Here is a 111,924-nt window from a genome sequence, read left to right as displayed (position 1 = left end):
ACCACCAGCAAGGACAGTATAGAACAGCTCGAGGAGGAGGTGGCAGGCAGTAGTAGTAGGTGGTGGTTCGCTTCGCGTGCGTTATGGTGATAGCGGCCAGCCACGGAATAGTATGGTTAGGTTATTAATTCCTTACGATGACCACGGGGGCCGGCTGTCCAGGCCTAGGGGGGCGGGCCAAGGGGGGCTATTGATTGTAATTATATGGACGAGTGGTGTGGTGGTTATCTTATCCGCACGCACGCCGCGGGCGGCGGGAGCACGGCGGCGCTAAGCGGGGCAAGCGGGGCCCCATCAGCGGGATGGAGCAAACCAGCCAATCAGGGGCGGAAGAAATACAGCGGGGGCGCGTCGGACCAACCCCTGGGGAGTAGAATTGACTGGCACCAAGTGGTTTGCGCGTTGTCATGCCGGCTCCTCTGGTCCTTCCCTATGACCGGCCCAACGTAGTTGTAAGGAACGATCAGAAAGAATAGGTCGTATTAAACTAAAATACTAAGCATGAGGAACTAAAGAGGTTCTGCGGCAGCGGAGCCGACTTTACAGAACATCGTCACGTGGCGATGACCTAAGCGGGTGGAGGCCCGTGACAGTAGTTCCCATTCTGTCCCATGCGCGTCATGACTTAGTATCTTGTACCGGAAACGGAATTATTGAGGCTATGCCTTGGGAGTGACTGACAAAATGGCTCGGTGCTCCGTGGGCTTGATGCGCTCGATCGCCAAACACTCGAGATCGGAACTTCCGCTACTGAAATATATCGAGGATGCTTTTCTCAATGATCTCTCTCAAATCTCTACCGTTGGTGATCCTTATTTACACTGCAAGCTATGGTATGCCAAACGACTGCCCTGCATCCGTTGAATATAATTGACCCCTATAAAGCATCTTACGCCTCTGCTCTCGCCAATGGTGTCAACCTTCGCATTCTGCCTCTTGGAGACTCCATAACATGGGGTGACAAGAGCAGTGACGGCAACGGCTATCGCAAGTACCTTTACAATCGACTTGGTGACAACTTTGTTGATTATGTTGGCACTCAGCACTCTGGAAACATGGCAGACAACGATAATGAAGGGCACCCCGGGGCCGTCATTAAGGAGATTGCCAGCTACGCGGCGAATATCCTCTATACGCGGCCGAATGTTGTTCTGGTAATGGCCGGCACCAACGACTGTAACTCGGTAGGGGAGCTTGGCGACCTTCCTGATCAGCTGGGCCGACTCATCGATGAGATTACCGATGCCTGCCCTCACGCCGCTGTTATAGTGGCACAGCTGACGCCCATAGCCTCCTCCCATTCCGAGTCTGTTGTTCAGCAGTTCAATGCCGCTATCCCAGGTCTTGTCTCCAGTCGTGCTAACGCGCGCAAGAAGGTCCTTAGTGTCAATATGAGCGACAGTCTCACCACGGGTGACTTGGCGGACCGTCTTCATCCCAACGACAGGGGATATAATAAGATGTCTGAGGTCTGGTACTCGGGAATCGAGTCTGCCGCCTCGTACGGCTGGATTCAGGGGCCTGGATAGGTTGAAGAACACCGATATCATTGTTGACACACCCGAAGCAAGCATTCAGATGGTCATGGCTGTTATTCCTGTTCTTGCCTCTGATGGCTTCTCTGGTGGCCACAGTTCCGGAGCCAGTATTAAACTTGCTGTTATCGAGCGCTCACCAAGTCTCTCGTTGTATTTATGGAATTTATCAATTTTTTACCCGTATACCGGCGTTGACCAGTTCATGAAGCAAGACCTATGATTTGTACCCCATCCTCTCAAAACCCTGCACTTAATCGGACTGGAGCCACCTGTGGATACGCAGTTTGAGGGCTGAAACAAAAATGATATTGTCGCTAACTGGCTTACGCCTCTCGGTCGCATGTCTTATTACTTCTTGGACATCTGACTCAGGCGACGGGTAGCTTCATGACAATCTTCCTCTGATTCTCGCGTATCGAGGACCTGTATCTCAATTTGGGAATGGCCAATCATCCGTTGACGCACAAATGCAACGACGGCCTGTACTCGTATTGTCGGCGCCAGCCACTTCTCTCATGAACATATTACGCTGCGGAAATAGTCAACATATCAGTCAAAAAGAGCCTGTTCCAACTCCGTTCCCTCTCTGGGAAAGCGCGGGCGACCGCGGACCTCCTTTTGTTTGCGGCTGCAGACTTTGGGACCATACCTACGCTGCTCAGTGCTGGGTGAGAAGCACACACAGCATAGGCGGGGGGTTCTCATGCATGTTCCCGGATCCTTGGTAGCCGAATTCAGCTAATCATCGCACCCCACTTACTAAACGCATTCGCGTCAGCATTAGTAGACTTTCAGACACTACCTATTATTCAAGGTTCTAGAGAGACGTGATTGTACAATGGCGTGTCAAAGAATGCTCGAACTTGACTTCTTCTATCATGCTAAACTATCGATATCCTGTTAATGTTTGCACGAACCCCCTAACAACGTTCCAGATTTTGTGGGCAAATCATGCTAATGTTAGCAGTTAGGACCCGGGGTGAACTCCAACCATGATGCTAGTTTGTGCTAGGGAATTAAGCTAATGCTAAGATAGAGGTTATGGTTTACTTCCCCACGTTTTCTATTTCAGATCCTCCGGGCTTTCTAAAGTAGATTGCTGATCTTCCTTATCAACTCCAGAGTATATATAGATGAAATCGGGGCTAACCTGTATTCATTAAGGATACAAATTCTAGTATAAGCACCTAATGAGATGAATTTTGGTTCCCCGCATGCCTACCCTGCAATATGGGAATGACTTTTAGCTGTAATAACTACGGGGACGACATTAGAGCTAATATAGATACGGGGGGATAGGGCATGAATAATAATAAAAGCCATTAATAGTGCCCTCACGTCCCAAGGTCGTCTTTTATTAATATCTAGCCCATCCATCATCATATTCTAGCGTCGGCAAGGTGACGCATACTAATTATGCGCCAATCTTAACTTCTGGCAGCGCTCGCTGTGTTGTCTCTTTCTGCAGTCGACTTGTCATGGAGTGGCTCGGACTTTTTACTAGACAGGGAAAGGTTTATCATGCTTGGCGGGCAAATAGACCCATACCGTGTACCTACCGAGCTATGGGATGACCGGCTAGCCATGGCCCGCGTCATAGGCCTAAATACCATCTTCTCCTACATCTACTAGGACTAGCTCTAGCCTCGGCACATAACACTCAAGGAACAAATAACATCGTGGTATTTATTAAAAGGCGGATGCTTATAGCCTTAAACTCATCCTCCAACCAGCCTGTATATCTATGGAGAGCACGAATATGGTGGCCTTCCCTGGTGGCTGGCAACATTGATGACATATAAGTCTGGGCCCATAATCAGCCCTTTCTAGACGCTTCGGCCGAGTACCTTGACTGGCTTGGGTCGTGGCTAGAGCCGTACTCTGCCAAAATGGGTGGGCTGATTCTGATGGCTTAAATTAAGAACGAGTACGGCTTCTACAGCAACTTCAACACAGTCATCAACGACGGCAACTCGATTAGTATCTACATTTTCCACGGCGGCACCAGCTGGGGCTTCTCGGTAGGCGCCAACTGGGACAACAACGCCTACAACGCAATCACCACGAGTTACGACTACGGCGCGCCTTTAGACGAGAGCGGCCGCCCCAACGCGGCTTACCATGCCCTCCGCGGTACCATTTCCGCCCGATTCGACGGCATCCCTGACGTGCCAACCAAGCCACCCATGAGCTCAACACACCCGATCCACATGAAGCCTTATCTTTCCCTCCTCGATGCTCTTCCCCCCAAGCACTCTTCTGTTGACCCTCCCTAGACCTTTGAACAAATGCTTCAGTACTCCGGCTTCGTTCTGTATTGCTAGAATGCCCTGACAGCCACAAGTAGAGCCCTCACTCTCGACGACGGGCCTCGCGATCGGGTCTTGGTCTTTGTGAACAAGAAGCGCATCGCCATCGTTGACTCTCGCGTCCAGAACCGAACAGACGTCCACCTGGATCTGAAACGCGGCGATGTGCTTGACCTTCTGGTGGAGAACTATGGCCGGATCAATTTTGGGGACCACCTCACCGATCAGCGCAAGGGCATCGTCGGCGATGTCTATGTTGGCAGTGTCCGTGCCCAGCCACCTGATCAGTACCAGCTGCCGTGCGACCAACCTGGCAATGCTGGCTGTAAGAACCATGCCTATTGGCTATAGCGTAATCTCCAGGGGTCGTCCGTCTCTTGACTGTAGAAATACGCGATGTCCAACAGTGGCAAGGCTATGTCCATGCTGTATAGCACCATTAGCGCGCTATATCGACCAACCTACGGAGTGGAGGCTCGCCCGAACATACTACAACCGTTAACATATATTCCTCTCTGTCTCCGAACTACTACTGTCGGCCGGAGGATGGAGGGGTTGAATTTGAAGAAATCGAGAGGATCATTCTGAGGACATGGCGAATACAGTGACTATTTAAGTACAGGAATCGACTAAACTAAAAGGGGAAAGTGGATCTATCTGAACTTTCAGTGGTTAATCACTCCGGTCGCTGTTCTTCCATAATTCCGCGTGGTCCAGTTTGTCTGAGGAGAATTTTCAGCAAGGATTCGTCGCCTCCGGTGGGCAACTACTTATTGTGGACCAGACTTCAGCTCGTCAGAGATCTCCTTGATCAACACCTTGACCTGCTCATCGCTCATGGGTCGGACGCCCAAGAGATCATTGTCGTTCTGCTCAAACAGCCCACTATAGCCCGGAGTTGCGAGTGAAGACCGGATCAAGTCTCCCACAACCGTCCAGCTGTAGTCTCCGATGGCTACGGCAGATAGAGCTTCTTCGAGGACCTTTTCCATATCCTGGTTTTTGATCTCCCATCCGTCGGCTCCAAGAACCTCCTTTGCCAAGTCGGCAATCTCTTTTTGACTCTTTTGAACACTGTAGATGGAGCAGTGCATGTTCCTAGTCTTCTCGGCTCGGGCCAGGGCATTGGCAACGGCTGTACCAACAGCTGGAAGAACGGTCAAAGGGAAAACACGTGTACCATCGTTCATGAGCACAATCTTTTTGTTGATCACGTCAAGACTCAAAAATCCTGTTCGCAGACACCAGTCCAAAAAGGCCCCATTCGAGATAGCAGTCCATGTAATCTTCTGATCATTGGCGACCTTCTGGAGATGATCGTAGATCTGCGCCTTGCCGCGGAAAATGGGCAGTGACCGTGTCTTGTCGTATTTAGGATGGATGCTGAACTCAGGGGCTATGTAGCGATACACTCCTGCGGTGACCGCGGCATTAATCAAGCCGATAGAAACGGTAGGGTTGGGGCTCAAAATTGCGTCGACCACGGCGTCCTGTCCCTGCAGAGCAAGACCTAATGCCGCGGGAGAGCTGAAATCCACCACCTTGGCCGTGACGCCAGTGGGGAATATGGCCCCGGACTTGCGTGTCAAGACGGTAATATTGAAGCTGCCATAGCTCACCAATGCGGCCAGGATATGAGATCCAAGGTTTCCGGTCGCCTGAGATCATGGATTAGTGGCATCTCTTTAAGTCATTGCGATCAGAAGGTCAAACCTACCCCTGCGATAACGACATTCTTGATCTGTCGAGACATTTTCAAGGTCAAATAATGCTGCTGAAGGTAATTCGATTTGAGCACTTCTGAGGCGACCTCTGTAGGTACTACTTATATAGACTCCCCAATGACTGCAGGTGCTGACCCACCCCACCTTCGGGGGCCATTATCAGATTTAGATATCGCCTGATCTCTAGTGTCTGCGCTTAGTCAGCGCAGGTCTCCCTCCATCAGGAGCTTTTATTGGCCACGGCTCTCTCGGAACTCTATTACCCTCTCGGCACAGCTACAAACCGTGGGACTCAATGGCGTAGCTTTCCCACCGGATGAACTTCTCTCCGCAGGATTGCCATCGTCAAAGTCAGCGACGAACCTGCCTCCAGATAAATCAGCCTCGCTATGCGTCGCCATCGCTGGGCATGTAGAGCATGGGTTTATTCCAAGACGGGTTATATCTACTAAACCACAAGCCACGGAGCCCTCCGAACCGTATCATGTGTTCATTGGTGGCCGATCTCTTAGGAATTGTCATCCTCCGAAGAGCCTGCCTGTGCCAAATATGAGAGTCCCTCAGGTCTATATATCCACGGGACGTGAGTCTAGATAAAAGGTAAGGGGGCAATTTGACCCACTTTCCAACAAGAGTGAGGCCAAAGGAGCGTTTCGCAATGTAACTAGCTTCCCCGACACCTTACTCTTAGCCTTCGACGACCTCGCGGCGGTGGCAATCGGGGTATCCGACGAATTGATCCTGCAGTATGAGTCTGAGCCCGAGGTTACTCTTGCGTGAAATAGACGTACCCTCCTAGCAATACATAAGCTGCAAGACGTGCTAGAAAACCCGTAAGAAAAGGAACCCCGGGCAAGAGCTTCGGCATTTGGTGTAAGCGGGGCCTGATCTCTATTAAATCCTAAAGACTAAGGTGTCTGTAACGATAAGTCTCTTGTGGCTTCTTGCTGAATGGAGGCAGCCTTTGACCGACCCCGACCCCTCGCTTCTCCACTAGCTTAGGGCAATTCAACGCTCACACTTTTCTGTGCGGAAATTATGTAACCTATCCATCCGAGGTTCATGACTAGACCGGGCCATGCGGTATATTCCCAAGATACGGGCAGGCGTTCTAGTCAATTTCACAAAAGACAACACAAAGCAGTCGTGGGGGTGGAGTATGGCCCTTCTTGGCTGAATTCCAAATCCCGGTGCCTTTGACCCAGAACAAAGGGCATGCTCTGTGACTATCCCACGACTTAGAATTTAGGATGATAAAATCGATCTGGAAGAGTACTATTAGTCGGACCTCTTATCTGATCTTTACTTCTTTCCTATCTCCGTGACTCTCCTGCAAATGTCCTCACGAGGGCAACAAAATAGACGCTTCCTGCAAACAGAGGCATTTCACTCCGCCGAGATTGATGCAGATATCATGCGCAGTTCCAATCTGCAGAACATGGACGGCACAGAATACCTTGCTGGCGTGAAATTCCCTACACTTGTGACAGGGGCAGCCGCAATCTTGTACTTCAATCCGGCTACTAGGACGGACAGGATTTATGATTGCTCAACTAGTCTCAAGGACGGTGTGGAAGTACATCGCGGCCAACATAGCATACGGAGGCTTCCAGGCTAAAATTAGTGCACTTGGATATTCGGCACAGAGAACTTTTTGCATGGCTCGACTAAAGGTACTAAAGGTTCGAGATATGAAAAGAGCCGCTGGCTGGGAGATTTGAACACTCTGGAGATGACCTAATCATTCTAGAAGATATGCACATTGTCGTGTCTGTCCTAAGAGGTCAACGCCAATAGGGGATCTAAAACACTGAAACCCTGATCTAATTGTCTGCGGTTCCGCCGCCCAGGTTTTCTTGAAGCTAGCTTTTTTGAAATCATATAAATTTCAATCTTGTTTTTTACCAGCTGTAAAGATTTTCTAAGAGCATTCATGCAATCACCGCTTCGCTCAATTAGATTCAGTGGTGAGGACATAGGCGCTCGCTGCGGACATTCCAGGAAACTGTCCAGGATGGGACGGCGCATCCAACGTGGGAGTGGTTCCGTACCAGCGAAATATCAACTTGCTACAATTGCGTTGACAGACACGTCGCTGCAGGGTGCCAGGAGGAACCTGTCATCTTTTATGACAGTCCAGTGATCAGTAAAAAGGAGACACTTAGGTATAATGCGCTCTTCGATGAGGTGTAGACGCTGGCAGCGGTGCTGAGAGAGCACGAGGTAAAAAAGGGTTATTTTATATATACACGACGTGGTCATGTTGTACACACCCATGCTTCGGGCAGCCTTCGTCGCGATACTGGCTGCCCATCCACTGTACCGTCCTTAGGAGCTTTGCAGCAAATGCGAAATAAGTCGTGCAAGCTTGATGTACTACTCACCGCATCATGTGGTATTGTTGGCGATAGGCCTTCGATCGCCGACCAGCCACTCGTCGCAGAAGCCATCCGGCTCTCCTGCCCCAAGCCTCTGCACACGATCATATGGACGCGGAACGAGTTATGTTGGAACTTTGCGGGTAGTAAAAATCGCTGGTGGAGGAATATACGGCACTGGGTACAACTAGTGTTACTTCGTCGCGGGACACCCACTTCAGAGCAAAAGTCGTAGCGGGAGCTTGTGGTCGGTGCCAAATCACGCGGCAGCAGTGCCGACTGTGTAGCGGTACGAAGTAACGAGCAGATTTACATCATGCATACTTCTGGGACGACGCAGCACCAAAGGGGACCCGTGATTCGAGGGGCCATGCGGTTGGTCTCCAGCTCACGATCAACTACATCTTCAACATTCAAGGCCGGGGGACGTGATATTTGCGGCATTGGATATTGGTTGGGCTGTTGGCCACTCCTACATCCTATACGCGACGCTCCTCGCGGGAGTAGCGACCACCCCGTATGAAGGGAAGCCGGTCGGAACGCTGGTGCGTCTGCATTCTGGAGAGTTCTGGAGGAGTACAAGGTAAATACGATGTTCAAGACGTACCGGCAAGGCCCCGGCCACAGTCCTAAACCCGTCGAGTCATTGATGGGATTCCATATTTTTGGTTCTTTCACTGCCTAACCTGAAACCTGCGCTACTACTTTAGCTGTGGGTCTCTGACCGAGTTCGCTTGCTCAGTGTGATCCCTACCTTGCAACCTGAATATCGCCATTTTTTTATTGGACTGCGACCTTATCAAGATGCCTTATTCTTTCTGTCTCTTGCAACGATCCAAATCCGATGGAGTTACTCGCCATGCCTTGGTCGACTGGAGGCATACTCGCCTTCATCACGCTAATCTACTCTACCGACATGCACTATCGCAGTGTACACCATCTCCACGCGCTGGAGACGAGTTGGACGAATATGATGCACTTATCAATCGTTAGATATTCCTTCTTCTACTGTTTCGTTTCCCTCATCAAATCTAACAAGAGCTCTACTTGCTACCATCGCGCTTTACTGATTCTGTGGTTCCTGAAGGACAATCACACAAGCTGGTTGAGCCTCCGCCGCTCCGAGTTAGGGCTGGGTTGGTGAGGCCCAGCCTCAGCCCGTCAACATGGCCGAACCTCATTCACACGCGCCACTCTGATGATCCCCAGTCTCCGGCAGAAGTTTGCTGTACTATAAGAGCGTCAGAATTCGTAACATCTAAAGCCGGCTGATTACAACCCCAGCCTTGGCATTTATGATGGCATACGTTCTAAGATATTGTGTACTTTCGTTGTTTGGGTGGTGAAATAGTGCTTAGATATTCCAAAGCCTGGATTATGCGTTGTGTGTGGTTTTGGTACAGTGTGTATATCACCAGGACTTGCCATTATTTTGTAGGATTGCGGCCTCCGTTAAAGAGGCATAGTTAATGGAAGGTTTTAGAAGTAGAGACCTCTCTTCTCTATTACTTGTCCGGTAGGGAGATTATATGCTTTAATTCGGGTATATCAGGAGGAATATTTCAAGAACAGCTTGCAGTACTACCCAGAAACCCCAACTGTGACGGATCCTTGCCGACAAATTTTAGGGCTAGTCAGTCTCTGTAAGGGCACAGATGTCCCTGTTATTACGACGGCTCACGTCGAGCTGCCGTGCCAATAAGCCTCGACCCTCAAAACACGAATGGCGCTAGTATTGCGACGACTTGCTTGCTCAGCCTCTTTACATTGCACTCGGACAGGGGTCCATCATCGTTTTAGTGGGTCGTGCCCAACACCATCTTAGGTAACAGGCTGAGGTTTGTTCATATCCGAGACGCTCCTAAGTTTGGTCTTGTAAAGACACGGATCAGGCTGCTATCACAACGCCCGGCTCCTTCGCGCAGCCTGTCAGTGCCTGGGGCTTAGCAACAGAGCTCCTCCGGTCAAGACTGGCTCCCCACTATTTGGAATTTATTATTCATAGATACTTGTGTCTTTCTTGCACGTAATGAATACTCAAGATGCCACTAGTCGAAGCCAGCCCGTAGGTCAGGGAGTCCTGATAAGCTACATTTATTTCAATGACCACTCGAGGTCTTATCCTGTGCCTCTTCTCATCAGCTCGCTCAAATTCGCTTGCGTTCTCCGCTATCTTGTCTAGTCAGAAGTCCATAAACCTACGTTCCTTAGCATGCCGTGGCCTATTGAGAGCGTCTTGGCCCACTTACATTGTCATAACCATCCCAACCTCGATTATCGGCATCTAAGCAATAGTAAAGCGATGGAAGAGTCGCCGCTATAATACTACAGGTAGTATAATTCCTCCATGCTGACAGATAAGTTCTGTGCAGCTTGTGAAACTGAAATTTACGGAATTTTCCACCGCAGGACGACTGAATCGCGACCGGCAAGTGGGACTAGGCTGGAACTTGGTTCCGGTTCCTGTTGATGATGTATGGTTATGTTATGCGTATGTGCTCTCCCCGTTTCGGTGATTAGCGACTATTCGAGTTGTCGTATCATGTATCGGTGCTGTTGCCTCAATGGCGTTTGGTACGCTTGAAGGTCGCCAATCGGAGTTTAGCTGCTCATGATATAAATGGTCCCTTTAGTAGGTAGTTCTTCCAAGCCCGTCACCTGCTTCTGGCTCATGATCATTTAACGGCGTTGATAACGTTCTCCCATTACTCTCACCCACCGCGATGGAATACGGCTTTGATAGTGTTCATGATATTGTCTGTCTTTGTCCTTTCCCGCTTACACCCTGGTTTACTGATAACTCAAGGGAAGATTTGTTCGACACCAACAGGATACGGGCAATCAAGCACGCCGATCTGACTCATGCCCAGCTACCCGAAGTTGGATTTTGTGGGGGCCTGTCACTGCAAGCCTTGTTCCTCGCGGGCGACCGGTCGGAACCAACTCTGATATCCGAGTACCAAGAGCTCTTGGGCAAGCACGCCGGTAACGACACACAGGCTATTACTAACTGGTGATCAACAGAGGCAGGGTCCCCAATCACCGGCCGAGCAATCGCGCCTTGCTTTGGGTTAGATGGTAATAATCTAAAAGGCCAAGCACTTGCTAAGTTCAAGGTAGACAGTGCTAGGAAGCTAATACCAGTATTTTAATATTTAGATTCTCGATAAACATGGCAGCAAGGTCCTAAAGGGCTTAATACGAAGTATTATACTGGCCCTGCCCCTGCCGCCAACTACGTTTAACACACTTTAGCTAGGTGAGAAGAGGTTCTACAGAAGCTATTTAAAGAGGTTTTGCTCTCGTTTCCTGGATGCTAGAGATATCAAATAAGTTAATCAGGGCCGTTATATTTTATGTGATTGGTTGCAACGATGATGTGGTGAATGTTAGCGCGTACCAACTGTCAAGTGGTCAATGCCGTGTAGACCTGGTCAAATTTCTGGTCTAACCACATGTATAGGCGCCATTGAAGAGGCCATCTGCTCACATCCTCCGGTCATGAAAGCGTGCGTATTTGCTATCCTAGACAAGCTTGAAGGGCAACTCCCATTTACTTTCTCTCCCTCTGTCAGGAAGATTACCCTAGGTCTATAATAAACAAGATTTAGTCCCTTATAAGGAGTTAGGTAGGACCTTTTACCTCCCTAGGAGGTATGGTACACGGAAGAGAAATGATACGAGAAACAAGATATGGAAAGACGCTGCAGTGTGTGCTTTGCGATTTGGTGGTGAATGCGGTCAACGGGGAATTAGGCGCTGCTAGGCCCTCCTCCTCTCCTCTATAGAATTACTCGCGGAGGTCCTTCCGTATCTACTCGCGCGGCGTGGTCGCAAAGGCGGCGCACGCCCGGCACGACCACCTGTCAAGGACTAGCAGTGCGTCCACCAAGACCATCCCTGGTGGCAAGGGGAAGCTAGTGGGTGTCTAGCAGAGCTGCCCGCGCGAGGTAGTGGTAGTGGTAGCTATTAGGGCAAGGAGTTCAGTGAGCGGGCGAGCCTGTATGGGCCTCATAGAGGTGGTGGGCAGGCACGCGGCGCCCACACTAGTACTGCAGGAGTGGTAGATTACCACCTAGTTCGCCTAGTTAACTGTGAACTAGGCTGCTACCCGCTTATCCGGATCAAAATTCATATCGCGTCCGAAGGGTTGGCGCCCCTTGACTGACTAGTAAACAAATGGATCAACCCGTGTTGGTTCCGAGGAAAAGATGTGGTGGTGGTAGGAGGGAGATAGATAGATTGTGGAAGAAAGAAGGGAAGAAGAGAGAGAGAAAAAGAGGGAGATAACATCCGCCTCATAATAAAGTTGACAGGTCGTATCCACCTCCTATAATAACCTAGGCACTAGCCGGCAGGCGCTGCGGACTCCGTGATTAATAGATGATGGTGGTGGTAACCTATTCACGCTCCAGGACAACGTTGACTCCGCCAGGGCGATAATATGGAGATGGACCGCGAGCCGTTGACTCCACGCCAAAACAGGGGCGATGTTGACTGGGCCAAGGCAAGAGATGATGTTGACTCTACTAAGAGGAACGATGACGTTGAGTCCGTGCAAAAGGCGATGTCGACTCCCGTGGGCACCGCCCCCGGAGAGGGCAGAGAGTTGGCAGCCGGTCCGCCGCCTCTAGTGCGGCCCTACTCGCAGTGAAGCAGCAAATTCCGAGGCTTATCATTCGATGACGTCTAATCTGGAAGGTTGGTCGAGAACTGCGAAGTGTGAGTTCCTGGTGTTCTAGGCTGCTACAAAAGACCAGTGCTAAAGCCAGCCCGAACATCTTGGGGCGGCCTCGATTGAGGCAAATCGACTTCCGTTAGTCAGTGTCGCATTGTCCAGTTTTGGTCACACGCTCCGGGTATTCTTCGGGCGGCATATGTTTGCAGCAGTCTCAATCTTGCATTCCCGTTCCCACCGAGCAATCGACACGTCCCAGGCTGGAGATCGCCCGGACCATGCAATGAAATCGCGCGGTATACGATGAAGGATCGGAATCCTTGCCGAGCCCCTCGGCGGAAATACGTTAGAGCGACTTTGTAGGCTCAGAAATGCACCTAGGCCCTTAGCACATGTCAGTTCGATCAGATGGAGGACAAAAACTGGAGGAAAATTGCGGGGGAGACCCCTTCACATGGCCCACCCCTGCGAGCTTGGACAGATATGAGTGTCGTCAGAAGCCTGAACATGCCACGAATGACACCCTGACACAGAAGTGTCGATATCACTGACTCAGTGCCTCTACCATTATTAGGCGCTATTTGATTCATCACGTTGACACCAAGAGTTTCTTTGCCTCGGATTGGGTTTGCCACTGGTGAGCGAGTTTCCCTGTCGGGCGGCTTGCAGCTTTCCTCGGGCCGACGCCCAGCCTTACCCCAGACTTTTCTAACGCACAACCTTAACCATAAGCTCACAGTCGGCATGCATGATCGGGAGGTGCAAGGGTGCCGTACCTGTAATAAGAGCCGGAGATGATAGCCGAGTTCTACCTCTGGACGCAACACCCCTCGACTGCTCCCCTGAATCCCCAGAACAATGGACTTGGCAGAGCGTATAAAGAGGCCATGTGGTTTCCGCAGTTGAGTCGGCAAGAATCGCTGGCCTCGCAGTCTATGACAACGATGATTGCAATCGCCGCGTTTCTGTGCCTCAGCGCAACCCTCTCCTCTGCAGCGGTCGTCAACCGTGCGTCTGAAACAGCGACGGTTGCCCTTCCACGGGCTACGATCCTGGGCAATATCAAGGAAAACGTCGAAAGCTTCAGCGGTATCCCTTATGCAGAGCCGCCGGTCGGCTCTCTCCGATTGAAACCTCCCCAACGCCTGAACCGATCGCTGGGTGTCTTCGACGGTATCGGACCAGCTGGAGCCTGTCCCCAATTCGTCTCTTCGCCGGAGAGCACAAACTTCCTAGAGAAGATCCTTGGCACTGTCGCCAATATTCCGTTTGTTCATAACGTATCGGGACAGTCTGAGGACTGCCTTACGATCACGGTCGCTCGCCCGGCTGGGGTAAAGGATGGTGCGAAGCTACCTGTGGTTTACTGGATATTTGGTGGGGCTTTTGAGGTATGGTACCTTTTTGCGTTTCAAGGCAGCGATACCTGACATTCTCTTTTTCCAGCTCGGATGGTCTTCCATGTACGATGGGACAGGGCTCGTGAATTTCGGGGTTGAAATTGGCAAGCCATTCATCTTTGTCGCCATCAACTACCGCGTCGGTGGATTCGGCTTTCTGGCTGGAAAAGAAATTCTTGCAGACGGCGCCGCAAACCTGGGATTGCTCGATCAACGCATGGGCCTGGAGTGGGTAGCCGACAATATCGCATACTTCGGCGGAGACCCAGACAAGGTGACAATCGCCGGTGAATCAGCAGGAGCCATTTCAGTACTCGATCAGATGGTACTTTACGGTGGAGACCACATGTACAAGGGCAAGCCCTTGTTTTACGGTGGGATCATGAGCTCCGGAAGTATTATCCCTGCTGAACCGATTGATAGCGAGCGAGCCCAGGCAGTCTATGACAAGGTTGTTCGTGCTGGTGGATGTGCCGGCAAGGCTGATACATTAGGCTGTCTCAGAGCATTGGATTATACAGATTTTGTCAACGCTGTTAGTGCGCCTCCTGGTCTTCTTTCCTACGAAGGGCTTGCCCTTTCCTACCTTCCGCGCCCGGATGGCCACGCCCTTCCTGACAGTCCCGACGTGCTCGTTCGGGAAGGCAAGTATGCAGCAGTGCCGTTTATCGTCGGAGATCAAGAAGATGAGGGAACGCTTTTCAGTCTCTTCCAGTCCAACCTCACCTCGAAAGATGCACTCGTTGAATATCTACATAACGTTGTCTTTAAAAGTGCTAGTGAAGACCAGCTCAGCGAACTAGTTAACACCTACAACAGTGGTCTGGCTGCTCTTGTGGAGGGCAGTCCATTCCGCACAGGTTTGCTCAATGACATCTTTCCTGGATTCAAGCGCCGCGCCGCTCTACTCGGAGACGTTCTTTTTACTCTGTCCCGACGTGCATTCCTAGAGCTTGCACACGACGCAAATCCCAATGTCCCATCATGGTCGTACCTGGCAACCTACGACTATGGTACACCAGTGATGGGTACATTCCACGGCTCCGACCTTCTGCAGGTCTTCTATGGAATTTTCGATAACTACGCAGCAAAGACTACGCGCACGTACTTTATCAACTTTGTTCACTCCCTTGATCCCAACGGCGATCAGACCAGCGCACTTCCGGCTTGGCCGCAATGGGCTAAGGGACGGGAGCTCATCAACTTCGCCAAGGACAAGTCGACAATCTTGGTGGACAATTTCAGAAGTGACAGCTTTGAGGTAATCATGAAGCTGGGGGGCGTGCTACGACTGTGAGGGATGGAAATCCGAGATGGGTGTCTAAAACATGGAGTACTACTGTTTAAGCCACTATGTGAAGTAATAGTTGATTTCTTCCCATTATCCAGTATTCTCCTGGGGACCTTTTCTTTTTTCGTGACGAAGTCAAACAACAGAACAAAGACATACGGTGAATGTTTTATTTTCTTGGCACATAAACTATTCCGCTGGCATAGTCTCCCACTCATGCACATCATCAAGCCCCTTAACTCTCGAAGCAACCCGCTTGTCCAAATATCCACAGATACTCCCAGCCAGACCCCACCATGTTCTTTATTCATGTCCTCTATTTCGTCTCACTTCCAGTTTCACCTCCGGTTGCATTCTCCGGTATGGGAATCGGCCCACCAGGGGAGTTTTCCAACCTCGCTGTCAAGACCTCGACACCTGTCTCCGTAACAAGCAGGGTATGTTCTATCAGAGTACGACATTAGTATCTAGAGCCACTCGACACATGAATCAATAATACTAACCAAATTGCGCTGATCGTTTCCCATCCACCGTAACGTTTGTCCAGTCATCCGGCCAGTATTTCTCTTTGTTGCTGCCCAAGGCCAGAATAGGTTCGATTGTAAATGTCATCCCAGGCTTGCATGTTCCCACAGCTTTGTTCTTCCCATAGTGAGGGATCCACGGGGGAGGGTGGAATTCCGTGTTGATACCGTGCCCGCCCCAGGTTTTGATGACGACGAGACCTCTAGAAGTCGCATGGTTTTCAATAACCTTGCCGAATTCTCGAATTGGTAGACCTGGTTTGACTATCGCGATGGCCATATCTAACGCCTCGCGCGTAGTTTCAACGAGCCTGATGGAGTCTGGATCGTCTTTGGCCTTGTCTCCGACGTAGTAAGTCTCGTTCAAATCGGCATGATACCCACCGTGGTACAGGGAAATATCGAGGTTGACAATATCGCCATCCAAGAGGATCCGCTGATCAGGGATGCCGTGGCATACGACCTCGTTTGGCGACGTACACAGAGATTTTGGAAATTTATTGTAATTGAGCGGCGATGGGTACGACTGTCTCACACTTGAGCAAACAATATAGCACACGCCAGGCAGGGACTTACCTCTCGCTCGACGCAAGCATTGTGGCAGATTTCATCCAAATAATCTGTGGTCACGCCGGGCTTTATCGCCGCAGCAGTTATGTCGAGTACTTCGCGGGCCAGCCTGCATACCTTGCGCATGGCCTCTTGGCCCTTGGCGTCCAACAACTCCCATTTCGACCTGCTCAAGCGCATTTCGCCTCTGGGAATTCCGGTCTCGGCCCAGTCGGGATGCTTGATGGACTTGGGAACCGGTCGTCGTGGAGATAGTGGATATACAGGCCTAACGGAGCCAGTGTATGGGTATGTTGGAAAAGGGTTGTAAGGTCCGCCTGCCACATCATAATTAGAGAGCAAAAAGCCTCGACTAAGAGGAAGATGGGTACCATTTTGTGGTTTATGCATCAACGCTTTGTGTGTGGACTGCAAATATCAAACTTAGCACCTTAATGATAAGCAACTCTATGAAGCCAGCGTACCCAGTTCCTCTTGAAGCAGTCCTGGGAGCAGAAATAACTGCCCTTGACGCCCAGCTTCAGACACGTCGGGCATTGTAACGTCCCCGCCTCTTTCTCGCAGTCGGTTCCACAGCACTTCATCCTGGACTCGCACGTCAGAGTGGAGCAGTAAGCTCAGATATGTCAAGAAGGATACGAAATAGCTGCTTCCCTGTAAATGGAGTCTTTTGGAAACGGTGTGTGGGCAGTGGGGAAGAGTTCGTTATGCTCAAGCGAGTTTGGGCGCGATGGACGAGCTTTTTGGTTACAGCGTACTGTAATGAACACCGTATCTTTGTACCGGATGCTTGATGTTCCGAGATCTGGAGGAATTGCGGGGTAAACAATCCTCTGGGAGAAAATACACACGAGTTGTACATGTTAAGCTTGGTGTAAACCACTTGAAGGCCATCAGCGGATACTAATCTGACATGGCCTGGAGGTAAGATTTAGAGATACTCTACATGGCCATCAGAGCCAAACCAGCGGCGGCAGCAGCGGTCCAGAAGGGAGCACCCAGCATACCAGCTGCATCCTCAGGTGCTTCCTCGCCCTCAGTCTCTTCATCTCCGCCGCTGACAGTCTCATCGCCTTCCTCAACGACCTCATCCTCGGTCGGCTCCTCAGTCGGCTGCCCGTCACTCTCCACAACTCTCTCCTCAAGCTCGGGCGAAAGCGGCGTCCGCGCTTCGATATACTGCGTCAACACCTCATCCTGCGTATCCAGCGTAATGAAGTCGCTCGTCGCCACAAAGATGTTGTCGCCAGCGCCGGCCAGGAAGTCCAGCGTCACCACGCGGTAATCACGCTCATCGTCAATGGGTTCGCCGTTGAGGGTCACATTGACGAGCCTGCTGCCCGCATCATTGTCCGGGTTGAACTCGATACGCACACCGCGCGAGACTTGGAACCACGAGCTGATCTCTTCGTTGTTGAACTGGTTCTGGTACGAGACGGCGCCCTCGAGGATCTTGCGCAGATCCTCACCAGAGAATACGAGCTCGACAATGGCGTTGCCGAAGGGGAAGGCTGTAAGGACCTCGCCACGGGTGATCTCGCCCGCGTTGATCTCAGCACGTACACCACCGGCGTTAATCAGGGCCAGAGCCGGCTCCTCGTCAGTGCCCTCAGTCTGGTTGAAGCGGTACTCGAACATGGCATCCGCCATCACCTGGCCGAGAAGACAGTCGCCGTCCTGGCACGTCTCCTGGACGAGCACAGCGTCCGTCTCGCCGAGGACTTCGTTGGCGAACTCGGCGAATGCCTCAGTCCATCCCTGGATCTTCTCGTCGAGCTCTTCATCAAGCTGTGTGCTGTTGTCCATGTGGATGGGGGCTCCGTGGTACGCTAGGGCCCGGCCCTCGTCGTCGAACGTGAGGTCAATGGCACCAATGTACTCACCCCAGCGGTACGCGGTGACGATAAAAACCTCATTTCCCCTGAGATCTTCGACGATGGTTGGATAGTCGCCCTGTGCGTCTTCCATGTCTCCAAGAAGAGTGTGAGAGTGACCTCCGATAATCAGACTGATACCCTCGGTTTGCGCAGCAAGCTCCTGGTCGACATCATAGCCGAGATGGGAGAGAAGGACGATGCGGTTGACGTCGGTGGTGTTACGAATCTCCCAGACGGCTTTCTGGACCTCCTCGGCTGGGTCGAGAAAGGTGGTCGTATTGCCAACGCTGGAAATGGAGGGTGTCGTAGTAGTGGTGGCGCCAATGACAGCAAGCTCGTGCTCTTCGAAGATGTGGTAATTCTTGATCGTCTCATTGAGAGACGGGACCTCACTCTTGACATTACAAGACACGACCGGGAAGGTCAGGTTGAGCAGGAACTCGCCTAGCGCTTCGTCACCCCCATCCCACTCGTGGTTACCCAGGGTCATGGCGTCGAACTGGAGGTCATTGATGGTCTCGGCGATTTTCTCACCGCCATAGTACGAATAGAACAGGGTGCCCTGGAATTCATCGCCGGCGTTCAGCCACAAGTTGTCCGGGTACTGTTCGCGCAGCTCGTTGACCTTGGTCTTGATACGCGCGTAGCCACCGTAGCAGCCCTCCTCTGGGTCCTCACAGGTTGTCCCCGACGAGGAGAACTGGTCCAGGTGCGCATGGACATCGTTGACGTGGAAAAAGGCTGTTACGGATCAGCGACCTGTGATTCAAGTGCGCACAAGGATACTGTCACCTACAGACGTTGTAGTGACCCTCTTCGTCGATGAATCGCTTAGCTAGACGTCTGCTGTAGAGATAGTCGTCAGCAGCAACGGTGCCAGCCAACGCGAGGGCGGCCAGCGACAGCGAGGACTTCATGTTTTGGCAAGGGGCGCGTTGCGTTCCTGGATGACCGAGTTTCGTGAATGTGCAGGCGACGCGCATAAATACGTGACCCCAAAAGCGGCATGATTGTCGCCCCAATGGAGGCGAAACCCTTGGCACTGTTACACGTGCGACTCTTACTGGTTGAGTCGGTGCTTATCATCCGCCTGCCAAGATCACTGGGCGGACAAGTGCTGCAATAGTTCTTGGCAGATAAGTCAATGCAACCTTGATTCTTGATTCATTCGCTCGGTCGGAGAGCTCCGAGTTGGGGTCAAGGCAGATTGTACGACTCGATCCTGGACACGGGCTGATTGCTCGAATCCCATTCGTTTCGCCGCGTCTCATCATGATTCAAGACGCACTTGCTGCCAAGAGCTTCTCGTATGCTGGGCGAAGCAGAATCCTCTTCATGCCTGTTGCGCCCGGTGCTCCGTACCATGTGGCCGAGAGCCTCCCGCCCCAGATGCTGCGAGTGCGAACCATGGTTTGGAATGTGGGAGGATGGGGAGAATCGAGATGGGATCAACAGTGCGTGGGCCTTCCGTTGGGCGGAAATATATAGTTTCGAACCATGATCAAAGTGCTGATGATTTTCCCGACGATAATCGTCAAGCAAGAGCTCAGATGTATATTTATCGTTGTAACTAGCATGGACCTTTGGCGTTTCAGTTTGACCACAATAAGTGCATCGTTGCTATAGGAATCATAGACAATATAGCGAACCGGCCGGTTGGATCTTTGATACGAGCTTAGCTTCCTGAGTTTTCTTTTCTACAGCACAAGCAGAAGAGTCCACAAGAAATGTAGTTGCTCCCGGTGTTGAAAGCCGCTATGGGTATCCATATCTCCACCCTCCCCCCGCCCCACCCCCAAATTGGAGTTTTACACTCCACGACTCCTCTAAGGCGCTGTTGATCAAACCCTAACCTTGTAGCAACCCCATGAAATGCTTCGAAGTCACCTATGCCCGCTTCCGAAGTCCACGGGCATAAGTCAGTGCGAGGGTGACTCATTAGCTGCACTAGATGGGAGAAAGCGATGTATCCCCATCTCGGAATCCACTTCTCACAATCGCTACAGTTACATCGCACATTCGATAGTCGGATCCAGCCGCGGTTCATACATAATTTCCATTCATACTATGTGCCTACACTAAAGTTGTGAGTATTATCATCATCTCATCCATCTCATTCAGAAATCACAGCCGCAACTAGTAGTTCATGCTGCAGGCGTATCAGTATAGACCATGGCAGGGGTGACGCATCGACTTACTTGATCAGCACGGTTTTCGGCTCGGTGTAGCTCCTCAGAGCATAGTGACTGTGCTCGCGACCTATCCCAGACTGTTTGGTGCCACCGAACGGCGCTTGGATGTTGATGTAGCTCACGCAGTTGATGCCTACCACGCCGCTATCGAGACCGGCCGATAGTCGCATGGCGCGGTTAATGTCCTGGGTGAAAACTCCTGCCATGAGACCAAACTCGCTATCGTTCGCCATCCGGAGGAATTCCTCTTCGTCTTTGAATGTCCGGACACAAACGACTGGTCCAAAAATCTCTTCGCGATACACCTGCGCGTCATCCGGAGGATTGTAAAGTACCGTAGGCTCCCAGAAGCACCCCTTCTCCCCGTGTTGCTTGGCCCCAACCAGTACTTGTGTTGTGTTGTCATTGGCAAAGAAGGAAGCCACTCTAGCAAGCTGCCCCTTGTCGGCTAGTGGACCAACCTGGGTTTCAGGCTTGGTTGGATCGCCGATTTGTTGGATTTTCTCTTTCATTTTCTCGACAAATACAGCCGTGAATTTTTCCGCAATGCTCTCTTGGACGTATAATCGGCTGGCTGCATAACATGCCTGTCCAGCGTTGAAAGTGATCGCTAATACAGACCAATGAATTGCATTGTCGAAGTTGCAGTCCTCAAAAATCGCCGAGGGGGACTTTCCGCCCAGTTCCAGTGTGACCCTCTTCAGGTTACTACTTGCAGCAGCCTGTTGGACACGCTTCCCTGTGGCAACCGATCCTGTAAAGCTGATCTTTCGTACTTTCATATGGTTCGCGAGCAGGGCCCCTGTAGCTCCCGCACCTGGCAAACATTGAATGACGCCTGGCGGCACGATACCAGCCTCGGTTGCAAGGGCCGCGAGTCGGGTGGCTGCGAATGGGGTCTTCTCGCTCGGTTTGAGAATCATGACATTGCCCGTCGCGAGTGCAGGACCAAGCTTCATCGACATAATCACAATCGGCCCGTTCCAGGGGTTGATCGCCACCGTTACACCGAGAGGCTCATGGCGCACGATCTTGACGAACCCATCGTCAGCAGGGTACGATTCTCCCGCATACTTGTCGGCCCAGCCAGCGTAGTCTGATAACGAAATATGTTAGCTGACGGCCAACGGACGTGCGAACTGTAGGAATCGTACATCTCAGGTTTTCAGCTGCGAGTTCGACCTCCCTGAGAGCAAACGAGGTGGTCTTCCCAATGGGAGCAGCATCAAGCCACGCGAGCTCCTCCTTGTGCTCCAACATGAGTGCTGCGAGCTTCAGTAGAGCCTTCCCGCGTTGAGCCCCTGTAAACTTCCTCCATGGTCCATTGAATGCGGTAATTGCAGCGTCGACGGCTGCATCGACATCCTCTGCAGTGGCATGTTGGACTTGATCGCAAATCAATGTCTCGTCCACAGGGCTGTAGAGAGAGTGTCTTTCGTCAGAATGGCTGTCGACGAACTTTTAGTTCGGGCGGTTAGTTACTATATCCCCAGACGACGGAGGAGTACGCGTACCTTGCCATTGATGTAGAGCTGAGCTGGAAGAGGATACTTTGGTGCTACCATGGTGCAAACAATCTACAACGAACGAGATAAATGTCCTCTATTCCAGTTGAAGAATCTGAGAAAGAAGGGGTTCCAGAAGGCGTGAAACAAGCCTGCTCTTTATTTATGTTGCCGTCAGCCTGCGCGGACTCGGGGAGAGAGGGGCGCATTCATTATTTCTATGGATGAAGAGAAATTCAATCTGGCCAGGCCTAATCTGGCTTGGTCTAGGCTACGCCCGGAGCCCTACGATTGGCGAATCTCAGCGATCGTCGATGGTAGTTCGTTCGCAAGCCCCACACACGATGGCTGAGTCGCGTATGCGTATTCGAGCGGAACTTGCTGGAGTGCGAAAAGCATGTCGCAGCTGGCTGGTACTTACGATGCCTCCCAGACTTCCCCCGCATGAGGTCATTTAGCATACCCATAACCAGTCAGAGCCTCGCTTGAAGGCGGTCAAATGCCGACTGACCGTAGCGGCCGCGAACCTGATTTGAAACAAAGGTAACCACGCTTACGGCCGGAAGACTAACTCGGGAGTAAAATAAGCAGGCTAACGGCCGCAAGACTAACCCGGAAGTCTGGTTATCACAAACTATAAGCCGAAGCAAGAGGCTGGACTGTATACTATCGTCTTTTTCAAAATCATTGTATGCTATCGCAAAGTCTCCGCCCCTAGCTGTCTTACGTGGATGAAGGACCATCATCCTTGCCAGCTAGATAAATCGTTCCGCCTGGAGGGTAATCCGTCACACCCTCAATCGCATGGCAGCGCCAATACTGTGCCCCAGATGGCTTGCATAGCACTCTACCTAATCCCGTTGTCTTTGCCCCTCGTTCTCCTATATCCATGAGCCACCGCTCATCTATACTCCCGAGCGAAAGATCACACCTCTCAGCCTCGCCATCGCGGTCCGACCTCCAGGTTAGCGAGGTTCCACACTGCCCACAAAAGCCGCGATATCGATCCGGACTAGAGTTGAATTCCCTATACGACGGGGAGGCGGAGAGTGGCGGGGAAATTTGATCTGGGGAAATATTAAGATATTGGTAGATCAAGGAACCGGTCCATTTTCGACATATGGTGCATTGGCAGGTTTCAGACTAGTGGTGATTCAGAAGTTGTTGCGTATGGAGAGAATATAGTCAGGAACTGCGGTACACACATACCCGCGGTGGCCACTGAGTGTTCCTATCGAAAGACAGTTCATAGCGAATGGCTGCGCAGAGGCATCCGCCTGTCAGGATGAGTGGAATAACTTCAGGGCTTGACATGGAGGTTTCGCCGAAACTGTGCTTGGCTGTATACGCTAGAGTCGGAGTGGGCCTCAGCAGGACAAGAAAGCTTTATCAAGGTAGCTACCCCGCACTTTGCTGACATGATTGGGATGCAACCGGTTTTCTGACATGACTTGAGTGAATGCTGACGTCAGGTCAATAAAATAGACTAAAACTATACGCGATTCTCAAGAGACGAATCGCCTTTTCCATTGACATCCGCCATTCAACCAGTCTTGACCTTCCCAGCACCGCCCCTCCAAGCCCAAATATATACGAAAGGGTATATTGTTTCCGGAAGCAATGTCGCTAGGAAAATCGCCCAGCTCCAGAAGGATCCCACATACGGCCAGTTCTGTGGAACATTCAGATAGCGCCAGATGAAGACACCATAAGCCGTGTAGCACCCTAGGTACCGCACAATCCTGGAAAAACAGTCAGTCACGATCGAAAGGGGAAGGAAAATTGACCGACCATATCTCCAAAGACTGGCCCCGGGTAGAGCGATCCGCCAGCAGCCGGTACAGATAGATCCACCCAACCGGAAGCTGTAAAAGGAGACCCGTCCAATAAGCTGTCATCTGCTCCCGGTCATCTGGATAGAGCACCCCCAAGTACTTCATCGCAGCGACAGCCAGTGAAAAGTAGAGGGCCATTTCTGATATGATGCGTCGCCATTGGCTACGATCGTAGACATGCCAGAGCGCAATACTCACAAAGGCCAGGTCACACTCGAACCAAACAAGAAAGCAGATTCTTTCCAGTTGAGTGGAGGTCGTTGCAGAAGCATAGTAGACTTCATGCGCCATCATCAAAGATCTATAGAGTGTCAGTTTGGTGCATGGTGGTGGTGGAGGAAGCGTACAAGTACTTAACGGAGCCTGGCAGAACCCGGTCTCTCACAACAGCCAGCATAGCAAACACATACATGAGTGCATACAGCACTCCGCAGGCAATGATTAGTCCATCCTGAACATACAGGTAGCCCTCTGGCGGGTACAGGCGGGCATCTGCGGGTTGGACAATAAGATGGCGAAGATGATCAACTGGCCAAAACTCGGCCATTGTCGGAGTCGCAGGAGGCGGTTTCATTTTGCATTCCGCTTTACAAAGTGGATGGTCAACATGGGGCTATCGCTGCGAGGTCTCGGAGATCTCGGAGGCTCACGGGATGGAAGGGTCCCAAGGGAGATGTAATGACTCTTCGAGAGATACCAACGCATCGCTGAAGAAACATGAAGGTGGGTAGGAGGGAAAAGGCTCCTAATACACCAGGGATGGTGTAGGCAAGGGATTCCTCCGGCCGTCAGTGAGCGGAAGCATTATTTAAACGAAGAAAATGCTGGCCAAGGATTATGCAGGACCCATGGGCACATCTCGATAAAGAAACCGAGGGCCAAAACGTATTGCATCAACAGTGGGGCAGCCATTTCTGCAACATGGTTGGAGGGACCAGCGGTCGATTCGTCTGATCGATCAGGGGAGGGGGGTTGGCCCGAAGTTCGGTGAACAGCCATGCCTCTTCTAGGAATGGACGAGCTGAGTAGGTTGAGAGAAGAAATATGCGACTGGCAGCGGACACAAGGCTCTCTGAATGCAGGATGGCTGGCGTCATCTCCAGAGCCTTTTCGCGGAAATGACTCGCCCGGTGTCTGATCGTTTTATCACGAGCCTCCCTTTGATCTCATCGAGATGACACGCTGGAAAGTGGTCTACCAATCCCATCAACGTGGGAAACGAACAAGCTTCAACTCCCTCACCCAGTGTATGAGCGACGATTCAAGTGCGATTAGAATCTCAAGAGGGTTACCCAAGATAGTCTCTGGTTGACGAAAAGGATGTGGCGGTTCGCTGTCTTTTGGTCCAGACGCAACAAGGTGATGACGTGACTGTGCTCTATTATGTCATTGAATCGCGGCATACAATAAACTGCTTCCATTTAGTCATATCTGCTGAATTAATTAGTCCATGAATCCCAAGCGAGGTATTACCTCTAAAGAGAACTAAGCAGTTAAATCCCCATGGACTTCTAGGTCAGGTTCGGTGACATGAGACGATATATCTTGGACAATTTAGATTCCGACAACGCCCCCTTTACTCCATATCCCATGAGGAAAGGGAATTTCATAAAGCAGTATCCCCACTAGCCAGCCTCCAACACTCCTAAACCTCGTACAGATGCAAAGGGATCGCCGCCACGTATAATCTCATCGTATCGATCACTCAGCCGCGTAAAATTCCTTCCGTACCGACCAAGCTCTCTTAACCGAATAGAAACCCAGTCCTGATATATCGTGTCTGACGATGCGATGCCTGCAATAAACAGCTGCCACGGTATACGGAGCATCAGGCGCGGTCTGCTGCGGTAGAGCCTCAGCGATAGTTCGAGCACGTGCGATACGGCGGTCTCGAGAGGGATTAGTCGTGATGTTTGCCGCTGGTTTTGTGTGCAGTGTTTCTGTGCTAGCTGCTTTGTGCAGAGGTAAAAGTAGACGATTGTGCCATAAAAGGTGATCGATGCCCAGTATATCGTTTCCATTACGCGGCGCCCGGAGCTGTCAATGTCGCAGGATTGAGCTGCCTTTGCGGAAGAGAGCACAACGTCGTATTCCTATGGCAGTTAGTTTCATCTGCATTTTTTTGAGCTGGCCGTGTCGCAAGAAGGAACATTACCTCTGATATACCGATGATTTCGTTAAGTATTCGTGCGTAGGAATCCTCCCCAGCGAGCCCGGAAGAACCGCGCCTGAAGAGCTCAGTTATCTTGAACTGAGTCACATGGCTTCTATGATATAGCTTGAGACCAGGAAGATTCTCGAGGTCATCTAGCTTGGCGGTTGCTGGATAGCTATCTCCCCAGAATCGCGCTGGCGACTGCCGACTGATCCTGTAGAGATCCGCCAGGGTCAGATCGCCACGGTCTCTATTTGCGAGGAGGAACGAGCGCAAAAGCGTATCATCTATGCTCGACGATTGAGTCGCGTTCAATACAGCTCCGGGCGTGTAAAAATAGAGTGTCCACAGAAGGAAGAGGGGGACAGCCGTCCGGCGGAGCTGTCCATCGTACACGTCGTATTTGGTGCCACAGTCGCTTGCTTCTGGAATGCCTGTCACAGCTGTAGAGGATGGGTAGGGCGGTATGGCCTCGTCTTGCTGCTCGATCGCTGCGGGCAGTGACCGCTGTGGACATTTCAAAGAAGGGACGACATGGTCGAACAGCAGCCCTTGGATGCCGCGGATATGAATGTTGATGGCTGCAGCACCACCCCCAAAGCGGTTTTCGTAGTCAAGCAATAACCAAAGTGTGATGAAAATAGCCTCGACTTGTTCAGGTGTCTTGGACTCCTTCGTCAGGGCTTCGCGAAGGCCAGATAGTGCCCGGCCATAGTGCACTCTGGCGTCAATCTCGGCGGGTTCGCTTTGGCCAGGGATACCTGAGGGTGTGCCCTGACCGTGGTGTCTGGACTGGTAGATTTCACTTGCCGTGCTCGCTAGAATAGCGCTCATCAGCATTGGCTCCCTTACAGCGATCCGGTGGTATGCGTAGCAGATCGTCGACCAGGGCCAGTGCTTGCCGAGCACGATTACTAGAGCGGAGCTTTCCAGGTAGTCTAAGCAGAGCCGATCGAATGTGGATAGCGAAAGAGAGTTAGCGGCCTGCAGGGTGTTTGCCGGGTTGGAGATGGATTGCGGAGGCTGCGGAGCTGGGAGGGAAGTCTGTGCCCGCACAACAAGCGTCTGACACTCCCTTCCTTCCTGACTCATCGTGCTTGAGCCTTTCTTGGATGTCTTCTTGCGGGGAATCGGTCCACCCTGCCACTCGCACAAGATGCGAGCAGCGGAACAGCGCCGGCACTGTGGTTCATGCTGACCATCAATGCGGAGCCGTTCCTCGTCGCACTTGACCTTGCGGATCCGACACGTGCGACACCCTGGGGACCGATCGTTATTCCGTGATGTTTCTCCACTGAGGAGGTGGTCCTACCTGTTCTTGAACGCGCTGTCCTTGGCTGCTCGATCGCCTTCCCCGGACAGCACCCTGGTGTGCGTTGTTCATTCATGCCACCTTGTGCTTGCAAATGGGTAAATTGAGAAACCCTGCGAGCCTAGAAAGGATGAGGGGGATCAGAAGAGGCGGAGATACGCAGCAGCTGCCGCGTGTCTCCAACTTTTCTGGGCCCACTTCTGGGGCAGAGCTCATTGATTGCCGATGGCTCACTCCTGATTGGCTGCATCGGCAAAAATCGAATGTATCAATCGGTCTCGCCTAATAAGCCATCTGGCTTATCGTAATATACACGCCTGTTGCTTTGGCGATGTTGCCGACTGCTCCGTATGAAGAAAATGTGGATATGACTGAGCAGGATCCTATTTAACCCGAGAGTAGCAACCTGCGATCGTCTTGTTGCTCCAATTTCCATTTATCACGATAAGGACAAGATGCAGCTCGAAGGCTCCCAATTACGGTTCATTGACGAGGTCCAAGCCAGCCTCCAGCGTCATGATGCTCGGTTGCAGGACATCAATCAGAAAGTGAGTTCGGCTTACCCACCGCAGCTTCTTATCTAACCACCGAAGATATGGTCCAATCCCGAGTTGGCCTATGAAGAGTTCGAGGCTCATAGAAACATATGTGACCTCTTTGACAAGTTGAAAGATCAGGGCTATGTCGTTAGGAGACAGGCCTATGGACTCGAGACTGCATTTGAAATCGAGTTCAAGCACGGCACTGGCGACGGGCGAATCGTTGCGTTCAACGCCGAGTATGATGCGCTCCCAGGAATGGGGCATGCATGTGGCCACAATCTCATTGCTACAAGTTCCATTGCATCATTTATCTCGACATGCGAAGCCATGCGAGCTGTCTCCAAGGATACAAGCTTTACTGTCCGCCTGCTCGGAACGCCCGCAGAGGAATCTGGCGGTGGCAAGGTCCGTCTCCTTGATGCCGGCGCCTACAAAGACGTGGATGCATGCCTTATGGTCCATCCCATGCCAATGGCCCCAGACCATCCGAAACTGCTGAGTATTGCGACTGCACCAACCGGTGGTTTCCTTGCCAATGACAAGGTCAAGGTGACATTCACTGGCAAGCCGGCACATGCTGCAGCCGCGCCATGGGAGGGGATCAATGCGCTCGACGCAGTGGTTGCTGCTTATGTCAACATCTCACTTCTCCGCCAGCAGATGCTCCCATCACAGAAGGTTCACGGTGTCATCCTAAATGGTGGAGATCGACCTAATGTCATCCCTGCCTCTGCCACTGTGGATTACTACATCCGATCACCGACTATCAAGACCCTAAAGCCTCTCACGGAAAAGGTTATCAAGTGTTTTGAAAGTGCAGCGACGGCCACCGGATGCAAAGTGGATTTTGAATGGTACATCTCGTCCTAATTCGCTATGACTCGCAATGCTGACTTGGCGTCAGGGGACCGTCCTACGCAGATTTGAAGACAAACACGCCGATATGCCAGAGCTATGTCTCGGCGTTGCGCTCCATGGGACATCAAGCCGTCTTCAGCGTCCCTGCACAGGAGAAGACTGGTGGAGGATCGACTGACATGGGTACGTACGAGTCATGGGTAATTTGGTTGTCAATGTGTCTAATACTACTTAGGAAATGTATCCTATGCCGTGCCAGGCTTCCATGGCATCTTCACTATCCAGACAGATGGTGTCAACCACACGCCCCAGTTCACTGCGGGTGCCGGATCGCTCGAGTCGTATAAGCGGGCTATTGACTGCGCAGCAGCAATGGCGGTTGTGGCTTGTCAGGTGTTGGATGACGATAAATTCGCCGAGACTGTGAAGGCAGACTTCTCAAAGGATTCATAGAACCCTTCTCACTCTAATAAGAACAATTGATAGTATAACTACACATTTTTAAGCGAGCCTCTTTGATTGTCCTCCATTCACCTTGCGGTCCAACATCGCTAGATCTTCACCTTACCATCCGACTAGTGCGAGAAACCACATGAGCGAAAGGAATATAGCCGACCGAGGTCGAGATTCTTACGCTTCCTGCCCTCCAACTCGAGAGATAAACACTGCCGCTATCGCCAACGCCGTTGAAACCTGGGGAAAGACAGCCTATTCGCATTGCCAAGGCCTTAGCGTTGCCGACGCAGCCAATTGTAGATTTCCCTTATCTCTGTTTAACTATCGCTGGTGAGCCGATATCTTGTGCGGGGAAGCCAATCTAGATTCAATGTGGACTGGATCCTGGGAGGTCACTGATATCAAAAGTTGTATATATAGGTCTACGAAGCAACAGATCGTAACCCTCCACTACACAATCCTCAATCTCAATTTCAACATGGCAGATCTAAACGAGAAGTTTGCTGAGCGCGAGCAGTCCACCTGCGAGAAAGGAGCCTTGGAAGAGCTTCAGTCGCAGGCTCCCTTCTCTGCAGATGCTGAAAAAAAGCTCATTCGCAAGGTCGACTTGATGTATGTGCATGCCTATTATCAGATTACCCGAGGGAACTGCTAACAGACCAGGCTACTTCCAATCATGCTCTTCGCGTATATGATGGCCTTTCTCGACAAGCAGGCGCTGAACTACACCTCTCTCATGGGCCTCAGGGAAGACCTCGGTCTTGTGGGATCACAGTACAGCTGGTCTTCCAGCATCTTCTACTTTGGTTACCTCTTCTTTAGCCCGATCGCCTCCATGTTACTCGTCAAATTTCCCCTAGGGAAATACCTCGCCATGAACTTGTATGTCTCAGTCCCCCTATCATCGCTCAAAACCACCCCCTAATATCCGCACAGTATCATCTGGTCCGTCGTCCTCGCCTGCCACGCCGCAACAACAAACTTCACCGGGATCATGATCACCCGGTTCTTCCTGGGTGTTACGGAGGCCAGCATCTCTCCAGGCTTCAGTCTGATTACCTCACTGTGGTATCGATCCTCGGAGCAACCGCTGCGCCACGGTATCTGGTTCTGTGGAAACTCGCTCTCGTTAATTTTCGGCAACTTGATTGCTGTTGGAATTTGGCAGATTGATAGCGGTATAAAGCCGTGGCAGGTATGCACTTCCCTGATTCTGCTCCGAAAGGATATCAATAACGATTCACATAAGTGGCTTTTTATCATCTTTGGCCTGGTCACCTTTCTATGGGGCATTCTCATGCTGTTCCGGCTCCCGGATTCTCCCACCAATGCCACGTTCCTTACAGAAGAAGAGCGCGGAATTGCACTCCACCGACTGGCCTCGAATAAAGCGGGCTTCAAATCAAACCAGATCAACCGCGACCAGATCATTGAGGCTTTCGTCGATCCGAAGACATATCTACTCGCGGTATACATCCTGGCCGCTAATATCCCGAATGGCGGGTTTACTACGGTAAGTGAAATGTATCGCATCAGTCTTCGAAGGAATAAGTGCTGAATAGAGACACATATAGTTCTCGGGTCTCATCCTCAAGGGCTTCGGATACAGTACATTCCATACACTTCTGCTGGGTATCCCGGGTGGATTCGTCGTCTTCCTGCTTGTGCTGTCATCGTCCGTCTCTCTCCTCCTCTTGTTGTTCTTTTCTCACCAATAACAATTATGCTGGCAGAGCCCTGATAGCTTCGAAGGTTCGCAACAGTCGCCTTATCGTCTCGATCGTAATGACCATCCTAAGGTACGCTCATATATACGCTCACACACAACACACGCACATTTATATATTGCCTACTAACCCGGGCCGCCGATTGATAGTGTGGTGGGCAGCGCCCTTGTGTACTCAACATCGGCAACCGCCTCTCGCTACATCGGCCTAATCCTCATGGGGGCCTACTCCGCCGCACTGCCCGTATTAATGGCCATGATAAGTTCGAATGTTGGGGGTTTTACCAAGCGGTCCACCGTGAATGCCATCTTCTTTGTCATGTACTGCGTCGGGAATGTTATTGGGCCGCAGCTTTTCTTTGAAAGCGAGGCCCCAAGATATCAGGTATGGCTTTCCTAATTTCTTTCGTGCAGTTCATTGCGGAATAGAGCTAACAAAGTCCCTTTTTACAGAGTGGGCTGCAAGCAATACTAATCTGTCTCGTGGTGGTGGTCGTAGATTGCATTACCTTATTGGTCTATTTGCGTAGGGAGAATGTGAAGAGAGACAGGCTGGGGGCAGACGGGCTCGAGGAGACCGGTGAGGGAGACGATGGGCTGAGAGATCTGACCGACCTCAAGAATCCGGCGTTTAGATATGTTTACTAGCCGATCCTCGTATACACCACATAGCACTGCTATAGCTACGGATTGCCTAATCAGGCACATCGACTTATGTTGAAGCATTTATTCATTTTGACTACATTGACTCTCTTTGCTCTGCACCAAAATTGAAACAAGGTCCCTACAGCACCCAATACACCACTAGACGGATAGGAACAAAGGGAGTTTAGGTAGAGCTTACGTGGAGTAAGGGATGACTAGTACAGATTCTGAAGGAGAGTATGAACCAAAATGGGTTCGGAAATAAGCCAGATCTTTCCCTTGGGAGAGTTCATAGAACCCTCCATCGTAAGCCGCCGGGTTTCGTCGATCCATAAAACCCGGTCGGGTATTCTGTGGGGAAAATTTGACGTTTCTACCAGGCGCGGCTATTTTCCAATTGAGACGTTCATATATTATCCTTGGTTATGGAAAAAAAAAAGAATAATCATGCTTGGCCTTGATTGCAGATAACTGCACCCTGGACTGTCAACTACACGACTCTAACAGAATATCAGTTCATGGTATGAGGGAAGTGCTCCATACACAGCCCGGGTGGTCTAGTGGGTAAGAGAACGCGTCCAAACACCCAAAACGGACTAGTCGACTAACAAATCCACAGTATGATTCTCGCTTAGTACGCCTCACCCACCAACAACATCCGTCCATTTCAATTCCTAACCACAACTCCAGGGGTTCACCCTTAGCATATTGTATGCGAGAGGTCCCGCGTTCGATCCGCGGCTCGGGCCGTTCTTTTTTTTTGTATCTGGCTGTACCAATGACAAATATGTGTTGATGCGGCCTTCTCAAGACAGGAGACGAACTGTTAGGCGATTGTCGTCACCTGACGGTGCTGATCCGGGGATTTGAATGCGTCAGCGGAGTCTGCTTTGTGCAGAAGGACGGCGGCGTAGTCTATATATATTGCTCAATTAGTATGCTAACGCTCCTATACTTTGAGTAGGTTTATTGCAGCACCGATCGCATCAAGGATATATCTCCCGCTTGGGGAAGCCATCATGCCTTTTGATAATATATAATAAGCGCCTGTCCGAGTGCTGCCGTATCGCCCAAGTACGCGGCGTCACGGCCCTCGTAATGACAGCCTGGAAGGAGAACGCATTCGTGTAGAGAGTGACACACTCGTCGTATATGATGAGAAGCGTGCTCTTTATACTGGCAGACACCGATAGCTCGGACTACGATGGGTGCCATGCCGACGCTGCAACGCACTCAGAGTCTGGCTTCCGTATCCGGATGGGTAAGTCGAGTCCACGAATAATGAAGGCGTAGCAACGGACGGTTGAGGCTAATAGTGCAGCACAATGGACATGGCCTTGCCACTGTCCGACATCGTGTATTCTTACAGTCAAGAGACGGACGACCCGCTGAACAAGAAGCGCGAGGAGGTGGAGGAGCGGTCGAATGGATGGGCACCGGGCTATCTGCAAGCAGAAAAAAAGAGGTAAAGGACTGGCTAGGATCTATTACTCGGCCCAAATGAATTGTGAGATATATTAAGGATAATTGAGCGGTGATTGTTCTTTCTAAACTCGAGCTCGGCGCCAATTCCCAGCCAAACCAACACCTCCCACTCAGCATCCCAAATCTGAAACTTGCGCATCAGACAGGAGCGGGGCGCGTCATAGTTCTGAGGACAATAAGATTGCCGACCTAGTGCCGCTTATTCTCCCCGACGAGCTCAACATGCTCTCTACCTCCATGCTCAGCCTCCTTGGTTGCACCACCTTCAGGGAAATGCAGGCTACAACTGCCAAACTGCGAATCCAGCTCCTCGAGCGTCTTCTTCTTCGTCTCCGGGAAGGTAGAGTAGACCAGGATAGCCGCGAAGATGTTGAAGGCCATGAAGATAAAGTACGTTCTGGGCCCGATTCGATCGACGGCGACGGGCCACACCTGGCCGACGATTATGCTGCCGATGGATTGACCTGTTACGGAGATTCCGAGGCCTTTGGAGCGGACGTGCGCGGGGAAGATCTGGATGAATCAGGTGAGTATGTACCGAAGGTTGGATTATATAGCGGGTAGCATACCTCGGATGAATAAATCCATGCACAGGGGCCAAAACCAATGCTGTCTATAACGATGTTAGAAGTTGAGACGACAGCAAAAAGGATATTCTACTTACATCCAACGGTGAAGAAGAAGATAAAGAAGATGTTGCAGTAATTTGCGGAGGCATTCGACTGATTCGGGTATGCAAGCTGAAGCGCTCCATTGATCTAAGACATAACAGGTTTTCATTAGATGGCCAGTTGCATCAAAGTCGGTACTTCAGGATAGGAAAACTCACCAATAGGCACCACGCCATAATAATGGCCCCGCCGCCCAACGCATGTCGCCGCCCAATCCGATCAATGAGAAAGATACCGACTGCGGTACATCCAACCTGAACAGTTCCATCAAGCCCGGAAGCCAGAAGACTCAAAGTTTCAGACGTCCCTGCAGCTCGGAAGTTTGTCGGAAGATAATAGCGTATCCCACCCGCACCGCTCATCTGCTGCAAGAAGGATATCGCCCAGGCGCGCCAGAGACGTGCCCAAAGGGCCTTGTCAGTGAAGAAGACCTTTGTCGAGGTGACCGAGTATTGCTTATGCCACATGATGTTTGCGTGGATCTCGTCGAGTTCGGCTTGAATAGCATCAGGGTGGTCCTTTCCTCGGAGCTTTGTGAGTGCCTTGACAGCGTCTTCCATTCGATCTTGGGAGACGAGCCAGCGAGGACTGACATTGGTTAACAACATGGAGCTGACAATATCATTGAGAATTCGCGAAGAGATACTGACCTCTCTGGTAGAGTAGGTACGCCGATAAGAAATATAACCGCGGGGATGAACTGCATGATGACAGAGAGCCGCCACTGAAGGTCTACTCCGGAGCCAGTATCCCAGAATGAGAACCCATAACCAATCCAGAAGGCCATGGAGATACCGAAGACAATCCCGAGCTGGTTCGTCGCCACGAACGCGCCTCGTACGTGAGCCGGCGAGATTTCACTGAGGTAGAGGGGTACAGAGCAGGAAACTATTCCCGTTCCGAGACCAGCAATAATACGTCCGACGATCATCATCGCCAGATGGATGGCTCCGGCCTGAAGAGCTGCGCCGATGCAGAGGATGACGACACCGACAGCACCGGCCCAGCGACGGCCGAGACGATTGTTGACGGGGCCAGCTAGGAAGCCATAGCCGACGAACTGGCCTAGGTAGAAGATTGCAGTAATGGTACCGGTCTCTGATGCGCTGGGGTTGTTGAGTGCAGCCTTGAAACCGGGAGCGACGAGGATTGTGCTGATGACGCCGATGTCGTATCCCTACGTTGGTCCTGTTAGACTGTGTGGGCATCCCTCGTACGGAGAGATACACACCCAGAAGATTGCTCCCATGGAGACTGCAGATAGGTCAGCTAGCTGCCGGGTTCAGAAACAGGACTGCGGAGAGAGACTGACTAACGGAAATACACCAGAGAACCCGGCCTGTGAGCACGGTCTTGGGCTTGGAAGCCGGCGAAGCGTGAGTTTCAGCCTCCATTATTGCTTGAGGATGAGGGTTGACCGAGCATCACCTAAAGGAGGTTCAGCGCCGCGTATATATAGATTCCTGGCCAGGAATCAGGAGACGGATTGATTCTGCTCGCGGGGTCACACTGTGGGGGTGGAGAAGCCATGTGGGCCGCAATTTTGATCGATATCCTATCGGATGCATGCAAGCACCCTGCGAGGAATCCTGAGACGGGACCGCCGAAGACGAGGTCGGCGGTTCCGTTGGGTACAATATCGTTGGGATGACTTCCAGACCTTTCCCAGAGACATGAACAGGGCCACACCGAGTACTCTAACCACAAGCTGTACCTCTTTTGTCCATTCAATCATGCCACCCACGCTTAAACTTGTTTCCTCCCGTCGGCTTACGCAGGGTATAGCGCTCCACACATTTCAGCCTGTCAACCCAACAGACCACGTTCAGCTCCGTCCAACTCAGCACATATCCCTCGAATTTCCAAAGGATTTAGATCCCACAGCTGGTGCCCGCAGTCTAACGGACGAACAGCGGCGGTTATGCTTTACCCCCTGCCGTGTGATCACAACGAAGCACGATGACGGCACCGCCGAGCAGAGCATCTCTATCCTGTCGCGCAACGGACGCGTCGCCTCCCTTCTTGGTCTCCCTCGCATAAACGGGCTTCGGGCAGAGGTCCTGGATGTTGGTGGAGGCTTTTCGCCTACCCTATTCGGTTTGTCTTCGTCCTTGGGCAACACCATTGCCGTCGCGGGAGGGACGGGCGCAGGGTGTTTCTTGTCTGTTACATCTTCAGACAAGAAGGTACCACTGTCGATTAGCAGCAAGAAGGTATACCCGTTCCAGAACAGACTGTTATGGAGCATTCGTGGAGACGACTTCAGGCTTGTGGAATACGTCCTTGAGAACGGGCTCATTGACACCCAAGTGTGGATAACTACGGTGTTTGTAACGGCAGGGCAAGAGGACGATGGATTAATCGCAGGTAATACAATGCGTTTCTGGGAAGACAAGTTGCAGTCAATGACCAGCTCTACGGTGAAATTTCATTGTAGGCGCATGTCGGAGCAGGATATGTTCCCCAACGGTGACGCCAAAAGGGATACTGTACTATTCTGTGGGAGCAAGGCGCTGGAGTTCCAGATCAAACAATGGTCCGTGAGCCGAGCGAAAGTGTATGTTACAGAAAGATAATAGCTACAACTTGAACACTAGGATTATTTTCACGAGTGAGTTATTCGTACGCCCGGATCTCGAAAATCCCACCCAAAGTGTCCTTCGGGTCGCCATGTACCTCGAGTATCTCAACCCCAAGTGCTGTTGCCTGCACTGTCTCGAAGGATACATCCTGTCGAGACAGGTGGTTGTCATCGTCGTGGAAAAGCTGAATTTCTTCACCGTCTTTCGAAAGGTCAAGTACCCGCCAGCTCTTAACGCAGAACGGAATTTGACGCTCCGGATGACCTCGCAGAACAGACTCGAGGGCATGGTCATAGTCGGTATCAAAGTGGATAACTAGCCGAGATACTTGGACTGGCTTGTCCCAATGTAGGGTGAGCATGCGGCGCGTAGAGATATCGGCAGGAACCCAGCAGTTCGCCCGCTTTGTCGGCCTTGCCACGCCGTTCCGTATGTTTTCCACGTCCCAAGCACGAATTGGTGGATCAACGCCTACTGCGAGGTTGTGGCCCATCGGCCGACGCACGGGCGTCCAACGCTCGAATGTGTCCACGCCCACACCAGATGGTGGGGACTGAGTACACTCATGCTCGACTGTCATAAGGCCTGATACTCGCGTCCGCGAGGTGCAAATGGCGACGGACTCGTTCTCCATGAAACACAGAAAGACATATTGTGCGTGTGGGTTCGAGACGTCGGTCAGGTCGATGGTGATCTCCGTGCTTTCTCCAGCCGTAACCTGGTACTGTCTCTCGGCGAGGATAACCTCGGGCGTGTAGTTGTACGCCTTCATAGATCCTCGCAGCTGGACAACGACTGTGGTATCCTCGACAGCCTGCACAGTGACGGTGAAGTTAGGCACACTTCCAGCTGGGAGAGGAATCATCTGTGCCAGACTTCTGGTCAGGACCTTCGGAGGACCATCTGCTGGTAGTTCCGACAGCTCAAGCGTAGAGCTTGCTTTGACTGACGTTGCCTGTCGAACCAGGTCAAGTGGGTCGTCCAGCTTGTAGCCCGGGATGAACTGGCCGAATCTCATCAGTTCCAGCTGCAGCATCGTCATGTTCTTCTTCTCCAGGAGTTGGATCGGGTCGACTTGCAGTTTCTTGCAGAGAGCCGCCGCCATTCCCAGCGCATTTCCGTTGTTCCCGCACGTTGCCATGACTCGTGTGGAAGCGAACGCAACATGAGTGGCGGAGATAATCCTTCCTCCGTAGAGTAGATTGGGGACTTGGGTGCATATCATCGTGGATAAAGGAATTTGATACACGCCTAATACATGTGAGCCTTCATGTCCATGGAGTGAATGGCATATGCAGACCTTTCGAGTGCCACTGGGTACAGCCATCAACCTCTGAGTAGACACCCTCGGCAGGATGCAGATCGAGCGACCAGCCACCATATGAGACTGCATCAGGGTGGAATCTTTGCTCGATGATGTCCTGTTGCCGCAACATGTACGGACCAACTGTGCTGAATGTCAGCCGCGGCACCGGCAAAAGGATAGCCAGACTTACCAAATCGTCTACTTTCTCGCTTGCCTGGGATAGTGCCAACCCATTCAAGGGTGAGATTCTCAGCCTCGGGAAATCGGCCAGAGTTTTTGAGGTAGTCCCAGACCCCATAGACGACTTTCCACAGCTCCCACTTGATTTTCTCTGTATCATGCACTGTGTCCAATCTCCCCCCATATTCGATCCACCACAGACTGCACCCCTTTTCCTTGACCGTAAAGTTCTTGAAGCGGGGAATCTCGTCCTCGACATTTTGCAGGGCATATGATGGAGCGACGAACTTTACTGGCCGACCGACGTCCTTGGAGTAGAAATAGATCGAGTGGCCCAGCAGATGTCCATATTCAGACGAAGGCGCAAAGAGCTCACCAAACTCGTCGCTCTGCTCAGCACCCATTCTGAAAGGCGCGCCCGCTAAGAATGAGAGCACGCCATCTCCGGTACAATCGATATACTGCGTGGCATTCACGTTGAACATCGTCGAGGTCTGGGACGAGAAGGCCGTGACGCCCGAAATGCGATCACCGGTTTTGTTGGCGCCGATAAGCGCTGTGTTCAGGAAGAGCTGGATATTCTTCTCTTCCACGACCTTTTCGAGCAGGATGGTGTCGAGAATCAACGGGTTTCCTTCGGGATTGCGGTGCAGGTTCTCGAGAAGGATCTCATCGACAAGCCCACCCTCGCGCGCATAGCGATTATTATTGAACATGTGCGACGTTGCGCCGAGGATCCAGAGACGGACTTCGCTTGAAGCATTTCCTCCTAGAACTGGCCTGTCCTGCAAAAGAATGACCGAGACACCATTTCGTGCTGCTGTGATGGCCGTGCAGACGCCGGCGAGGCCTCCGCCGCAAACACATACATCGGCATTAAGGGTTTCATGACGAAAGATTCGAGATTCGACGGCTGTCTCGTTGATGAAGACATTCTCGTGGGCGAGTCGTGCGGGCGCCATGGTTGTGAAGTGTCCTTGGATGAGGTATGAAGTAAACAAGAATCACACAGAATGACTATCGTTGAAAGTCTTTAATAATTCGTTTTAATGTATTCTGGCCCCTGCAGGAAAATTATGAAGCCACTCAAAACTGGATCCTTCCTAGAAACGCACTGGACGGAACCGCCGATGGAGACTGACAGCGCAACGGAACGCCCGATCCTTCGGTTGGAGTAGATGACGCCCACTGCCCACACAGACTCCTGAGCTTGACCGAACTTGGAGAAACCCAGCGAGTACTTGCGATACTCCACACATTGGGCACGCAACTCCCGAATTGCACGATGCGTGGGGAACCGCGGAAGGACGCTCACCTCCGCATCTGGATATCAGGTTATATATTAAACGTTGTGTGCACGAAGTTGCATTGTGAAAGATGTTTACACTCTTCTCAAGCAGACACAAAGACAATGATATTATCCTTGAATTTCTTCCTTGCAATTTTGGCCATATTCGGCTTGTCCTTCGCCGACAATCCTTCCATCACCGGACGCAATGTTCGAGTTACATGGTCCGAGACTGCAGATGGCTGGCTCGCACAGCTACAAACCAAAGACGACGATAAAACCTGGAAGTCTGCCTCCGCACCCCAAGGACAATATGGTCTGCTAGCAAATTATTCAACTGCACCGCAGGACTCTAGCCGGGTGAAGAAGGGGCAGGCCGGTGACTATACCGAGTTTCTCCCAGCGAACGTCACACAGCCAGACGAGACGTCCGGCATTGTGACAACAACAAATACTGTGGAGAATGGCACGTTTACTGCGAGATGGTGGATTGACACCAGTCGTTCGTGGGATCTCGTTGCTGTCAATGTTACTTGGAAGCCAGCTGTTTCCGGCTGGTACTCAATCCCGAGTCCGCGGCTAGCTGCTGTCCCCGATGACCAGCTCGGATGGGGGATCGTTCCTGGATATTGGTCGTCGAGCGAACTCAACTCCGACGAGGAAACCTTGTACAAACTGGTGCAGGGCGTCCCGGACTATCCATACGTCTCCATGGAAGCAAGCACAACCAGTCTCGTGGCCATTCTATCCAACAACGAGACAAACTACAACTTTGCAGTCGTGCCGGATCCATCACTGGCACGAGATCCGAACCCATCCACAGATACATCTGCCCAGGCCCAGTGGAACGTTGGCCTCGGTCTGCGGAGCCGCAATGGAACCCTTTCACCCACCGCTTATTATCCCGTCCTGGGCCAGGCACAGTCGAAGATGACTGGTGGCGAGAGCAGCGTGTCCGCAACGTTCCTGTACCTCGTCTCTGGGGATCCTGATGTCACCTGGTATGAGGTGAACAAACTAGTGCACAACGAGATCTATCCCATCTCCGAGTACAACAAACGCGCGAAGAACATCGTCTCTCTACGCGAGAGGCTCAACAGGATCCATGACTTTATCGTAACCCCCGCATCGAAGTGGCATCTCTGGTCATACCAGAACCTGACCCTCGGCGCAGAATCCGGGAAACTGTCGGATGTCGGCGCCATGTGGTCAATGCAGCGGTTGACGGGGGATCCTTTCTTAGCGGAGCAGCGACTGCCTTACGCGCGCAACTTCAAACTGGCACAACAGGACACCAGCGGAGGTGTCTTCAATGGCGCCGCCCTGGGAGAGTACTTCAAGAACGGGGGGTTCGTCAGCGAGTTGATCTGGCTGGGAAATAACAACGAGGATTATGTCTCGCCCATCTTCACCACATTCTACACGCTCTCCGACATGGGAAACATTCTCTTGTTCAACCCTGACGACGAGCTGTTGCTCTCGAGGTTCAAACTTGCAGCGGAGAAACTACTCAGTTGGCAGAAGCCTGGGGGTGAATTCGATATCGGCTACCTCAAATCCAACACATCCAAGAACAAGTATCCACACCTGACCGACAATCGCGCGACGTGGTATGGGCTTCTAGCCGCATATAGAGTTCTAGACGACACGAAGTATCTCGATGGTGCGGAGGCCGGTGCTCGGTGGTTCATCGAAAATGTCTTGGAGACTGGTCGATGGCTGGGCGTGTGCGACGACTCGTACCTGTATCCAGATTTTGCGACGGTCTTCGCAGCTCAGGCTCTTCTTGACCTCTACAAAGAGACAGAAGACGAACTGTACCGCGATGCCGCGATAACAGCAGCCAAGTTCTACACCTTGCACGTCTTCAACCATCCTGTCGTCGACGACAACACTCACACGAGAAGCGGGGTTACCTACCAGGATTGGCAGCTCAGCCAGACTGGCCTCACCTATGAGCATGCCGGCTACACAGGCACAGCAAACGTCCGAGGGCCAATCTATCTGAGCAGCCATGCGGGCGCATTCATCAGGTTCTACGAACTCACGGGCGATGGATTCTTCCTCGACCTCGCCCGCACGGCTGCCAGGGGCCGCGACGCTTTCGTTGATCCAACGAGCAGCATTCCTAGTTACTACTGGTACCAGGGAAATACCGGTGGATCGGCCTACCCCTGGCACGGGTGGTGGCATATCGGGTGGGTGACGGACTACCTTCTCGCGAGCGCGCACATTCTTTCCGACGGAGAGATCAATTTTCCGTATGGCTTTATCACTGCGAAGGTCGGTAGCCACGTTCCTTATGGGTTCGCGACAGGGACGGTGTTTGGCGAGGACGCGGAGCTGTGGCAGCCACGCCATCTGCTCAATGTATCCGACCCAGAAATAGACTACATCAGCGCGCGTTCGACAGACGGGTCGAAGTTATTCATCCTACTGATCAACGAGGCGTCGAGCAAAAAGAAAGTCACCCTGTCATTGAACCCCCGCACGCTGGTTCCTTGCAAGGTGGCTACTTGGGGAGATACATCCACTAAAGTAGGGTCGGTCTCCAAGACTGGTGATAATGCCTGGAGCGCCACTGTAGCTGGTAATGGGCTAACTGTCGCGGTTATTGAGACAAGCCTAAAGAATGACCCGCGAGGCCCAGAGTTCAGATCATTCAATATCACTGGAACTCCTACAGCACCCGTCATCAGCTGGTCTTTTTGGACAACAGTCGAGAGCCGCGTCCAGTGGGCGATTCCGGGCTCGGGGGTGTGGACGTCACTGCCATCGAGCACAAACTACACCTTCTCCCAGACAATCAATCTGGCCGGCGTTGGCAATACGACGGAGGTCAAGATCCGGATAGCAAGCACGAAGAATGGCTACTCGGGTATCTCAGATGCGGTTCTTTGGGAGGTGTGATGCCATTTGATGCCGCTAAATCACATTCGCTTATTCGGCATATACTGGGTGGGCCTCTGATTAACATTATCGTCCGTAACCGTTGAGCAGGCTGTCTGGAAGAAATGGCGCCTCCCGTCCTATATTATCTCGTATTGCTAGGCAAGGAAGGATTTACCTCCATAAGCACCTCGTGTCGCTTCTTCCACCTCTTCGACGACAAACATCCTTCGTATGACTATCTTATGTTAGAGGATAAATTTATGAATTCCCTCCCTTTTCCTCTCTATCTCTGTATTCAGGCCGTTCGAATCTCACGCCTCACACGTGCCTCCCAACTCCTCCGCAGCGGCTCAGCAGCCCCGCTTTCTGAACTCCCCCAGCCAACGTGGGGGCAACGGGGCAAAAGTCCGAGGGACAAGTTTTCGCAACCTCTCCATCTCCACCCGCGATGGATCCCCAGGCCTCACCACGAGTGCCTGTCCCAAGAAGAGATGTTCATTTGAAGGTGGCTCAGCTCGCTTCGGCATGTGCGTTCTGCAAAGCGAGGAAGATAAAGGTAAGTTTTTGGTTGAATGGGCGATGGAACCTTGAATTGACCAGGACCGCAGTGCGATTCCAACGCCCCGTGTGGAGCGTGCGTCAAACTAAATCGCACCTCTTCCTGCTCGCTCGCTGGAGCGCAGTCGAGAGACTATGTGACACATTTGCGTCGGAAGATTCAGCAACTAAAAACAGAGATTGAGCTGCGTCGGCATGGGTCTTCAGATCTCGGCCAGCATGAGCCCTCGGATGCTTCCATCGCAGAATCCCCCGAGATACATCAGCCTTCTGCTATTGACACGCTTATTTCTGATATTGGTACCCTGCCCATTGCGGGGCCATCCCATTATACGTCTGCATCCAATGCAGTTCCGTCGTTTGCGACCCTCCTGCTCGCAGCCGCATCCAAAAAGCCCATCCCACCTGTACCTGCTCAATCCCCCACGGTAGAGGAGGCTCGAAATCTGCTACCAGCTCATCCAGCCTCTCGCAAGCTCGCGGAGCATTACTTCAACCACATCTACCCTCGGCTGCCATTCTTCTCCACCCAAGGATTTTGGGCCCAGTTTGAGTACGTCTACGGACCTGAGTCAAATCCAAGCTCACCATCAGCGTCATCTCAAACGCCAAATCTTGGCGACTTTGTCCCTGACTCTAATCATGGCTATAACGCCTTTACCGTCTCAATCGTCCTTGCCATATCCGCCTCCTCATTGTCGTCCAGCTCCAGTAGCGTCATCTTCAACAAAGCCGACTCGCTGTTCCAGACTGCTCTTCGCTTCCGCGAATCCATTAACATCCCCAACACAGTCGCCGGTGTGCAATCTATATTGTTTCTCATCCAGTTTGCAAATCTTAATCCCTCGTCTCTGGATGCTTGGTATCTCATCGGCGTTGGAATGCGCACGTGCATTGACCTCGGCTTGCACCAGGATCCACAACCAACTTCCTCAGTCTCATCCAGCCTCCTCGAGACGCGCCGCCGCATCTGGTGGAGCATGTATTCGTTCGACCGGTCCATGTCCCTCAGCTGCTGTCGGCCTATGGAAGTTGGTGACAATGTAATTACTGCGCAGCTACCGACCTTCCGCATCGGGCTCGCAATGGAAAACCAGGAAGAAGTAATCGCGGGCTTCTTGCAGCGGTATCGCATCCTCCAGATCCAATCGTTCATCTACGACCAGCTCAACGAGCAGCCCGCAAGCACAGGGGAAGACATATGTGCCGTCCTTCACGATATGGCCGAGAAGCTTCAAGACTGGGCCCAGAATAACCCATCATCAGACCCCGCCGGTCTTACAAAGCATGAACTGCTGATGGGTAGGATGCTGCTGAATCGACCATGCCGCCTGATTCCCAACCGCACCTCCGACGGACTAGAAGACCTGTGGCGCTCGGCGCAGGGGTTTGCGCAGATATACCGAGCACTCGCAGAGGCCAATAGTCTGTTTTACGTGCGTATTGCCTCTGAGAAAGCCTATTGGACGGGACTTGCAATGCTATTTTGTTATTGGAAGCTTAATGGCGATGGTAATAGCGGCATGATACTTCGCCCCTCGGAGCTTTGGACGGCCACTCGAGATGTCGCCTATGTTCTCCAGGCGCTGTCGGAGCGGTGGAACGAGGGTAAAGTGCTATTTTCAAAGTTTGAAGAGGCTTGTACGCGTGTGATCGAGGCTACAGAGGCGGGCAGGAGCGGCGACAATCCTTGGGAGCGCAGGGATGAGCGCATCCCTGAGGAAGTCAGGGGTTTCTGTAACTACTCCAGCTTCACGACTATTTGGACCGCCGATCGGGGTAAGAGATTCTCGGACATGCAGAGTCAGAACCTGCGCGGGCTTGCCTTGAGCTTAGAGAGTTGGCAAGAAGCCTGATTCATTATCTACACCGTCGACTCAGGGTATGGGTGAATTGTTCTCCCAATCTTCTGGAAAGTTCAACACGCTGTCCGCCCATGCCATATTCCTTGCGCGACCTGCATTATCGAGCCACGTGTCGCCTAAAATACTCACGGATCCTGATCCGAGGTTCGAAAATCCGCCAATATCATTCATGTTGTCCGCGTTGTACATGCTATTCTCAGGCCCAGAGCTGGTCGACCACAACGTATCGCCAAAAATAGCAGAGAGGTCGGAGAAAGGAAGCACGGGATCTTCGAGCGCTCCCCGTAACATTTGGGAGATTTGGTCAAATTCCGCTTCCTGCCACGGGTATCCCTGCGTGGGTATAGTTGTCTCGTCGGTCATCATCGGGTCGTTTGGAAATGATGTGAGCACTGGGTCCGGATGAAGATATGTCCGCTGCGCCTGCTGGTGGCTACTCTCCTCATACGCGTCGTTACTTTGAATAGCAGGTGAATGGACGGCGCAACTGGATTCGGCTACCTCGTACGTGTCCTTTGCAGCACACCTCGCAGAAGCGACAATATTTCCATAGGTCGCTAGGTTGTTCGTACCCGGGGAGCTTATTTGGTCCATGATGAATTTGACACGCTTTTGCTCTCGCGCCCTCAAGATCCGGCCGTCTCTATACATAGTCTGCGTGTTGGAAGCCTGCGCAATTTCTCTCTCCACAATGTCAACAGTGGCAGTGGAGAGCTTGCGAGCGACCTCCCTGGCACGATTTGCGCTCTCCCACAGTGAGGCCATTTTCTCTAGGATGAGTTCCCATTGCACTAGGCAACTCTTGAACGATGCCCACTCCTTGGTTGCGTGTTTCCGTATCTCTGCACTGTTCCAAACAAGGAACAACAGCGTAATGCCTGCCATGAATTGGTAGTGGATGTCAACGCAGCTCACACCCAAGCGGTCTGTGTGCAGGCGGATGAAGGAGGCCTCTATAACATTCTTCGCGGAGGTATAACATGTATATAAGCTGTCCAGGTCCTGGGAGGGGCTATTGGGCGAAGGACGATGGATTATGAGTAGGGTGTTGTGGTACCAGTATCGCCACCTAAAGCAAGAAACTTTGATTAGCTGTGTGAATTTCTCCACCTCTGGAAGCATTCCTACCAGTCAAGTGTATACCGAGTAGGATCAGTCAATGACGATGCCTCATCGATCCAAGCTGCCAGCTCGTTCGCCAGATCTTTGGAACATATCGACTGTGAAGTAGCCTGGTTATCTGATACACTGTGATAACGCGACACTGCGATACTCTGCAACCGTTGCAGCTTGATCCAATGGATTATTGATCTTCGTTTATCCTCCGGCAGCGTCAGCTCCGGGTAAGCGACATCGATGTACTTGTCCTCTAGGGTAAACGGCCGGCCGAGCATAATGCTCAATGTGCGGTCAAGGGTATATGTGGCCCAGAAAAGACGTCGTTTAAAGTCGATTTCTAGATCGGATGCAATGCCGTTTGGCGACACTTTAATGCTGGCCTCAGATTGAAGACCAAGGTCGATACACATCCTTAGGCTAAGGCCTGATATATGCCAAATGGGTGTGGCGGACAAGTGGAGCAGTGAGTACAGGAGAAGAAGAAGCAGGCATTGCAGTGTTTTCAACCCCTTATTTTCCATCACATTTGTTAGGGTAGACATGGCGCTGGCGTAGAACCCTTCTGCGAGACTAAGGGCGTCGTCACCTTGGTCACCCTTTGATATGGAGAGAAGGGAGATGGCAAAAACCATCTGGAGGACGAATGCGGTGCAAGTGTCTCCAGGGAGGCTGCCGTCTAGACTTGATCGCTGGAGGTAGAACTCATGCGTCTTCTGAACAAGCCATTCTTGTGACACGATCGGATACTGTAGTTGATACTGATCAAGGAATATCTCGATGAGATTTAACGCAACTTCTTCCGAGGGAAGTCTTGGGCTCTTGGGGAGATTTGCAGAAGGCGCAGGGTCTTGGGAGGCCACTGGTTCCGTCCGAGTGTGGTGAAGATCAGGGGGTACGTGATTGATTAACGGGTCATTCAGACGTGCTGCGTTGAGGACTGACTGGGCGAGGTGCATACCTGTTGCAGAGAGTAATGAGTAATTGAAGTTAAACGAATATCCAGTATACGATATATAGCGAGAGAAATGCTGTACCACTTGATACTCCGAGGTAGCGAGTGTTATGCCCCCGGTCGAGGCTGTCAAGGGTTGGTTGAGCTCGAGAGGTTTGCGTGGAGTCCGGCGAAGGGTTTGACAAGTCGCCCTCGCCCGGACCCTCGCTTGGCTCGTTGACTTGTCCGGTGGAGACGGGATCTCGAGGAAACTGCATATAGCGTAGCTCACGCTCAAGACTGTCGACCTCTGCCTCCAGCGAGCAGATATAATCTCTCGAGGAAAGTACCTTGGTCTGAACATCATTATATTCACACCTCGAGCCAATCTTTTGGCATGGCAAACAAGCAGGAAGTCCTGTCAAATCGTCAGCCAATCCCTCGCATAACATCAAGTACACAAAAGACTTTACGAGCGTCGCAGCGCGTTTTTCGTTTCCGGCATCGATGGCAGGCCGATACAGTCTGACAGGAGGAAATTAGGATGCAGGCTTTATCGGACCCTTAGACAGCACGGTATACTCACAAAGTAAGGCTGTTCCATTTTCTTGATCATGGACGCTTGTCCGATACATGATGCCGAAATAAATGAACAGAAACCCCGCCTGGAGATGACTTGGATTATGTAAGGTGCTGTAAGTTGTGTATCCAATCAGCATGAGGGCGAAGGATGCCAGCGCCCCTTTTTCCGAGGCGTTTAGTATCGCGATCGCCTACATAGATATCTATGGGGTCGCGATGACTGTTGGATGTCTACAGTTGGTCGTTTCGAGAACTCTTCAGGTTGGTTTGCGAAATATTTTTGAACTCTTCCTTGTCTATATACGCAACGCGTCACAGAGAGCCGCATCAACTCCAGAACAGATATTTGCTTGTTCCTAGATGCCCTAACCTATTGAGCTGCTTCCCAAGCACGAAGATAAACCGGAATGTTGAGGAGAAACTCTGTCCGCCTGGGCTCCCAACCCAAGACGGTGCGAGCCCTCGACGCCTCAGTTTTGCTCACTAGACTCAACGCTTCGAGGAACACATTCCCATGGGTCCCGGTGTACTCAACAGGCGCTGTAACCCCGAGCGCACCCTTAACCGCCTCGGTAATCTCCTGCACTCCGATCGTCTCTGTGATCAAGTTAAACACCGGCCATGCACCCAGTCGGCCATCAATGCGATCAATAGCGGCGTGGAAGCCAGATGCGACATCATCGACGTGGATCGTTGGACTGCGCGCCTTGTCATCGGCCGGGATCTGGATGGCGTCGCTGTTGTTTCCATTCTGCTTCGCCTTGAGGACTGGTTCCCACCAGGTACTCCAGACCCAGGATCCGCGGCCATAAATCGTCGCGGGCCTCAGAATCGCGACATCGAGCACATCCCGCGCGGCGAGAATGGCTTGTTCGTGGGCTGGTCGCCAGGCAGTTGCTGTGGCGGACTTTCCTTTGGAGATCGTGGTACCGACCGGAGAAAGATCGCTGACTCGTGCGGAGGGCGAACCGTGAATCCACATTCCGGAGCAGTAGACAAATCCAAGCTTGGGGCCGATAAATTGCTCCTTGGCCAGTGCATCGCGACGGGCTTTTGCGGCGTCCGTCACGCCCTGCAGGATTTGAGCGGCCTGTTCGTAAGCAGAGGTCGTGTCAACGACGATGTTGATATCGTTTTCAATTATGATGGTTCTCAGTGTTTCCGCATTCGTAACATCGCTTTCGACAGGGGTGATTTCGTTCTGAGCAAGGAGCTTGGCTTTCTCGGGGCTGCGCGCAGAACCCCAGACGGTGTAGTTGCCCGATGCGACAAGAGACTTGGATAGAGCGAGGCCGATGTAGCCGGAGCCACCGAGCACGAGGACGTTGGGCATTGTGGGTGGTGGTTGGAGGTAGTCGCTAGTAGTATGTGAGATGGTGTTGATATGGATGGTTATTGTCCTTGCAGAGGTCGATGCCTTTTATACACCCTGCTCGACTCATCTTGACATTCTCACTCCTTCAGTCACCAATTTGTCAGCGTATACTCTGTTCATCCGATGGCCGTCGTAAAGCCGTGTAGCATGTACATGTCAGATTGCCGATTTTGCGGAATCCGCTCGCTATCTCCGGGATCGAGGCTGAAACTTGGCACCAGCAAGCAGGCTTATTGGACCGTGTGCAAACTGCTATGGGTCGGATTATGACGCATGGTGAGTGGTGGCTAAGGGGTTGTTGGGGAGTGAAAGAACAGGATGGTTGTCATCGTATCTCCGCTGCTGCTTATCAACTCGGCCCTGGTTGCCCCGAACGGTTCAAAAGCCCGACGTGAGATCATCCGCTGCCCGTCTTGGCATCCGTCATTTTACCCCATAAGAGACCTTTCTCACCTGGTCATTTGGGTATCTTCCACTAATTCATACATCTTACGAACCAGAAGCGTTTCATTGTATGTTGTATATTTGAAAACTAATCAGAAAACCAAATCACCACACCAAAAGTCTCATACTTACTTCTTTTTATCATCAATCTTGGTCCCCCCCATCCCCTCAACAAGCTGGTTTATGTCCTTCTTCTTCACCCCACCCTTGATGTCTATACCACCCATCCTTTCCAAAACCCGCGCAACCTCCCGATCGTTGCTGTCCTTCGCCTGTTCCTGATACCACTCCATCCAGGCCTCATGGTCCCAGTCGGGTTCATCAGTATCATTACACCACAGACAGCGCGTGTGCTTCTTGGGCGAGTAACAGGTAGCGCAGGTGCTGCATGCTATGACATGTTTATCCTCGAAGCAGCTGTAGCGGGCGGTGTCGGCGCACACGGGGCAGGTGGTTTCGGAGGACATGTTGAGAACTGTCGTCTGATAACGATATAGGACAAATATGCTCGGTCTGCTGTGTGATATTTATGTTCTTACGGAGGCTTTGTGGTCTACGGCATTGTTATCAGGACCATTGTTGGAGCTTTTGGGACAATGAACAGGATTCCTCACAACAATAGACCGATAATTTGTCTTACAGAGGGATGAATGCGCTTTGTTACCGGCCAAAGCAGTCTTGTCTTTTATTCTGCATTCCTCGAGACCGACAAAAGAGCATTTTTGTCCGCCAACTCAGTGCTTTGCTTTTCCTCACTCGCATCACGCTGTCCCTTTGCTCCTTAAGCAAAGCTTTGAAGGCGACCATGCAAGTCATGTCAAATCAATTGGCTTGTCTCATGTACACTAATCTTCTCCCTGGTATTATGATGATCATAGGACTTGGTTCCATGTATCAAGTCCGATGACAAGAAACCGCGCAGGTCGTCCCCAATATAGCCTAAGTTTCGTGTCTCAGAACCTCCGCATGCATAGGCTGAAGTCTCCGCAGGGGCTTGTGCTAAGCCCGAATCTCTGGTAGGGCTGAAAAAGCCAGCAGGCGTCCCGCCTGTGGTGGGATTCCACGCGGCGGGCCGTGCATGAAGAGGATAAAGGGGCCGTGCTGGGGGCTCGTCGCTAGATAGTGGATTGTTTTGAGTCTGCGTATGTGACTTCGTGGTGGGTTATAGCCATGCTTGTTTGGAGGGTTTCTCGCATTCGGCGGGATCTGATACACTTCCCTATTGTCCTATGTACAGTTTCTGAGCGGACATTGTCATTACGATCCAGATACTCGCCTCATCCAAGTCATAAACAGGGACTTCCAAGTCCGAGTTTTCTCTTTGGCGAAAAGGGGGATCCATGAGTTATTTATGCCCTGACAGCGGGAGTTAGTGCACTAGTTTTGCTTACAGAGCACAATATTCCACCGCAATTGGCCAACAATACAACGCGGAGTCCACTCCGCAAGGCGTGACAGCCTATCAAAGTACGCTCGGGTTTTGAAACAAAGCTTATGCACTCGGAAATTGGAATTCCGTGTTCCGCTCTCTACAATTGGCCTCTTGCTTAGCTTTGCACACCCTGCACAACACTAGGTTGCATAATAATTGGTAAAATGGGTCCGAGCAAGGGGAGGATACACCATGCAGGGCTGCTATAGGCTACTCGGGTATCAAGGCAATACGGCAACCAACACCCGATCCCCGAAGTATTACCGGGGAATCCTAAATAAGATTATAAGACTGAGTTGGTGCAACAAAAATAAGTTGGCCAGCCGATGCGAATCTAACTATTACGAATGGATACACTCGCGACTTTGGCCGCCGCCAGCGGCGTAAGTGCGCACCTTCTCCTCTATCGCCGCGGCGAATGGGATGTCCAGTCTCCTCGTATTTTTGTCAGCTATGCATTGATTACGTTAACGGCTTTCTTCCTCGAGCGTACGACTGTCTTGGATGGCCTTGCCGTCACGAGTCGACCACGCTGGGCTTTCAATGTCGTGGGGTGCCACATTCTCGGCATTTATCTTAGCATGCTGTGTTACCGTGCGTTCTGGCATCGATTGTCCAGCTTCCCTGGTCCGTTCTTGGCTAGGCTGTCGAATTTCTACATCACGACGCTGTCGGCTAAGAAGTTACATCTCCATGAGGAGGTTGAGCGACTGCATCAACAGTATGGCGATTATGTACGGTTAGGTAAATATTCCCATCTTCCAATATATGCGACGAAAAGAATTTCTAAGAGGTTGTATTCGGCCAGGCCCCACTGAGTTGTCAATCACGGATCCCCAGGCCGTGAAAGCACTGTATAGTGCGCAAGCAAAAGTGAGCAAAGGCCCGTGGTACACCGTCTTAGAGCCCCGTGTGTCCCTTCAAATGGTCCGCGACAAGAAAGAGCACGCTCGGCGAAGAAAGGTATGGGATCAAGGATTTAGTTCAAAGGGTAAGTACCAGATATCGTTTCTCTAGAATCCAACTCTAACTGAAGGTGCAGCGCTACGCGACTATGAGCCCCGGGTGACGCTCTATACTAACCAACTCATCGAAGCCATCGGCAAGAACGTGGGAAACCCCATGAACATGGCCAAGTGGTTCAACTACTACAGCTTCGACGTGATGGGTGATCTCGCGTTTGGCAAGCCCTTCAACATGCTGATCGACGGAAAAGACACCTACTTCTCGCTACAGCTGCACGAGGACATGAAGGCGATTGGTCTGTTCAGTCATCTCACATGGCTTTTTCCATTCTTCAAACGGGTTCCGCTTGTGAACGCAGATTATCTCAAGTTCTGGGCTTGGGTTGGCGAGCAAGTAGGTCGAAGAAGCAAGGTATTTCACCCTTAGGTATCGGCTTTATCATCACCATTTTTAATGAGATTGCTTCAGAATCCCCCTATGATCCCGGATGTATTCTCTTGGATTTTGGACGCTTATCAGAAAGGTCCAAGATCCAAGCAGGATTGGCTTGATCTCCACGGAGATGCATATCTAATTATCGTCGCAGGAAGGTAAGCAACTCCTCGCATTTAAACGAAACTAGGCTAACAAGATAAAGCGACACGACCGCTGCGACATTGACGAATCTATTCTTCCACCTTGCGACCGACCCCGTCTGGCAAACAAGGCTCCAGGCAGAACTCGATGCCCTACCCACTTTATCTCAAGAACAGCTCACCGGAGCCAAGGTCCTTGACGCACTCATTAATGAGACCCTGCGTTTGCATCCGGCTGTTCCCTCTGGCACACAGCGGATAACTCCCCCTGAGGGTCTTCAGATTGGCGACCGGTATATTCCTGGGGATGTGATGGTTTGCGTACCCACGCATACCTTATTTCGAGGTTAGGGAATTAGCTGTGATTTTCCGAGGTTTCAAGTACTGATTCATTTTGCACACGTTAGATGAGCGCGTCTTCGCCCAACCCCAGGAATTTCTTCCAGAGCGATGGACGACACGTCCCGAGCTTATCAAGGAGCCATCTGCGTTTATCCCGTTCAATGCTGGTTTGTCACAAATCCCAACTCCTAGTCCTGGTCTTGTAGTCCTGATCATTCTCTAGGCCCATACGCGTGTGTCGGAAAGCAGTTGGCGCTGATGGAACTCCGACTCGTTGCCGCCGAGATTCTGACCAGATACAACGTCCGTCTTGCAGAGGGACAAAGAGCCGATGTTTTCTTGGAGAGTTGTCATGACACTTTCACGTTGGCGACGGGGGCGCTTGAGTTAGTTTTTGAGGAGAGGAAGAAGAGCGGTTCTTCGTGAGATGTGGGACTTGTTCCATACGCTCCTAGTGTGATGACGATATGATGCGTGCTTGGTTTGGACGAGGATAATTTCTCATGTCTTGACATTCCTCTTCTTCTTCTCGAGTTCTTAGCTACGGGGAACGAAGTTATTTCTTATTTCACCGCATAGGTATGAGATATATCTTCCGTCAACCTTGCCACAGCAATGTTATCATAGCCATCAGACAGCACCCACCATCTCCGCATGGTGCTCGACCGGTTTCAAAACCTCATCATCCTCAATCGGAGTCCCACGCAGCTGAGCCTCAATATGCTTGATGCGCTTCTTCTCCTCATGTGCAGCTGTATCCCCAAAGATGAGGTCCATATCTTCAAGAGTCTGTAGAATACCATTAGGCGCTATCAAGAAGCAGGTGAAGTGGTTATACGTACCTTTCCACGAGTCTCGGGAATGAAAAAGAACGTGAACGCCAGTGCTATGAGGCAGAAGGCTGCGAAGAAGATATAAGTGCCCCAGGTGATTGATTCGAGCATGTCGGGGGTGACGAGGCCGATTATGCTAGCCACAACTATCAGAGACACCCACTTTATGCCTCAGAAGTATAGACAATGAACTTACAAGTTACACATCCAAGTCGCGGACGTCGTGATGGAGATGGCTTTGGATCGGATCGAGAGGTTGAATATCTCCGATGGGAGAACCCAGCCGATCGGGGCTTATATTGTTAGCCAGAATCAATATACATAATGTTGCCCTGGTGCTTACCAAACGAATATGAGAAGTTGATGTCGTAAATATAAATGAACGCAATACCCGCCCAGCCAGCAGACTTATTATCCACCAAGCTAGACCCATATGCTCCCACGATAGCACCCACAATAACCAGGGAGATACAGGTACCTGTAGCACCGGCCATGAGAAGAACGCGACGGCCGACTTTATCAATAAAGAAAAGGGCTGGCAGGGTGCTGAGGCAGTTGACAATACCGTATACGCCGGTAGCTAGGAGAGAGGTCGTATTCCCGTCTAGGCCCAATTGGCCGAAGATTGTTGGGGCGTAGTAGATGATGGCTATATGGTGTCAGATACTTGGTGTCAAGTTCCGAGTGGGATACGGGCAACTCTTACCGTTGCAACCCATGAACTGCTGAAAGAACATGACGCAGCAGCCAATCGCCAAGCGTTTGAACCGAGACCAGGTCGTGAGGAAGGACAAGTACTGAGCAGCATGTAGTTTAACACCCGAAAGATTCGGAAAATGTTCCCGCGCAAACGTATTTTCAAGCATGATAGAAGCCCGAATCTCGAGGTACTCATTCTGAAGAGGCAGACTATTCCGGGCCTGCCTCCGCAATCGCGACAGCGCAGACAACGCTTCATCATCGCGCTCCTTCATCAAGAGCCAGCGTGGCGAATCCGGGAAGAAGAGCATGCCAACACCGAGAATCACCGCGGGCGCAATTTGAAGTCCTAAGGGTAAACGCCAAGATATGTTCGATTGGCCTGTGCAGCCTCCCGGTGGGACATCAGTGTACGGGTCGAAGCTTGTGCCATCGGCGTAGGGGACGTCCGGGGCGCAGTGCGAGCCGCCGATGTAGTTGCTGCCGTAGTCGATCCAGTAGCTTATCAGGATACCGAGGGTGACGGACACTAGGGCTACTAGTCAGTATATGTACAGGAAGATATTGAAGGAGAAGAGCTCACGCTGCTGTACAACCACGAGACCACCGCGGATTTCCGGAATCGAGACCTACGCCTGGTCAGGCCCTGAAGTGCAAAGCAGTGGATGACCGATATAGCTTACCTCGGAGATATACAGCGGAACGACCATGGTCAGCATACCAACCGCGAAACCAGCAACTGCTCTCCCAGCAAAGATCATCGGCAGATTCGCCGCGATGCACTGAAAAACGGATCCGATCACGAAGATGACAACTGCCAGGTTTATCGACAGCTTGCGTCCCAGCCGGTCGGCAACGGGTCCATTGACCAGCGAGCCTAACCACGCCGCTATTGCCAATTTCAGCTTCGATTCTTCACAAACGGAAGTAGATGCTGATACTTACCCAACAAAAGTGTCGAAACGAACCATCCCTTGAAGCCACTGTCGGAAAAAATACGCGGAAACCTCGCCGCAAAGGACTCCATCGTGATCACACCGCTGACCACGCCTTGGTCATAACCGAACAACAATCCACCGAGAGTTGAGAACTGTATACCGTTAGGAGGTGTCTTGATCACGAGTTGTTAAAAACACACAGAAGCAACGCCACATAGGTAAGGGTTTTCCAAGACGAGGCTAAAGCCGCCCTTGGGTCGCACATCGCTGACGGAGCCCATGACTGTATATGATAAGAACTTGCAAACGTGACCACCGAACTTCACGAAGCAGAGTGCGCAGCCGGCAGAGGCAGCGGGATGCCTACATTTATGTATTCACCCCGAAGACGGGCCGACAAAAACCTGGCATTCCTGGTGTGACAAGCAACTGGCGATCGCGGAGTTCTGCGCCCCGGCGAATGACGACGGTGTAACAATGAAGATCGGGGAGCTTTGGGGTACGAAAATGCGGAGAATTGGAGATGTTCCATCGGAACTTGTCCGAGGCGATACCCCAGAGCCGAGTGTGGAGCAGGCTGCCGTGCGTGGATTCGAGCAAACCCGGCTTTCCTGCCGATTAACGTATTGTTGAAGTTTGGGGAATGAATGCCGATAATCCCTCACGGACTGTACTTGGATACTACAAAAGTGGTCGCGGCCAAGTTTGTGACTTAGCTTAGCGGTGTGATGCTGCACTCCCAAACGTGATGATCCGCGTTCATTCCGCCATGTCAACCCATCTTTTTTTCCAACGGTGAAAATTCAATAACTGTCCATATCATCATATCCTCCTCTCCACATACAATCACTTTGTCATTTGCTGCGCACTACACTCCAAGAGAGCATTCATTGGGGCAGTTGGCCGATTCCGGTGCGCTTTAGTGGACAAGGCTCGAAGAGCCAACCAAGATATATATATGGCCCGTATCGAAATATCTTCCTCGAAGGTTCTACAATCCGCTCAAAGCAGTCGCCCCCGTATAGCAAAAGTCGCTTGTTTGACGTGCAATCCTCTATTGTCACCTGTGTTAGTCCGTACGCTGAGCTCTGATTCCCGGGGAAATATCTGGGGTATACTTTGTGGCTTGACGCCATTCCGAACAGAGCACGGACACCACATGCTGAGCTTGGCATCGCATGTCCTCGCGTTGGCCCTTTGGCTCTTCATCAATCCATACAATCACCCCCGCATCCTGCAAGCGAGCTTAGTAGCTTCGGAGCAATGCGGAGCAAGGCGGAGAATTAAGTATATCGACCATTGAGAGCTGCCGGAGGAGGCGGGGATACATTCTTCAGCCCCTCATTTCCCACGGGGTCAATGGCGCTGCAGAATTTAGATTGCACTACATGAGCTGATAATATATGTATAGATTGCACCACACTGCTGTCGGCTTCTTGTCGGCAGGGGTATTTCGATTTGGCGCGGAGATCCAGGATGGAAACGGAGGGTTCGCCCTATAAATATCGGAGGGAGGGCTGAGGAAGGCGAGAGAAATGGCCACTCAAGCTATCTGACTCAATTGTACACTATGAAAGGACGTGATTTGTCTCTTTTCTCTCTTGTGGGTGCTGTTGCTGCGCAGAGTGGCGCGTACGGCCAATGCGGAGGGAACAACTGGTCCGGGGCCACCACCTGTGTCTCTGGATACGTCTGTGTTTATCAAAATGACTGGTATAGCCAGTGCCTTCCAGGTAGGTACATTCCAGATAGCTTCAACGTGTTGTACTAATTGGTTGTGCAGGCACCGCTAGCTCATCCACGACCTTGACGACCACAACCAGAACAACAACCACCACGACAACCACCACAAGAACTACTACTACCTCTGTCCCTACCTCAACCGATTTTCCCTCGGCCAACGGACTGAACTTTACCATCGACGGTGTGACCGACTACTTCGCAGGCTCCAACTCGTACTGGATCAGCATGCTGACCAACGACGCGGACGTCGATCTCGTCATGGACCACATCGCCGAGTCGGGACACAAGATCCTACGTATCTGGGGCTTCAGCGATATCAATACGGATCCCTGGAGCGGCCAAGTATGGTTCCAGCGACATGAAAACGGCGCAACGATTATCAACACTGGAGCGGATGGGTTGCAGCGCCTCGACGCGGTGGTCAATTCCGCTGAGCAGCGCGGTATCAAGCTGATTATCAACTTTGTCAACAACTGGGATGATTATGGTGGCATGAGTGCTTACCTGAAGGCCTACGGTGGAACCACAAAGACCGACTGGTACACCAACGATGAAATCCAGACTGTCTACCGTACCTACATCGAGGCGGTCGTCAGCCGCTTCATCGACTCTCCCGCTGTCTTTGCCTGGGAATTGGCCAACGAGCCCCGCTGCAATGGCTGCGACACGTCCATTCTGTATAATTGGATTGCAGACACGAGCGCTTACATCAAGTCTCTTGACCCACTGCACATGGTCTGCATTGGTGACGGTCAGCACCACTTCATCCTTTTGAATGTCCTTTGGCCTTGACCCGAAGCTAATCAAAACCTCAGAGGGATTCGGCCTGGAGGAGGGATCCGATGGAAGTTATCCCTTTGCCTTTGGCGAAGGGCTCGACTTCGCCGCAAACCTCGCCATCGACACGATCGATTTCGGCACCTTCCACCTCTACCCAGGCAGCTGTACGTCTCCAAATCTCTGCCCCTCTAAGCCCTCCACAATCAAAGCTAACATCTAAACCAGGGGGCGTATCATACGACTGGGGCAACCTCTGGGCAAGAACGCACGGTGCAGCCTGCGCAGCGGCCGGAAAGCCGTGCCTGTTCGAGGAGTACGGCGCACCATCCGACCACTGTGCCATTGAGGTGCCCTGGCAGACGACGGCCGTTGGCACTACGGGGATTGCCGGCGACTTGTTCTGGCAGTGGGGTGATACCCTGAGTACGGGACAGACTCACAATGATGGGAATACGATCTATTATGGGTCTGATGAGTATACTTGCTTGGTTACGGAACACATGGAGAGGATTGCTGCGAGATAGGAGGGATATGCGCGGTGGAAACATGCTGGACGTTGTCATTGAAGAAAGCTTGGCCTTTGTTTCAGCTATTTACTGGCTATCCTGAGCGAGCTTTGGAATGAGAATATAAGTTGCAAGCCTTGAAACATTTTGATGAGCATTGTGAACAAGACGTGAATAGTCAATCACGCGTGGCATACTCAAGCCGAGTAGCTATTGCTCACTCTAAGGTCTAATGGTGCCGAACACGCTTCCTCCGCATCTCCGCCACATGCTTGAACCCAAGAATCTCATACTCCTCCGTCCCATAATAGATCGAGTTGACATCGCCCCACGTGGTTCCGGATTCAGGCAGGACACTCCCAAACTGCCAGATAAAGTCCGCCGCCAGGGAGGTCTCCTTGAGGACGGTCAATTGCCATGGTCGTTCAATCTCGGTATGATTGATGGGAGCGCCGTATTCTTCAAACTTGACGGGTTTGCCGGCCCTTGCGCCGATGGCGTCATGTTGCCGGATCCATTCGTTGCCCCAGGTGTAGTTGTAGCCCCACGACTCGGGGTACATGTGGAAGGTGCTACACGTTCGTTAGCAATTGTGCCGGCATAGACAAATATCAGCGACGAGGAAAGAAAGCATTACCCGTAATCCAAAGTCTTGATTTCCAGATTCCTCACAAAGTCCACGCCTTCCGAGCAGTCATAGGCATAGGTCCCATCGCCCTCTGGGGGACACAACCACCCCTCATCACCAAGCGTAACCATATGCTTGCGGTCAATCTTCTTAATCATCTGACTAATCTCCGTGGCCCAGTTATAGATCACAGAGGGATCGCACCCCTTACAGCGCGGCTCATTCCCGAGCTCCCAGGAGAAGATCGCAGAAGAAGACTTGTACCGGTTGACGATAAACTTGACGTAGTTGCGATACGCGCGCTGCGCATCAGGATTCGTGTAGAAGGTGGTCGCATTGCTGCCAAATGCGTTACTGTAGATGTTGATGCCGCCAAAGTCGTTCCAGTTGTTCATTAGGACCATTACAAGCTTGATGCCGTATTTCTCGGCGAGGGAGACGACGACGTCGAGGCGGTGGATTCCTATACGTTGAAAACTATTAGCGAAAGACATGTATGGTGTTGAAAGTCGCGATGCGTACCGTTCGGACCGTAGTTGATTCCCCATCCGCCCTTGTACAAGGTCTCGTTCAGGACTTGGTAGAATGTAGGCTGCCCTGGGTTTGTGGGGTCATTGACCCCGAAGAATCCCCATGTGCGAACGACCTTGTAGCCGGTCTAGAAAGTCGTATCCCTAGTAAGCCCTCGGGCTCGCTGAAGAAGGGGATTGAAGGGATAGCGTACATCTGCCATCTGCGAGATGGCCAGCTCAACCTCGGAGTCATCTAGAAGGTTTCCGAGCCACCAGCAGTTTGTGCCCGCAAAGTATTGAACCTTGCCGTCGATCTCAAAGAGCCGTCCTACGGTCCGAGGAATGTGACCGCCGCCGCGACCAATTGGCACTGCTGGAGCAGTGTAAGCTGGGGGTGCTGCCGGCTCAGCAGTAACAAGGGCAGGTAGCAGTCCCGCAGCGAGAGCTAGAAGGGAACCTTTCGCGAATCTCATGATGCAAACAATGCACTAGATTTGTGAGTCAATTGGCTTCGTAACCCGCTTATCCCCTGGGCACAAGCGGTGCGCTCCTTCGACTATATATCTCCCAACTCCGCCATGACCTGACCCAAAACCAAAAATGAAGCCAAGACTGGGCGGGACAATAGCTTGAAGTAATATAAAATTGCCGTATTTTGGCAGGCGGAGATCCGTGACGAGCTGCCCAAAGCTCCAAGCGAGCTCCAGACAAGACGATCAATCTGGGGCTAACTTGTCTTGGAGCGGCCACTACCGCAACCGGAACGGAACCAGGCTGCTGGGGCGGAACGCAGGTCAGATCTATCCGACCCCGTTTGGCAAGCTGCATCGTCAATGGATGCAATTTTCCGGTGTGTCGGTCATGATTGGTGGATTGTTGTTATGTTTTTCTTCATTTTCTCATGGAATATGGGGTGTACCGAGCTGACTATTTAAGCGTTCTATGTACATAGCACGTCTAGGAGCTGGAGGACAATCTCATGTGCCTGAAGACCCTGGGCCCCGATCCCACTCTGCGCATCATAATACATGATCCTTTCTGTGTCCTTGGCTAGATCGCTCTTGTGGGAAAAGCAAAAAAAAAAAATCTAGTCACGCCCGGGATCGAACCGGGAACCGTTCCGGCATCTACTATTGCAGAAGTAATCAGAAGACTGATCACGTGTTAACGGAAAATCATGACCATTAGACCACGCGACTTGATTGGTGGATTATTAGCCGAATTATGCTTCTTGCCTGAAGATACATGGGTGTCGGAGCGCAGATCACGGGACACCGTTTCCCTACAGAAAATGTAGAGATCCGCCGCTTGAAGAGATCAAAAGCATGCTAGTATAAACCCCAGATAACCATGGTCGATAAATTGGCCAACGCTGTCTGGGAAGATTACCCTCAGCTGCATCGGGGAACCCACGTCGCGTCTCGACACCCCAGGCCACGAAGCCCGAGTACCTCGCTTCGTCGCTCGCCAGCCATCGTCGGCTAATCTTGCCATCTATACAAAACGGCTGGATGAACCAAGGTTCATGGCTTTGTCTTGTCTTCTTCAGGGGTAGCTTGTTTGAACAGATCTTTCAGCCGCCAATTGTCTACATGATGCTTCAGCCACCGTAGCTGGTGCCTATGGGTGCCTTTCATGGCCTCGAAGCGGCGCACTATAAAGCCCTCATTCTCCCAATACTCAAGAAAACAGAAGCCTGGAACCATTATTACTATCCTGAAATAAGCCTCGTCCCGATGGACCCTCCACGGAGCCTCATGACCCTTCCATATGAACTTCGAACTCAAATCGGGTCATATCTTTGCTCTGTCGAGGAACGCGACACGCAGAAGGTCTTGTCGCAACTCACGCAAACATGCAAGGCGCTCAGGGACACATTTCAACCTTTACTGTTTCGAACGTACACCCATTACTCAGAGCCCGTGTCCCGGCTGGTCAGCTTCCTCCGCGCTATTGTATCTCGTCCTGATCTCGCAGCAGCCGTCACAACCGTGACATTCGATTCCTTCCTCAAGCCCACCGGTGTAACCATTCTTGAAAAAGAATTCATCGACACATGCATCAGTAATCTCGGTCTCCCCGTCCCCGCCGAAGACTGGCATCTCGAGGGTACATATCGCCACCTCCCCGTCGAAACGCTGCTCGCATACACGCCCAACATCGAATCCCTCACGCTCCCCGTAAACGAAGAATGGAACCTGGACCTGTTGCCCGCATTTCTTGAGGCATCACCGAAGATTGAATTTCCCCACTTGAGATCCTTATCAATCTACTACTACTTCATCGCCGGCGACCGTTGGGCGATCGACTATGGGCAGATTGCGCCGTTGCTGCAGGCCACTTCTCACTTGGAGCATCTCTCTCTTCCAAGTCTAGAGGGATTCTGGGAAGGCCACGAGAATCCTCCAATCCCGCGCCTGGACTCGCTGAAGACACTGGATCTGGGCGAGAGCGGGTCGGGGATGTTCTTGATTACGTCGTTGCTTAAAGCATGCAAGGTCTTGCGGAAGTTTGAGCTGTACTGGCTATCCTCGACGGGCTATGATGAGAGCCACGAGGACTGGTCTACCCTCGAGGTTTGGGACGCGATCGCACGTTTGAAGAAAACAATTGAGGAAATCATATTCGAGGCGTCCAGCGATATTCCCTTGGGAAGACTTACGGGTGACAGCGTCTGTTCATTGTCGGACTTCACCAAGCTACGGACTCTGAAAGTTGTCGGGCGCTCTTTGGAAGGCATGTTGCAGGCGTGGACACTCAAGACGGGAAACTCGGATATGGACGAGTTTGTCGCGCAGCTGCTGCCATCGGGTATTCGGGAGTTGGCAATCTGGTTTCCAAGCCGTGATGTGATTCCAGCCCTCTTCGCCCTCGCCAAAGCAAAGTCCCAGGAATTGTATACGGACTTGACAGAAGTTGAAATTGGTCCTTCACCGGTATTCAAGGAATGGCTACCGCGCCCCGAGTGGCCGAGAAACGAGGCAGCGCTGAGGGAAGCATTCGCCAGGGCCAGAGTGCAACTGAAGATGGAGATTCCGCATGTACCGCCAGAGATGATGAATCTTGCCATACAGATGGGGATAGCTTCTTAGTGCAATGCATCGCCTAATACTACCTAATGGAACTCGTGATCAATGTACCGAGGGTGATTTTTGATTGGTCCCCGCCGGAGAATTCCCGAGCACAAGTTGGCAGGATCAGCTGATCCGGGGCAAAGAGCGCGGGGGGTCGGGGGAATTCCACCGGCCTATTAATTCCCCCAATTCGCCCGCGCCGTCTTCTGTTCGGGGTCGTATTCTCTGAATTTCGACCAGTCAGCAAAATGGACTCGGAACAGACTCCGGCGCAAGTCGACGAGCGACCTGCCTGTGGAGCTTGTCGGAAACGGAAATTGCGTTGCTCGCGTGAGCTGCCTCTGTGTGCACATTGTCGGAGGATTGGTATTCTCTGTCTATTCCTCAAACGTGAGCCTTATCTGATCACTTCATAGGGACATCTTGTTCATACGATGTGGATCGCGAGAAGCCTGGGCTCAAAGCTGGCGCTGTGGAGGCGTTGCGCAGGCGAGTTGGTGAGTAACCCGAGCGGACCATTCCAATCTGATCAGGAGAAGTTTCATCTAATCATATGCTTACGTTGGGGTACGTAGAGGCTCTTGAAGATGCGGTATTCCAAGCAGAAGATGGTCCGCGCGATATACCTCGCTTCCCGTCTCAAGATCCAACGGCTGTCGCAGCCGCGCTTTGCGATGGACTTGAACAGCTTCTAGGGCAGCTGCGACCAAACAACAAACGCAGACGACAATTATCGACCGCGTCTGATATCTCACTAACGCGCGACGCGCGAGATGGCGATGCGCCGATTACTGAATCCCTCCCTCGCTCGCCAACCAAACGCAGACGGGTGAACGACCGGCCATTAATTGAACCAGATGACTTTGCCGAATTGTCGTCCACATTGCCGAGCTCAGATATCCTGAACGCCGTCGTTGATTTGTACTTCTCCCTGGTGCAGCCGTGGATCCCTACATTCCATGAGAAACGGTTCCGACGACGCATGAAGGACCCGAACGAGAGGGCACGATTAGAGGTCGTCTTACACGCCATGGTCTTCGCATTGCTCAGGCACGTGGATTCAAATTTGACAGCTGGTCTGGATGATATTGATGCCATCTGCGAGAGATCGCGCAAGATTGTCGTACTCACAGCGATGAATGATTTGCACGTCGAAAATCTTCAGGCGCTGACGATTATTTGTTTTGAAGATGTCAGTTGCCGCGACTGGGTGTTTTGAGAGTTTTCTAACTGAGGTACAGATCGGCTCAGGCAGGCTTTCCCGAGCATGGCCCATTGTGGGCTCTCTTACGCGGACGGTAGAGTACCTCCAATTAAGCGTCGAGTCCGAACACCATGACAACGGTCCTTTACTCCAGCCGCGACCTTGTCTCCCGCCGGCGGAGGACTGGATAGAGGAAGAAGAGCGGCGGCGTGTGTTTTGGACGATTTTCAATCTCGACAGGCAAGTTTCTTTGATGGAGACAGAGTACACAAGCGATGCTAACCGGCTATACCAGGTTTTGCTCAGTAACTACAGGGTACATTCATCAGCCAGGACACCCTCAGCCGATTACGTACTAACAGGAGTTTCTAGCTGGAACACCAGTTTGACCTCAAACGACGTTCATAGACGGTTACCGGCCGACGGAGGATTGTGGCACAATCAAGAAATAGTGACGACGCCTTTCTTCGGCATATGGGATAAATCCGCCGGCAAGATTGGGAACCTCATTGCATTTCAGCCCACAGATTACAATACAGTCGAGTCTCCACGCAGTCGCTTTTCCATCGGTCAAGGGCATCCACATCTACCGGCGCCGGAAGAAAGAGTCGACATGAATACAATTGGGGCGTTTGCGTATCGAGTTGAAGCGACCGAGTCGCTTAGCAGAGTCACGACGTTCTTCTTGCAGCAGAGGATCAATTATCGTGATCGGCAGGAGATGGGTAGTTGGCTTATGCGCTTCAAGGAACTGGATTTGCGTCTGGTCAGGTATGTTTCCTTTGAACTACACGGGAGTCCTTCCTTACCGTTGCAGCTGGAAGATGTTTCTTCCTCAGCGGTGGAAAGACTCGAATATTTCCCGGCAACCGACCGTCGTCAATATGGATCCGAACCTGACGCTGGCGCACATCACACATAACACGTCCATGATCCTGCTTCACCAACGCATCGCATACCCGCCGTCTGAGTGGTTGGAAGTAGTCAAGCTGCCCATTCTGTCAAGCGCAGAGACCTGCGAAGCTGCTGCGGCAGAGACGGCCAATATCACCCAGAAGTACATGGACAACTCCCCTGCAGACAGCATTGTCGATAGTCAGCTTGCATTTTGTGTATTCGTCAGCGCGCGAGTACTATTAGGTCCGTTGTCTACTCTCGCTCGCTGATGTGACTCACGTTCTCAACTAACACAATGCCCTTCGATAGTCCACTGGCGCTACTACAAAACCGACCTCTCCTCCGACTTTTGGGCCCTGACGAGCTTTCTCGATACCATGTCCGCCCGGTGGTCCAGCCATACTCAAAGCAGGAGTGGGAACCTGGCTGCGAAGTATTGCGACCAGCTCCGGGGTCTGTACCACAAGTGTCAGAACGATGAATCGTTCAAAATGGATGTTCTGGGATACTCGAATGAGATCAAGTGGAATGGCAGGGGTTCAGAGACGGATCAAGATGTGGCACAGCATGGCGACACTGGGCTTGATCACTCTCAAGGGCCTGGTATGTCTCCTTTCAGTGTCGCTTACATCTCACATACTAAGATGATACAGCAACTGCCTCAAACCCGCAGCATCCGGAGTTTGTTCCAACCCAGCAGCCTAGTGGTGGTATTCTTGGTATGGAGCATGCTCCGTCGCAGCCAGCGATACTAAACGCTGGGTCTGGATCCGCGAGCTACAATACAGGCAGCCCAGACGAGTTAACAGCAGTCACGTCAATTCTGCTCGATCAACAGTACTCGGAGATGGACCGCATTATTAGTCTAAGCAACGCGAATTTCGCGGCGTATGTACCTTACATGGACTGACAGAGTAATCCAAGCATGCGTCATGGATGCCGGTTTCCCCGCATTGAGTCGAAACGGTGGAGGCGCGGGGTGATTTGCTCCGAGACTTCGCCCGACACCAATTCCTCAACCACACGAGGCGTGTATATCTGTAGCTCATAGTAGACATAGTCCGTTCGAGTACCAAGCGCACAGTAATTACGATGCCGCCGCTTAAAAACTTCTCGAACAACCCTCTCCAGACGCGAGATGACCTGATCCTCGCCGCCTCGGCAGTCGTGCAACCCCTCCACCAGCACTTCTCACGCGACAAAGCGTTTATCCGCCTCCCTACTTCCACAGGCGCCCATTTCGACGAACGCGCCGCCCAACTCGAAGGCTTCGCCCGTCCATTATGGGTTATAAGTGCACTCCTCCACTCTGCTCAATCGGACCCTATCCACGCAGCCGCCATCCGCTCGTTGGCTCAACCCTGGATTGGCGGTATCGCTACAGGCACAGACCCAGCTCACAAGGAGTACTGGGGGACCATCGCAAATGGCGACCAACGCATGGTCGAAGCCGAGGTCATTGCATGCGCGCTTCTCTTTGCTCCGGATGACTTCTTCCATTCCCAAGATCCCCGCGTACAGGCAAACATCGTCGCCTGGCTCCGCGGGATGAACGGCAAGGACATGCCCGTGAATAACTGGCGCTGGTTCCGCGTCTTTACGAACCTGGCTCTGGTCCTCGTTGCGGGTATCCCGTACGACGAAGTGAAGCCCGAAATGGACGGTGACTTTGCTGTCCTCGATTCATTCTATCTCGAGGCCGGGTGGTCGGGCGATGGACTGTGGCTGACGCCAGAGGCCGAAGAAGAGGAGGAGCGCGAGTGTCTGCGGACGAGGCGAAGAGATAGCATTGGATGCGGAAGACAAGTTGATTACTACTCAGGGAGTTTTGCGATCCAGTTTAGCCAGCTTCTGTATGTGAAGTTTGCGGCGGGCCTGGATCCGGAGCGGGCGGAGCGGTATCGCGTGCAGGCGAGAGAATTCGGGGACGCTTTTTGGAGGTATTTTGATAAAGAGGGTGAGTTATCTCCTACTAGTTCTGTAGGAGTCCGTCACTAAGCTGACTATATAGGTCGTGCAATCCCCTTCGGCCGGTCCCTTACGTACCGTTTCGCGTGTGGTGCGTATTTCGCTGCACTGGCCGTTGCTGGTGTTGAGGATATGCCGGGGCCGCTGGCTTCAGTCGGGGCAATCAAGGGTTTCCTTGTCCGACACCTTCGCTGCTGGATGGCCAACTCGGATGACATCTTCTATCCAGATGGCACAATGAACATAGGATATGTCTACCCGTAAGTTGTCACCAACACCCATGCCAGATTGAGATGAATCCTAAGATCATGCAGAAACATGTACATGGCCGAGGACTACAACTCGCCCCAGTCAGTCTACTGGAGCCTGAAATCAATGATCGTCCTCATGCTCGGCGCCACCGATCCCTTCTGGATGTCAGAAGAAGCACCATACCCAGAGTTTCAACCCTCTGTCGCGCTGATAAAACCGCCCACGCAGATCCTCTGCAACCATCCATCAGGAAACCACCATTTCATGCTTTCAGCCGGCCAGTTCGTCGCCTGGCCAATGAAAGCAAATCAGGCAAAGTACTCCAAGTTCGCATACTCGTCTGCGTTTGGTTTCAGTGTCCCGACAGGTCCGTTGATCCAGCAGATCGCTCCGGATAGCATGCTCGCACTGAGTCGCGACGGCGCGGAAACATGGGCTGTGAAGTGGAAGTGCTCCTCTGTACGATACTTGACCGCGGCCATTCGCAGCACATCATCGACGGGAGAGTCCGAGACTGTCCCCGTGGCAAGCGTCGAGTGGCGTCCCTGGGCTGACGGCCAGGTCGTAGTACAGACGACGCTGATCCCGCCTACAGGTCGATGGCCAGACTGGCATGTGCGAATCCACCGCATCCGCGCGGCTAAGCCTGGTACACTGGAAAGTCTGCATCTCGTCGAGGGCGGCTTTGCTATTTCGAGAGTGCCAAAGGGAGACAAACGACTCCTTCCTATGCTCTCGGATGTGAAATCGCTGAGTACGTCGCAGGTTGGTATAGTAGAGGGAGCCTACGCAGACAATGCAAGCTCTCTCGTCCTTTCGCCTGCCGGTGCAAGTGGTGTAGTGGGAACTACCCGCGTATCAACTGGTCAAAACGTCACCACGGAACACGAAGCGTTGAAGCCGGACTCTAATACCAATCTAGTCGCACAGCGAACGTTGATTCCGGCTGTCAAGCACGAGGTGTTTGATCTTGAACAAGGAAGTGAAATTGAGCTTGTGACGCGGGTGTTTGCTGTGTCGACGCCTCTGAGTAAGGAGATTCGGCTTGAGAGGTGGCTCGATGTGCCCAGTGTGGTTGTGCGCGGTCAGGAGTCGGCAGTGGGCGGCGGGGATGCTCTAATCCTAGACGAGTAAATGTATTTAATTACGGCTATCTCAACCACTAGAAACAGTTTCAGGTCGCTGCGTATTCTGTTATAATCTTGTACTCTTCATGGGCATAGAAGGAGATGCCCACAAGTTTCCATGAGCAGTGAAGCTGCAAGGGATAAAAACCAAATGCCAGTACAGAACACGTATCTTAAAACGTCTCCAGTAGTTGCTGGGTTAATCCATGCTCTAGTAGGACGTTGGAACTAGGTTTAAATACAATGATAATGGGATTCTATCCGAATCTTGGGTCCCAACCATGGGAACTAACATAAACTCTATGAGGCCTCTATATACCCACCTAAACCAAACCCATCCTCAGCAGCTGATTACCAAACTCCAACACATAATAATCTGCATACACGAGACCATGGTCACTGTAGCGATCATGATCTTGCGCGTTATGGTTCGCTGTCGCGTTCTTTAGGACTGCATCGAATCGCTGTCCAGACACGACATCCTCCACGCGGACATCATCTCCAACATTGACCAATCTTGCTCGCTCTTGAGAGTACGAAAACTCAATCGTGTCCGTCACTATCCGAATTGCAGCATCAAAGTAGTTCCTCGCCAGTTTCACATCACCGGCCATTGTCAAAGACTGTGACAGAAGCAACAACCCATTCGCGGCAATGACACCAGCGGAAGAATCTCGAAGAGGCTCACCCTCAATGGGCGCATCAAAGTCCCAGAGCGGAACATACCGCCCAATTGTCCTCTTCTCACCGGGAACAGGCCGTTCCACACACCCGGGGGAGGTCTCGAGTCGGTGCAGGAAATAATCTGCCAGTCCGCATGCCGTCGTGAGGAACTCGGATTCCTTGGTCCAGTTGTAAGTTTGCGCAAATCCGTGGATGGCCCATGCTTGTCCGCGTGCCCAAGTCGAGTCCGCACGGTATCCCTGTGCCGTCCGATGCTGTTTGATACCCCCTGTGCGCGGATCGAAATTCACAACGTGGTACGTTGAATATAGCGGGTATCTGCCCTCGAACTCCTCACGCCGTAGGAGGGAACGAATGACCGTCCGCGCATGCGTGGTTGCGATATCAGCCAGCACGGGGTCAGACAGGTGTTTCGAAGCATAGAAGAGGAGGTCTAGGTTCATCATGCTGTCGATAATAACCAGACAGTCGTCTGTAAGGCTGGTGATTTGGACATCTGCCTGACGCAGAATGTCCCAGCTGCGGATTGCCCCTGCGCTAGGGACGTAGCGACTAGCGAGGCTACGCGCCGCGGTAAGTACGGCATCCAGACTCTCTTGGTTGCTTGTTAGCTCCCAGTCTTTTCGAATGGAGGGTTGGATGATAAATCCCATGTCGTGTGTGTCGGTCCGAGCCATCATTGCTTGGACGGGTTCTGTCCAGGTACGAGAAAGAGAGGTAAGCTGGCGACTGAGGGAAGCATGCGGTATCGAGATGCCGCCCTTATCGTGCCCAAAATATGGAAAGGCTTGAGGGAATTTAATGGCACGTTCTCGTAATAGATATAGGATACCTGGGAAGAAACCACAGGTCCAAAAATCCTTGTCGCGGAGGAAATACCGCCCGGCGTCTGGACCATCTTGAGGGACGAATTCAGGGTAAACAATCGGAGGAGTCTGTAAGTGTAAGTAATTGAATTACAGATTGCAGCTTGGAACCGTCTTACATTATTGTCAAGTGACTCGACGGCCACTCGGAGCATTTTGGCCATCACATTTTCCGAGAACAGTTCTCCTAACACTGCTCGGGTACGGGCAGCGTGTTCAGAGAGACCAGTATCGCCCATTTCGGACCCAGGAGGCGTCGTATGGGCGTTGGTCTCGGCCCCATCGGATGCTCTAGACTCGCTGGAGGTGGGCGAACCGGGTGCAGGAATAGAAGACGAAAAATTTGACGACGACATGGCAGATTTACGACAACAGCGCTATTTTCTGACAGAAGCAGGCCATTTATGCCCTTGAAGCGGCATGACGGAGAGCGATTGCCCGGCCGAAAGGGCCCCGGCCTCATTCTCCCGACGCGGGGAAACCAAGACAAATCAAGGCGCCAAGTCCAGCCAAAGTCATCCGACTCGCCTTAGCCTGCGCTTGGTTGAGGCCAAAGACGTCCACAAGATCGTCCGCGATTAGGCCGAGCCAACTCAACACCCAAAGGCGCTCCATCCGATTTCCCCGAACCCCAGAGAGCGACTCCACGCGGGATGCAGATTGCGGGGGGTCTATAAAAGGCTTGAATCGTCTCCTCCCGTCCAGGTCTCCAACTCAACAACCTCCATCAATCTGACCATCTTCCCTCTGTCGCAATGCTTTCCCACTCGGATAACTTCGAGGGGCTTGCCCTCAAAGATGTGATTCCAAAAGATCGCAAGCCTTGGTGGAAGGACTGGACTCTCCTGAAACTCAACACGCTCCTCCTATGCGCCCTCATCACACAGATCGCATCAGGCTACGACAGCAGCATGCTCAATGGAATGCAATCGCTGCCGCAGTGGCAAAAGTACTTCGGCAGTCCAACAGGCACACGACTCGGCGCCATGACCTTTGGCCCGACTGGAGGCATCCTCATCTCCGTGCTCGTCTCTTCCCAGCTCTGTGAGAAGTTTGGGCGCCGCTGGCCGATTTGCGGAGGGTCGATCATCATCATCTTCGGCTCGATCCTGCAAACTGCAGCTATCAACTACGGCATGTTTGTGGTCTCCCGGTTCTTTGTCGGTTTTGGATTGGGCATCGTTGCTACCGCGGCACCCCCTTTGCTCACAGAGGTGGCGTATCCAACCCACCGCGGCAAACTCGTTTCATTCTACCTCGTCACTTGGTCGCTGGGCTCCCTGATCGCCGCCTGGATCACGTACGGCACGTTTAAAATGTCTGGATCCTCGTGGAGCTGGCGGATCCCGAGTGTTCTCCAGTGTTCATTCTCGCTGGTTCAAGCTGTGCTGAGTGTGTTCGCCCCGGAGTCCCCACGTTGGTTGATTTACCAAGGGCGCCACGAAGAAGCGCTGGCCATCCTGACCAAGTATCACGGCGATGGTGAAGCGACCCCCCTTGTTCGCTTCGAAATGGCCGAGATTACGGCAACCCTCGAGATGGAAAAGATTCAAAAGGCATCGCGCTGGACAGAATGGATCGCCACCAAAGGAAATAAACATCGTCTCTTCATCGCCCTCTACATCCCAGCCATGTTGCAATGGTCCGGCAATGCCCTTACATCCTATTACCTGTCCAAGGTTCTCAATACGATTGATATTACCGACTCCAAGGTCCAGCTAATCATAAACGCCTGCCTATCCGTCTGGTCTTTTCTGACCGCTGCCTTCTTTGCCCTGTTGGTCGACCGTGCAGGACGGCGCCGGCTCTTCCTGTGTGGAATGGGCGGGATGGGCCTCGCCTACATCATCTGGACCATCTGCTCCGCCCTCAACGAAAAGAAGCACTTTGAAGACAAGGGCTTCGCTGGCGCCGTCCTCGCAATGATCTTTGTCTTCAGCGCCGCATACCACATGTGTTCGCCCGTCGCACCCACCTACATCATGGAAGTCGTCCCCTTTTCGCTCCGAGCCAAGGCGTCGATGATGTATCAACTAACAGGCAACCTGGCGGGTCTCTACAACAGCTTCGCGAACCCGGTAGCGATGGATGCAATTTCATGGCGATACTATATCGTCTGGTGCTGCGTTATTGCTGTCAACTTTGTGATCATCTTCCTGTTCTTCCCGGAGACCAAGGGCAAGGCGCTTGAAGAGGTGGCGGAAATCTTCGACGGACCAGATGCGTTGGCGGGGGTGAATGCGATGAGGCAGATGGGCTTGGATGTCAATGCCGACAAGGCGGTTGCGGTAGGCGAGTCCGGGAAGGCGGCACATGTCGAGCGGGCTTGAAGGTGGATCTCTGGTGGGTTTTGGAACTACAACTTGGTATAGGACAAGGAGGTGTTGAATATTATACTGGGGATAGCCGGCTTTACACAGAGCAGAATACACTGTGGCCTAATTCTCTAAAATCTGAGTCGTGCAGCTTAATCACTGGTGTAATCTTCCTTTTGCTGTCAAGAGGAGATACTCAAAAAGCCTCCGAAGACTGAGCGTGAAGCAAATACCATCAATCGGAAGAGTTCCAGCTGCTCGATTCCAATGTCGTTCCGCCGATAGATATGTGCATACATGCGCTCAGCTTTATTGAGCAAAAAAATATCGTTCATGCAGGTTCCTAGGTTCGAAGAGTTTATCAGGCTCGTTATTCGAAAGTGCCCTGCTTGGTTTACCGGTTGGCTTACGTACCATGGTTGGCAGGTCAAGCGCTGCCGGGGATACACCACTCAGATGCTACTCTTAGTTTCGCAGAAGTACACCCCTGAAGTAGCAAACTTGATCAAAGGCCCGAAGACAGCTCATCGCAGAAGCGTCGCGAGGACCAGCCTGGCTGTATTACCATGTGCGAGCTTGAAGCTGCGGCCTATTTTAGAAAAAGTGTAGTCGTCTGGGCTTTGTTACTGTCATCATTTAACGAAATTGCTAGGAATCCAGCTATATACAATCTTCCCATCATCTCGTAACATCATAAGGCTCATCATCAAAGCATTAGAGAGTCATAACCTACTGGTTAACAAAATTAAACTGCTCATCAACCTCCGCTGGAAACTCTCTCAGCGTGCCGTCCTCTGTGAACAAAGTGTCCACCCACTGCACTTGATTTCCATCCAGAAAGTCGCCAATAAGAGGGTTTCCAAGGATATCTACGCCAAGAAACTCCATGGGGGCTTCCCTGGCCTCGTCCTGCATGCTTGTTGGTGTTTGGATGATCTGCTGCAGGGTCTCAGGGGGCAGTGGGCCGACCATTGCCCTGGGGACCAGGTGTCTCTGGGCGTGTAGTCCGTCGCCTCCGAAGCGGCCTGTGGCCAGCAAAGCCGTGACACGCGCCTGAATGTGCGAGAGCCTCTCACAAAAGTCCACGGCGGGGATATTCCCGTCATTCTTCAACGCGCGGAGCACACTCAGCAGTGTCTCCAGGTACTCCGAGTTGACAGACGTCGCCCTCATCATGGCAGACATGATGAGAATCATCGCCGCCGAGAAGATATGATGAGCATCCCAATACCCAAATGTAGCGATTGATCCATCCAAGAACAAACACTCCACCATCCGACTTGACGCCTGCGCCGCATGCACGCAGCTCTCAGCTAGGGCCATTGTGATGGAGGAGATATTCGGTCGAGCGGATCCCTCCTCCCGCACTTTCGGGTCCAGTTGCGACTTGAAGAGGTGGAGGAGCACTGGGCGCGTTGCTTGTATGATGCACTGGTTGTAGGCGAGGTGGAGGCTTGCAACGGGACGCGGCGTGCCTCGGTCTTTGACGCGCATCTCAGAGGGAAGTGCGTCGTGCCAGGTTCGGAGCTGTTTTAGGATGCTGTGCACTTGGTGGATGTAGCGCCCTTTTGTGGCTTTGGGGATTCCGTAAATTTGAGTCACTATAGACGTCAGAAGCGGACTTTAAGAATGCTAGCAGCTCATGCTTACAGATATTGCCCACGATGCGACCAAGCTTGATGTTGATGATGAGACTCGACGGGTCCTGAAACTCCGCTGCCTCTTCCTTTGACAGGCCATCCATACTGGGCATCTCTACGTCAATGTCTTCATCGCGGACGGTAAGCGGCTGGCCGAGCTTTGACGCCGAGAACCGATCGAAGAAGTAGAGCACCCACCACGTCCGCCGCCGACTTTCGCATTCGACCGGGGTCAGTGTGGTAGTTTTCGGGGCAGACCGGTGCATACCCAGGCTCAACGCAAGCCTTGTAGCGATACCGCTGTATGTATATGCGGTTCTGATGCGGCCGAAAATGTTCGAGGCCCATGCCTGTTGCAATTAGTCACGTCCCAGCCACAGAGAGAAAGAGTATGTCTTACCAGAAGGGTCAGAACCTCCACCTGCATCAGGGACGGCTCCTCATAAGCGTCAAGATTGTCCTGGAACAGATTAACCGCCCTGATGTAGTTGTTCGTCCCCGGCACCCTGTTGTTGTCTCCCACCCCGCGGCGGTTCGTGTATATTTCTCCCAAAGCCATGAGCGAGTAGAACTTGCACAGCCATAGCATTGAAGGGACCACTTCCTTACGGTACACGGCATCAATCTCCCTCATAAATGTGACCTGCAGGAACAAGGGATGGTAGTTCCCAATGAACCGCTGTGCCACGTTCAAAAGGAGCTTGACATGCATGCGCTCAGGGAATTCCCATCCCTGAGGTATCGCCAGACGACTGTGTGTATTCAGCCGGAGGTAATTCGACAACCCGGCCGTCGAAGGGGTATAGTTATCGTCGAGGCACGAGAGCAGCCGGTTGCTAAAGGCCGCGCAAGATGCTTCGCCAATGAAGCCGGGCTCCGCCGACCGCTCGCGACCCCAGTTCTCTGGTTGTCTGTCAAAGAGCGGGTTGAAGAGGTTCGTTTCTTCGTTGGATAGGGGAGGTGGGTCGTCATCGTCGTCGTTTTCGGTGTGATTTGGGTTGATACCGTGCTCCTGGCTTCGGCGTTGATGTCGGAGGGCGAGGGCTCGCAGCTGCTTGTTTTCTGCTTCGAGATCATCGACGTAGCTGGACAGAGCTCCTCATTAGGGCTTATTCAATCCGCTCAAGGTATCAGCAACACCTACTTTTCGGGAACTTGGACTAGACGCTCCTTGTCTGGAAATGAGCATGCCTCCGGCCTGCCTATGGACAGACAGGTCTGGCAAGGCACCCCCTTGGAGCACTTGATCTTCTTCCGATGACATCTATGACAACTACGGCAAATCCTGTTAGGCATTATCGACGACACAACAGAACAACTATGGAAGAAAAATGCTCACGCTGCGATGAGCCGCTTCGGGCGTCGTGGGGCCTTGCCGGTCATGCTGAATGGTCTTTTCTGCTTCCAAACTCCAGAACCATGCAGCAGATGGGGCGGGCTAACGGCCTTGATATCAACTGTGGGGTCTGGGGTAAACGGTCGAGCGGACGGTGAGGACCGAGGGAGGATGGCATCTGTGTGAGTTGCCGAACGCTGAGGCTGAAGATAGACACGAGATATGCCCGAGATTACTGCGAAGAATCATGTGACTTGTCTATGGGCCAATCAGCAGATAATAAACCCTGCGATTGCCGAAATTTGGAGATATCGCCCGGCAAAGCGTCGCTGGGCCGAATGCGACCCACGGGCGGGGCAAACACCCCTGGCTTGGCCGCTTGGGATGGCCTCGTGGAGGAGTGGACCCCAGCCTGTTTCCTCCGAAATCATCATGATGGTATCTCCTAATTTCATTATCTCATTATCACCTCTGGATCCGGGGTATTCGCGGGTGCAGGGCAGTTGGAGGCCCCATCCGCTTAAAAGGTTGCTCGTCCTCCGCTGAAATTTCCTCCACTTCCCACCAGCTCTTTGGGAGTCGTTTTCTACCCATTTTCACGCCCTCACCCTTTGCCACCATGGTTTCGATACCAGAGGCCACTTCCATCTCCGACACACTGCCCGACAAGGAGGTTCAGCAGCCTCCGGCCGACGAACATGACATTTACATCGACCCAGCTGCGGAGAAGGCTCTCCTGCGCAAGCTCGACATGTGGATTGTCCCGCCCGTCATGCTGCTTTACCTCCTGAGTTTCCTGGACCGTGTCAACATCGGCAACGCGAGATTGTACGGGATGGAGGAGGACCTCGGTCTAAAGGGCGACCAGTATCAGATTGCCGTCTCGATTCTCTTCGTCACCTATATTCTGTCAGAATTACCCTCCAACCTCGTCATCAAGCGCTTCACCCCATCTCGCTGGATCTCCTTCATCACGACCTCATGGGGGATCGTGGCTACGTTAACGGGCATCGTTCAAAGCTACAAGGGGCTCGTCGCCTGCCGCGTCATCCTCGGCGCCCTCGAAGGCGGCCTCTTCCCTGGTCTGACCATCTACCTCACCATGTTCTACACAAAACGCGAATACGCCCTGCGGATCGGCTACCTTTTCGTCTCGGCCGCCATCGCCGGCTCGATCGGCGGCCTGCTCGCCTACGGCATTGGCTACATGGATGGAATCGCGGGTCTCCGCGGCTGGCGCTGGATCATCATCCTCGAGGGAATCCCGACGTTCATTCTGGGCATCTCCATCTGGTGGTGGCTCGCCGATACCCCGGATACGGCGCACTACCTGACCATGCAGGAGCGTGAGCTCATTGACCTCCGCATGCGCCGACAGATCGGGCACACCAAGTCGTCCGATCAGATGCACAAGGCGGATGTGTATGCTGGGTTGAAGGACTGGAAGATCTGGCTGTTCTGCATCGGCCAGTTTGGAGGCGATACGATCCTGTACGGGTACTCGACTTTCCTGCCCACCATCATTAAGGGCCTGGGTAACTGGAGCACGGCGCAGGTCCAGGCTCTTACCATTCCTTGCTACGCGCTCGGCGCAATCAGCTATATCGTTGTGGCGTGGTTCTCCGACCGGTTCCAGAGACGTGCCGTGTTTACTGTGATTTTCGGCCTGACATGTGCCGTTGGCTACGCGATCCTCGTTAGTCCTGCTCCCGGCGGAGTCAAGTACTTCGGCTGCTTCCTCGCCGCCATGGGACTCTACGTGATCGTCGGTCTTCCTCTGGCCTGGCTACCCAGCAACAACCCGCGCTATGGAAAACGCACAGTCGCAACGGGGTTGCAGCTTACGATCGGAAACTCGGCTGGTATTCCCGCTCCATTCGTGAGTCTCGCCACCCTCTATGCCCTTTCACCATCCACATGCACCATACTAACAGGTCTCTGTTTAGCTGTACAAAACAAACGAAGGCCCCCGCTTCATCAAAGGCCACGCCGTCTCGATGGGGCTCGTCGCCATGTCTGCCATCATCTACCTCGCCTTCTGGGCGTTCTTCCATCGCCAGAATAAGAGGAAGCTCGAGGGTAAGGAGGATTACAAGGTTGCGGGGATGACAGAGGAGGAGGCGGAGGAGCTTGGAGAGCATAACCCGCGGTTCTTGTATACGTACTGAGTAATGTGTGTTGGGGGGTGGACGACGGGGTGGTTGGTCTGGATGGCATTTGTATATATTTTGGGTGCTACAGCAGTTTATTCAAAGGCTTTAACTGTATTTAATAGTCGAGTGCGCCTTGTTGTGAGTCTGAAATACCCGCGGCGCAGTTATATATATCGACGGAGGAACTGCAACGCCGGCTTGAATGAACAGGAAGAAATGAATCTCCTCCAACCATCGCCGTAATAATCGAGATAGGTGATCATAATCATGATATTACGCGGTAAAGACTAGGTCTGAGGAACGAAGGCTTGGGCTCTTCTCGAGGTCGTTTGGCGCGCCTTGCCTCACGTTCGAACAGTACGAGCCATTTCTCAACCGATTCACCAGAATTACAAATATTTCCGCTCTCAAGTCCCATCATTACTGTTATCCAAGCCTCGAAAACATAAGATGAAGATAGTCAGATCATGTAAACTGCGCTACGGAGTATTCTCTCGCCAGACGCTGTAAGCACTATAGTCTATTGGGAAGGCTCGAAGAATGGTGCTGGCTTTGGAAAATAGTGGCCGAGTACCTCTCGCCCGGCCGGTCATATCATAGGAATCGATCACTGATATCACCCGGTAGATAAACATGGGAGTGCTGGAATTACCTCGTGTCTCCGACGGGCGGAAGCTGCCCCGGGAAAAATCGAAACAAAAAAGGAGCAACTGCAGCCCGCGCGCGGTCTCTGATTCGTGGGGAACGGTGCACCTCGTTAGTTAGTTACTCCAAATCAGCCTGACTAAGCTCGGCGATTGGCAATGAGAGCCCGGCATCTTTCAACTTGCCGGCCAGGCCGACCGGCGCCTCCAACTCCCCCACATCTTCGGAGAGAGGCTCATCGCCGGTGCTGGTCGCGCAACTGCGCGTTTCTCGATATAAACGGTCCAAGGACGCGAGGATTGAGGTTGGATAATATTATCATACATCTTATTATTCTCTCCTTCTTCCATCCTCTCTCTTCCTCCTTTTCTCTTTTATTCCCCCTTTGTGCCATCTCTCTCCAACACACATTACACACAACTCATCATGGCACCTCAAGGAATCCGCATCGCCATCGACCGCGGCGGCACATTCACAGACGCCTGGGCCGAAGTCCCGGGGCGCAGCGAACACATCGTCTTCAAAATCCTCTCCGTATGCCCAGACGAGTACGACGACGCGCCGACAGAATGTATCCGCCAGATCCTGGAAACCGCATTAGAAAAATCAATACCCAAGGGCTCGCTTCTAGATCTTGAGCCCATCGAGTCGATCCGCATGGGAACTACAGTCGCGACGAATGCGTTATTAGAGCGCAAGGGCGATCGTGTCGCGTTTCTTGCCACGAAGGGGTTCCGCGATATTTTGCTTATCGGAAACCAGACGCGACCAGATCTATTTGATCTTTCTGTTCGGCGGTTAGAGCAACTGTATGAGACTGTCATCGAAGTTGACGAGCGGATCACGATCGAAGGGGCGAGCGAGGCGCCGCAGAACGAATGGAACACCGTCGATGTCAACTCCGATCCTGCCCTCGTCATGGGACAGACCGGCGAGGTTGTGCGGATTATGAAGAAGCCGGATCTCGATGCAGTTCGTGCTGACCTTGAGAAACTTAAGGCGCAGGGGTTCGAGAACCTCGCCATCGGCTTCATGCACTCGTATACCTACCCCGAGCACGAGCTGCAGGTGAAGAACCTCGCGGAGGAAATGGGCTTCAAGGTCTCCGCCTCGTCTGTGCTACAGTCCATGGCGAAATATGTCCCGCGGAGTCAATCGGCTGTTGCGGATGCGTACCTTACTCCGATGACCTTTGCGTATCTCGATGGATTCCGCAAAAACTTCAAGGGTCAGCTGGAGGATGAGAGCGCCAACAAGCTGCTTATCTGCCAGTCGGATGGTGGTTTGACGAGCTGGTCCAAGTTTACTGGATTGAGGGGTGTGCTCAGTGGACCTGCCGGAGGTGTTGTCGGCTTGTCGAGGACATGCTATGATGATGCTGATGGTACCCCGGTGCTTGGATTCGACATGGTATGGCATCCTTTATTTCCATTTTAGGAGTCATATGCTAATGCAAAATTCAGGGTGGTACGAGCACAGACGTCGCCAGATACTCTGGTGCACTAGAACACATCTTCGAAAACACCCTGGCTGAAGTCACCATTCAAACTCCGCAGCTGGACATCAACACTGTCGCTGCTGGCGGTGGTTCCATCCTCGCCTGGGAAAACGGCCTGCTCAAGGTCGGCCCCAGCAGTGCTGGTGCGAACCCTGGGCCTGCATGCTACGGCAAGGGCGGTCCGTTGACTGTGACCGACGCCAACTTCCTGCTTGGACGGATCATCCCCGATTTCTTCCCTCGCAAGCTGGATCTCGATACCGTCAAGGAGAAGTTCAGGGCCCTCGCCGAGATTGTCAACAGAGAGAAGGATAACGGTGGTGAGCCGTTTACACCCGAGACTTTGGCTCTCGGTTTCCTCGCCATCGCCAACGCGACAATGACCCGGCCCATCCGCACACTGAGCGAGGGCCGTGGCTACGGAGCAGCCAGCCACAACCTGGGCTGTTTCGGTGGTGCCGGTGGTCAGCACGCCGTCTTCGTCGCTCGTGATCTCGGCATCAAGCGCGCGATTATCCCCTGCTATTCCAGTATTCTCTCTGCCTACGGAATGGCCCTGGCGGACGTCGTCGTCGAGAACCAGGAACCTGCTGCCATTACCTTTTCCGAATCCGTCGTCCCCGAGATCACGGCCCGTCTCGACTCGCTCTCCGCCCGCGGCGCCAAGGGTCTCGAGGCCCAGGGCTTCGACGCCAGCCTGACCGAGCACGAATGCTTCCTCAACATGCGCTACCAGGGCAGCGACACTTCGCTGATGATCGCACTCCCAGAAAAGAACGTCCACGATGCCGGCAACGCCTTTGAGGCGCGCCACACGCAGGAATTCGGCTTCTCGCAGTCCGCGCGCAACATCCTCATTGACGACGTCCGCGTTCGCAGCGTCGGCAAGTCGCGTGTCCTCAACATCTCCAGCCCCTTTGAGGAGCTCAAGAAATACAGCAACAGTGCTGAAGCGCTAACACCCACACCAACACCCCTCTTCGCGCGAAAGATCTTCTTCGAGAAGCACGGGTGGACCGAGACACCCGTTTACGAACTCAAGTCCATCCGCGCCGGCGTGCACATTCCCGGTCCTGCCATGATCATCGACAAGACACAGACCATCGTCGTCGACCATCTCAGCAAAGCAATCATCCTCCCCGAACACGTCATCCTCGAGGTCGACCGTGCCGACCGGCAGAGCGTCACCACCGACACCGTCGACCCCGTACAGCTCAGTGTCTTTGGCCACCGCTTCATGACCGTCGCCGAGCAGATGGGCCACACCATGGAGAAGACGTCCATCTCCGTGAACATCAAAGAGCGCCTCGACTACTCGTGCGCAATCTTCTCCGCGGACGGCGGCCTCGTCGCGAACGCGCCGCATATCCCCAGCCATCTGGGCTCCATGAGCTCGGCGATCGCGTACCAGGCGCAGCGGTACAAGAACTCTGGTGAACCGCTCAAGCCCGGCGACGTGATCATCAGCAACCACCCCCGTGCCGGAGGGACTCATCTCCCGGATATCACGACCATCACGCCCGTCTTCGACGACGAGGAAAATCCGCAGGAGATCATCTTCTTCGTTGCGAACCGCGGACACCACGCTGATATCGGTGGGATTGTTCCGGGTTCTATGCCGCCCAACTCGACGGAGCTGTGGCAGGAGGGTGCGGCGATTGAATCGTTCAAGATGATCAAGGAGGGTGTCTTTGACGAAGCCGGTCTCATCAAGCATCTCTACGACGAACCTGCCTCGTTCCCTGGTTGCAGCGGCACACGCACACTGAGCGAGAACATCGCCGACCTCAAGGCCGCCGTTGCCTCGAACCAAAAGGGCATCGAGCTGATCCGCGCCCTGATCAAAGAGTTCACCTGGCCCGTTGTGCAGCTATACATGCACGCAATCCAGGATAACGCTGCCCAGGCTGTGCGCGATCTGCTCAAGCAGTTTGCGGCCAAGTATGAGGGCGGGATCCTTGAGGCGACCGAGTACAACGATGATGGGATCCCGTTCAAGCTGAAGGTTACCATTGATCAGGAGACTGGGGATGCGGTCTTTGATTTCACGGGGACGGGCCCTGAACATTCGGGCAATTTGAATGCACCGCCGACGTGCTCGTACTCTGTAATTATGGTATGCCTCCCTTCCTCTCCTCCTCACTCATCCAATCTTGCCCTGCCCACAAACTAACGATAAAAAAGTACTGTCTCCGCTGCATGATCTCCACCGACATCCCCCTGAACCAAGGCTGCCTCAAGCCCATCAAGGTAATCTGCCCGGACAACACAATCCTCTCCCCCTCCCCAACAGCAGCAACAGTCGGCTGCACAACCGAAACCTCGCAAAAAGTCGCCGACCTCGTCCTCCGCGCCTTCAACGCCGCCGCCGCCTCGCAAGGGACAATGAACAACCTGTCCTTCGGCTGCGGCGGGACGGATCCCGTTACCGGGGAAGTCACCAAGGGATTCGGATACTACGAGACGATCTGCGGCGGGGCAGGCGCTGGACTTGGCTGGAACGGCGCGAGCGCTGTACACACACACATGACGAACACGCGCATCACAGACCCGGAGATCTTCGAAAAGCGCTACCCGGTGCTCCTCCACGAATTCTCCATCCGACGGGGAAGCGGCGGCGACGGGAAATGGCGTGGCGGCGATGGGTGTATCCGCGACATCGAGTTCCGCATGCCACTGCAGGTCTCTGTACTCACGGACAGACGTGTGACGGCGCCGTATGGGCTCGAGGGTGGAAGTGAGGGGGAGCGCGGTCAGAATATCTGGGTTCGTAAGGATCCCGTTACGGGTGCTACGAGGCAGGTTTCGCTGGGGCCGAGGAAGACGTCGATGTTTGGGGTTGGGGATCGGGTTATCATCCTTACGCCGGGTGGTGGTGGGTATGGCGCACCTGAAAATGGAGCTGAAGTGAGCTCAGCAAAGGGGCTGGAGATCATGGAGCGCGACTCGAGGTCGTTGTTGACGAATGGCTCGCTGGGTGTGCGGCAGGCGGTTGCCACTGGGAATTAGATTGATTTCTCATCCATTGTGTATATTTATTTAGTGCTTTGTCGAATTAGCGATTAATAACGGTTCCTCATTCCCATGGTCTTTCCACGTATCGGATGCTTCGGAATCAACTTGGATGGATGCTTGCGCCATCGCCATCGTTACTGACGTTGGCGACTTACCCCGCTTGGTATCTAGATAAAGAGCAGCGAACGCCCGCTGAAGCTCACGAGATTCATTTCATTTTGTCTACTTCATCTATACTTCGACAGAGTGAGATGCTCACTGAGGAACACTCCTCTTCTCAACAAACTCCGGCTCCCCAAACGCCTCCTTGACCCCGTCACTCGCAACAACACGCTTGAAGTACTCAACAACAGCGGGATACTTCGCGCGAACCTCCGCGTCAAGAACAAGCTTGAATCCCCAAGTCAACGACTGCGCAATAGTAATATCCGCTAGACTCAGGCTCTCCGTCGCGACGAACTTCCTCCCACTGGAAAGATGCTTCTCGAGAAGAGCAAGCACACGCTCCATACACTGAATCGCAAAGCCCTCGGCTCCTTCATCGAACTTCCTATATCCCAGCCTCGGGATAAGACACGTCATCGAGTGCGTGGTCAATTCATTCTCAGCGAGATCAATCCACTGCTTGACAAGCGCACGCTCAGCGGGCGTCGATCCAAGCAGCTGGTCCTTGGCTGACCCATTCTCGGCAACAAAGGTGGCGATTGCGCCGGACTCGAAGAGGTTGAGGCCGTCGGCGCTCGTGAAGGCGGGGACTTTGCCGAGCGGGAATTTGGAGAGGAAATCGTCGCTTCGGTTGGTTTCGCCCATAGTGAAGGGGCCGTCGGTTATGCTGAGGCCGCTGAGGTTTGCGACCGCGTGGATCTGCCAGGCACCAAGCGGGGTTAACGGGATACAGTGGCTGGGCTGAGGCTGCTTCCATGGCTCTTACCTTTGCGGCGCGGGGGTTGCCCGGGTAGCTGTAGAGGGTTCCGAAGGACGACATTGTGAGGGTTGTGCAGGGGTTGTCTATACCGAGTATTCAAGGTGTTGCGGTGTCTCGAGTGGTCTTTAAAGGCGCAGCAGGTCCTCGACTTCGCTGAGAAATCAAGCGGGGCAGCCAAGTTGTGCTTTGCTGTTACAGAAGACGGTCGAACCCCGCCGAACGCCCACTCGGCGAATATCTCATGCACTGTGCCGGTGGGATGCGGGATCATTTCAAATTCAAACTTCTCAAATCGCTATGAACGTGGTATAATGTACAGGTCTACATGCAGTCAGAAACAAGTCAACTCGGTCAATCCTGCGAAACCTCTTTCCCCTCCGCCAACTGCCGCAAAATCTCCCTCAGCCGCTTCAATGGCGTCGGCTTGGTCAGGAACAGATTGACCCCGCTCATGATGGCTTCGTGCTGCATCGACGCCGAGAGGGCAGCGGTGAGAATGACAATCGTGGCCGGCGGGAGCTTCTTCTTGTCCTCGAATTCGCGCATTTCGCGGGTCGCGGTCAGGCCGTCCATGACAGGCATCGAAATGTCTGGGCACGTTAGCTCTGCATGAGACAAAGAAAAGGGTACGGGCGCCTTACCCATGACCACCGCGTCGTATCTGGTCTTTTTGAACTTTTCTAGTGCTTCCAGGCCGTTCTCGGCAGAGTCGTGCGCGAATCCGGCGGCTTTGACCGACATTTCGACAATCTACAACGATGAGACACGAACAAAATAGCTATCAGAGAGTTACTAACCTTAAGATTGACTTGGTTGTCGTCTACCAGAAGGATTCTTTTCGCCTTCTTTTCGACGTCCTTTTTTTCGTCAGTACCATCTGTTTCGATACCATCCGAATCCGCTTTGATTCCGTTCGTCTTTGGTTCTTGCTCCGAACTAGCTTCCTCGTTCGACTGCACCGACGAGCGTGGCTTCTTCATCGTCTCGCCAAAGCCCTCGCTAGGTTTCAAGCAGTGTGACAATGCCGTCGCCAAGGTTCTTGGGCTCACCCTACGTCTGTCAGTATCATCACATGCAGGAAGCGGAAAAGAAGAGACTTACGGCTGAGTGAGGAAAATGACCGAATCCTCCACGCTCTCACCAAGTGCCTCCCAGCTACTCGTCCCCGCCGAGAGAACAATCAGCGGCAGGTGCGGCTGAATCCCTGTATCTGCAGACTTGGGCACCTTGGACCCCTCACGATAATAATTCCGATACTCGTGCTCCGTGACAATTGCCAGGTCTGGCTGGTTATTATCCATCTCATCTGCCGACAGAACACGCAGTCCGAACCATTCGGAAATCAACCTTTCGAGACTCGTGAGCATTGGCGCAAAGTCTTTATCGCCAAACCTCAAACCGCCCAGGTCGGAGCTCCGCGTGAAGAGCGAGACGGTCTTTCCGCTCAACTGCTCTCTTAACTTGGTGTACAAGTGTGATTGCGGGGTAGGGTCTTCTGGGTTCTCGATGGGGAGAACAACGTCCACCGACGTGCCTTTGCCAACCTCACTGGAGAAGCTGATCGTTCCTTTGAGCGACTTGACGATTTGATGCACCAAATGAAGGCCAACTCCAAGCCCGGGAGAGGTTGAATCTTCCTGCAAGAACGCGCTGTACAGATGGTGCGTAAGAAAGTCCTTGGACATGCCCCGGCCGGAATCGCTAATCGTGATGTGAACGGCGGATTTCTTTTGCCCGTCTACCATCAAGGTATCACCTTTCATCAAAAGCTGGATGTAACCACTGTTTGTGTACTTGAGGGCGTTGCCAAAGAGGTTCATCACGACACGGCGCCACGCACCAGAATGGACACTGTACAGCCAGCTGTCCTTCCACTCGATGTCGACAATCGTCATTAGTCGCGACTCCGAGCCGCGTTGAGGTCCATTGTTATTACTATTCTGACCCTTGCGCTGGTACTGCGCGCCGGCAAGAAGGCCTTCAACCACTTCCTGCACCAGCACGCTGAGATCCTCGTCCTGTCGAGACCCGGATACGGCTCCTTCGGGACTCGATTTGACGGCGCGGTTTTGCCCATTGCCATTCCTATTGTCGGAGCGGGTCATTGTGTTGATCTTGGCGTAGTCGAGTAGATGGTTGAGAGTGTCGAGCAAAGTCCGACCACAGCTGTAGACAGTTTCCACTAGGGATCGCTGTGCGTATGTATTCACCATTTCTTGGAGCAGCTCGACGGTTCCCAAAACTCCGTGCAGGGGCGACCGCAGTTCATGAGATATCGAAGAGATAAAATCGCTTTTGGCGCGGTCCGCCGCCTCCAAGTCGAGGCGAGACACTTCTGCCATGACCGTGTTGCTGAACGCAGCCAGGTATGTCAGGTCTTTTGGCTCCGAGAGGACTCGACCGGGATCGTTGGTCCACACAACGCAAACGGTAAACCAGCGTCCGCGCTGAAAGTCCCAGACAGGATAGATGGCAATGCACCGGGCGTCCGGGAGAACCTTGGTCAACCGTTGAATGTCTACTGTCTCCTGTTTCATGTTTTCCTTGTCGGGTTCCGTTGTCATGGCGCCGCGGCTGCCAGACGTGGAATAGTCGATCTCATCGGCAACTCCCTCGTAGCTCAGCGAGATAGAACCATCTTCCTCCAGATGGAAGATTTTGCCCCGTGGATACTGGTCAATGAGGTGGTTGATGAAGCCGCCCGAGAGTGAGATATAGTGGCTATCAGAGAGATTAACGCCTGCTTCTGACGTAGAGGAAGTGTAATGACCGACAACAAGACTTCGAAATCGCTGGTTGTCGTCCTCCTTGCTGGAATCGGTTTCAGACTCGGGGTGTGCGAGACCTGATGCCATGTGATCCTCTCCACTGCCGTCAGCCTGCTCGACATCGTAATCCCCAGGCTTGTCGTTGCTGGGAACGCTTGAGCTGACGGCCTGTCGTCGCGCGTAGACACTGGCATCGATGAACATCGCTCCTTCGACATCCAGCGCCTGGTAGATCATCGTAGCAGCACGGTTTACTACCGAACGGACATCTGATGGCGCAAGGGATTCTTGCAGTTGACTGGTAGTCGGCGAGAGCTGCGGCCGATTCTTCCTCTTTTTCTTCCCCTCGCCACCTTCCTGCTCGTCCTCGCCCTTGCCATCACTATCAGTCTTATAACGCTGAACAGGCGACACAAAGTCACCGGCGTTCCCCGTCTGCGAGCCAGTTTGCGATGTCTTCTCCCCATCCTGCTCATTCTCAGACTCATGGCCACTCTCCCCTTCCGAGGCGGAAACCTGCAGCTGCTCAAGGCGTTTGTTGACACGTGTGAGGTTCCCCCCGTACTTTTTGCCCGGCGCCTCGCGACTATAGAACCACTCGTTGAGATCGGATTTGCCCTTGACGAACAGGCCCAGCGCGCGCACCATCTTCTCCTCGCGGTACTCCTCACGCATCGCCCGTTGCGCCAGCAGGTGGTCCATAACCGTTGCCGAAAGTTCTTGTAGAAACTGCTTCTGCTCGCAACTTACACCATCTCGAGGCTTATCATCCAGCACAGCAACACTTCCTATAATGTAGTCATCCGGCGAAACAATCGGCACCGAGACATAGAACCGGTTATTCGGATAATCCGTAACCGACGGATGGTCCTTGAACCGTTTATCGGCCGCCAAGTCCCCGACGACAAAGATATCACCTCCCTTCTCGATAAACGAAGTGACGGCGTGGTAACACATCGTAATCGTCTGTCGGGGAACCTTGCGCACACCAAGCCACAGCGAGGCCTGGCAACCAGCGGCCTCGGCGCCGCGAAGAGACAAATCGGGGGTCGCTTCGGCGATGACATGTTGCGATGTTTTATCGAAGAGGGAAATCAGGGCTCGTTGCGCATTCATACGTAGCGAGGCGAGCTGCGCAAAGACGGTGAGGACATTATCGCGGGATTTGTTCGGGTAGTCGCCGACGGAGTGCTGTGCGAATTTCTCGGAGCCGGAGAAGCCCCAGTAGGGGAGGTACCTGTATTTGGGAAGGTGTCAGTGTCAGGCGAGCGCCTTCCTAAACGAACAGCGATACAGTAGGTGCTTAGAGTAGAGGAGCTTACAGGTGCGTCTCTCGCTCCCGGGCCCCTTCCCGGTTATACGCGTATTTCCGCGGCGCGCCTTCGCGGCCTTGACTCGAGCTGGTAGTTGAGGGCATTGAAAATAATTCGACACTGTCGGTTCATGAGTGGCAGTGTTCACAACAGTTGATTATAAGAGGGACTGTTGTTGAACCAAAGCAAGGACGCTGCTATAAAAGCCGATCCGATCGCAGCGTCACCGGGAACTACGTCATCGGTCCAGACCAAGAATTCGTCAATGCGAGCCAACTTTTGCTTTCCTTCGGCATCACTCCCAATTCAATGGGTCTTGATTTCGAAAGGATGCGTGATCTGCTCAGTACGTCTGTTTTCGTGCCATTTTTGAGGATAAGACCACCTCGAACCCAGGTCTCTTGCTGCAGTTGAGACTCGTGGTGGCGTTTGCCAGGTTCAGGAACGGCCGATCGGGGCGAGTGGGAGGCTCGGCGTCTTTTCCACTCGCGATCACGTCATCACGCAGACTGCACTGTCAGCATCTCTCACTGTTGCCACACGAGGTCAGTAAATCGGATTTGAAGGCGGCGTTTTTCATGCGTCGTGCAGCCAGTATTATTCGATATTCGAGCACCTTCAGCCGATTTGTCATCATCCCCGCAAGATCGCATTATTCAGCCCTCCAACTCTAACTATATAAGACGCCTCCATCCCTGGACAACATCTCCAACAGCATCAGCATCTCATTTTTATCTCATCTTCAAGATGTCCTCTCTCAGTGGCCCCGTCAGCACGCAAATCAGCTTCATCAACCCCCCAGCCGACGGCTCCACCCCATTCGCCTATGTAGAGACGCCTCCCGCCGGGGAACCACAGGAGAACTACACATCAACCACGCACGACGTGCACCTCAAAGACATTCGCGGCCATGAGAATGAATACAACCTCGACCAAGATGCCTTTCAAGTTCTTCAAAAGATCCCATCAAAAATGTCCTACACAGACTTTGACTCCGACGAAACCGTCAAATCAAAGTACTACCCCGAGGTGCAAGAGTTGATCCTCAACAACGTCCCAGGCGCACATAAGGTCGTCATCTTCGACCACACTGTCCGCAAACACGACCCCAATGCCCACCGACAACCCGTCAACTTCGCGCACGTCGATCAAACCCCTTGGGCTGCAGAACAGCGCGTGCGCGCCTCCATCCCGGACCCCGCCGAAGCCGAGAAACTCCTCAAGGGCCGGTATAGAATCATCAACGTCTGGCGTCCCTTGAACGGCAAGGTTGAGTCCATGCCTCTCGGCTTTGCAACAGCCGCAACTGTCGCGCCGGAGGATCTAATCCCCATCCAGCGGCGATACCCTCACTACACGGGCGAGACGATGGGCGTGAAATATAACCCGAAACAGCAGTGGCTGTACTGGTCGGGTATTGACGATGATGAGCGCATTCTGATCAAGTGCTCTGATACGCAGGAGGGGGTTGCGCATCATGTGCCGCATTCGGCCTTTGTGGATCCGAGGTCGCCGCAGGATGCGAAGCCACGAGAGAGTATCGAGGTGCGGGCGTTGGTTTTTGGGTGATCTTTTAGATTGATGATTTATGGGACTATGTGTGTAGACGATATTTTTTTTAAATCGCTAAAGTAATAATGGATTGTCACGAGATTTATATACAAGCTCTGCTTAAGTCAACGACATATATCTACCGAGGATAAGATGAACACGGACCTCGGTCAACAACCCGTATACACTCTCCTCAGCGATGAATTGAATCATAGTTTATTCCCTTAATAGCTGGCGAGTGAAAAACTTCGCAAAGGAGTATACACAACACAGATTCTGCGACTTAAATAATCCAATTTATGTAGAGAGGAAAACAAGATGGCTCGGATCTCGCCGAGCCAGATTGTGGCCTGAGGCATCAATAGTTCCCCGGACTCCAGGCCGATCTCACCTCCGGGCTCGCAGATGACATTGCATTTATTTGGCCTCTTATAGAATACTTCAAGTGAGGCCATGTAATGGGCCGCGGGCTATGGTGGATAATTGGAAAACCAATCTTCAAATCTTACTCCTGAACACGCAACACGGCTACCAATACCACCAACTTTACACAGCGCAGGACCTATTCACTTACTGGGGATTTGATCATTCCTCTTCTGAGATAGTTATAGTTGGGATTGATTTAATGTCCTACTAGGTATACAAAGTGTACCAACCACTCCAATCGAACGGTGCTACAAGAAACCGCGGGAACGCCAAGCCTCAACGCAGCGAGAGAGACAGCGGGGACGAACAGATATGATGGCGACGGAAAATGGACAAGGAAGCTATCCAGCACTAAGAATTGCCATTGGACTAGTAGTAACTCCTTAAAAGAAGAGACTACTCACCTCGTAACTGTCATCGCACATTATTATATCCAAAGGTGCTTGATCAACGATTTGATGGCGGTACATTGTCGATGGCTATACCTGAAGATGGGGTTTCGCTTGTCAGAGTAGGGCGAAGCGATTGAAGTATCTCCAGGATCTTGCCGCCAAGGCTATTGATGATTTTGACGTGTCGGAGTGCCCGAAACATTTCGTGGAACGGTGTATAGAATTGAGTATCTGGGTCGCGGTGGGTGTTGAGGAAGTCTGCGCAGAGGGAGAGGGGGATGGCGGTAAAAGGATGGATCTGAGTCAGTCAGTGCTCTCTCCTGCTGGAGCTAACAATGATAAGCAGGGTGGTAGATACCTTGGAAAAGTTGAGCTGGCCTAACGTCTTCACCAGCGAGATCATTTCCTGCGCCGCTTTGACGGCAGTCTCGTCGTACTCAATAGCAAATACAAGTCCAACCGCGTCAAAATCATACGCACTAAGCTCGAGAGTATGGTGGAGATACAAGATGGTAGTTTGGCCGAGCATGCGCGTGAAGACGCCAACCCCATCATTACTCCCGGTCATACTTGACGTGCGCCCTCCTAGCATATTTAGCCGCCGAGTCAAGGTGCTGTGGATCCACTGGTGTCGGTCGTGAAAGTTGCGGATGGAGCTGTTGTAGTTGCTCTCGACAAGGGCTTGGTAGTGATGGACGAGGGCACGGCCGCAGACGGTTGTGACCATGACTAGTTCTGAGAATGGAGAGGCATGGGCAGGGCCGTTAGAGGAAATGGCGTCAGCGAGATATTCCATCTCCACAGGATGGCCAGATTGGAACGCTGCTTCCGGTGCGGGCAGGCGTGTAGTGATCTGAAAGGGTTAGTTCGCTGTATACGCACCGGGCACTGAGAGCTCACCAGATGCTCAATCAGTGTAATGGGCCATCGACTTGGGATACTGAGGAATCGGTCGACGCAGTAGGCGACCCAGAACGTGCGGCGTTTCTCCTCCACTTCGACCCAATCAAAGGACCCGAGGCCAGTCGCAGACGAGTCAATCTCGAATAAACGCATGAGCTGCACCAGGCGAAAGGCGTATCCTGCGCGCATCCAGCATCGACGGTCGTACGAATGCATATATTCGTATATCACCAGAAGGAGACAGGCCTGCAGATGTTCAATATCGGTTGTATCAACCTCACGACTCTTCACTTCAAGCATATCGAGCATCCGTCGGGTCTCGTCGTATAGCGATTGGGCGAGCTGCTGGAACTGCGCTGAGAACGAGGCCGCGAGTGTCCACATGGCGTATTGAAGCGCTTGCCTCGCCTCTCTTTTTGGTTGCTGACAACTCCACCACGCATATCGGCTTTGGTGGATCATCGGTGTGAAGACATGTACCCGGTCAAAGTAAAGTTGGTTCCTAACGAGTTAGAGATTGTTTCAGTATCTTGCTATTTCAGCGCTCACAGTTCCTCTTTTATAATGACAGGTAGATCGGTTCCAGCTTGCTGTGGTGGGCTTGGAGCAAGGTGGAGATCCAAGGTGGTAGCAGCTGGACTTTGGGCCAAGAAGGAGACGGGAAGGCAGACATTCTCGAGTATCCGCGGCCGTCGCATTGTTGGAGAGGTCGAATAAAGGCTGGTGGAAGACGATAGTGTTCTCGCTTGCGGTGTTGAGGCGTTCTTCTATCGCAGCTGTGGTTGTTTCGTCAATGAGCAGCACACGTCGAAGATTAGACACGAACCTAATTTCTGCTGCAACTGCTGCATCTGTCTCCTCTTAGGCGCCGACCTCAAGTGGCTGAACTTGCACACAGTGCTGGTAGCAGCACACACCCCGCATTGCGGCGTCTTTCGATCGCATCGCAGCTTTCAACGACGACATTCCTCACAAGCTGCGCCTGGGCTTTTTCGCGGTCGCCGCTCGGTCTGCGGTGGACGTGGTGGTCCAGAAGTATCGTGGTTTCCAGGCTGCCATGGCTGCGAATCCATAATCAAACCAGAGAATGCGACACACGAAGGACAGAAGAAGAATAACCTAACGAAAGAGTGAGGACTGAGAAAGAAAAAGGGAAGGAGGGGTGGAGGAAAATGCAGCAGCGCCCTCCGCGGCGATTTAGCTCCTGACGCCAAATACCCAATCAATGAGCTCGCGGCCGAATAGGATTCTGAACTGATGAGCCGACCCCTGCTTGCGGAGTTCCAGCTTCTATCCAATCAATATCCCTGTCAATCCATTATCTGTTGGGTTTCCTGCTCCAGGGCGCAGCAGATCTTAGCGTGTGCCAGGTTTCCTTCCCGTATCTGTTCATTTTCTGGGGCAGTTGTAAACCAGCAGCTGGCCGCTGGCTTGTTCGCTGCTCAGTTACATAATGAAGACAATACTAGTAATATATCCGACGGGACAAGCCGTGGCTGTGGGTGATATTGGTTGCTTTAGAGTTGCTACATTCATTTGCAACAAACCCCACCAAGCAAACATAGGCTCAGATGCTACTAGTAAGGCCTTGCCAACCTCTCCGCGAAGCTAAAAATGCAGTACAGTTTACCCGCGCCAAGCAAACGCCTCCTAAAATGCAGAGCAGCGTCATCCCTTTGTCACAGTGCAGCCAACATCTCCCAGAGTCTAAAAAAGTAATAGTGCAAGGTTGCAGCTTTGGACCTCTTCCCAACTTGGGACATGGGTATTGGTGGAGCACGCCCTGGAGACCCCATCCTACCTAGTGATTTCGATAACTCCCAGTGCTTTGGGATGGGGTCTCAAGTAATGTGTAGCCCCATTCGCATTATTCCAATTAGGGCTTCTGCCAGAAAAGTGCGCGGATCTGACCATTGCAAGTCATATAACTTTAATAATCGCGAATCTGGCAGAGGACGGGGTCTCTTCATGAATTCCACCACTTTGCAAAACATGCACTCCCAATAGAATTCCATGTTCACAATCTGTCGTCCACCACGTTTCACTGCAACACGGTATAAACTTGGGTATTGGGCGCCTCCACTTCGAAACTGTGGTCAGAAGGCCGAGGTTGTTGGGCCTCTTGCACTTGTTCTGGCTATTCTTCCTCTTGAGGAGGAGCTTTAGTTAGTAAAGCCTACTGCGAAAAACGTTTAGACTATGTAAAAGATCAAGCGGTCTGCAAGACTGTCTATCATCTTAAGGTACCCCGTCCCCTGACGTGCTGCTATTGCTCAAGCACGAAAATCAAACTTTAGATCAATGGAGTGAGGCCAACCAGAAGGAGCAAAGTACAAGGGCTGCTGTATCACCTTCAATATGTATATATCCAAGCCGCAAGTGCGAAATTCGCTGCTGATCATACCCCATATTGGTTCATATTCTCCCTATCTAGCCTTCAATCCGTTCTTCTGTTCATCCAATTTACTGGGCCATATCCAGCTCAGTGCTTATCAGTATTCTCCTTCGCAAGCACAGCAGCCCTCTGCGTCCTACAAAACGCCCTAAACTCATCAGCCGTAAAGGGCGGCGTAGGCGTCGCCAACCCCTTCTGCACAGCCGGCCTTTGAACGATCTTCTCAACCCACTTCTTTGCATGCGGCCACTCGGCCAGGCCAATGTCCAACGCGTCGGCTCCCTGAAACACCCACGGAAAGGAAGCAATGTCGGCAATCGTGTACTTGTCGCCGGCGAGGTAGGGAGATTCCTTGAGGCGGTACTCCAGGACACCTAAAAGGTTCTTGGTTTCGGCGAGGAACTTTTCGATTGCGTAGTCGGAGCGCACCGGGGCAAAAGCTGCGAAGGCGAGGGCTTGGCCTGCCTTTTGTTAGAACATATTCCTACCACAGCTGTCAAGACCTCGAATCGCACAGGTGACGTACCAGCCTTCGGACCCAGACCACCAATCTGCCACGAGATCCAGCTCAACTGCTCATAGTACTCAGAAGTACCTGGCGCGTAGCTGAATTTGCCCTCCGTATCGTACCACTGGGCCAAATAGAGGAGGATGGCGCCGCTGTCGAAGACGCTGCTGGCCATCGGTGATGGCGGGGATTTGCCCGTTGGGGTTGATTTTGAGGAACCACCTGGGTTTGTTAGAATGTCAGTTGAATATAGAGAGGGAATTATATACTCTTCCTTCTGTCTGCCGGATTGAATCGACAGATGCTCTAGCTTGTAGGGCAAACCCAGCTCTTCTAGGAGGATGGGCGGCTTGGCCCCATTCGGAGTGTTGTCTGTATAGAGAGTGATGTCGGAAGTAACGCTCATTTTGGGCTGAAGCTTTCTTGGCCAAACTATTGTAGATACTGATTGAAAAGCTGTCTGGGAGTAGTACAGTCACTTGTGCTGTTCTCTAGATTGCTTTTTGTTTGCTTCGACCTGGGTCGGGACGGGCTTATATACCCGTACATCTTACGTTGATCAAGGATTTGAAATCTACCAAGACATTGCTAAACAATATTATAAATCCAAGAACTCAATACACCTCCATTTGCAGGTCAGCTTGAGATCCCTGTCTGAATTCCTATCTATTCTTGATTTCTGGCTTGGTCGACCAGGACTGGGATGTTTCAGCCGCCGTCGGGGTTCGGGTTTCGGCCGCCCGTCTGGCCCCGGACTTAAGGGGAGAGAAGGGAACAAAGACAGACGGAGCTAGAACATGTTGAACGACGCGATGATTCCAAGACTATCTTGGCAATGATTGTGAATTATTGGTGTCGTTGAGACAAAACCTGAGCACTTGCCATGAGCTCATTTATTGCGACACCGCCGATTGGCTGCTCGGAGTTTTGGGAGCCGAGCCGCAGCCAATCGGAGTTTGACGTGCCACACTTAACTGCAAGAAGTATTATTATTATCATGATGCATCAAGATGGACGATCTCTTCAGGGCAACAGGGCCACAGGCCGGGTTAGATGAAGCAATAATGGTCAAGCCGAGGGCTTCAACTCAGCAAGAACAGACTCGATACATACTCTGAAAGTGCGAATAATGAAGACCTGGATGGTTACTTTAGTCTTAGCCACTGACAAGGGATTACTGTCTAAAGGGCCTGAGACACTAAGAAGAAGTGATCAAAAGGTACTAAATTGCAATTGACCTTGGTATGTAGCGTATAATCTAAAGCGTAACTACAAGTTTCTTTGCCGAAACCCCTGCCTTCAAATCATCCAGCCCCTTCTGAATAGCCTCAAGCCCATGCCCAACAACCTCGCCCAAAGGCTTGGCCTGGAACGTCCCAGCTTCGAGCGCATTGGGCAAAAATGCCTCGAATATAGCAGGCCCAACCTCATTGTCCTTCAGATCCCCTCCGAAAATAAACCTGGACGAGACGCCACCCGCCAGCTGACTCTTGGCCGGACTCGCCAGCGAAACAAACTTCTTACCTTCCACACGCGAGATGATTTCCGCACACGGACCGGCCGCACCATCGCCGATCGCCAGCGCGCCGGCGGATACCTTTTCGCTGAACGCGGCAACGATATCTTCGACGATTGTTGGGCTGCGGTAGTCCCACACCTGGCTGGCGCCGAGAGACTTGACGTACTCAAAGTTCTTGGGCGAGGCGGTCGTGAATACTACGTAGCCAGCTGCAACGGCTAGCTGGATTGCATTACTTCCGACACTCGATGAGCCGGCCCAGATGAGGAGCGTCTCGCCGCTTGGTGGGGCTCGGGGCTGGGTTGGGAGCTGCAGGGCGAGGTGATCTTTTTGGAAGAGGCCGCAGGCTGCTGTGCTGATTCCCAGCGGGATGACGGAGGCATCTTCGAATGAGAGAGTGGAAGGAATGTGAGAGACGAGTTGAGGCTGGAGAACGACATATTCCTGGAAGGCTCCTTCATGAGGGGTGTTGTTCTTGAGTTCGCTAGCTAGGCCGACAACGCGGTCGCCAATCTTGAACCGTGATGCAGCACTCGCACCCACTTCGACAACCTCGCCAGCGACGTCTGTGCCGAGGATGGCAGGGTAGGTGGTCCAGGCAAATAGATCAGCGCCCATAAACTGGCGCGCGAAGTCAACTAGGTTCAGGGCGATGGCGCGGTTCCGGATAACAATCTCGTTGCCACCAGGTGGAGTACACGGCGCTTCTTTGACTTCAAGAGGGTAGGCCTTTTCTGCTGTGAGCCAGGCGGCGCGGTTGGTGGGGGCCATTTTGTGCAGAGGAGAATGAACGAAGTGAACGCGGAGAGAGAGCGTCTGAAGAAGCACTATGAAGAATAATGGCACTGAGAACGGATATTTGACGGGGGATGTGATAGATTCCTCACCCGTAGCAAGACGGCCGTCTTATACATGTGCGAAACGCCTGCAGGCTGTCGGACTTAACCCTCCACCCGTCGTGATTTGCTCCCGCACGAGACGGAATTCGGAGTTGGAACTCCGACCCGAATCAACGCTCATTATTCCGTAGAGGGCGATCATGGCGCCGTTAGTCGTCCAGCCTTAATCCCGTCTGTTGTCCAGTCTGCAGGTTGGTTGGCTCGACGTGAAGCGTCCTTGCTCCGACGGATTCTGTCGCAGCCTTGTGCCGCTTTCAGAAACCGCGACAAATACCTGTCATTATCTGCCCATGGAAATGATTCCACCAACACTACTATAAACAAACCATGGACAATTTGTGCGTGTAGCTATATTACGATGGTCTGAAGAGGACATCCGCAATAAGCAAGCCTGTCTATATATATATCTAGAGGATTCTTCCAAGGGTTCCAGAACGCGAGCGCCCTTCCTTCTCTGCTGCATGTACTTGGGGAGACCTTTATTGGAACTTCAATTCAATTTATTCCTTCGGGAATTCTATAGGACGTCCAAACATGGGCCACGGACCATGGTAGTCTAGAGAAGAACTGCAACAAATACGAGAAGAATGACTTTCTTGAACCATCACCAGAGCTTTATGGAAATGCCAATAATGTGATGTAGGTGACAACCACAACAAGGATTGGACTCTCTATATACATCAATGCTCCATCTTATATTTACAGTTTCTATCCAGCTCTTAGCCATCAACATCAGTAATACGTCGTCCCATCCCCATACATAGAAGACCCCGTCACTGGCTCCTTGACTATGCCCTCAGCGACCAAGTCATTGATCAGATTGAGTACCATGAGATCGCACCCGTGCGGCGCGATAATGTCTATGGCGACAGGGAGGTACTCTTGCTGGAGAGTGATGGTTGAGTTGTATGCTGCCTCGCCAACTAGTGGATGTTAGTAACCCTGTCTTCCGATGGAATGCTGGGGGAGGAGACGTACTGGGAACCACAATGTCAGGGACGCCAGCGAGGTTGCCAATTCTGGACGTTCCGAAGCCCATAGGAATACCGGGCATACTATTTATCCAAGTCAGTCACAGTCCAACTCATCCTCTTTGCAGGGTAGAAGCATACCTGCGATATGTATTTCGATAATTCGGATACGCCGCGGCCCCAACATACAGAATGAGACTATCCGAGCACGTCTCTGGATCCGCGACCTGCACCGTACTATTCCACCACGCAGTAAAGATCTCTTTCTTTTCGAGTTCAGCGTCCAGCTGCGAATCTGGGTACCCAGTCCCCCAAGTCCAGCGAGAGAGCGGGACGGGGTTGATGAATGGTCGTCGACCGGCGTTTGCGGCAGCGTAGTCTGCAATTAGCGGTTCGCCGATCAGAGGGTACTGTTGCTTTGTGATGAGGATGGGGTATGTGAGGTTTAGGAGGGTGTTGAGTGTTTCGTCGGCGGAGACGGTGGACGGCTTGGTGGATTCCCATAAGGCGTCGTAGTCGAGGGCTGAGATATTTGCCCCGCCGAGGAAGGAGGTAAGCTTGGCGAGAAAGTCGAGGACGATTGCGTTGGCTTCGGTCGAGGCGGTCTCGGGGAAGTCGATTGTCTTGATGGTCTTTGGGTATTTGGTATATGACTTCAAGCCGGCGCCCGCGTACATGACCTCGGACGCGGTTTGCAGGAGCTTCGCATCGCGAGTGAGAAAGCCCGCTGTATCCAGCGCAGGGGACATGGGCATGACCCCGTCAAGAGAAACGAGATCCCACGAGGGCCGATTGCCAAAGCACCCGTTCACCTGAGACGGGTTCCGGATCGAACCACCCGTGTCACTTCCCAGCGCAATATCAAGCCAGTGATAGGCACCAATCCCAGACCCCGGACCGGAAGAGGATGAGCTAGGATCCTGGTATCCGTCACCCCGCGCGTTGTAGGGCGAGTGATAGTCTACCCAGTCAGCGGTTGCAGTCTCGCCGTTCGCGAACTGGCTCGTCTTCATTTTCCCGACAATGATCGCGCCCGCGTCGATGAGGGATTGCACAGCGGGGCCCGTGGCGTCTGCTGCTGGGTAGAGGTCATAGTATGCGCGATTTCCGCAGCCGGTCTTGACACCTTTGATGTCGTAGATGTCTTTCACGCCTAGGCGGACACCGGCGAGGGGCTTTTTGTCTGTCTTGGTGTAGTACAGTCGCGAGGGAACACCGATGGTTACGGAGGTGACACCTTGTATAGCAGCTGAGAGAGGAGCGTACGAGCCGTCACCTGACGAAATCAAGCCATCTGTGAAAGAGCCCATGACGTCAGAGTAGAGGAGGTATGCTTCAAACACGTCTCCGGTAACTGGGTTCATGAAGTACGGGCCTGGCGGAAGGTCCTTAGACGAGGGTACTGCATTCCTCCCGCCGTACGCCGCGGCAAAGCCCAGCCAGGAGTTTTTCCAGACAGACGGAATAGAAAGCGCGTGGCTCGGTCCACGATGTGTCCCATTGTACGTGACATAGATATCTGCTCGGGTTAGGCCGATCCAAAGCTGTCTCTAGACGAACTTACTCTCAAGAAACCCAGTGCTGAAAACATCATCCAGCTCCTCGTAGAGATTGACGAGATCCTTAATCGCCGCCGTGGTCAGCCGCTTCTGGTCGCTTCTTATAACCGTGAGCGGAACGAGATCCGTTTCGCGACTAAAGCGACCAAACGGAAGCTTCAGGGTTGTGACGGCAGTAGGCGGCACATAGTAAGTACTACCCTCAAGGGCAATAGTTTGCCCCTTATTTGTGACTGAGGAGGCAATTGCTGCGGAAAGCAGCGACAGGGCCGCTGTCAGGCTGAATCTAGTCCGGGATGCAGAAACCATTGCTTCGCCCTCCCCTGTCTGTTCAATTGCAGCTGTCACCTTCGGGTAACGGCGGATGCGTCGACTGTGTTTATAGGAGGTCGGATCATCTTATCATCTTATCGGAGATGCTGCACTAGGCTGCTAAGTTAAATGACCAAGTGGATACAGGTGGAGAAAGATAAGCAGGGGCATTACTACTCCGAATCAAAGGCGTTGAGTAAGTTGGAGTAAATAAAGGGGTCATTTTTGTTGGGGTCAGTATTAGGTATTCAAATTGTTAAGGAAAAGACATCCGACGGATCCCGCTGTAAATATCCACCACCTTATCTATCGATATTAGACAAGTTCGGAGATCGCCTCTAGGTCTTCTGCTCGGGGGATGTAGGAACCTGACCTCGGACTCGAGGCAGCACTAAAAAGCTTACTGTAGGCTTAGGGCATCACCCTCATACCCGGATCACATCGTCTACTCCAATAGCCTCCTCCGTGTATTCAAAGACGTGTCTCACTGGAGTTAATTTGGCCTCTCCTAACAGGCGACTGGCACTATCGATGCTAGCCATAGACCGTATTAGTTGTCAAAGTGACCGGAGATATTTAAACTCGGCTAGTACGACTTAATCCATGCGTGCGCTCTGACAGTCGCCGGGACCCCCAGTACAACAACTGATTGATAAGTCGTTTACTTGACGCTCGCCAATGTGAAGGTTGTCTTGCTGAGACTTTGTTGTGAAACTGTGATAACTGGAGTTGTTACTTGCGGGAATCTACTTGCTCTTCTAGTTTGTTCTTTACCAATCTTGCTAGGTACCGAGATTCCATGCCTCACGATATATATCATGAGGCACCATGATTCCACTGGCCTCTCCGCTGACGCTGATAGATGGCATCGAACAACCCGAGTTGAGCTGACGGCCTGACCAAATAATGTCAGGACAACTGGATGGCTTAGTTCATGCAGCCCTATTACAAACCTGACGGTTCGGGTCATCCGAAAAGCGGACATTGTCTCTTCCAAGGTGGGTATGTATACGAGGCTCTCCGGTTCCTCACTGTGCCTAGAGCATATTTGGGAATACTTTTCGCTGCGTTGTTGATCTACATGGCAGTGTCTGTGCTACGTGTTCTATAAAGTCTCATGCGGGGGGACAGCGCAGCCGAAGACTTAACATTTATGACGGTAAAGGTATAGGCCCAAGAATCCCCAGAAACCTATGCTTCTATCATTATTCGAACCATGGTCAATGAGTACTGTATTCAGAACCATAATGCGCCGGCCGCATATGCGTCCCACACCTCCGGCTCGTCGGGGGAACGGACAACGCAGCCCCCGATGAACCGTCGGAGGATTCACCACCCACCGGATATTTAACCGCCTGCAGATCAGACAGGTTTGTCAAATTGACGTTTTTGAACCGTGTCATAGGACAGCTCGTGTTGTCTGTGCTCATATTTTGCCGCATGAGTCATGGTCAGTACTTAGGATCCCTGCGGAACGTGGCCTGTGAGTACACCAGTACCCTACCTTTCTACTTACCTACCACATATCCCACACACACAATATGTCAACAACAACAACAACAACAGCCACGAAATCCTCACCACAACCATGACCGTACCCCTCGAAAAGAAACCCAACCCCTCAGACTACATGTACCCACCCATCGCCGAACCACTCCTCCTCCGCTCAATAATAAGCCAAGACATCTACCTCCTCGGCGCCCTCTTCACAATCCTCTGCCAATTCGCACACCCAGCACTCGCAAAGGGCAGCTACAAACACTCCCAATTTGCCTACCGCTTCCAGCAGCGTCTTCAGAAAACGGGGCGTTTCCTCAACGTCGCAGTAAACGGGACGGACGAGGAGAAGCGCGCGATATTTGGCGTCGTGCACAAGTACCATAGCCGCGTGAAGGGGGATGGGTATAGCGCCGATGATCCAGAGTTACACAAATGGACCGCGGCGACACTTTTCGTGGCGACTGTGCGTGTGCGCGAGACGTTCTTTGGCAAGATGAGTTGGGACGAGATGGAGGGGTTATTCCGTGAGTGCGCCATCTTCGGCACGTCGTTGCGCATGCCGCCAGAAATGTGGCCTGAGACGCTGGATGAGTTCTGGGCGTACTGGGACTACAATGTTGCAACGCTGACGATTACGGATGAGGCGCGGAGTCTTGTGCATGGGATATTGTGTCCACCCATGGCGCTGCCGATGAGCATGGCGTGGGCTGTCCCCGTCGTCCGGACAGTTACGATGAATTGGTTACCGGAGAGACTCGCTAGGGAATATAATGTGCAACCTGGGTTGGCGACCCGGGCAGCGTTTGTTGGGATTGTGTCATGGGTCAGAGCTGTTTATCCGTGGGCGCCGGCGGGGCTGAAGGGGCGCTTGTCGAGGGAGAATATGGAGGATGTCAGGAAGGGTGTTACAAGGATCAAGGAGATGGGGCATTGGGGGAGTAAGTGATTATTGTTTATTTTTGGGATTGTGTATATCGAATGTTCTTATACCTTGGCTGGTTGATTGAGCGTTTGGGACGGCGTCGAGAATTAGCTAGTACTGTTATATGCTTCTGACATCCAATACATTATGATCTCCCGCAAAAAGTCTCCCTTCGGGTTGGATTACGATGACTCGTGTATCTGAATAAAACTGGCTCATCCAAATATAAAGATTCCTAGCGCAGCACTAGAGAGCCTCTGATCTGAAACCTCCCTTGCAAACTCCTCAAGACAGTGGACAGCTAACCCAACATAACGGCTTGCGGCGAACAATAACACCTCCAGATGAAGGAGATGATGAGTGTAGTTGGACTTGATGGCGCTGACAAACTCTTCGAATAGCCAGCCAGCGCAGCGTGTACATAGCAATAATGATTTGAGCAATGTAAACTGCACGGGGAGGCCACGGATTATTAATTATAGACGACACTTGGAGCGGGGCCTGTGGGGAGCAAATGCGGAGGTCAAGAACTGCCCCCGACGGTTTTTCTGTCCCACCGCGGGGTTCTTTTCTCCAACTTCCTACCATCATCCATCCTCCTCGCTGATTACAAAATGTCGTCTACACGCGAAGTCTGCTCAAAGTCTTTCCCACTAAACAATGGTATAGCCTCCAAGCGCAGCCGGTAAATGCAGGAGATTGACTAACAATCCAGGCACGCACCTCCCCGCCGTCGGACTAGGCACATGGCAAGGTACGTGAATGAAACAGAACGGAAAGAACACCTCCAGCTCATACAGCCAGGCTCCGGCTCCCAGGTCGACAACGACAGGCTCCGCGACTCAATCATCCATGCCCTGCGCAGCGGCTACCGCCTCATCGATACGGCACAATACTACTTTGTCGAGGATGTTGTCGGTGAAGCGGTGCGGGCATCGGGAATCCCCCGCTCAGAAATCACCGTCATCACCAAGTTCTGGAGCGACTGGCACCACGACCCGGCTGCTGCGCTTGAAAAGTCGCTCGATGCGCTGGGGCTAGAGTACATTGATATTTTCCTCATGCATTGGCCGTGCGGGAGTACACCCGACAATAAAGGTGTGTTGCGTATCGACGAGTCTCCGACGTTTGTGGAGACGTGGAAGAAGATGGAGGCGTGTGTCGGAGAGCGATGTCGCGCGATCGGAGTCAGCAATTTTACGCAGAAGACGCTTGATACGCTGTTGGCTGAGGCGACGATCGTTCCTGTCGTGAATCAGGTCGAGTTACATGCATTTAACCCGAATCATCGTCTAGTGCCTTACTGCCAGGAGAAGGGGATTCACGTCATGAGCTGGAGGTAGATACACCCTTCGAAGAACATTGACTCAGTCACAAGTCTAACTGCCGCAGTACAATGGGCGGAGGCGCCGAGCACAGCAGTCGACTAGGCCAAATCCTCACCCATCCCGTCTTCCAGGAGATAGCCGAACGGCATGGCTGCTCGACCGGGGTCGTATCGCTGTCGTGGGCGGTGCAGCGGGGTATAACTGTCATCCCCAAAAGCAGCTCGCTTGATCGGCTTGACGAAAATATCAGGCTGGTTACCCTGGATGATACTGCCATGGGCGTGCTGGATAATGCGCACCGGACTATCGCCCAGGAGCGCATTGCAGACAATATTAGGGCGATGAAGCGCGTGGTCGATGGGAAGGAAACTCTACTTGGATGGACGGCGCAGGATTTCGGATGGGAGGATGTGGAGGGGAATTGGTTGACGTAGAATCTACATCTTCCCCAGATGGTCGAGTTAGTATAGCCAGCACGCTCGTGTCTAGTTGGGGAAGGCGCCACGGGTGCAGGTGCACGGCTTGGGTTGTTGTGATTTCATTCGCCTCACCGACCTCTTGAACAGCCATCAACCCCATCTATATCATCAATATTCCTATACAACAACACATATTGTATCCTGTCCATTCTTTCTATCGCTCAGCATAATCCTCGGCGCGGCCCATCCGGTGTAAGGCTGGTGTATATCAAGAGCCGATATCCGACTGTCGCAATATGGAAACAACGAACGTCGAGACATCGGTGGCTGTTTCAAAGCTAATCGGCCAGCTTCAAGGGACCCTCGTCGCATGCTTGCTTCTAGGTTCGTGATCAGCTCGAGTCTGGTGATTCTAGCGCTGAAGGAATCCCAACGAACAGAATACGAACACGAGGCGCTCCGACAACTGACTCATGCTCTAAACAACATAAACATCGACGCGCCACTCTTGCCCCCGGGCTCGTATTCCCACCGCCTCCACGATGAGCGATCAGCGATGAGCCTCACAGAGCTTCCACCAGAGATAATTCTAGAAGTAGGATCCCATCTGGACCTATGTTCTCTGAATGCGCTCGTCCAAGCGGGGAAATCCTTTGCCCAAATACTCACACCGCAGCTATACGATGCCGGTCTCAGATTGACCCCCGATATCGACGAGTGGCTCCAACAGAGGGTGATGAAACCACGAGGCGTGTTCACTCGCCGGATGCAGGACTGTGTGCATACCTGGTCCTCCCCATGGCTCATGAGCTACTTTCTTCCAAAACACCACCATGCCTACGTGGCCTTGCTCATCTCACCTATAGCCAATGCGCTTGCAATCCTGCCACTGACGCATGTGCTGGCAATGACCGGGAATGTGACCATCTTGAGTTCAATTGTCGTCTCCACTGAGGATCCTGACCCGCGGGACGAATCCGGATGGACCCCATTGCAATACGCAGCGACGTATGGACATGCCGAGGCTGTATCACGCCTGCTCGATGCAGGTGCAAATGTTCTCTCAGAGGCTTCAGGCGGGGTGTCAACAGTATATGCCGCCTCCTTTTGTTCAGGCACGCCCAACGCGCTTTCCCTAGTCATAGAGGCCACACGCAAGGCTGGAGGTGAGGTGATGAAACCAAATGAATTTGGCGACACCCCGCTTCACCTTGCAGCATTGGTCGGAAACAAGCTGACCACAATGTGCCTGATCAGCGAAGGCGCCGAGCCACTGGAGACAAACAGGGATGGGGATGTTGCCACGGCAGCAGCAATGATTTGCGGCCACGACGAGATAGCGCTGCTCTTGATTGAGCGGATGGTCGGCGCCGGCGGGAATATCTCATTGCAGAATGGTAATGGATGGACGCTTCTACACCATGCAGCGAGGCATTCAAGTGAGGCCGTTGTTTGTTCCCTCCTCGAGGCTGGTGCCGACATGTCCCTCGCCGATGGCGATGGTAAAACGCCGCTAGACATTGCCTTGGAGCGCCATCAGAACGACAAAATAATCGATCTCCTCCTCGAGCGCAGCAGACACACAGCGATTCCAAGCCATACCAGGGCACGCATGTTTGAGGATGTCATAAGAGGGGGCAATACGCACCGCGCACAAACGTTGCTACGCAAGTGTCCACCACCATGGCCGCAAGCCCACATCAACTCTCTTCTATGGAAGTGCGCAGGCCAAGTGGCGAATTATGAGAAGCAGCAGTTCAATCTGGTGGTGGACCTGGCCCACTCAGGAACCTCCGCGCTACACTTCACGAATGAAGGAGGGTGGTCCGCGCTACACTACTTGTGTTCAGCTCAACCGGCAAATTCAGCAAGCGCCAGGGAGATGATCCAGTTGCTGATTGGTGAGGGGATGCGCCTGGATGGCAGGAATCATGCGGGCCTCACCCCAATGCATCGTGCGATCTATACCAAGAACCTAGTACCGATCCAACTTCTACTTCGGGGATACTGCACCAGGCAGGGCAGAGTCAGCATTCCGGACTTCAAAGCTGCTATTGACTGCCTGATGAAATTGGATGTGGGCATTTCTAGTCTGGTGATGGACAGTAATGGGTTCACGGCAATAGATCGAGCAGTGATGGAGTTTAAAGATAAACAATTCCGGGCCGTATTCGGCATGCTACTTGGGTGGCCTGGCGTTAAATGAGAGACTCGCGTGTATAACAGCTTTATATAATAGGTCTGACAAGTGACATCTCCCTCTGAACCCCCAGAACAGTACTTGCAGACGTGCCAGAGTGCTGACGACACTGGTGCAATCTACCCACAATGACATCAATAGCACGTTTCCGCAGCCAGTTATCAGTCCATTGAGGAGCAATTGAGCTTGACACTTGCCACCAGCGATAATTGCCGTGACATCAACCAAATAAATTTATAGAAAGCGCGGTGTTAAACTAGGGGTTGCACTCAGATTGTTCGTTGACATCGTGTTATGGGCAAGAAAAAGGAACGAAACTGGCAAAGTACAGAACGCATTGATATCCAGTAGACTACGTTCAAAGAACAGGCAAGTTTCTAACAGGGCGGGTATGATGTGATAAATGTGTATTAAGCTATATACTGAATACCACGTTCTTAGTACTATGATTATGGTTAGTGCCTATACCCCTTGTACAACTGACCAATTTGATGTACGTTTAGACACTCGTACCACACCTACCGTTGCTGAGCATTGCAGGGATCACGGTGCAGCAACGAGGCTCGCTCCTGCTATGTTCAGCAATTCGTCGTTCTTGCAGTTTTATGTTGGAAACGGTACGGTAATCAATGACAGAATGTCGTGGCTAAATGTGTAGTTATTCCTCGGGTCGATGACCGAGCAAGATAGTCGAATTGAACCTTGTCGTCACGTTGGATTTCCACTTATGGACCTTGTTGGTCAATCACATCGAGAGAGACTCTCCGGGTCGCTCGGTACCCGAGCAGCCAATGACGGACGGAAGCCTTGCGCACGGCCAACGATCAAAGGGCAAATCTCGTCCAAGGGAGATTGTTGCCTGCCGCCACATGGTAAAATTCAGTCGCAGATAGCTGCTGTTCAGAGTGAGGAAGCGGGAGTCTTTTAGAAGCAAACTTTGATTTTCACTGCCCGTTCTAATTGAGGCCTTAGGCTAAAAATTGCGTGGCTGTCAAGAATTGAGGTGATGGCGGATAGATGGACGCTTTAGAAGGAATTGCCTAAACTGTATAATATCCACATATTAAGTATTTTAGGCCAGTTTAGAAGGTTTGCCATCAAGTCCACAACGTTGTTGGGTAACTAGTCCGACAATTTTTGTTACATAAGCTTTTTCCAGCTCCCTCGACGTCTTATGCCAAGCCGCGCATATTTTTAGACAGCCTATTACAGGACAGCGTCGCTCAACGCTCAAGAGCAGAGTGAGCCTGCAGGATTTCCGTCTCTTCTCGATACCCCAATTTAGTTTCGGCAGCACTTGATGCCCAGTGTGTGGACATTAATGACCATTCAAGTATTAAGTACCTGGCCCAGGAGAAAGGTGGTTTAGGTAGCTGTTAGTCTTTCCGCTTCGCATAGCTCTTCTACACCCTAGACGACTCTACATAGTGGCTCGGATCCAGAATGAAAGATACCAAATATCAGGTTTTGAGCCTGGCTCTAAGGGACATCTTTATAATACGTTGGGAGAGACAAGGCCATGATCGACACAGGGCTTGGCACTCTAGGAGGCATATGTGCTGTGGGATCGGGGAAGAGCTCTCTCTTACCGGAAACGGAAAATAGTACCGATTAAAGGGACTGCCAGCCGTTCAAGAGCCTAGTCGTGACCCAGACGTTCCAGATCTCTTGTGCACAGCCATGTTCGTCAGATAAACTAGACCCCATTCTGGTAGCCCGTTTCGCCTCCATCTCACCATATTAGTTAATTGGGTTTAGCTGCTGACTCAGGCCGGGCCTAGACTGACACTCCAACGACGCTGAGTGATCATTTAACCCTCTCCCAATCCCCATCTCGAATGCTTTCTCGAGGATCTGAAGGTATCGATAAATGACCCCGCAGGTGCCGAATTCCTGTAGCCTATGCGCTCTGAAGAAAAGGAAATGTGACAGAGCATATCCCATCTGTTCAAGGTGTTCTCAGTAGGCGCTCCACTTCCCCCTTTAAAATGGGGACTTTTCGATTGTAACAAAAACAGGTCAAAACGCGAGAAAGAATGTGTATATCAAAGCCCATTGGATAAAAGAGTGATTAAGTATCTTTCTGTTCGAGGCTCTGACCTGGGACCTCTCAGGTCCACTGGTGCCTGCGAAAGATGCAGAGCCAGAAAGCGCGCCTGCGACAGAGAACATCCTGCATGTTCTCACTGTAAAAGGTGTGCGGGCCTCTCGGACCTGTTGGCTGTTCTCTGACTAGAAGTTAACCTTAGATTTCGTTAGGCTTGGTATTTCCTTTCGAATATAAGAAGCCAGCCGCGGGGCCACTTACCTATGGTCTCATCACGCAAGCACACGAGCCTCTACTTGAGCGAAGGCTGCTATCCTCGTCGCAAGGGATACACAATCTACGACCCATGCCACAGTATCCGATACCTGCGCGCAATCATTTCCCACTGCTAATCCATCACTGTAAGTTCCCCAATAACCTTTTCGCAATCTCCGGGACTTGTTCTGAAAGCGTGGTGGCAGACTGCGTGGCCTCCCTCCTACCAGAAACCCACCGATTACCCAATAGCCTCACGACACACCTCCATACGACGTGGATGATCCGCGCAATGGCGGATCCCTGCTTATTCCACGCAACGCTCTTTTGCGCCTCGGCACATCTTGACCTGCTGCAGGGTAAGCCACATAGCCGCACAACCGTCTTTCATCAGTCATGCGCCATGATGGCTCTCCGCGAGCGATTGAAGGGCGGAAAAATATGTTATGAGACGGCTGCTACAGGTCTTGCGTTGGTGTATTATAATGTAAGTTCCCCACTTTCGGACTTGGGTATTTTTATTACGGCTATTTGTGTTTTTCTTTTTAACATCCGAGCACAGATGACGGCATTTGACACGGAAACCGCCCTTATACACAAGCAAGGTATATTGCAAATGCTTATGATGAACAAGGATAGGGGACCAGACTTCATGGCCCTTGCGGGCTTGGCGAACCTGTGAGTATTTGAATCCCTCTCATAAAACACACATAAAGCTCCTTTATCCGTCAGGACTATACTGACTAGTACGGAAAGAATTCTCCTAGGCGTCGCAGTGGTGATGAACCAGCAACCGTCGAAAATTCTGGCAATTAGTGGTCGGACCGAGTCGTCCCTCTCGACGATTCATCTACTTGCGCGCCCATCAAACCTTCTGAGCGTGGGATTAATACGAAGCCGGAAGAGGAAGAGTGATATTCTTACAAAGACTAGCTTGGGTCAGCTGCAGAATGTCCTCGACTTTATTATCGCAGCAGAAAACAACCCATCTCTCGCGGACACACCCCGACAACAGGTTTCCTTGCACCTCATAAGGCAACCGGAGCCCGCACCGACAGCGCCAGACTTCGGCGCCCCATCCACTAATCTTACCACGTCCAAGGCTGCGCAAAACATCAACCAGTGCGTACATCTTGTATGCTCCATATTTTGGACCCTAGTGCCGCACGGATTACAACCTGGTGACCGGGAGGTTTCAGAATTATCACCATCATCATCATTCACGAGCGACACAGTTCGTAGTACCCACCTGTGCGCACTGTACGGCGTAATACAAGAGTTAGACCACATATCCTGGCAGAAGCACGCGCCAGAATTATATATCTGGATTTGCCTAACGGCTGCCGCAGCATGCGGCACTCCGTCGGCGCGAATACCCTTCATTGCGGCGGTAACGCCTATCGTGAGTGCCTCGGACTCGGCAGACCTCGTTCTCACCAGGGATAGTTGGCGGTATTTTGAGTGGTTGGCTGGGTTTGGTTGTCGAATTTGAGATGATCTTGATGTACATACTTCTTCCGTGATATACATCTGGCGGCCAGGAGTGGAAGTAGCCGGGCGTGTCGTTCCTTTATGTTTCTTTTGTACTGGGTCATTCAATTGCTTTCTTGGCTTTCAGGCATGCGGGAAGGTAGTAGTCGAATTGAAATTATAAACCAAAAAACTACCCTTAACAGCTATATAAACACGCTTAATTGATTCCACAACACTATCTAGGAGTGATCCTTTCCTTCCAAAAATACCAAAACTCAATGGCAAAGGAACTATTAGCGAATATTCTTTGGTCGGACACACACAGGTCTGCGCTGGACATGACCGCAGTATCAGTTACAACGTCCCCCAAATGTTCTCCTGTATCATTCATCAACATTGTCCAGAGATATAGATCAGATCGACCCTTGCTGACCAGTCAGTCAGTTGACTGGAGTTGCTATGCTAGGCAATATTCCTGATTGTTCCGGTTTTTGATCAAAAGAGTATACCATGTTTGCCGTATTTGGTTTTGTACAGGGTATCGATTCCCCTCAGCACCTGCTCAGTAACAGCCTTGTTGTATTTCTTCGCCCAGGCTTCAACCTGCCGTACCCGCACAGGATGCCCATTGTTTGCAATGACACACTGATGGAGGTAGGCTACAGCATCTGCCGCGTCATAGGACCGCTTTGTTGGTTTTGTCAACCGATCTGTCTTGCCACACAGTGCATACTCCCAAGGGACCGCGTATACGGTAAGCCCAGGTTCTGTGAAGAGCACAACACCCTGCTGGTGTGATGCATACATAAGGTCTTGCTCTAAGCTGCGGCCGAGGAACAGCGACATGGAGTTGTTGAACCAGTTTGCACCAAGCTGGGCCAGGGAATGCTGTTGTGCATATTTGGAGGCGTCCTTTAGGAGCCGGCTTTGCTCGTTTGAACCAAAGAAGTCGACGTCGCCGGTCGTGTGTCGGGAGCGGAGGTAGATGGTGTTAACCGCGCCTCCGGCAACGTAGATGGTAAGGTTGGTGCCCTGCTGACGGAGATAGTCGGCCATGTGGTGGAAGGCGTGGAGGAGCTGATCACGGTTGATCTCGAACGATTGAGCGACTATTGGACGACCACTGCCATCCCGTTGAGGAGTAGGAATCATCTGGAGTCCGCCTGCTGGAGCCGAGATTGACAAGGCTTGTGGTTTGCCTTTGCCTCGGCCCCTGGTTTTGGATTTTCGATCTTTGGGGCTGCTGGACGATTTGGAAGTACTGTTTCCCATGATGAAATACTAAGGAAGACTCGAGCGTCGCGAGCAAAGCGAGGAACTGTCAAGGTTATATACTGCCACCCCCGGGATGGCAGAAGAGCGATATGCCCTCCTTTCACGACCCGCTGTTTGAGTACGCGCTGATGGGATACGGTCCATCTTGCGCGTGTCTATGAAAACTGCTCTGGACGAATTGCGGGGCAGCAGCCATGATCATCGCAATGTCGGCGCTTAATGAGTCGTCAAAATGCAGTTGCGGTGTTGATGCTCACTGCAGATGGTGAGAGCCTTAAACCTAGAGCGGACTAGCGGCCAGCCTCCCTATTTTTGGGAGCTTATCTAACCTCTGGGCCCGTGCAGCGCAGCCCACGACCACGACTCCCTCCCCCGAAGCGCCAAACTCTGGACAAATTCCACACCTCCACCACCATCACGAAAGCCTCAAGTTTACCCTGCGAGCCAGCAAAGAATCCGACAAAAATGCGACTGGTTTCCATGCTCCTGAAACGTCTCCCCTGGCGGAGAGCGCCAGACCCTGCATATCCTGTCTTTCCCCCGCCTCCACCCGAAAAGCTGCTTGCCGATTCTGACCATTATCGCCTACGTCTCGGTCAGCGCGTCTGGCGAACCCCCAAAGGCGAAACAGAGGACACGCCACTTTACTCATTGTATAGACTTTACGAGAGGCTGGTATTGAATGACAACATTGGCCTGCGCAACGAACTCGAGTACTTCTTTTATGCAAAGTGGCCAGTTGCCTCGATCCCAGATCCGCGCGACTCCTCTGAATCGCGCTATGCTGTTCTTGCCGCGATCCCGGCATTGTTGGTTGAATCTTTCAATGAGAGAATCGGCCTGGGACTTCCACGAAAAGCAGATCCCATTGTGTCACGTGAAGAGTTGGAACAATATCAAAAGGAGGAGAAGATCTTCGAGGTGGTCCCGGAGTGGGCGAACCGAGTCGCGCGGCTCAAGAAGACTTTGGTGATTCCTCATGAGGACGCTGAAGTCTTAGAGTCCTTCGACGATGAACGAGCTAGCCCTCAGCTGGCAGCCAAGAATATCCTCCATTGGCAACCGCACATCCATTTCATTTAGAAGCTCGAGCGAGGCAGCAACGGTTCACGTTGCGTCCTTGGATCAAGGCTGAGATCCACAAGGATCGCGCCTTTATCCTCGCTTGACATTCCGCTCGGCGCAAAAGCAGCATTGACAACGAGCGTATGTGCTGGCTGTTCGATGTTTTGCTTCGCGGTGATCTTGGCCCAGAGAATCTTCACAATTTCAACCACGCCAAACCCCCCCCAGTGCATTTGCCGTTTGTCAGTGATGGCTTGCATACCGTCGTGCTCGATATTAGAAATGCCAAACGCGCCATGGATATGCCCACATATAACCATCTTTGGCCGCACCCTTCGTATCTCGCGCAAGAGATACCCATCTCCTTTGGCTTTTTGCTTTCCAGTCGGTCCGTTCTCGCCGTCATAGTCCCCATACAGCGCCGGGGGCCCGTGTACCACGAGGATATCGGTGTCTGCGGGTATTAGTCCAGTCCAGACGTCTCGAATTGCAGGGTACTGAAAGGCCCAGCGACCGAATTCGGGCGTCAATGGAGAACCATAGATCTTCACTTGGCGACGACGCGTTGAGTCACACCGTTCTTCAGCACTGTCAGCGGCAATGATCGGTTCAATTTCCAGTGTGACTGCTTCGTTTTGCAGATATCGGATTTCGCCCCAGTCTAGTCTCTTTCGTTTCAAGGCGCTGTTGTCCTCCCCGCGTGTAAGAAACTGATCGTCGCATGCTTCATCGAGAATGAGGTCATGGTTGCCTGCGACGACGACCTTGTGGGCATGTGGCTGAGCCGAGAGCCATTGAAGTTGAGCTTGCAACTCGTCAAAAGTGCCCCTGGCGGTTAGATCGCCAGCGTGAATAAGGATATCGCCAGGTGGCAGTGGGGGTCTCGTATTGTGGGTGTCTGAAATGCAGACCACGCGAATTGGGAAGAGGTCATTTTGGTCCGGTGGAAGAAGAATCGGGTCAACAGACGGTTTCCGCGGTGGTAATCGAGGAGACTCCCCGAGCAGGATATCGCCGAGCGGCTGCAAGACGCTACGCTGCAGCCATGATTGCGGGGTTGATTGGTTGTAGGGGGGAGGAAGAAGGTGGTTGTTCATGTTGGTGGGGCAGACAGAGATGGTTGTTGTTTGGTTCATCTCCACTGCTGAAGGCCTAGTTGCGCCCGGTTCGTTGTTCACGTGACATTAGGCCAGCCAAGGCAAAGATTGTGCCGTAAGAAAAATGTTGGCATGGGTGCCTCAGGCATTTGGCGGCCGTACCGAGTGGTCACGTGACTCACAGCCACCACGATGACGCCGCTCGGTCTTCCCACTAGATAGGAATACCAAGCGTTCCCATGCAGTCAGAAAATACGCGAGTCCAAAAGTGGGGAAACTGCATTATAATAAACTGTCGACCTTTAGTGACCGCTAGTATTCCGCTTCAACGCCGAACTTACTGTTAGTCAGCGCCCGCTCGGTCATTCCTTGTATCGTTTCTATTTCCTATTTTAGTTAGTTAGATTACCCCTATTTCTCTTGTATTTAGTGCAGTATCACTGCTAGATTCAATGAATCAAGACCTTCACATTTCCTCTGG

At 52.3% G+C, this 111,924-nt stretch overlaps 45 protein-coding genes and 1 non-coding gene across 46 annotated transcripts; 22 read left to right on the top strand and 24 right to left on the bottom strand.

The window, feature by feature from the left end:
* Positions 1 to 778: 778 nt before the first annotated feature.
* Positions 779 to 4,198, top strand: BJX68DRAFT_272813 (SGNH hydrolase-type esterase domain-containing protein; the record flags this gene model as incomplete). Its single annotated transcript, XM_071047285.1, has 5 exons — positions 779 to 833; positions 886 to 1,501; positions 1,572 to 1,659; positions 3,461 to 3,799; positions 3,863 to 4,198. The coding sequence occupies 5 exons, from the start codon at positions 779 to 781 to the stop codon at positions 4,196 to 4,198; spliced, it is 1,434 nt and encodes a 477-aa protein (XP_070892851.1).
* Positions 4,199 to 4,406: 208 nt separating this feature from the next.
* BJX68DRAFT_249350 (aromatic alcohol reductase) lies at positions 4,407 to 5,717 on the bottom strand. The gene is made up of 2 exons (XM_071042087.1): positions 5,565 to 5,717; positions 4,407 to 5,505 (listed from the first exon to the last, which is right to left on the bottom strand). Exons 1-2 carry the CDS (start codon positions 5,598 to 5,600, stop codon positions 4,618 to 4,620), a joined length of 924 nt encoding a protein of 307 aa, XP_070892850.1. The 5' UTR covers positions 5,601 to 5,717; the 3' UTR covers positions 4,407 to 4,617.
* Positions 5,718 to 13,571: 7,854 nt separating this feature from the next.
* On the top strand, positions 13,572 to 15,324 carry BJX68DRAFT_259396 (Alpha/Beta hydrolase protein; the record flags this gene model as incomplete). The annotated part of the gene is made up of 2 exons (XM_071043689.1): positions 13,572 to 14,018; positions 14,074 to 15,324. 2 exons carry the CDS (start codon positions 13,572 to 13,574, stop codon positions 15,322 to 15,324), a joined length of 1,698 nt encoding a protein of 565 aa, XP_070892849.1.
* Positions 15,325 to 15,634: 310 nt separating this feature from the next.
* Positions 15,635 to 16,996, bottom strand: fpaI (putative methionine aminopeptidase, type I; the record flags this gene model as incomplete). Its single annotated transcript, XM_071047284.1, has 5 exons — positions 15,635 to 15,762; positions 15,822 to 16,368; positions 16,419 to 16,729; positions 16,784 to 16,820; positions 16,877 to 16,996. 5 exons carry the CDS (start codon positions 16,994 to 16,996, stop codon positions 15,635 to 15,637), a joined length of 1,143 nt encoding a protein of 380 aa, XP_070892848.1.
* Positions 16,997 to 17,175: 179 nt separating this feature from the next.
* BJX68DRAFT_215516 (bifunctional metallophosphatase/5'-nucleotidase) lies at positions 17,176 to 19,221 on the bottom strand. The gene is made up of 2 exons (XM_071037804.1): positions 19,086 to 19,221; positions 17,176 to 19,030 (listed from the first exon to the last, which is right to left on the bottom strand). The coding sequence occupies exons 1-2, from the start codon at positions 19,204 to 19,206 to the stop codon at positions 17,355 to 17,357; spliced, it is 1,797 nt and encodes a 598-aa protein (XP_070892847.1). The 5' UTR covers positions 19,207 to 19,221; the 3' UTR covers positions 17,176 to 17,354.
* Positions 19,222 to 20,358: 1,137 nt separating this feature from the next.
* Positions 20,359 to 22,173, bottom strand: BJX68DRAFT_279934 (aldehyde dehydrogenase family protein). Its single transcript, XM_071048831.1, has 3 exons — positions 21,996 to 22,173; positions 21,636 to 21,939; positions 20,359 to 21,577 (listed from the first exon to the last, which is right to left on the bottom strand). The coding sequence occupies exons 1-3, from the start codon at positions 22,044 to 22,046 to the stop codon at positions 20,484 to 20,486; spliced, it is 1,449 nt and encodes a 482-aa protein (XP_070892846.1). The 5' UTR covers positions 22,047 to 22,173; the 3' UTR covers positions 20,359 to 20,483.
* Positions 22,174 to 23,529: 1,356 nt separating this feature from the next.
* On the bottom strand, positions 23,530 to 24,368 carry BJX68DRAFT_259392 (uncharacterized protein; the record flags this gene model as incomplete). Its single annotated transcript, XM_071043688.1, has 3 exons — positions 23,530 to 23,728; positions 23,778 to 24,122; positions 24,169 to 24,368. 3 exons carry the CDS (start codon positions 24,366 to 24,368, stop codon positions 23,530 to 23,532), a joined length of 744 nt encoding a protein of 247 aa, XP_070892845.1.
* An 867-nt stretch (positions 24,369 to 25,235) lies between these two features.
* BJX68DRAFT_215508 (uncharacterized protein) lies at positions 25,236 to 27,402 on the bottom strand. Its single transcript, XM_071037803.1, has 3 exons — positions 27,289 to 27,402; positions 25,977 to 27,235; positions 25,236 to 25,914 (listed from the first exon to the last, which is right to left on the bottom strand). The coding sequence occupies exons 1-3, from the start codon at positions 27,362 to 27,364 to the stop codon at positions 25,447 to 25,449; spliced, it is 1,803 nt and encodes a 600-aa protein (XP_070892844.1). The 5' UTR covers positions 27,365 to 27,402; the 3' UTR covers positions 25,236 to 25,446.
* Positions 27,403 to 27,743: 341 nt separating this feature from the next.
* Positions 27,744 to 29,141, top strand: BJX68DRAFT_259390 (M20 family metallopeptidase; the record flags this gene model as incomplete). Its single annotated transcript, XM_071043687.1, has 4 exons — positions 27,744 to 27,836; positions 27,882 to 28,684; positions 28,735 to 28,871; positions 28,924 to 29,141. 4 exons carry the CDS (start codon positions 27,744 to 27,746, stop codon positions 29,139 to 29,141), a joined length of 1,251 nt encoding a protein of 416 aa, XP_070892843.1.
* A 481-nt stretch (positions 29,142 to 29,622) lies between these two features.
* On the top strand, positions 29,623 to 31,518 carry BJX68DRAFT_259389 (major facilitator superfamily domain-containing protein; the record flags this gene model as incomplete). The annotated part of the gene is made up of 8 exons (XM_071043686.1): positions 29,623 to 29,756; positions 29,808 to 30,026; positions 30,081 to 30,339; positions 30,394 to 30,657; positions 30,719 to 30,819; positions 30,878 to 30,943; positions 31,021 to 31,255; positions 31,324 to 31,518. 8 exons carry the CDS (start codon positions 29,623 to 29,625, stop codon positions 31,516 to 31,518), a joined length of 1,473 nt encoding a protein of 490 aa, XP_070892842.1.
* Positions 31,519 to 33,189: 1,671 nt separating this feature from the next.
* On the bottom strand, positions 33,190 to 35,065 carry BJX68DRAFT_272803 (sugar porter family MFS transporter; the record flags this gene model as incomplete). Its single annotated transcript, XM_071047283.1, has 7 exons — positions 33,190 to 33,513; positions 33,570 to 33,613; positions 33,665 to 33,758; positions 33,830 to 34,259; positions 34,322 to 34,848; positions 34,903 to 34,925; positions 34,984 to 35,065. The coding sequence occupies 7 exons, from the start codon at positions 35,063 to 35,065 to the stop codon at positions 33,190 to 33,192; spliced, it is 1,524 nt and encodes a 507-aa protein (XP_070892841.1).
* Positions 35,066 to 35,404: 339 nt separating this feature from the next.
* On the top strand, positions 35,405 to 36,247 carry BJX68DRAFT_272802 (uncharacterized protein; the record flags this gene model as incomplete). The annotated part of the gene is made up of 1 exon (XM_071047282.1): positions 35,405 to 36,247. One exon carries the CDS (start codon positions 35,405 to 35,407, stop codon positions 36,245 to 36,247), a length of 843 nt encoding a protein of 280 aa, XP_070892840.1.
* Positions 36,248 to 36,287: 40 nt separating this feature from the next.
* Positions 36,288 to 38,701, bottom strand: BJX68DRAFT_272801 (FAD-dependent oxidoreductase; the record flags this gene model as incomplete). The annotated part of the gene is made up of 3 exons (XM_071047281.1): positions 36,288 to 37,504; positions 37,554 to 37,700; positions 37,750 to 38,701. The coding sequence occupies 3 exons, from the start codon at positions 38,699 to 38,701 to the stop codon at positions 36,288 to 36,290; spliced, it is 2,316 nt and encodes a 771-aa protein (XP_070892839.1).
* A 449-nt stretch (positions 38,702 to 39,150) lies between these two features.
* Positions 39,151 to 41,937, top strand: BJX68DRAFT_272800 (uncharacterized protein; the record flags this gene model as incomplete). The annotated part of the gene is made up of 1 exon (XM_071047280.1): positions 39,151 to 41,937. The coding sequence occupies one exon, from the start codon at positions 39,151 to 39,153 to the stop codon at positions 41,935 to 41,937; it is 2,787 nt and encodes a 928-aa protein (XP_070892838.1).
* A 430-nt stretch (positions 41,938 to 42,367) lies between these two features.
* Positions 42,368 to 44,333, top strand: BJX68DRAFT_272799 (Zn(II)2Cys6 transcription factor; the record flags this gene model as incomplete). The annotated part of the gene is made up of 2 exons (XM_071047279.1): positions 42,368 to 42,475; positions 42,528 to 44,333. The coding sequence occupies 2 exons, from the start codon at positions 42,368 to 42,370 to the stop codon at positions 44,331 to 44,333; spliced, it is 1,914 nt and encodes a 637-aa protein (XP_070892837.1).
* A 21-nt stretch (positions 44,334 to 44,354) lies between these two features.
* Positions 44,355 to 46,417, bottom strand: BJX68DRAFT_272798 (fungal specific transcription factor domain-containing protein; the record flags this gene model as incomplete). The annotated part of the gene is made up of 2 exons (XM_071047278.1): positions 44,355 to 45,411; positions 45,471 to 46,417. The coding sequence occupies 2 exons, from the start codon at positions 46,415 to 46,417 to the stop codon at positions 44,355 to 44,357; spliced, it is 2,004 nt and encodes a 667-aa protein (XP_070892836.1).
* A 678-nt stretch (positions 46,418 to 47,095) lies between these two features.
* Positions 47,096 to 48,424, bottom strand: BJX68DRAFT_249338 (NAD-dependent epimerase/dehydratase family protein). Its single transcript, XM_071042086.1, has one exon. The coding sequence runs from the start codon at positions 48,305 to 48,307 to the stop codon at positions 47,345 to 47,347; it is 963 nt and encodes a 320-aa protein (XP_070892835.1). The 5' UTR covers positions 48,308 to 48,424; the 3' UTR covers positions 47,096 to 47,344.
* A 407-nt stretch (positions 48,425 to 48,831) lies between these two features.
* Positions 48,832 to 49,674, bottom strand: BJX68DRAFT_249337 (uncharacterized protein). Its single transcript, XM_071042085.1, has one exon. It carries the CDS (start codon positions 49,258 to 49,260, stop codon positions 48,922 to 48,924), a length of 339 nt encoding a protein of 112 aa, XP_070892834.1. The 5' UTR covers positions 49,261 to 49,674; the 3' UTR covers positions 48,832 to 48,921.
* On the top strand, positions 49,350 to 49,815 carry BJX68DRAFT_215488 (uncharacterized protein). The gene has a single exon (XM_071037801.1). It carries the CDS (start codon positions 49,440 to 49,442, stop codon positions 49,698 to 49,700), a length of 261 nt encoding a protein of 86 aa, XP_070892833.1. The 5' UTR covers positions 49,350 to 49,439; the 3' UTR covers positions 49,701 to 49,815.
* A 757-nt stretch (positions 49,816 to 50,572) lies between these two features.
* Positions 50,573 to 52,534, top strand: BJX68DRAFT_272796 (cytochrome P450; the record flags this gene model as incomplete). The annotated part of the gene is made up of 7 exons (XM_071047277.1): positions 50,573 to 50,969; positions 51,034 to 51,216; positions 51,268 to 51,602; positions 51,660 to 51,781; positions 51,829 to 52,112; positions 52,174 to 52,275; positions 52,332 to 52,534. The coding sequence occupies 7 exons, from the start codon at positions 50,573 to 50,575 to the stop codon at positions 52,532 to 52,534; spliced, it is 1,626 nt and encodes a 541-aa protein (XP_070892832.1).
* BJX68DRAFT_279925 (sugar porter family MFS transporter) lies at positions 52,243 to 55,244 on the bottom strand. Its single transcript, XM_071048830.1, has 9 exons — positions 54,779 to 55,244; positions 54,586 to 54,730; positions 54,324 to 54,529; positions 54,224 to 54,269; positions 53,648 to 54,169; positions 53,285 to 53,590; positions 53,138 to 53,234; positions 52,951 to 53,077; positions 52,243 to 52,897 (listed from the first exon to the last, which is right to left on the bottom strand). Exons 1-9 carry the CDS (start codon positions 54,857 to 54,859, stop codon positions 52,739 to 52,741), a joined length of 1,689 nt encoding a protein of 562 aa, XP_070892831.1. The 5' UTR covers positions 54,860 to 55,244; the 3' UTR covers positions 52,243 to 52,738.
* Positions 55,245 to 56,148: 904 nt separating this feature from the next.
* BJX68DRAFT_259384 (putative mannan endo-1,4-beta-mannosidase F) lies at positions 56,149 to 57,625 on the top strand (the record flags this gene model as incomplete). The annotated part of the gene is made up of 4 exons (XM_071043685.1): positions 56,149 to 56,311; positions 56,362 to 57,072; positions 57,137 to 57,265; positions 57,327 to 57,625. 4 exons carry the CDS (start codon positions 56,149 to 56,151, stop codon positions 57,623 to 57,625), a joined length of 1,302 nt encoding a protein of 433 aa, XP_070892830.1.
* A 211-nt stretch (positions 57,626 to 57,836) lies between these two features.
* BJX68DRAFT_279918 (glycoside hydrolase 5 family protein) lies at positions 57,837 to 59,220 on the bottom strand (the record flags this gene model as incomplete). Its single annotated transcript, XM_071048829.1, has 4 exons — positions 57,837 to 58,179; positions 58,245 to 58,698; positions 58,758 to 58,893; positions 58,960 to 59,220. 4 exons carry the CDS (start codon positions 59,218 to 59,220, stop codon positions 57,837 to 57,839), a joined length of 1,194 nt encoding a protein of 397 aa, XP_070892829.1.
* A 615-nt stretch (positions 59,221 to 59,835) lies between these two features.
* Positions 59,836 to 59,946, bottom strand: BJX68DRAFT_t158. Its single transcript has one exon. It is a non-coding gene; the product is annotated as a tRNA-Val (tRNA).
* A 423-nt stretch (positions 59,947 to 60,369) lies between these two features.
* BJX68DRAFT_272792 (uncharacterized protein) lies at positions 60,370 to 61,839 on the top strand (the record flags this gene model as incomplete). Its single annotated transcript, XM_071047276.1, has 1 exon — positions 60,370 to 61,839. The coding sequence occupies one exon, from the start codon at positions 60,370 to 60,372 to the stop codon at positions 61,837 to 61,839; it is 1,470 nt and encodes a 489-aa protein (XP_070892828.1).
* A 202-nt stretch (positions 61,840 to 62,041) lies between these two features.
* Positions 62,042 to 64,900, top strand: BJX68DRAFT_249315 (Zn(II)2Cys6 transcription factor). Its single transcript, XM_071042084.1, has 9 exons — positions 62,042 to 62,187; positions 62,238 to 62,318; positions 62,397 to 63,013; positions 63,063 to 63,265; positions 63,321 to 63,341; positions 63,398 to 63,796; positions 63,843 to 64,165; positions 64,232 to 64,525; positions 64,576 to 64,900. The coding sequence occupies exons 1-9, from the start codon at positions 62,070 to 62,072 to the stop codon at positions 64,830 to 64,832; spliced, it is 2,313 nt and encodes a 770-aa protein (XP_070892827.1). The 5' UTR covers positions 62,042 to 62,069; the 3' UTR covers positions 64,833 to 64,900.
* A 53-nt stretch (positions 64,901 to 64,953) lies between these two features.
* On the top strand, positions 64,954 to 67,276 carry BJX68DRAFT_279916 (glycoside hydrolase family 154 protein; the record flags this gene model as incomplete). The annotated part of the gene is made up of 3 exons (XM_071048828.1): positions 64,954 to 65,879; positions 65,934 to 66,150; positions 66,205 to 67,276. Exons 1-3 carry the CDS (start codon positions 65,015 to 65,017, stop codon positions 67,274 to 67,276), a joined length of 2,154 nt encoding a protein of 717 aa, XP_070892826.1. The 5' UTR covers positions 64,954 to 65,014.
* Positions 67,277 to 67,592: 316 nt separating this feature from the next.
* BJX68DRAFT_259380 (glycoside hydrolase family 88 protein) lies at positions 67,593 to 69,058 on the bottom strand (the record flags this gene model as incomplete). The annotated part of the gene is made up of 2 exons (XM_071043684.1): positions 67,593 to 68,888; positions 68,939 to 69,058. The coding sequence occupies 2 exons, from the start codon at positions 69,056 to 69,058 to the stop codon at positions 67,593 to 67,595; spliced, it is 1,416 nt and encodes a 471-aa protein (XP_070892825.1).
* A 343-nt stretch (positions 69,059 to 69,401) lies between these two features.
* On the top strand, positions 69,402 to 71,290 carry BJX68DRAFT_249310 (hexose transporter protein). Its single transcript, XM_071042083.1, has one exon. It carries the CDS (start codon positions 69,575 to 69,577, stop codon positions 71,147 to 71,149), a length of 1,575 nt encoding a protein of 524 aa, XP_070892824.1. The 5' UTR covers positions 69,402 to 69,574; the 3' UTR covers positions 71,150 to 71,290.
* Positions 71,291 to 71,750: 460 nt separating this feature from the next.
* Positions 71,751 to 74,285, bottom strand: BJX68DRAFT_249308 (transcription factor domain-containing protein). The gene is made up of 5 exons (XM_071042082.1): positions 74,114 to 74,285; positions 73,919 to 74,047; positions 73,175 to 73,859; positions 72,785 to 73,124; positions 71,751 to 72,735 (listed from the first exon to the last, which is right to left on the bottom strand). The coding sequence occupies exons 1-5, from the start codon at positions 74,155 to 74,157 to the stop codon at positions 71,864 to 71,866; spliced, it is 2,070 nt and encodes a 689-aa protein (XP_070892823.1). The 5' UTR covers positions 74,158 to 74,285; the 3' UTR covers positions 71,751 to 71,863.
* Positions 74,286 to 74,559: 274 nt separating this feature from the next.
* On the top strand, positions 74,560 to 76,511 carry BJX68DRAFT_249307 (major facilitator superfamily domain-containing protein). Its single transcript, XM_071042081.1, has 2 exons — positions 74,560 to 75,989; positions 76,057 to 76,511. The coding sequence occupies exons 1-2, from the start codon at positions 74,730 to 74,732 to the stop codon at positions 76,276 to 76,278; spliced, it is 1,482 nt and encodes a 493-aa protein (XP_070892822.1). The 5' UTR covers positions 74,560 to 74,729; the 3' UTR covers positions 76,279 to 76,511.
* A 647-nt stretch (positions 76,512 to 77,158) lies between these two features.
* BJX68DRAFT_215338 (Hydantoinase B/oxoprolinase-domain-containing protein) lies at positions 77,159 to 81,524 on the top strand. The gene is made up of 3 exons (XM_071037800.1): positions 77,159 to 78,318; positions 78,372 to 80,522; positions 80,591 to 81,524. Exons 1-3 carry the CDS (start codon positions 77,335 to 77,337, stop codon positions 81,413 to 81,415), a joined length of 3,960 nt encoding a protein of 1,319 aa, XP_070892821.1. The 5' UTR covers positions 77,159 to 77,334; the 3' UTR covers positions 81,416 to 81,524.
* A 1-nt stretch (position 81,525) lies between these two features.
* On the bottom strand, positions 81,526 to 82,520 carry BJX68DRAFT_215328 (glutathione S-transferase family protein). Its single transcript, XM_071037798.1, has 2 exons — positions 82,353 to 82,520; positions 81,526 to 82,285 (listed from the first exon to the last, which is right to left on the bottom strand). Exons 1-2 carry the CDS (start codon positions 82,404 to 82,406, stop codon positions 81,677 to 81,679), a joined length of 663 nt encoding a protein of 220 aa, XP_070892820.1. The 5' UTR covers positions 82,407 to 82,520; the 3' UTR covers positions 81,526 to 81,676.
* On the bottom strand, positions 82,465 to 86,596 carry BJX68DRAFT_215333 (uncharacterized protein). The gene is made up of 5 exons (XM_071037799.1): positions 86,437 to 86,596; positions 83,448 to 86,351; positions 83,144 to 83,396; positions 82,988 to 83,096; positions 82,465 to 82,936 (listed from the first exon to the last, which is right to left on the bottom strand). Exons 1-5 carry the CDS (start codon positions 86,529 to 86,531, stop codon positions 82,698 to 82,700), a joined length of 3,600 nt encoding a protein of 1,199 aa, XP_070892819.1. The 5' UTR covers positions 86,532 to 86,596; the 3' UTR covers positions 82,465 to 82,697.
* On the top strand, positions 86,592 to 88,091 carry BJX68DRAFT_249294 (putative methyltransferase). Its single transcript, XM_071042080.1, has one exon. The coding sequence runs from the start codon at positions 87,175 to 87,177 to the stop codon at positions 87,994 to 87,996; it is 822 nt and encodes a 273-aa protein (XP_070892818.1). The 5' UTR covers positions 86,592 to 87,174; the 3' UTR covers positions 87,997 to 88,091.
* Positions 88,092 to 88,851: 760 nt separating this feature from the next.
* On the bottom strand, positions 88,852 to 90,397 carry BJX68DRAFT_272781 (fungal specific transcription factor domain-containing protein; the record flags this gene model as incomplete). The annotated part of the gene is made up of 4 exons (XM_071047275.1): positions 88,852 to 89,094; positions 89,155 to 89,649; positions 89,697 to 90,201; positions 90,249 to 90,397. 4 exons carry the CDS (start codon positions 90,395 to 90,397, stop codon positions 88,852 to 88,854), a joined length of 1,392 nt encoding a protein of 463 aa, XP_070892817.1.
* Positions 90,398 to 92,181: 1,784 nt separating this feature from the next.
* On the bottom strand, positions 92,182 to 93,008 carry BJX68DRAFT_279911 (glutathione S-transferase; the record flags this gene model as incomplete). Its single annotated transcript, XM_071048827.1, has 3 exons — positions 92,182 to 92,555; positions 92,621 to 92,766; positions 92,872 to 93,008. 3 exons carry the CDS (start codon positions 93,006 to 93,008, stop codon positions 92,182 to 92,184), a joined length of 657 nt encoding a protein of 218 aa, XP_070892816.1.
* Positions 93,009 to 93,860: 852 nt separating this feature from the next.
* Positions 93,861 to 94,892, bottom strand: BJX68DRAFT_259370 (zinc-binding alcohol dehydrogenase family protein; the record flags this gene model as incomplete). Its single annotated transcript, XM_071043683.1, has 1 exon — positions 93,861 to 94,892. The coding sequence occupies one exon, from the start codon at positions 94,890 to 94,892 to the stop codon at positions 93,861 to 93,863; it is 1,032 nt and encodes a 343-aa protein (XP_070892815.1).
* Positions 94,893 to 95,529: 637 nt separating this feature from the next.
* BJX68DRAFT_249293 (amidase signature domain-containing protein) lies at positions 95,530 to 97,908 on the bottom strand. Its single transcript, XM_071042079.1, has 4 exons — positions 97,556 to 97,908; positions 96,133 to 97,510; positions 95,999 to 96,075; positions 95,530 to 95,943 (listed from the first exon to the last, which is right to left on the bottom strand). The coding sequence occupies exons 1-4, from the start codon at positions 97,857 to 97,859 to the stop codon at positions 95,753 to 95,755; spliced, it is 1,950 nt and encodes a 649-aa protein (XP_070892814.1). The 5' UTR covers positions 97,860 to 97,908; the 3' UTR covers positions 95,530 to 95,752.
* Positions 97,909 to 99,492: 1,584 nt separating this feature from the next.
* BJX68DRAFT_259368 (oxygenase MpaB family protein) lies at positions 99,493 to 100,308 on the top strand (the record flags this gene model as incomplete). The annotated part of the gene is made up of 1 exon (XM_071043682.1): positions 99,493 to 100,308. One exon carries the CDS (start codon positions 99,493 to 99,495, stop codon positions 100,306 to 100,308), a length of 816 nt encoding a protein of 271 aa, XP_070892813.1.
* A 590-nt stretch (positions 100,309 to 100,898) lies between these two features.
* On the top strand, positions 100,899 to 102,046 carry BJX68DRAFT_272776 (aldo/keto reductase; the record flags this gene model as incomplete). The annotated part of the gene is made up of 4 exons (XM_071047274.1): positions 100,899 to 100,947; positions 101,000 to 101,038; positions 101,089 to 101,623; positions 101,677 to 102,046. 4 exons carry the CDS (start codon positions 100,899 to 100,901, stop codon positions 102,044 to 102,046), a joined length of 993 nt encoding a protein of 330 aa, XP_070892812.1.
* Positions 102,047 to 102,575: 529 nt separating this feature from the next.
* BJX68DRAFT_249288 (uncharacterized protein) lies at positions 102,576 to 103,102 on the top strand (the record flags this gene model as incomplete). Its single annotated transcript, XM_071042078.1, has 1 exon — positions 102,576 to 103,102. A coding segment is annotated over exon 1 (337 nt), but the record flags the coding sequence as incomplete, so codon positions are not given.
* Positions 103,103 to 106,080: 2,978 nt separating this feature from the next.
* BJX68DRAFT_249285 (uncharacterized protein) lies at positions 106,081 to 106,511 on the top strand. Its single transcript, XM_071042077.1, has 4 exons — positions 106,081 to 106,193; positions 106,250 to 106,271; positions 106,346 to 106,426; positions 106,491 to 106,511. Exons 1-3 carry the CDS (start codon positions 106,102 to 106,104, stop codon positions 106,421 to 106,423), a joined length of 192 nt encoding a protein of 63 aa, XP_070892810.1. The 5' UTR covers positions 106,081 to 106,101; the 3' UTR covers positions 106,424 to 106,426; positions 106,491 to 106,511.
* Positions 106,081 to 108,239, top strand: BJX68DRAFT_249283 (uncharacterized protein). Its single transcript, XM_071042076.1, has 4 exons — positions 106,081 to 106,679; positions 106,740 to 107,020; positions 107,096 to 107,211; positions 107,290 to 108,239. Exons 1-4 carry the CDS (start codon positions 106,625 to 106,627, stop codon positions 108,023 to 108,025), a joined length of 1,188 nt encoding a protein of 395 aa, XP_070892809.1. The 5' UTR covers positions 106,081 to 106,624; the 3' UTR covers positions 108,026 to 108,239.
* Positions 108,222 to 109,667, bottom strand: BJX68DRAFT_249276 (uncharacterized protein). Its single transcript, XM_071042075.1, has one exon. It carries the CDS (start codon positions 109,276 to 109,278, stop codon positions 108,502 to 108,504), a length of 777 nt encoding a protein of 258 aa, XP_070892808.1. The 5' UTR covers positions 109,279 to 109,667; the 3' UTR covers positions 108,222 to 108,501.
* Positions 109,668 to 109,673: 6 nt separating this feature from the next.
* BJX68DRAFT_249275 (metallophosphatase domain-containing protein) lies at positions 109,674 to 111,858 on the bottom strand. The gene has a single exon (XM_071042074.1). The coding sequence runs from the start codon at positions 111,480 to 111,482 to the stop codon at positions 110,361 to 110,363; it is 1,122 nt and encodes a 373-aa protein (XP_070892807.1). The 5' UTR covers positions 111,483 to 111,858; the 3' UTR covers positions 109,674 to 110,360.
* Between the last annotated feature and the right edge of the window lie 66 nt (positions 111,859 to 111,924).

Source organism: Aspergillus pseudodeflectus (genome assembly GCF_044049435.1).
Source record: "Aspergillus pseudodeflectus strain CBS 756.74 chromosome Unknown BJX68scaffold_89, whole genome shotgun sequence".
In the NCBI taxonomy this organism is placed as follows: Eukaryota; Fungi; Ascomycota; class Eurotiomycetes; order Eurotiales; family Aspergillaceae; genus Aspergillus; species Aspergillus pseudodeflectus.
The sequence above is the reverse complement of the archived record's forward strand: the minus strand, read 5'-3'. Positions and strand labels throughout refer to the sequence as shown.

What these genes read in the sequence shown, in the direction of transcription:
- BJX68DRAFT_249307 (XM_071042081.1), top strand. Translation starts at nt 74,730, where the DNA reads ATGGTTTCGATACCAGAGGCCACTTCCATCTCCGACACACTGCCCGAC. An exon ending in CTGGTATTCCCGCTCCATTC is followed by an intron (nt 75,990 to 76,056) that starts GTGAGTCTCGCC and finishes GTCTCTGTTTAG; the next exon opens with CTGTACAAAACAAACGAAGG.
- BJX68DRAFT_249310 (XM_071042083.1), top strand. Translation starts at nt 69,575, where the DNA reads ATGCTTTCCCACTCGGATAACTTCGAGGGGCTTGCCCTCAAAGATGTG.
- BJX68DRAFT_249338 (XM_071042086.1), bottom strand. Translation starts at nt 48,307, where the DNA reads ATGCCCAACGTCCTCGTGCTCGGTGGCTCCGGCTACATCGGCCTCGCT.
- BJX68DRAFT_215338 (XM_071037800.1), top strand. Translation starts at nt 77,335, where the DNA reads ATGGCACCTCAAGGAATCCGCATCGCCATCGACCGCGGCGGCACATTC. An exon ending in CGGTGCTTGGATTCGACATG is followed by an intron (nt 78,319 to 78,371) that starts GTATGGCATCCT and finishes TGCAAAATTCAG; the next exon opens with GGTGGTACGAGCACAGACGT. An exon ending in GCTCGTACTCTGTAATTATG is followed by an intron (nt 80,523 to 80,590) that starts GTATGCCTCCCT and finishes ACGATAAAAAAG; the next exon opens with TACTGTCTCCGCTGCATGAT.
- BJX68DRAFT_249337 (XM_071042085.1), bottom strand. Translation starts at nt 49,260, where the DNA reads ATGTCCTCCGAAACCACCTGCCCCGTGTGCGCCGACACCGCCCGCTAC.
- BJX68DRAFT_249275 (XM_071042074.1), bottom strand. Translation starts at nt 111,482, where the DNA reads ATGAACCAAACAACAACCATCTCTGTCTGCCCCACCAACATGAACAAC.
- BJX68DRAFT_215328 (XM_071037798.1), bottom strand. Translation starts at nt 82,406, where the DNA reads ATGTCGTCCTTCGGAACCCTCTACAGCTACCCGGGCAACCCCCGCGCC. An exon ending in GCAACCCCCGCGCCGCAAAG is followed by an intron (nt 82,286 to 82,352) that starts GTAAGAGCCATG and finishes GGTGCCTGGCAG; the next exon opens with ATCCACGCGGTCGCAAACCT.
- BJX68DRAFT_249283 (XM_071042076.1), top strand. Translation starts at nt 106,625, where the DNA reads ATGCCACAGTATCCGATACCTGCGCGCAATCATTTCCCACTGCTAATC. An exon ending in CCCACTGCTAATCCATCACT is followed by an intron (nt 106,680 to 106,739) that starts GTAAGTTCCCCA and finishes GCGTGGTGGCAG; the next exon opens with ACTGCGTGGCCTCCCTCCTA. An exon ending in TTGCGTTGGTGTATTATAAT is followed by an intron (nt 107,021 to 107,095) that starts GTAAGTTCCCCA and finishes ATCCGAGCACAG; the next exon opens with ATGACGGCATTTGACACGGA.
- BJX68DRAFT_215333 (XM_071037799.1), bottom strand. Translation starts at nt 86,531, where the DNA reads ATGCCCTCAACTACCAGCTCGAGTCAAGGCCGCGAAGGCGCGCCGCGG. An exon ending in CGGGAGCGAGAGACGCACCT is followed by an intron (nt 86,352 to 86,436) that starts GTAAGCTCCTCT and finishes TCCCAAATACAG; the next exon opens with GTACCTCCCCTACTGGGGCT. An exon ending in ACAACCAAGTCAATCTTAAG is followed by an intron (nt 83,097 to 83,143) that starts GTTAGTAACTCT and finishes TCATCGTTGTAG; the next exon opens with ATTGTCGAAATGTCGGTCAA.
- BJX68DRAFT_249285 (XM_071042077.1), top strand. Translation starts at nt 106,102, where the DNA reads ATGACCCCGCAGGTGCCGAATTCCTGTAGCCTATGCGCTCTGAAGAAA. An exon ending in ATCTGTTCAAGGTGTTCTCA is followed by an intron (nt 106,194 to 106,249) that starts GTAGGCGCTCCA and finishes TAACAAAAACAG; the next exon opens with GTCAAAACGCGAGAAAGAAT. An exon ending in CAAAACGCGAGAAAGAATGT is followed by an intron (nt 106,272 to 106,345) that starts GTATATCAAAGC and finishes GGGACCTCTCAG; the next exon opens with GTCCACTGGTGCCTGCGAAA.
- BJX68DRAFT_215508 (XM_071037803.1), bottom strand. Translation starts at nt 27,364, where the DNA reads ATGAATGAACAACGCACACCAGGGTGCTGTCCGGGGAAGGCGATCGAG. An exon ending in GACAGCGCGTTCAAGAACAG is followed by an intron (nt 27,236 to 27,288) that starts GTAGGACCACCT and finishes ATCGGTCCCCAG; the next exon opens with GGTGTCGCACGTGTCGGATC. An exon ending in AAATCATCGGTATATCAGAG is followed by an intron (nt 25,915 to 25,976) that starts GTAATGTTCCTT and finishes TAACTGCCATAG; the next exon opens with GAATACGACGTTGTGCTCTC.
- BJX68DRAFT_279934 (XM_071048831.1), bottom strand. Translation starts at nt 22,046, where the DNA reads ATGGTAGCACCAAAGTATCCTCTTCCAGCTCAGCTCTACATCAATGGC. An exon ending in AGCTCTACATCAATGGCAAG is followed by an intron (nt 21,940 to 21,995) that starts GTACGCGTACTC and finishes CCGAACTAAAAG; the next exon opens with TTCGTCGACAGCCATTCTGA. An exon ending in CGCAGCTGAAAACCTGAGAT is followed by an intron (nt 21,578 to 21,635) that starts GTACGATTCCTA and finishes TTTCGTTATCAG; the next exon opens with ACTACGCTGGCTGGGCCGAC.
- BJX68DRAFT_249293 (XM_071042079.1), bottom strand. Translation starts at nt 97,859, where the DNA reads ATGGTTTCTGCATCCCGGACTAGATTCAGCCTGACAGCGGCCCTGTCG. An exon ending in CAGCACTGGGTTTCTTGAGA is followed by an intron (nt 97,511 to 97,555) that starts GTAAGTTCGTCT and finishes TAACCCGAGCAG; the next exon opens with ATATCTATGTCACGTACAAT. An exon ending in CCCTGACATTGTGGTTCCCA is followed by an intron (nt 95,944 to 95,998) that starts GTACGTCTCCTC and finishes AACATCCACTAG; the next exon opens with TTGGCGAGGCAGCATACAAC.
- BJX68DRAFT_215516 (XM_071037804.1), bottom strand. Translation starts at nt 19,206, where the DNA reads ATGAAGTCCTCGCTGTCGCTGGCCGCCCTCGCGTTGGCTGGCACCGTT. An exon ending in AGAGGGTCACTACAACGTCT is followed by an intron (nt 19,031 to 19,085) that starts GTAGGTGACAGT and finishes GATCCGTAACAG; the next exon opens with CCTTTTTCCACGTCAACGAT.
- BJX68DRAFT_279925 (XM_071048830.1), bottom strand. Translation starts at nt 54,859, where the DNA reads ATGGGCTCCGTCAGCGATGTGCGACCCAAGGGCGGCTTTAGCCTCGTC. An exon ending in GCAGTTCATGGGTTGCAACG is followed by an intron (nt 53,591 to 53,647) that starts GTAAGAGTTGCC and finishes GACACCATATAG; the next exon opens with CCATCATCTACTACGCCCCA. An exon ending in TTCCCGAGACTCGTGGAAAG is followed by an intron (nt 52,898 to 52,950) that starts GTACGTATAACC and finishes GGTATTCTACAG; the next exon opens with ACTCTTGAAGATATGGACCT.
- BJX68DRAFT_215488 (XM_071037801.1), top strand. Translation starts at nt 49,440, where the DNA reads ATGAATGCGCTTTGTTACCGGCCAAAGCAGTCTTGTCTTTTATTCTGC.
- BJX68DRAFT_249294 (XM_071042080.1), top strand. Translation starts at nt 87,175, where the DNA reads ATGTCCTCTCTCAGTGGCCCCGTCAGCACGCAAATCAGCTTCATCAAC.
- BJX68DRAFT_249350 (XM_071042087.1), bottom strand. Translation starts at nt 5,600, where the DNA reads ATGTCTCGACAGATCAAGAATGTCGTTATCGCAGGG. An exon ending in AGAATGTCGTTATCGCAGGG is followed by an intron (nt 5,506 to 5,564) that starts GTAGGTTTGACC and finishes CCATGATCTCAG; the next exon opens with GCGACCGGAAACCTTGGATC.
- BJX68DRAFT_249315 (XM_071042084.1), top strand. Translation starts at nt 62,070, where the DNA reads ATGGACTCGGAACAGACTCCGGCGCAAGTCGACGAGCGACCTGCCTGT. An exon ending in CGATTATTTGTTTTGAAGAT is followed by an intron (nt 63,014 to 63,062) that starts GTCAGTTGCCGC and finishes ACTGAGGTACAG; the next exon opens with ATCGGCTCAGGCAGGCTTTC. An exon ending in CAGCGCGCGAGTACTATTAG is followed by an intron (nt 64,166 to 64,231) that starts GTCCGTTGTCTA and finishes GCCCTTCGATAG; the next exon opens with TCCACTGGCGCTACTACAAA.
- BJX68DRAFT_249276 (XM_071042075.1), bottom strand. Translation starts at nt 109,278, where the DNA reads ATGGGAAACAGTACTTCCAAATCGTCCAGCAGCCCCAAAGATCGAAAA.
- BJX68DRAFT_249308 (XM_071042082.1), bottom strand. Translation starts at nt 74,157, where the DNA reads ATGACCGGCAAGGCCCCACGACGCCCGAAGCGGCTCATCGCAGC. An exon ending in TGGAGGTTCTGACCCTTCTG is followed by an intron (nt 73,125 to 73,174) that starts GTAAGACATACT and finishes TAATTGCAACAG; the next exon opens with GCATGGGCCTCGAACATTTT. An exon ending in TCGCATCGTGGGCAATATCT is followed by an intron (nt 72,736 to 72,784) that starts GTAAGCATGAGC and finishes TGACGTCTATAG; the next exon opens with TGACTCAAATTTACGGAATC.